At 43.2% G+C, this 105,437-nt stretch overlaps 4 protein-coding genes across 6 annotated transcripts; 2 read left to right on the top strand and 2 right to left on the bottom strand.

Annotated features, from left to right (window-relative positions):
* Positions 1-1,256: 1,256 nt before the first annotated feature.
* Positions 1,257-13,964, top strand: LOC306976404 (amino acid transporter heavy chain SLC3A2-like). The gene is made up of 9 exons (XM_079574321.1): positions 1,257-1,572; positions 3,363-3,553; positions 4,547-4,720; positions 5,578-5,672; positions 6,899-7,041; positions 7,864-8,167; positions 9,968-10,045; positions 10,352-10,716; positions 13,816-13,964. Exons 1-8 carry the CDS (start codon positions 1,277-1,279, stop codon positions 10,709-10,711), a joined length of 1,641 nt encoding a protein of 546 aa, XP_079430447.1. The 5' UTR covers positions 1,257-1,276; the 3' UTR covers positions 10,712-10,716; positions 13,816-13,964.
* A 7,150-nt stretch (positions 13,965-21,114) lies between these two features.
* mdga2a (MAM domain containing glycosylphosphatidylinositol anchor 2a) lies at positions 21,115-68,505 on the bottom strand. 2 transcript variants are annotated; one of them, XM_079574118.1, is made up of 18 exons: positions 68,222-68,505; positions 68,064-68,185; positions 51,747-51,886; positions 50,599-50,776; positions 46,813-47,139; positions 42,884-43,156; positions 40,042-40,371; positions 37,798-37,953; positions 37,592-37,725; positions 35,917-36,202; positions 34,153-34,419; positions 29,151-29,299; positions 26,328-26,505; positions 26,221-26,241; positions 24,677-25,009; positions 22,951-23,081; positions 21,449-21,548; positions 21,115-21,371 (listed from the first exon to the last, which is right to left on the bottom strand). In XM_079574118.1, exons 2-18 carry the CDS (start codon positions 68,140-68,142, stop codon positions 21,280-21,282), a joined length of 3,174 nt encoding a protein of 1,057 aa, XP_079430244.1. In that variant the 5' UTR covers positions 68,143-68,185; positions 68,222-68,505; the 3' UTR covers positions 21,115-21,279. The 2 variants fall into 2 exon arrangements, with proteins under 2 accessions (XP_079430244.1, XP_079430243.1); XM_079574117.1 differs by having other exon boundaries at positions 37,592-37,953.
* Positions 68,506-78,132: 9,627 nt separating this feature from the next.
* Positions 78,133-91,452, bottom strand: haus2 (HAUS augmin like complex subunit 2). 2 transcript variants are annotated; one of them, XM_079574068.1, is made up of 7 exons: positions 90,942-91,452; positions 86,270-86,356; positions 83,657-83,755; positions 83,447-83,516; positions 81,380-81,512; positions 79,632-79,740; positions 78,133-78,284 (listed from the first exon to the last, which is right to left on the bottom strand). In XM_079574068.1, exons 2-7 carry the CDS (start codon positions 86,354-86,356, stop codon positions 78,153-78,155), a joined length of 630 nt encoding a protein of 209 aa, XP_079430194.1. In that variant the 5' UTR covers positions 90,942-91,452; the 3' UTR covers positions 78,133-78,152. The 2 variants fall into 2 exon arrangements, with proteins under 2 accessions (XP_079430194.1, XP_079430193.1); XM_079574067.1 differs by lacking the exon at positions 90,942-91,452 and adding an exon at positions 88,993-89,063.
* Positions 91,453-94,371: 2,919 nt separating this feature from the next.
* On the top strand, positions 94,372-101,855 carry lrrc57 (leucine rich repeat containing 57). The gene is made up of 5 exons (XM_079574066.1): positions 94,372-94,541; positions 97,117-97,252; positions 97,618-97,886; positions 99,223-99,408; positions 101,807-101,855. Exons 1-5 carry the CDS (start codon positions 94,458-94,460, stop codon positions 101,846-101,848), a joined length of 717 nt encoding a protein of 238 aa, XP_079430192.1. The 5' UTR covers positions 94,372-94,457; the 3' UTR covers positions 101,849-101,855.
* Positions 101,856-105,437: the final 3,582 nt, after the last annotated feature.

The raw sequence follows: 105,437 nt of genomic DNA, 5'->3' as shown, positions 1-105,437 counted from the left end.
TTTATGCCTAAAAATTCCCCAAATTTCCATCTTTTCAGCGACGAAATCTGAATAATGGACAGAGCTACATTCAAACTTATGGTTTCATTTTATTGATGAATGAGTTTTCAAGACTTTCTCAGAGGGGATTCAGGATTTCTTGTTTAGTTTTAAAATAAGCTGTTTATTTAGTGGAAAAAATTGTAAAAATGTAATTTTCGCCTTATTTTTTGACATTCAAAACTGAATAAATGGGGCTTAAGGGATTAAATAATAAAAAATCCCTCTGAAAAAATCTTCCAAATATTGTTCAGTCCAAGGCTGGAAAATGTGAAGTCTTTAGGTCCGACTGACGTGGACATAGTGTCGCCACAATGACAGAAACAAGGGCCTTGAAATTGTGTTCTCCCATATAAGTCTATGGGGGAACATTGAATCAGCGCAATATTTAAACATGTTATTGTGAAGATTAGGCATATTTTCTGTTTCCAGGTGAAAGCTTATATGTTCAGAGACAGATTTGGCCCAAAACCTGAAAAAACTGAAAAAATTTAGTTTTTCCTGTAGTAGCTAAGACCTACAAAAGTGACGGAAACTTTTCGTCACGTCGCCACATTTTTGTTGTTTTTTTAATCATTTTTTTGTTGTGTTTTTCTCATGTTTTTGTAGTTTTTTTTACCGTGTTTTTCTCATGTTTTTGTAATTTTCTCCCGTGTTTTTCTCATGTTTTTGTAGTTTTTTCCCCCGTGTTTTTCTCATGTTTTCATCCTCTTTTTCGTCGCTATTTTGATGCTTTTCTTTTTAGCTTTTAGATTTGGGTAAAGCTCGGTTGAGGCGGGACCGGTGGCCCTACTGTGCTCTTCCAGAATGGACCTATGGCCAGTCCGCCCCTGCACCAGCCCCCTCATTTTTGTCGCTATTTTGACACTTTTTTCAAGAAGCTTTTAGATTTGGGTAAAGTCAACATGGAGAGACTGTGCGCCGTTCAGGCGGGGGTTCAGAGGATAAGGAAGGAAACGTGTGGAATGCCCCCCCTCCCGCAGTGACCGGGTTCAGTCTGAATTGTTGGAGGTAAAGGTCACACATTTTTCCTGACGCCTCCGCGGTCGGAACGGAACGCTCTGCGCGTCAGCTGCGTCATCCACATCCTCCGCCCGCGTCGCCGTCACACACGGACCGGAGCATCACCGGAGCATCACCGAGACACCGAGCATCACCGAGCATCCACCGAGCCACCGAGACACCGAGACACCCACCCCACCGCTGACCGCCCCTACAGCCCGTAACCCCCGTAAAGATGGACCGGGAGCCGGCCGCGCTGGAGCTGAAAGACGCCAACGCGGACGCCACCGAGGCCGACGTGAGCGAGGCGGCCCTGGGGGAGGCGGAGGAGGAGGCCCTGGACCTGGAGGACGGGGAGAAGACGCCCATGACCGCGGGGGACCAGGGGGGCTCCGCGGACGCAGAGGCCGCGCAGGGGCCCGAGCAGAACGGGGCCGTGAAGCTGAAGATCCCGGAGGAAGAGGAGGAGGCGGCGGTGCACTTCACCGGGCTCAACAAAGAGGAGCTGCTGCGCGTGGCGGGGACCCCGGGGTGAGTGACGGGGATACGGGGGGGAGCAGGGACCCCGGGGAGGGAGATGGGGACCCCGGGGTAAGTGATGGGGACCCCGGGGTGAGTGATGGAGAGAATGTGTCCGGCCCGGGTTTCGTCTTTTCCAGGAGATCCGCCTCTGTAACGAAGCCGGTCTAACGTTCGGACCGTTACGCCGCTTTACGTCCTAAATCACACTGTATTCCGCCTAAACGGTTTATTTTCTTGCCTCACGTGCGCAAAAACGCTCCTTTGACACATTTTCCCTCCATGGAGGCTAAAATAAAGTGTGAATTGTGTGAAATTGCACATATTTAATGAAGATGCTGCTCCTCAGAGGCAACACAAGATGGCGCCCGTCCGCTCCCTCCGAACTGTGGCCGGAGCGCGAGCCTCTTCAAATATAAAACTCATATAATAATAATAATAACATAATAATATCTCATTCACAACCAGCTCCTCAGTCTGTTATTGGCGGTACAATCATAGGTTTGGGTCATTATTCTAAAAATAAATAAATATTTGTGAAAGTGATGAACATGCTAGCGGTTAGCCTAGCTAGATGCCGTTATATAAAACATTTCTACTTTCTGAAATCAACTGTATTCAACACCCGGCAGCAGTAAAGTGATGTAAGACTCATTTTCGATTATTAAATAATTTCTAAAACCGTAAAGTGCGAAAAATGAACACCGCACATGCGCAGTTGTGGTTTTGCCGATGACGCGCTCTCGTCCAGAATCACGCAGAAACAACCCAGTGAAAAATGACTTATTTATTAAAAGTGTCACATTTTGGATCTTTCTCAGCTGAGGCAGATGAACCTGAATATTCAGCCTAATAAAGAAAATAGATCGATATTTTCTAATAGAATTAGAAAATGAATCTTGAATAAAACACAAGAATTGTTTAATTAAATCAAAGTTTGGTTCATGTCCGTGTTCACAGACGCAGGAGGAAACGGTCAGCGTTTCTCTGAGCGGGGCTGAGACTTTTCATTCATCAGCAGATGGACTTTTCCTGTTTTCATGAAAAGAGGAACTCCAACAAAAAAAGCTCTGCGTTTTGTGATCACAGCAGGTTTTAGTGAAGCCGTTCCTGAGCGTGATCATGTGATCATGTGATCATGTGATCATGTGATCATGTGATCATGTGAGTTTTGGAAAGAAATGTCCACATGTTTCCCCTGATCTTTATTTGGAAGTGATTAGATTCATCTTATTGCTGCCTTAAACTGAACACATTTTCTCCAATTTGACCTTCCCCAAATCCAAAAACCTTTCAAAAAAGAATCAAAAGAGTGACACAAAAAAAATAATCTGAAAAAAGTGATGAAAAAGAGTAAAAAGACGACAAATAAAGACAAAAATGCAACAAGAAAAACAACAAACATGCAGCAAAAAAAAGACAAAAAAAGTCAGTTTTAGGCTGTAAGCTCCAGTCGAGAAGCTTTTAGATTTGGGCAAAACTGAACTGACCCGCTGGAGCCTCCTGGTGCTCTTCTGCCTCTCCTTCATGAGGCTGATGGTTGTTTTGTGTTGTTGCAGATGGGTGAGGACCTGCTGGAGCCTCCTGGTGCTCTTCTGGCTCTCCTTCATGAGGCTGATGGTTGTTTTGTGTTGTTGCAGATGGGTGAGGACCCGCTGGAGCCTCCTGGTGCTCTTCTGGCTCTCCTTCATGAGGCTGATGGTTGTTTTGTGTTGTTGCAGATGGGTGAGGACCCGCTGGAGCCTCCTGGTGCTCTTCTGGCTCTCCTTCATGGGGCTGATGGTTGTTTTGTGTTGTTGCAGATGGGTGAGGACCCGCTGGAGCCTCCTGGTGCTCTTCTGGCTCTCCTGGCTGGGGATGCTGGCAGGTGCCGTGCTCATCATCCTGAAGGCTCCTCCGTGTAAAGAGCTGCCGTCTCTGAACTGGTGGAATGAAGGTCCTCTGTATCGCGTCCGGAGCATCCAGGACTTCAGCGCCGCCGGAAATATCAGAGGTACTGCAAAATGGACTTTTTCAAGCTTTCCATCCTGTTATTCTGTCACTCCCTCATTAAAAACATGGCTGAAGTGTTGCCTTGGCACATTCACGTATTTCTGAGTAATCTGTAAAAACTCTGATGGCGGCCATTTTAGGGATAGGTTTGCCTGAGTCCTCCTAGGAACGCCCCCACCTCCTGGAGACGCCTCCGAGCCGAGTGACCAACCACTGCTCCTCAGCAGAACCCCCTCCCCACTGATGCCACAGACAGCGTGTGGAGGGGGCGTGTCTAAAAGCTCAGAGGTTCTTCACCCCTGAACTCCCGCCTGAACCGAGAGGATCTTTTTCCTCACGTCAACAGATCTTTTTTTCCATCATTTTTTTGTTTGGTATTCAACTCATTTTTTTTAACTTTTTGTTCAAATTTTTGTAATTTGTTTGCCAATTTTTTATCACATTTTTGTCATTTTTTTCGTCAATTTCTTGTGACATTTTTGCCACTTTTTCATCATTTTTTCGTCATTTTTTTGTCATTTTCTTTGTCCTTTTTTTGTCCTTTTTTGTCCATTTTTTGTCAACTTTTTGTCACATTGTTGTCATTTTTTAAATCAAATCTTTATAGTCAATTTTTTGTCAATTTCTTGTGACATTTTTGTGACATTTTTGCCACTTTTTCCATCAATTTTTCGTCACTTTTTTGTAATTTTTTGTCACTTTCTGTCATTTTTTTGGTCATTTTTTGTAATTTTGTTGTCCTTTTTTGTCAATTTTTTTTGTCAATTTTTTGTCACATTTCCATCCTTGTTTTCGTCTCAGTTTTGTTGCTATTTTCTCACCTTTTTCCCAGAAGCTTTTGGATTGGGGTAAAGCCAAACTGGAGAAAATGTGCTCGGTTCAGGCGGGAGTTAAGGGGTTAACTAAAATATTGAACTCGTGCCGTAAAAGACTATTTTGTTTAAGATTGTGTCATTAATGTGTGTGTGTGTGTGTATGTGTGTGTGTGTTTCAGGGGTGGAGCAGCGGCTGGAGCACCTCCTGCAGATGAAGGTGAAGGGCCTGGTTCTGGGGCCCGTCCATGTGGCCCCTAAAGACCAGCCCATGGCCCTGAGCTTCGACGAGGTGTCAGCCGAGTCCGGGAGCCTGGACCAGATGAAGAGCCTCCTGCAGACGGCTCACAAGAGAGGTATAAACATCTGTATAAACATCTGCACTGGCTCATAAGAGAGGTATAAACATCTGCTCATCACTATCCATGTACCTAAACATCTGCTAATCACTATCCATGTACGTAAACATCTGCACTGGCTCATAAGAGAGGTATATACGTCTGTTAATCACTATCTAGGCCTGTGCAATTAATCGAAATTCGATTACGATTTCGATTACAGCAGTAAACGATTACAAAATTAGCATAATCGCAAAAAATCGCTCATAATCTTTTTTATTCAAATGGTTTTTTTTTGTTTTTAAAAAAAAAAAAAAAAATTTTGGCCATTTTTTTTGCAAAGCAGACTTGCGTTATTTCAGGCCGCTGGTATTATTTTCCCGTCACATTTCTCGTGCCACGGCTCATGCTTTTGTCTGACATTAAAACAAACAGCGCTGTGTGATGATGTCATCAGGCCGCGCTGCTCCGTTTACTTGTGCAGGTGTGAGGGCTGGCCAGCAGGGGGCAGGTGTGAAACAGGGACCTCTCTTTAATCGAGGCAAACTTGAAATCATTTGTACTTTTATGACAAGTGTAGTGTTACAACAAAGTGTAGTGTTATAATTAATAAATTAATAAAATAAAGACTTTTTTTTAAAGGCAGCAATTAATCGTTTGAATAATCGTGATTTCAATTATGACAAAAATAATCGTGATTTTTATTTTTCAATAATCGAGCAGCCCTATCACTCTCCATATACGTAAACATCTGCAGACTTAAGGACATTTCTGTGCAGTTTCATGCTCTCCCTCTGTAGGTTAACTAAAACATGTACAATAGGCCAGGCTGCGTGCCAGTGTTAACCCTGTGGTCCTGTGGTCATGTGTCTCAGGTTTGTTCGTGGTCCTGGACCTGAGCCCGAATTACGGCGGCGCCGACGTTTGGTTTAGCAACAGCAGCATCAGCAGCATCAGCGACAGACTCAAGGTCAGAGGAGACGGTTCACGGGTTCACGTGTTAAAGAGGGGGTGTTCTGCTTTAAAGAGGGGGTGTTCTGCTTTAAAGAGGGGGTGTTCTGCTTTTTTCAGCCCCATAGCACCAGTCTATATCTCACTACAATGATGACAAACCTTCTGCTGGTCTGTAAATGCAGTAAATTAGAATAACTGCCTTGTATAAAATGTCTCTCTCAAAATGGCTGTAGTGAATGTCTTGAAATAGGCCTCTGTCTCTTTAAGAACCTCTGAGCCTTTAGACACGCCCCCTCCACACGCTGTCTGTGGCATCAGTGGGGAGGGGGTTCTGCTGAGGAGCAGTGGTTGGTCACTCGGCTCGGGGGCGTCTCCAGGAGGTGGGGGCGTTCCTAGGAGGACTCAGGCAAACCTATCCCTAAAATGGCCGCCATCAGAGTTTTTACAGATTACTCAGAAATACGTGAATGTGCCAAGGCAACACTTCAGCCATGTTTTTAATGAGGGAGTGACAGAAGAACATGATGGAAAGCTGGAAAAAGTCAATTTTGCATAATACCCCCCCTTTAAAGAGTTAACGTGTTGACGTGGGGCACAGTGGGTTCATCTCTAATGGGAAAATAACAAAATAAGAGAAGAAAATGGGGGAAAAGTAGATTTTTTTTTTGGTTTGTTTATGTGGGGGGGAAAAGTAAAACAAAAAAAGTAAAACAAAAGGTGAGGAAATTGGGGGGGGGAAATTAAACTGGGAGAAAAGCAGATTGTTTTTTAATGGGGGAAAAGAAATTTGGAATAAATGCCCCATATGTTTCTATTCCAGTCTGCCCTGGTGTTCTGGCTGACTCTGGGTTATGGTTATGGTTCTGGTTCTGTTTATGGTTATGGTTCTGTTTATGCCACAGTCTGCTCTGGTGTTCTGGCTGACTCTGGGTTATGGTTATGGTTATGGTTATGGTTATGGTTATGGTTATGGTTATGGTTATGGTTCTGTTTATGTCACAGTCTGCTCTGGTGTTCTGGCTGACTCTGGGTTATGGTTATGGTTATGGTTATGGTTATGGTTATGGTTCTGGTTCTGTTTATGCCACAGTCTGCTCTGGTGTTCTGGCTGACTCTGGGTTATGTTTATGGTTATGGTTATGGTGATGTTTAGGATTATGGTTCTGTTTATGCCACAGTCTGCCCTGGTGTTCTGGCTGACTCTGGGTTATGGTTATGGTTATGGTTCTGTTTATGCCACAGTCTGCTCTGGTGTTCTGGCTGACTCTGGGAGTGGACGGGGTGAAGCTGGACTCCGTGGACTCGGCTCTGACTCTCGTCCCGTCTCAGTGGAACGACATCAGGGCCATCGTCCAGAACTGGACCGACTCCCGACCACACAAGAGGTGACTCTAACCCTGTGCTGCATCTCTCCTCAGACTCTAACCCTGCGTGTCTCTCCTCAGACTCTAACCCTGCGTGTCTCTCCTCAGGCTCTAACCCTGTGCTGCGTCTCTCCTCAGACTCTAACCCTGCGTGTCTCTCCTCAGACTCTAACCCTGTGCTGCGTCTCTCCTCAGGCTCTAACCCTGTGCTGTGTCTCTCAGGCTCTAACCCTGTGCTGCGTCTCTCCTCAGACTCTAACCCTGTGCTGCGTGTCTCTCAGACTCTAACCCTGTGCTGCATCTCTCCTCAGACTCTAACCCTGTGCTGCGTGTCTCTCCTCTGACTCTAACCCTGTGCTGCGTGTCTCTCCTCTGACTCTAACCCTGTGCTGCATCTCTCCTCAGACTCTAACCCTGTGCTGCGTGTCTCTCCTCTGACTCTAACCCTGTGCTGCGTGTCTCTCCTCTGACTCTAACCCTGTGCTGCGTGTCTCTCAGGCTCTAACCCTGTGCTGCGTGTCTCTCAGGCTCTAACCCTGTGCTGCGCGTCTCTCAGGCTCTAACCCTGTGCTGCGTGTCTCTCAGACTCTAACCCTGTGCTGCGTGTCTCTCCTCTGACTCTAACCCTGTGTCTCTTCTCTGACTCTAACCCTGCGTGTCTCCTCAGACTCTAACCCTGTGTCTCTCCTCAGGCTCTAACCCTGTGCTGCGTGTCTCTCCTCTGACTCTAACCCTGTGCTGCGTGTCTCTCAGGCTCTAACCCTGTGCTGCGTGTCTCCTCAGGCTCTAACCCTGTGCTGCGTCTCTCCTCAGGCTCTAACGTTGTGCTGCGTGTCTCCTCAGGCTCCTCCTCGGGTGCACCTCCCTCTCGTCGCCACCAGAGGTCAGCGCTCTGATCTCTGACTCTGGCGTGGACCTCCTGATGTCTCCGGTCCTCGGCGCTCAGACGGACGCCACTGAGCGCGCTCAGACGGCGCAGCTGCTGAGCTCCGCCCACGGCCCCACCCAGCTGCTGTGGAGCCTGGAGCCTTTAGGGGGCGCCGCAGAGGAGGAGGAGTGTCAGAGCTCGGACCTCCTGCTGCTCCTCACGCTCCCGGGAACCGCCCTGATCCAGAGCGGGGACGAGCTCGGCCTCAGAGCGGCTCAGGTACCGATACTGCGGCGATACCGATACTCCGATACCGATACTGCAACGATACCGATACTGCGATGATACCGATACTCCGATACCGATACTGCAACGATACCGATACTGCGATGATACCGATACTGCAACAATACCGATACTGCGATGATACCGATACTCCGATACCGATACTGCAACGATACCGATACTCCGATACCGATACTGCAACGATACCAATACTTCCATGATGCCGAAACTTCGATACCGATACTTTGACGATACCGATACTTTGACGATACCGATACTTTGACGATACCGATACTTCGACGATACCGATACTTCGACGATACCGATACTTCGACGATACCGATACTCCGATACCGATACTGCAACGATACCAATACTTCCATGATGCCGAAACTTCGATACCGATACTTTGACGATACCGATACTTTGACGATACCGATACTTTGACGATACCGATACTTTGACGATACCGATACTTCGACGATACCGATACTTCGACGATACCGATACTCCGATACCGATACTTCGACGATACTGATACTCCGATACCGATACTTCAACGATACTTCAACGATACCGATACTTCGACGATACTGATACTCCGATACCGATACTTCAACGATACTTCAACGATACCGATACTTTAACGATACCGATACTTCAGCGATACCGATACTTCGACGATACTTCGACGATACTTCGATACTTCGAAGATACCGATACTTCGACGATACTTCGACGATACTTCGATACTTTGAAGATACCGATACTTCGACGATACTTCGACGATACTTCGACGATACTTCGAAGATACGATACTTCGATGATACTTCGATACTTTGAAGATACCGATACTTCGACGATACCGATACTTCGACGATACCGATACTTCGAAGATACTTCGAAGATACCGATACTTCGACGATACCGATACTTCGACGATACCGATACTTCGACGATACCGATTCTTCAACGATACCGATATTTCGACGATACCGATATTTGAATGATACCGATATTTCGACGATACCGATATTTGAACGATACCGATTTTTCGACGATACCGATATTTCAACGATACAATACTTCGACGATACCGATATTTGGACGATACCGATATTTGAACGATACCGATTCTTCGACGATACTGATATTTGAACGATACCGATTCTTCGACGATACTGATATTTGAACGATACCGATACTTCGATGATACCAATACTTCGACGATACCGATATTTGAATGTTACCGATATTTCGACGATACCGATATTTGAACGATACCGATTCTTCGACGATACTGATATTTGAACGATACCGATTCTTCGACGATACTGATATTTGAACGATACCGATACTTCGATGATACCGATTCTTCGACGATACCGATATTTGAATGTTACCGATATTTCGACGATACCGATATTTGAACGATACCGATACTTCGACGATACCAATACTTCGACGATACCGATACTTCGACGATACCGATACTTCGATACTAAAACGTGTCGTCTAGAACCAGAAAACAGAACAACGATGTGAGGAAGATCTGCACATGTACAATATCGGGTTCATCTCCAAACTCAACAAATGTGTGAAAAATGTGGAATCATTTGGGCAATAATTTGGAAATAGATAAAATGTTAGTCATGAAAAATGTGAACACAAGAAAAAATTAGTGCAACAATAATAAAAACTGAACACAAATATCTAATCTAAAGCCACAGTAGTGTAGCTGCTGCCCCCTGCTGGTGAGGGCCGGTACTGACCTCTGTGTTTGTTCATTTCCAGGGGCAGAAGTTTCCCAGGATGATCTGGGACTCGGAGCAGGACCAGAACCAGACTCAGGTACAACCTCTGACCTCGGTCTGAAACATGAAGCCTTCAGTGTAGTAACAGTAGTAGTAATTACAGTGTAGTAACAGTAGTAGTAATTACAGTGTAGTAACAGTAGTAGTAATTGCAGCGGTCGTGTAGTAGTTGTAGTTAGTGATGGTTAGTCTGGTTAGGGTCAAAGTCTCAGAGCTGTTTCTGTCTGAACACTGACCTCTTGTGGACAAACTTTATTATTGCGACTCAGCCTCTAGTATAGCAGCCATAGTAAACTTTAGTCCAGTGTGGTAACCCCGCCCCTCTCCCCAGGACTCCTCCTCTGGCTCCTCCTCTGGCTCCTCCTCCGGCTCCTCCTCCTCCTCGCGCGCCTCCTGCCTCCTCCTCGTCTCCTCCCTGTCCGCGCTCAGGTCCAGGGAGCGCTCGCTGATGTTCGGGGACTTCGAGCTGCTCTTTAACTCCTCGTCGGCGCTCGTCTTCCTGAGGTCCTGGGACCAGAGCCCGAGGTTCCTCTCTCTGACCAACACCAGCCCTGACCGCGCCCTCAGCCTCGGGGCAGAGGGGGGCGCTCTGGAGCAGCTGGGCGGGGCCACGGGCCGGGTGGTCTTCACCTCCAACAGCTCGATCCTCGCTCTGGACCAAGAGCTGCAGCTCAGAGACGTCACAGTGGGACCGAGAGAGGCCGCGCTGCTGCGGGTCCTCTAGGACAGGTACTCACCCAGACATCTATGTAGATACTCCCACCTGCACCACCAGATACTCCCACACTACAGCAGAGAGAGGCCACTCTGCTGCGGGTCCTCTAGGACAGGTACTCACCCGGACATCTATGTAGATACTCCCACCTGCACTACAACCAGATACTCCCACCTGCACTACAACCAGATACTCCCACCTGCACTACCAGATACTCCCACACTACAGCAGAGAGAGGCCACTCTGCTGCGGGTCCTGTAGGACAGGTACTCACCCAGACATCTATGTAGATACTCCCACCTGCACTACAACCAGATACTCCCACACTACAGCAGAGAGAGGCCACTCTGCTGCGGGTCCTCTAGGACAGGTACTCACCCAAGATCTATGTAGATACTCCCACCTGCACTACAACCAGATACTCCCACACTACAGCAGAGAGAGGCCACTCTGCTGCGGGTCCTCTAGGACAGGTACTCACCCAAGATCTATGTAGATACTCCCACCTGCACTACAACCAGATACTCCCACACTACAGCAGAGAGAGGCCACTCTGCTGCGGGTCCTCTAGGACAGGTACTCACCCAAGATCTATGTAGATACTCCCACCTGCACTACAACCAGATACTCCCACACTACAGCAGAGAGAGGCCACTCTGCTGCGGGTCCTCTAGGACAGGTACTCACCCAAGATCTATGTAGATACTCCCACCTGCACTACAACCAGATACTCCCACACTACAGCAGAGAGAGGCCACTCTGCTGCGGGTCCTCTAGGACAGGTACTCACCCGAACATCTATGTAGGTACTCCCCCCTGCACTACAACCAGATACTCCCACACTACAGCAGAGAGAGGCCACTCTGCTGCGGGTCCTCTAGGACAGGTACTCACCCGGACATCTATGTAGATACTCCCACCTGCACTACAACCAGATACTCCCACACTACAGCAGAGAGAGGCCACTCTGCTGCGGGTCCTCTAGGACAGGTACTCACCCGGACATCTATGTAGATACTCCCACACTACAGCAGAGAGAGGCCACTCTGCTGCGGGTCCTCTAGGACAGGTACTCACCCAGACATCAGGGCTGCGTCTGAAACCATCACACTGTAAAGTTATTGGTGGAGTGCAGGCCAAACAGAAGTGCATGTCGCCCCCTAGTGTCCAACAACAACATAGTGTCCAAACAAAGATATTTAAGGAGAAAAATAAATCCAAATGATCCAAACATTTCCCTTTAGTCTTATTTTATTTCAGCAGATGTTTCTTAAAGCGACAGCAGCAAATGATCCATGTGGCTTAAGTTTCTACTAAATGAAAAAAAAAAGCATTTAATCTGTTTCCTGAGTTTAGTCTTTAACACTGACATGTGACTGAGCTGTGGGGACGACAACATGGATTTATCACTTTATAAAGTTTGGCTTGTGCAGAATCTTAATTTATAATTATTATTATGTTTATTATTAAATGTGCTCCTGTCAATCAACAGTGGTTGCGCATAGCATCAGAGATCCCTATGCTAAAGTGGCTATGATAGTTAGCATCAGAGGTCCCTATGCTAAAGTGGCTATGATAGTTAGCATCAGAGGTCACTATGCTAAAGTGGCTATGATAGTTAGCATCAGAGATCCCTATGCTAAAGTGGCTATGATAGTTAGCATCAGAGATCCCTATGCTAAAGTGGCTATGATAGTTAGCATCAGAGGTCCCTATGCTAAAGTGGCTATGATAGTTAGCACCAGAGGTCACTATGCTAAAGTGGCTATGATAGTTAGCATCAGAGGTCCCTATGCTAAAGTGGCTATGATAGTTAGCATCAGAGGTCCCTATGCTAAAGTGGCTATGATAGTTAGCATCAGAGGTCCCTATGCTAAAGTGGCTATGATAGTTAGCATCAGAGGTCCCTATGCTAAAGTGGCTATGATAGTTAGCACCAGAGGTCACTATGCTAAAGTGGCTATGATAGTTAGCATCAGAGGTCCCTATGCTAAAGTGGCTATGATAGTTAGCATCAGAGGTCCCTATGCTAAAGTGGCTATGATAGTTAGCATCAGAGGTCCCTATGCTAAAGTGGCTATGATAGTTAGCATCAGAGGTCCCTATGCTAAAGTGGCTATGATAGTTAGCATCAGAGGTCCCTATGCTAAAGTGGCTATGATAATTAGCATCAGAGGTCCCTATGCTAAAGTGGCTATGATAGTTAGCACCAGAGGTCACTATGCTAAAGTGGCTATGATAGTTAGCACCAGAGGTCACTATGCTAAAGTGGCTATGATAGTTAGCATCAGAGGTCACTATGCTAAAGTGGCTATGATAGTTAGCATCAGAGGTCACTATGCTAAAGTGGCTATGATAGTTAGCATCAGAGGTCCCTATGCTAAAGTGGCTATGATAGTTAGCATCAGAGGTCCCTATGCTAAAGTGGCTATGATAGTTAGCATCAGAGGCCCCTATGCTAAGGTGGCTATGATAGTTAGCATCAGAGGTCACTATGCTAAAGTGAATATGATAGTTAGCATCAGAGGTCACTATGCTAAAGTGGCTATGATAGTTAGCACCAGAGGTCCCTATGCTAAAGTGGCTATGATAGTTAGCATCAGAGGTCCCTATGCTAAAGTGGCTATGATAGTTAGCATCAGAGGTCACTATGCTAAAGTGGCTGAGATAGTTAGCATCAGAGGTCCCTATGCTAAAGTGGCTATGATAGTTAGCATCAGAGGTCCCTATGCTAAAGTGGCTATGATAGTTAGCATCAAGACTCCCACCTAAAACATATTTAGATCCACGTTGTTTTGACGCTGGGGGGTCTAGGGTCCACACATTTTTTCCTCATTTTCTTTTTTCCTTATTTTTCCAATTTTTTCACTTTTTTACCGATTATGTTTGCCTCATTTTTATTGTTTTCTTAGCATATTTTTTTTCTTATTTTTTTTTCTCCTTTTCCCAATTTTTCCCTCTTGTTTTTCCCAGTTTTGCATCATATTTTCTGTTGCTCGACGACACAAAACTCTTCTCCCTTTATTTCCTCCCCTTTTTCTCCACATGTTCCTGTTTCTGTCCCTTAAGGTGCTTGTGAGTTTCTCTATGTGTGTTTCTCTGTTCCTCTGCAGAGTGTCTCTCCCGGTCGGCGGCTCCGAAGTCTCTCCTCGTCCTGTAGAGTTCGTAAAGACTCCATCGTATCTGTGAAAAAGTCCCGACGTTTGTGAATCTGTGTCAAAGCAAAATAAAAAACGACAAAAGACTCGTTTCTGTTTGACTCATTAACTTTAACCCCTTAACTCCTGAACCGAGAGCATTTTCTCCAGTTTTGCTTTACCCCAATCCAAAAGCTTCTGGAAAAATGTGATTCAAATTTGACAAAAAATGGACGAAAATGTGATGAAAAATTGACAAAAAATATAAAAAATGTGATAAAAATTTGACAAAAAAATGACAAAAAATTGATAGAAAATTGACCAAAAAAATAAAAAAAATGATAAAAATTTGACAAAAAAAATGACAAAAAAAAAGACAAAAAAATGACAAAAATGTGACCAAAAAATAAATAAATAAAAATGTGAGAAAAAAAGACAAAAAAATGACAAAACTGAGTTGAATACCCAACAAAAAAATGATGGAAAAGAATCTGATAACGTGAGGAAAAAGATCCTCTCGGTTCAGGCGGGAGTTAAGAGGTTAACATTTACTGATCCTTTACCCGTGACCGCAGTGCCCCCTGTGTCCTGCAGGCGGCGCTGTGTCCTGCAGTGCCCCCTGTGCCCTGCAGGCGGCGCTGTGCCCCCTGTGCCCTGCAGGCGGCGCTGTGCTCACACTCAGAGACAAACCACAGACGTTTTCAGGCCTTTTATTTTCATCAGAATATCATCAGGAAATATGTCTCAGTAGAATATATCACTAACTATTCCTTATAAAAATACTTTGTTTTTTACACTGGGATTAATTTTAAAGTCGCTAAAGTTTGAAACAGAAGGAGCAGCGTCGTCGACCTCAAACACAACCTCAAACTTAACCTCAAACACAACCTCAGCCTTAACCTCAGCCTCGGCCCACAGGGATTATCGCTCAGAAAATAAAACAGAAACATATGGGTTAAATGAAGGATCTGATCTGAGGAGAAACGTTTTTAGTCACATGTTATATTTATTTAGTCTGATTTTAATCCTTTAATGATTCTTCTTTTTAATCACTGTTTTTATCTTTACTTTTGAGAATGTTGTATATTTCTGTTTTAGAGTGGAGTTTATAGAACAGTCCAGGATGATTCTAACCCCTTAAACAGGAATCGGTTCGACCGGGGGGTTCACCTCTTACCACCCGCCTAAACCGAACGCATCCTGTCCTCTTTCGCTATAGGCCTGTGTAACATCTCATTTGAAAGCTAAGACCCACAAAACTGATCTTTTTCCTCGCGTTGTTGCTGTGTTGGGTCACCTTTTTTATGTTTTTTTTTTTTTCAATTTTTGCTACATTTTTGTCGAGTTTTGTCATATTTTTGTTGAGTTTTTGTTGAATTTTTGTTGAATTTTTGTTGAATTTTTGTTGAATTTTTGTTGAATTTTTGTTGAGTTTTTGTTGAATTTTTGTTGAATTTTTGTTGAATTTTTGTTGAGTTTTTGTTGAGTTTTTGTCATATTTTTGTTGAGTTTTTGTTGAGTTTTTGTTGAGTTTTTGTTGAGTTTTTGTCACATTTTTGTTGAGTTTTTGTCACATTTTTGTTGAATTTTTGTTGAGTTTTTGTCACATTTTTGTTGAGTTTTTGTTGAATTTTTGTTGAGTTTTTGTCACATTTTTGTTGAGTTTTTGTTGAATTTTTGTTGAATTTTTGTCATTTTTTTGTTGAATTTTTGTCACATTTTTGTTGAGTTTTTGTCATATTTTTGTCGAGTTTTTGTCACTTTTTTGTCGCGTTTACATCCTTGTTTTCTTCTCATTTTTTGTGGCTGTTTTGGTGCTTTTTCCCCAAGAAGCTTTTTGATTGGGGTAAAGCCAAACTGGAGAAAATGGGATCCGTTCAGGGTTAAGGGGTTAAACTGGAATCGTTTTTTCCCGGGGATTAAGGGGTTAAAGATTTTTTTTTTAAATAAAAACACTGATGTGAAAAAACAAAGTAAACAAATATATTCGTGAAAAGTTGATCTGAGGCCGACGACGTTCAGGAAACAAACATTTCCTTCACACAATTTTAAACTTGAGCCAAAATCTGACGAACTCCAGCTTCAAAACAACCGTTAAAGAGGATTTTAGGGACTTTTCGAGTTAGAACCAAATGAGTTCATGAGCAGGTCGTGTTTTAGGGAGAGACACTTTGCAAAGTCGCGGCAGACACGAAATCATTAAAAGCTTTACATCTGATTTAAACATTTCTTCACTTTTACTCAGAAAACTTGAAACTAAATCCACCGAAGCCGACGCTCGACTTTGCAAAGTGATTCTCGATGTTTTATGGCTTCATTCGTCACAGTTTCAGATCTTCTTAAATTATTGAATCTTAAAATCACGTTAAAAATCCGTGGTTGAATCGGGTTCTACACAGAGGAGACAAACGAGGACACGAGGACGAAGGACACGCTCTTATTCTGAAAAGAAAAGACTTCCCCGGAGTCCAGCAGGAAGTGCTTTTACTCCTTTAAACGTTTGTAAAAGTCCGCTTTGTTTCGATGGCTTCTGTTCGTCTCCACAGTTTCTGCATAAAGAGTCCGATCAGTCCGGGAAAGGCACTTCCTGTGGGTTTCACAATAAAAGTCTCTGTGTGCAGTACTGCAGATAAAGGGGCGGGACATTCGCGTCGCAGGTTTCAGTAGATTTAAATGTTTCAGTGTTTTTGAATGTGCTTCGATGGAGCTGGAACCAAACGCAGCCGCCCCCACATGAGCCTGTAGAGGGCGCTGTAGTCCCTAAACCGGCCTTAGAGGGCGCTGTAGTCCCCACACCGGCCTGTAGAGGGCGATGTAGTCCCCACATGAGCCTGTAGAGGGCGCTGTAGTCCCCACATGAGCCTGTAGAGGGCGATGTAGTCCCTAAACCGGCCTTAGAGGGCGCTGTAGTCCCCACACCGGCCTGTAGAGGGTGATGTAGTCCCCACATGAGCCTGTAGAGGGCGCTGTAGTCCCCACACCGGCCTTAGAGGGCGCTGTAGTCCCTAACTCGGCCTGTAGAGGGCGCTGTAGTCCCCACATGAGCCTGTAGAGGGCGCTGTGGTCCCTAACTCGGCCTGTAGAGGGCGATGTAGTCCCCACATGAGCCTGTAGAGGGCGATGTAGTCCCTAACTCGGCCTTAGAGGGCGCTGTAGTCCCTAACTCGGCCTGTAGAGGGCGATGTAGTCCCCACATGAGCCTGTAGAGGGCGATGTAGTCCCCACATGAGCCTGTAGAGGGCGATGTAGTCCCCACACCGGCCTTAGAGGGTGGTGTAGTCCCCACATGAGCCTGTAGAGGGTGTTGTAGTCCCCACATGAGCCTGTAGAGGGTGATGTAGTCCCCACATGAGCCTGTAGAGGGTGATGTAGTCCCCACATGAGCCGGTAGAGGGCGATGTAGTCCCCACATGAGCCTGTAGAGGGCGATGTAGTCCCCACATGAGCCTGTAGAGGGTGATGTAGTCCCCACATGAGCCTGTAGAGGGTGATGTAGTCCCCACATGAGCCTGTAGAGGGTGATGTAGTCCCCACATGAGCCTGTAGAGGGTGGTGTAGTCCCCACATGAGCCGGTAGAGGGCGATGTAGTCCCCACATGAGCCTGTAGAGGGCGATGTAGTCCCCACATGAGCCTGTAGAGGGTGATGTAGTCCCCACATGAGCCTGTAGAGGGTGGTGTAGTCCCCACATGAGCCTGTAGAGGGCGGTGTAGTCCCCACATGAGCCTGTAGAGGGCGCTGTAGTCCCCACATGAGCCTGTAGAGAGCGGTGTAGTCCCCAAACAGGCCTGTAGAGGGTGATGTAGTCCCCACATGAGCCTGTAAAGGGTGATGTAGTCCCCACATGAGCCTGTAGAGGGCGCTGTAGTCCCCACATGAGCCTATAGAGGGTGGTGTAGTCCCCACATGAGCCTGTAGAGGGCGATGTAGTCCCCACACCGGCCTTAGAGGGTGATGTAGTCCCCACATGAGCCTGTAGAGGGCGCTGTAGTCCCCACATGAGCCTGTAGAGGGCGATGTAGTCCCCACATGAGCCTGTAGAGGGCGATGTAGTCCCCACATGAGCCTGTAGAGGGTGATGTAGTCCCCACATGAGCCTGTAGAGGGTGATGTAGTCCCCACATGAGCCTGTAGGGGTTAAAGAGTCCGCTCCTGGCACTTCTTTCACACTGCATTATGTGACTTTTGTGCAGAGTAAAGTATATAATATAATATAATATAATATAATATAATATAATATAATATAATATAATATAATATAATATAATATAATATAATATAATATAATATAATATAATATAATATAATATAATATAATAATAATATAATATAATATAATTATAATATAATATAATATAATATAATAATATTTGTGCGTAAATGACCTTTCGTGACCCTCGTCCACATGGACCAATCGTCTCGCTCAGTCGTGCAGCTCCGCCCCCTGGATGCAGATATACCGGACACTCTGGGTTTACTGTGTGTTTGTGCTGAATGTTAAATGTGATGAAACGATAAAGAATCTAAATGACGTCGTTGCTCTTGGTCTTTAGGCTTAACTTTAAAGGGATTTATCTGATTTTAACCTGCTCTTTTATTACATTCAGGATCTTCTTTTCTAAGGCTTATTTTACATATAAAAATATATTGTTTTTGGCTGGAAAAATACTTACATTTATTATAATAATTAGTTTCCTTGTATTTGTTTTTCAGCAGGAGATTCAGATGAAGTTTGTCTGATTCTGTTTTTATGCAGATTAATCTTAGTTTGTTTAATTTCTCTGTAATTCCTGAGGCCAATTCACACGAAACAAAAACTGTCCCAGAGTTCAGAGTCTCTTCAGACGGTTCGGTCACTGAAAGGTCAAATACGCACAACTGTAAACCTTCTGCTCCGCTTTAAAAGTTCCATAATGCGCCTTTAAACAGAAGCGTGTGGCGTTTGTGGCGTTTGTGGCGTTTGTGGCGTTTGTGGCGTTTGTGGCGTTTGTGGCGTTTGTGTCGGTTTGTGGAAGTGAGCGTTAAAGGGCTGTGTTTTATTTATTCCACCTGGACGTGTCCGAGTCTGTTTGAGCCTAATCTCTGCAAACGCATTATTATTATTCACAAACTCCCACAGAGACTTTAAAGTCCAGATGACGGTTTTTAGGATTCACTTATTTCTCCTCAGGTTAATGGATAACAGTCCAGTCAGTTTTAACCAAAGAAAACGGCCCTAAAGTTTAGTCCCTTTGTAGCCGCTGTGTCTCCCACAGAGGAAACCACGCGAATAAACTGTTCTTTCAAAACTTTTCCAAATGGTTCCATTTTTTTTTTTTTCTTTTCAATTCTTTAAAAAAAATCAAACATTTTCCAAAAATGTCCAAACTTTCCCAAAAAATGTCAATACTGTTCTAAAAACGTTTTAAAAAAAAAAGCAAAATTTTCCAAACTTTTTTCTACTTTCAAAACTGTTTGAAACTTTTTCCATTTTTTCCATTTTTTCAAATGAATTAAAAGAATTGCAATTTTTTCAAAACTCTCCCAAAAGTTTTCAATACTGTTTCAAAAATGTTCAAAACTTTTCCAATTTTTTCCAAAAATTTCCAAATTTTTCAAATTTTTCCATTTTTTTTCTTTTCAATACTTTTTAAAACTGTTCCAAACATTTCCAATTTTTTGAATTATTTTTCTCCAATAAAAAAAAAAACGGAAAAAAAAAAATCTAATAATTGGGAAAAATCTCCTGACTTTCCTAAACAGTTTCCAAACTTTTGTTTTTACTACACTTTTAATTGTTTCAAGCATTTTCAATTTTTTCAAAAGAATTTTTAAATGTTTTCAAAACTGTTTCAAAAATGTTTAAACATTTTGAAAACTTTTCCAATTTTTTCCAAAAATTTCCAAATTTTCCACATTGTTCCATTTTTTTAATTTCAAAAACTTTAAAAAAAATGTTCCAAACATTTCCCATTTTTAAAATTATTTTTCTCCAATTTAATTTTTTTTTTTTTTTTTTGAAAAATTCAAAAAATTGGGAAAAATCTCCTGACTTTTCCAAACTTTCCAAAATCTCTCCACTTTTTTTTTTTTCACTACACTTTTTACTAACTTTTAATTGTTTCAAGCATTTTCAATTTTTTCAAAAGAATTTAAAAAAAGTTTTCAATACTGTTTCAAAAATGTTTAAACATTTTGAAAACTTTTCCAATTTTTTCCAAAAATTTCCAAATTTTCAAAACTGTTCCAATTTTTTTTTCTCAAAATTTTTAATATTTTTCAAATTATTTTTTCTCCAATTTAAAAAAAACAAATTTCAAAAAATGAAAAAAATTGGGAAAAATCTCCCGACTTTTCCAAACTTTCCTAAACTGTTTCAAACTGTTCTAAATTAATTTTGTTCTGAGACGGACTCCCACAAAGGAAATGCCCATATTAGGATTACAGCGTCATCTCGGCCACAGCCTTTCCTGCTACACGTGGACACCAAACCTGTTGGAGTCACTTCCTGGATTAACATAACGAGAGTTTGGGCAGTTTTGACTTTGAGTTCAAACTGATCTGCTCTGAAACTCAATAATGAAAATGATCCAAACTGACTCTGACTGTTTGAAAACCGCGTGATTCAGACTTTAGTGAAAAGAAGAAGCTCTAAATAAACCGGTTTGTGAAGGATTTGACCTTTTGAGCGGGTCAGTAAAGAAGTCAGAATATTCCGTCGTTCTAACTCAGTGAGAGGTTTTTTTCCAGCTCTTTTCTCGCTCGGCCTCGTGGGGCGGCAGCGTTGAGTCTCGTGTCCCGCTCAGACGAGGCGCTCAGGCGAGGCGGCGTTGAGTCTCGTGTCCCGCTCAGACGAGGCGCTCAGGCGAGGCGGCGTTGAGTCTCGTGTCCCGCCTGGCGAGGCGGCGTTGAGTCTCGTGTCCCGCCCCGGCGAGGCGGCGTTGAGTCTCGTGTCCCGCCCCGGCGAGGCGCTCCGGCGAGGCGGCGTTGAGTCTCGTGTGCCGCTCAGACGAGGCGGCGTTGAGTCTCGTGTCCCGCTCAGACGAGGCGGCGTTGAGTCTCGTGTCCCGCTCAGACGAGGCGGCGTTGAGTCTCGTTTCCCGCTCAGACGAGGCGGCGTTGAGTCCCCTGCCCCGCTCCGGCAAGGCGCTCCCGCGAGGCGCCCCGGCGAGGCGCTCCGGCGAGGCGGCGAGCGTTAAAGGGACGTCTTCTTCTGGTGATGCCCGAGCACCGGGACGCGGCGAAGGAGCCGCACTAAACCCTCTACGAAAGGCCGGGCGTGCAGTTCCTCGTGCAGTTCCTCGCGTGTCCTGCAGGGGGCGGCGTGTTTCGTTCCAGTTTCTCTTTGGTCGACTCGGGGGCGGGGGTTTAGAGAGATCCAAGGCTGTGATTGGCTCTGTGTGCGAAGGGGGCGGGGCTCAGAGGGAGGGACGCGATTGGCGTTTCGTGGCGGAACGGGGGTCACCTCTCTCGGCCAATCAGAGCAGCCAGAGTCAGGGACAGGCTCAGCGTCCATATATGGAGAGGAGGGGGCGGGGCCAGAGAGCGCAGATCTGAAACAGGAAACGACATCAGTATGAGCAGTATGAACAAACGCCCCCTAGAGCCGGACCTCGGGACGGTGACTCACTTTTCGGGGGCGGGTCTTTGCACTCTCCTTCCTCGATGGAAATGTCGTCGATGGCGATGTCGCCCTCGATCCCGGCGCCGCGCACGCCCTCGATCACCATCTGCAACGCAGACACAGACTTTAACCATCACATCAGGCAGCGCAGCAAAGCCTTCACTGATGCTAACGCTAATGCTAATGCTAACGCGAATACACACGCTAGTGCTAACGCTAATGCTAACGCTAATACGCACGCTGATCCGCACGCTAATGCTAACGCTAATGCTAGCGCTAATACGCGCGCTAACACGCACGCTAATGCTAACGCTAGTGCTAACACTAATACGCGCGCTGACACGCACGCTAATGCTAACACTAATACGCGCGCTAAAACGCACGCTAATGCTAACGCTAATACGCACGCTGATGCGCACGCTAATGCTAACGCTAATACGCACGCTGATGTGCACGCTAATGCTAACGCTAATATGCACGCTGATGCGCACGCTAATGCTAACGCTAATACGCACGCTGATGTGCACGCTAATGCTAACGCTAATACGCACGCTGATGTGCACACTAATGCTAACGCTAATACGCACGCTGATGCGCACGCTAATGCTAACGCTAATACGCACGCTGATGTGCACGCTAATGCTAACGCTAATACGCGCGCTAACACGCACGCTGATGCGCACGCTAATGCTAACGCTAATACGCACGCTGATGCGCACACTAATGCTAACGCTAATACGCACGCTTATATGCACGCTGATGCGCATGCTGATGCGCATGCTAATACGTACGCTACGCCGCATGCTAATACGCACGCTAATACGCGCGCTAACATGCACGCTAATGCTGATGCGCACGCTAATGCTAATTAATTAGCATTAGCAGCCCTTGATCACCATCTGAAACACAGACACAGACTTTAACCATCACATCAGGCACCGCAGCAAAGCCATCACTGATGCTAACGCTAATGTTAACGTTAATACGCACGCTAATACATACGCTAATACCTTTAATCAAAGTTAAATAAAGTACAGACGCATTAAAGACGAGGAGGAACAGCAGACGACCTTCATCCACACAAACTCTCTTCCTCAGCTGCTCCGGTGAGGCTGAGGTTAAAGGTCAGAGCTTTAACCTCTCATGTTTCTTTTATGATCATAGTAAACGGAGCAAAGGACTTTTTAAAGAGCGTATGAACGAAGGAAGGCGTGAACAGGTGAGAGAAGCTCTTAAAGGGGAGGGACTCCTCCCTGTGGTCTTTATCTAGTCTGTGGGCGGAGCTGAACCTTTGTGTCGCTGACGAAGCCTTTTGGATGAAGAGGCAAAATGTTCGACAAAGTAAACTACAGAGAACAGACGACTACTCAAGAACCTTCATCAAAACCTTCTTAGTTTCCATCTGACTAAAACAACACTGCTTTGTACCAACGATCATAAAAGTCATTAACTGTACGATAATGTGTTTGTCGATGGGCGGGGCTTCGTCGATGGGCGGGGCTTCGCACCTGGAAGGCGGAGCTAGGCTGGATGTTGACTCGCGCTTGTCTCCAGCGGTCGCCTTGGTTCCCGTTGAGGCTCCAGACCTGAGTGTCGGTCGGAGACGGAGACTTCTGCCTCAGGAACACGACCAGAGAGCCTGAAGGACCAGAGGCACGAGAAGATCAAAACAAAACATCTAGAATGGAAACGGGATCGAAATAAACTAGGTGTTAGCATCATGTGTCATAGCAACGTGATGCTAACTTCCTGTAGGGCAACGGCTTTATTTTATCAAAGCAAAAACAGGTACTTACTGATGTGCTCCCGAACGTGTGGAGTCAGTTATTAAGCGTTAATTAAGTCAGGATCAAACAACTCGGAGCCGTGCGTTAGACGGTTATAATGCATTATAAGCTAGCTAGCACAACGAGCTCAACAGCTGCGGTGGAGTCGCTCACACCTGGGCCCCCCCAACTGAAACTTTTATGTTTGACTTTACTAATCCAGACAAAGATGCTTCAATGCAGGATCATTTTATGTACGTCTGAAAATGATGAATAGCCTTAACCGTTTTCAATAGAAATGTAAAGCTCAGATGTTATTAACCTCTTAACTCCCACCTGAACCGAGCACATTTTCTCCAGTTTGGTTTTTCCCCAATCCAAAAGCTTCTGGAAAAAAGCTGTGAAAAAAGCAACAAAACTGAGACGAAAACAATGATGGAAATGTGACAAAAAAGTGACGAAAAATTGATGAAAAAGTGGCAAAAATGTCACAAAAATGTCACAAGAAATTCACAAAAAATGGAAGAAAAAATTACAAAAATGTGACAAAAAAAAGACAAAAACGTGACAAATAATGAAAAAAATTTGATTAAAAAATGACAGAAATGTGACAAAAAAATTACCAAAATGTGATGAAAATTTGACCAAAAATAAATAAAAAAATGTATTGAATACATTGAATGTATTATACCCAACAAAAAAATGATGTACGGTGGGGGCGACGGTGGCGCAGATGGTAGAGCGGGTCGTCTCGTGATCGGAAGGTCAGGGGTTCGATTCCCACCTCCTGAAAGTGCACATTGTCGTTGTGTCCTTGGGCAAGACACTTCACCCACATTGCCCCCAGTGTCTGCGTACATTGGTGTATGAATGAGAGCATGAATGGGTGAGTGGATCCTTGCTGTAAAGCGCTTTGAGTGCCTAATGTAGGTGGAAAAGCGCTTTATAAGTTGAGACCATTTACCATGTACGTCTGAAAATGATGAATAGCCTTAACCAATAGAAATGTAAAGCTCATATGTTATTAACAGTAGCTAACCTAGCTGCTCACTCTGCTCTACAAACATTTAGCAAACACTAAATCCATCTCATACGTTCCTGTCAGTCACTAATTACGCCTTTATCTGGTTCAGCTGTGTCAGGCGTTGCTACGGCGACGCCACAGCGGAGTGACATCCCAGTGATTTAACTACCGGACTACGTGTGCGGTTACACCAAAATAATGCACCAGCCAATCAGAATCCAGTATTCATCCAGACCATTCACCATAACTAAGCGTTAATTAAGCGTTACTTACTGATGTTAATTAAGAGTTAATTAAGCGTTACTTACCGATGTGCTCCCGTACATGTGGAGTCAGTTATTAAGTGTTAATTAAGAGTTAATTAAGCGTTACTTACCGATGTGCTCCCGTACATGTGGAGTCAGTTATTAAGTGTTAATTAAGTGTTAATTAAGCGTTACTTACCGATGTGCTTGCCGTACATGTGGTAGTAGAAGGAGAAGCAGTAGGCGGGGCTGTTGGGCGGCGCGGGCGCGTTGGGGGCGGGGTTTGAGCTGGGGGCGGAGTTGAAGGTGGGCGTGAGGAGGCGGGCCTTGTCTCCGGGGACGCGGGGGCGGGACGTCTCGATGTACAGGTAGTGCCCGCCCTTGTCGCCGCGGTGATCGGCGCTGGGCCCCGTGTTGGGCGTGTACTTGGAGTCACGTGACGCGGCGCTGTGCCTCGTCCAATCGAACGCGTCGCCTCGGTCCTGGCCGCACTGGCAGAGGGCGGGGTCTTCGAAGCCGCAGCGGAACTGCCCTGGAACAAAACAGGGAGTAAGAATACTGCAGTGAAGTACTCGAGTATGAGATATGTACTTTACGAGCAAAGCTAACTGTGGGCTAGCGCCACTTAAACAGTATTTACAGATAAACAAATGATCTCCGTTGTGTAACTGGATGAACGATATCCCTCTGTCCCTTTGTCTTTTCTGTCAGCGTAGGATTTACTCTCACGGGGAATTAATGAGTAAAAAACAAACATGTACGACACCTGCAGCGGCGCTTACGGCCTCTAGGGGCAGGAGTTACTTAGTACTGCTTTAACCGCTTAATTCCCACATGAGCTTTACCCCAATCCAAAAGCTTCTGGAAAAAAGGTGTGAAAATAGTGACAGAACTGAGACGAAAACAATGATGGAAATGTGACAAAGAAGTGAGAAACCATTGACAAAAAAGTTAGGAAAAATGTCACAAGAAATTGACAAAGATTTGATTAAAAAATGACAAAAAATTGACAAAAATTAAATAAATAAAAAAAGACAAATATGTGATAAAAATTTGACAAAAAATGACAAAAAATGACAAAAAATGACAAAAATGTGACAAAAAATGGACGAAAAAAATTAAAAATTAAAAAAGACAAAAATGTGAGAAAAAATGACAAAAAAGTTCCAAAAATGAGTTGAACACCCACAAAAAAATGATGGAAAAAAATCTGACTGAGGAAAAAGATCCTCTCGGTTCAGGCGGGAGTTAAGAGGTTAAAGTGCGTCAACAAATAAAAAATAGCAACCACTGTAAAAAAGAAAAAAAGAAAAAAAAGTCACCGTGCAGAAGATTTTGAAACATCCAAATGTGATCATACTAAAGAAAATATGAATAGATTTGAATTCAAATAGATGTTGTGCCCACCCCTGTTTAACGCTTATACTGAAAACTCCAAAACTACCTCAAGGGACAAATTACCCCGTGTGACAAATAGCCCCGGTCAAATATTACTTCAATAAAAGCAAAACTATCTCAGTAGTATTCGCGGTAGAAAGTACTTAAGTGTTCAGTCCAAATGCGTTTAAAAAGCGGTTAAATATAACAGTGAAAAACCTTCCAAATGTGGTTGAGTAAAGTGTGGGGTCTGCGGATGACGTCCCGGACAGTAAAGTACAGTAAAAGTACAGTAAAAGTACAGTAAAAGTACAGTACAGTAAAAGTAAAAGTACAGTAAAGTACAGTAAAAGTACAAGTACTCACTGAGGTGCGGGTTTACAGGAGCTGAGGAGGGACAAAACACTCTCGTTAGTTTAAATCTCAGCCATGTGACCAGGCCCCGCCCCCCCCGTGCCGTGATTGGCTCTCACCCGTGTAGGCGATGATGCGCTCGGAGGCGTCGCCCTCGCCGAAGCGCGTGATGGGCGTGAGCCTCACCAGGTACGACTCGGGTTTGACCAGCTCCGTCAGGTTGTGGCTCAGCAGCGCCCCCTTCTGGATCGGAGAGTCGATGGTGATCTGCTGCTCCCACCAGCGAGTCTGGGAGAGCTGCGGGGCGGGGACAGGGACAGGGGCGGGGACAGGGGCGGGGTCAGGGGCGGGGACAGGGGAGCACACAGGTGAGCTCACGTCTCCATAGCAACCATTCATCTCCGTCAGAGAAATATAACATTATAAAAATGCAATGATTTACTGTATGAAGGAGCGAAGAACCCGGTCAGAGTCAGACGGTTTAGTCCCGCCCCTCATCTTCCTGTCCCGTCCCTCATCTGTTTGTCCCGCCCCTCATCTGTTTGTCCCGCCCCTCATGTTCTTGTCCCGCCCCTCACCTGTATTTCCCGCCCCTCACCTGTCTGCCTCGCCCCTCATGTTCTTGTCCCGCCCCTCACCTGTATGTTCCGCCCCTCATCTTTCTGTCCCGCCCCTCACCTGTCTTCCTCGCCCCATCTTTCTGCCCCGCCCCTCACCTGTATGTCCCGCCCCTCACCTATATGTCCCGCCCCTCATCTTTCTGTCCCGCCCCTCATCTGTATGTCCCGCCCCCCACCTGTATGTCCCGCCCCTCATCTTTCTGTCCCGCCCCTCATCTGTATGTCCCGCCCCTCATCTGTATGTCCCGCCCCTCATCTTTCTGTCCCGCCGCTCACCTGTATGTCCCGCCCCTCATCTTTCTGTCCCGCCCCTCACCTGTATGTCCCGCCCCTCATCTTTCTGCCCCGCCCCTCACCTGTATGTCCCGCCCCTCATCTTTCTGCCCCGCCCCTCACCTGTATGTCCCGCCCCTCACCGTTCTGTCCCGCCCCTCTCCCCTCTGCCTGTAGGCCACGATGCGGTCCACAGAGTCCGGCTCCGCCCCTCATGTTCTTGTCCCGCCCCTCACCTGTATGCCCCGCCCCTCCCCCCTCTGCCCCGCCCTCACCTTCATGCTCCGCCCCTCGCCTGCCCCGCCCTCACCTTCATGCTCCGCCCCGCCCCTCACCTGTCGGAGGCCCAGCCTGTAGGCCACGATGCGGTCCACAGAGTCCGGCTCCGCCCCTCACCCGTATGCCCCGCCCCTCACCTTTCTGTCCCGCCCCTCACCTGTCTGTCCCGCCCCTCACCTTTCTGTCCCGCCCCTCACCTGTCTGTCCCGCCCCTCACCTGTCTGTCCCGCCCCTCACCTGTATGTCCCGCCCCTCATCTTTCTGTCCCGCCCCTCACATGTATGTCCCGCCCCTCACCTGTATGTCCCGCCCCTCACCTGTATGTCCCGCCCCTCACCTGTCTGTCCCGCCCCTCACCTGTATCTCCCGCCCATCACCTGTATGTCCCGCCCTTCATCTGTATGTCCCGCCCCTCATCTTTCTGTCCCGCCCCTCATCTTTCTGTCCCGCCCCTCACCTGTATGTCCCGCCCCTCATCTGTATGTCCCGCCCCTCACCTGTATGTCCCGCCCCTCACCTGTCTGTCCCGCCCCTCACCTGTCTGTCCCGCCCCTCACCTGTATGTCCCGCCCCTCATCTGTATGTCCCGCCCCTCACATGTATGTCCCGCCCCTCACCTGTATGTCCCGCCCCTCACCTGTCTGTCCCGCCCCTCACCTGTCTGTCCCGCCCATCACCTGTATCTCCCGCCCCTCACCTGTATCTCCCGCCCATCACCTGTATGTCCCGCCCTTCATCTGTATGTCCCGCCCCTCATCTTTCTGTCCCGCCCCTCACCTGTATGTCCCGCCCCTCATCTGTATGTCCCGCCCCTCACATGTATGTCCCGCCCCTCACCTGTTTGTCCCGCCCCTCATCTGTTTGTCCCGCCCTTCATCTGTATGTCCCGCCCCTCATCTTTCTGTCCCGCCCCTCACCTGTATGTCCCGCCCCTCATCTGTATGTCCCGCCCCTCATCTGTATGTCCCGCCCCTCACATGTATGTCCCGCCCCTCATCTTTCTGTCCCGCCCCTCACCTGTATGTCCCGCCCCTCATCTTTCTGTCCCGCCCCTCATCTTTCTGTCCCGCCCCTCATCTTTCTGTCCCGCCCCTCATCTTTCTGTCCAGCCCCTCATCTTTCTGTCCCGCCCCTCACCTTTCTGTCCCGCCCCTCACCTTTCTGTCCCGCCCCTCATCTTTCTGTCCCGCCCCTCATCTTTCTGTCCAGCCCCTCATCTTTCTGTCCCGCCCCTCATCTTTCTGTCCCGCCCCTCATCTTTCTGTCCCGCCCCTCATCTTTCTGTCCAGCCCCTTATCTTTCTGTCCCGCCCCTCATCTTTCTGTCCAGCCCCTCATCTTTCTGTCCCGCCCCTCATCTTTCTGTCCAGCCCCTCATCTTTCTGTCCCGCCCCTCACCTTTCTGTCCCGCCCCTCACCTTTCTGTCCCGCCCCTCACCTTTCTGTCCCGCCCCTTATCTTTCTGTCCCGCCCCTCATGTTCTTGTCCCGCCCCTCATGTTCTTGTCCCGCCCCTCACCTGTATTTCCCGCCCTCACCTGTATGTCCTGCCCCTCACCCCTCTGCCCCGCCCCTCACCGTTCTGTCCCGCCCCTCACCTGAATGCTCCGCCCCTCTCCCCTCTGCCCCGCCCCTCATCTGTATGTCCCGCCCCTCATCTTCCTGTCCCGCCCCTCATCTTTCTGTCCCGCCTCTCACCTTTCTGTCCCGCCCCTCATGTTCTTGTCCCGCCCCTCACCTGTATGCCCCTCCCCCCTCTGCCCCCCCCTCACCTGTCGGAGGCCCAGCCTGTAGGCCACGATGCGGTCCACAGAGTCCGGCTCCTGTTGGGTCCAGAGGAGCCTGAAGCCGTAAACCGAGGAGCGACTTTGCCACAGGCTGGAGTCGGCGTCGTAATAAAACTCCGGCGCGAACGCTTTCCCTGAAAAACAAACAGAAACAAATAAACAAATAAGTCTGAGGCGAATCCGAACTCGAGCTCACAGCGAGGAGGAGGAGGAGCCTGAAGCCCCGCCCAGGACTGAGTCTGAGAGGTGAGGACATCGCTGTGTTTGGAAAAGGCTGGTTTTATTTCATCTATTATGATCATTATTGTTATATTATATTATCATGAAGCTAAATGCTAACCGGTAGCATGCTAACGTCTTGAGCAGCTTAAACACTGACTCACTGGTTTCTTTCTCTGGGGCCGTGTTTTTACAGTTTTCTTCTCAAGCAATGATTACGAGTTTCTTTTACAGTAGAGATATTGTTTCAAGTTGAAGTACTGCATATTTCTACTTCAGTGTTCAAAATGGCCGCCATAACAACAAAAGTCACATGACTGAAAGGCACGTATTGGAGCAGGAACCTCTACTAAACCAGAGCCGTGGGAAGATGTTTTAGTTAGGGGGCGCTGAGGGACAAAATGTACCCCCAAAATACTTTTTCTGTGCATGAATCCTATTTATTAACCTCTTAACTCCCGCCTGAACCGAGAGCATTTTCTCCAGTTCAGCTTTACCCAAATCCTGTAGGCCAGTGTAACGCCTCATTTGAAAGACCCACAAAACTAAATGGATCTTTTTCCTCACGTCAGATTTTTTTTCCTCACTTTTTTTGTTGGGCAGTCGTCTCATTTTTGTCAAGTTTTCGTCCATTTTTTCTGAATTTTTCATGTCAAATTTTTGTCCATTTTTGCCAATTTTTTGTAAATTTTTTGTCACTTTTTAGTCAAACTTTTCTCACTTTTTGGTCAATTTTTTGTCCATTTTTTCCAATTTTTTGTACATTTTTTCCAATTTTTTGTCACTTTTTTGTCACTTTTTTGTCCATTTCTTCTCAATTTTTTGTCAAAATTTTCTCACTTTTTTGTCAATTATTTGTAAATTTTTGTCACATTTTGGTCAATTTTTTGTAAATTTTTCGTCCATTTTTCGTCCATTTTTTGTCCATTTTTTGTCACTTTTTCGTCAATTTTTTGTACATTTTTGCCAATTTTTTGTACATTTTTTGTCACTTTTTCGTCCATTTTTTCTCAATTTTTCGTCAAAATTTTCTCACTTTTTTGTCAATTTTTTGTCAATTTTTTGTCACATTTTGGTCATTTTTTTGTAAATTTTTCGTCCATTTTTTGTCACTTTTTCGTCAATTTTTTGTCAAATTTATGTATTTTTTTGTACATTTTTCGTCCATTTTTGTAAATTTTTTGTAAATTTTTTGTCACTTTTTTGTCACATTTCCATCCTTGTTTTCGTCTCAGTTTTGTCGCTATTTTCTCACATCTTTTTTCCAGGATCTTTTGGATTGGGGTAAAGCCAAACTGGAGAAAATGTGCTCGGTTCAGGCGGGAGTTAAGGGGTTGACATTGCCTGCAGTTCACAAACTATCCACCAGCGGGTGCTGCAGCGCCCTCAGCACCCTGGGTTCCCACGGCCTTGTACTGAACTAAATTTAAACTGTCCTATAGGGCCTCTCCTATAGGGCCTCTCCTGTAGGGCCTCTCCTGTAGGGCCTCTCCTGTAGGGCCTCTCCTATAGGGCCTCTCCTATAGGGCCTCTCCTGTAGGGCCTCTCCTATAGGGCCTCTCCTATAGGGCCTCTCCTATAGGGCCTCTCCTATAGGGCCTCTCCTGTAGGGCCTCTCCTGTAGGGCCTCTCCTGTAGGGCCTCTCCTGTAGGGCCTCTCCTGTAGGGCCTCTCCTATAGGGCCTCTCCTATAGGGCCTCTCCTATAGGGCCTCTCCTGTAGGGCCTCTCCTGTAGGGCCTCTCCTATAGGGCCTCTCCTGTAGGGCCTCTCCTATAGGGCCTCTCCTGTAGGGCCTCTCCTATAGGGCCTCTCCTATAGGGCCTCTCGCTCAGGTTTGTGTGAGAGTCTCAGAGGAAGAACATGGAACTGTCCAAGTCTTTCTGACACGTCTTTCCCTCCGTGAGAATAAGCCCCGCCCTCCGTGAGACTAAACCCTGACAGTTCTTCAGGATTTTCCGCGCTCGTCTAATCCCGGCGTTCCCGAACACTTGAAAGTACGTCTTTAATGGAGTTTAGCGTCAGCAGCGGCGGGATTAGCGCGTCACGTGACCAGGACGTGTCCGAGCGCGATAACCAGGAGCCGCTGAGTCAGACGCTTTAACGGAGTCGCTTTAGGAGAATCACCGGCGTCAGGAGTTTCTACGGGGAAACTCAGACAAGCACAAACTTCTGCTCTGGCATAAATATAAAAACGAGGCACTTTTCTCCTTATGCCGCCCTCCTTATGGACACGTGTGATTATTAAAGCCATGTCCTGTGGATCTGGAACTAAACCTACTGATGACCAAAACACTCGGAGCTTGTTTTGCTCCAACACTCTGTGAGAAACACCAGGACTCCACAATAGTGTGAAACAGCGCCCCCAATTTGACACCGGTGGCCAAAAAGTGTACTGCATCCATATTTGCATCCATATGTTTGCTGGTGTGTTTTTTCCGGTGTGTTTCTGGTATGTTTGCCGGTGTGTTTCTGGTATGTTTTCCGTTGTGTTTATGGTATGCTTCTAGTGTGTTTCTGGTATGTTTGCGGGTATGTTTCTGGTATGCTTCTAGTGTGTTTCTGGTGTGTTTCTGGTATGTTTGCGGGTATGTTTGCGGGTATGTTTCTGGTATGTTTTTCGGTGTGTTTCTGGTACGTTTGCTGGCATGTTTCTGGTATGTTTTTCCGGTGTGTTTCTGGTATGTTACCCGTGACGTTGAAGCCGCAGGTCCCGGCCCCCACCTCGTTGCTGATGTCGCAGGTGTAGAGGCCGTGTTTCTGGTATGTTTGCCAGTTTGTTTCTGGTATGTTTCTGGTATGTTTTTCAGTGTGTTTCTGGTATGTTCCTGGTATGTTTGCCAGTTTGTTGCTGGTATGTTTCTGGTATGTTTGCTGGTATGTTTGCTGGTATGTTTCTGGTATGTTTCTGGCATGTTTCTGGTATGTTTGCCGGTGTGTTTCTGGTATGTTTCTGGTATGTTTCTGGTATGTTTGCCGGTGTGTTTCTGGTATGTTTCTGGTATGTTTCTGGTATGTTTCTGGTATGTTTGCTGGTGTGTTTCTGGTATGTTTGCCGGTGTGTTTCTGGTATGTTTCTGGTATGTTTCTGGTATGTTTGCCAGTTTGTTTCTGGTATGTTTCTGGTATGTTTGCCAGTTTGTTTCTGGTATGTTTGCCGGTGTGTTTCTGGTATGTTTGCTGGTATGTTTGCTGGTATGTTTCTGGTATGTTTGCTGGTATGTTTGCTGGTATGTTTCTGGTATGTTTCTGGCATGTTTCTGGTATGTTTGCCGGTGTGTTTCTGGTATGTTTCTGGTATGTTTCTGGTATGTTTGCTGGTATGTTTGCTGGTATGTTTGCTGGTATGTTTGCTGGTATGTTTCTGGCATGTTTCTGGTATGTTTCTGGTATGTTTGCTGGTGTGTTTCTGGTGTGTTTCTGGTATGTTTGCCGGTGTGTTTCTGGTATGTTTCTGGTATGTTTCTGGTATGTTTCTGGTATGTTTCTGGTATGTTTGCTGGTGTGTTTCTGGTGTGTTTCTGGTATGTTTGCTGGTGTGTTTCTGGTGTGTTTCTGGTATGTTTGCCGGTGTGTTTCTGGTATGTTTCTGGTATGTTTCTGGTATGTTTGCTGGTGTGTTTCTGGTATGTTTGCCGGTGTGTTTCTGGTGTGTTTCTTGTATTTTTGCCGGTATGTTTCTGGTATGTTTGCAGGTGTGTTTCTGGTATGTTTCTGGTATGTTTGCAGGTATGTTTCTGGTATGTTTCTGGTATGTTTCTTGTATGTTTCTGGTATGTTTTCCGGTGTGTTCATGGTATGTTTCTGATATGTTTTCTGGTATGTTTGCCGGTGTGTTTCTGGTATGTTTGTCGGTATGTTTCTGGTATGTTTCTGGTATGTTTGTCGGTGTGTTTCTGGTATGTTTCTGGTATGTTTGTAGGTATGTTTGTAGGTATGTTTCTGGTATGTTTGTCGGTGTGTTTCTGGTATGTTTGTCGGTATGTTTCTGGTATGTTTGTCGGTGTGTTTCTGGTATGTTTCTGGTATGTTTCTGGTATGTTTTCCGGTATGTTTTCCCGGTATGTTTCTGGCATGTTTCTGGTATGTTTGTCGGTGTGTTTCTGGTATGTTTCTGGTATGTTTGTCGGTGTGTTTCTGGTATGTTTCTGGTATGTTTGTAGGTATGTTTGTAGGTATGTTTCTGGTATGTTTGCGGGCATGTTTCTGGTATGTTTGTCGGTGTGTTTCTGGTGTGTGTGCCGGTGTGTTTCCGGTATGTTTTCCCGGTATGTTTTCCCGGTATGTTTTTTCCGGTATGTTTTTTCCGGTATGTTTTTCCGGTATGTTTCTGGTATGTTTTCCCGGTATGTTTTTCCGGTATGTTTCTGGTATGTTTTGCCGGTATGTTTTTCCGGTATGTTTCTGGTATGTTTTTCCGGTATGTTTCTGGTATGTTTTTCCGGTATGTTTTTTCCGGTATGTTTTTCCGGTATGTTTCTGGTATGTTTTGCCGGTATGTTTGCTGGTGAGTTTCTGGTATGTTTCTGGCATGTTTCTGGCATGTTTCTGGTATGTTTCTGGTATGTTTCTGGCATGTTTCTGGTATGTTACCCGTGACGTTGAAGCCGCAGGTCCCGGCCCCCGCCTCGTTGCTGATGTCGCAGGTGTACAGGCCGTGTTTGCCGGTGTGTTTCTGGTATGTTTTGCCGCTGTGTTTCTGGTGAGTTTATGGTATGTTTGCCGGTGTGTTTCTGGTATGTTTTGCCGCTGTGTTCCCGGTATGTTACCCGTGACGTTGAAGCCGCAGGTCCCGGCCCCCGCCTCGTTGCTGATGTCGCAGGTGTAGAGGCCGTAGCCCTCCCGGTTCAGCGCTCGGACCTGGTACTGAGTCTCTCCTCGCTGCAGCTGACCCCTCGTGAGTAACCGAGCGCCCAACTTCCACTCGAACCTCAGGCCCCGGGACGGGTGGGCCCCCAGGAGCCCACAGGACAGCGAGAAGGCCCTGCCCAGGGCCTGGCGCACCTCAGCGAAGGGGGGCTCCACCACCGGGGGGTCTGGGGGAGAGAGGGAGGGTTACTGCGAATACTACTGCGAGTACTACTGCGAATACTACAGCAAATACTACTGTTAAAACTACTACAATACCACCGGGGGGTCTGGGGGAGAGAGGGAGGGTTACTGCGAGTACTACTGCGAGTACTACTGCGAGTACTACTGCGAGTACTACTGCGAGTACTACTGCGAATACTACTGCGAGTACTACTGCTCATATGTACGGGGTACTCATATATGGGGTACTCGGGGGCAGAGGTGGGAGACTCGAGTCACATGACTTGACTCGAGTCTGACTCGAGTCACATGACTTGACTCGAGTCAGACTCGAGTCGCAATTTTCGGGACTTGAGACTGACTTGACCAAAGCTGCAAAAAGACTTGACTTGACTTGGGACTTGCTGTTTGTGACTCGAGACTTAACTTGGACTTGAGGCCAGTGACTCTCACTGAACGCTGTGACTTTATAGTTATTATTTATTCGAGTGAAACTGTTAAAGATCAGGATTCATTTCCTTAAAGCGGCGCATCTTTGTTTACATTATGGTGATTATCCACATGCGTGTTCGGTTTCCCGACGGCGCTTCTGATCAATGCAGCGCGAAAAGGCCGGAGGAAATACGAGGTCGGAATACGTGCATTAAAAGTTTTCTAAAGACAGTGAAGAGGAGGAGATTTACGGACAGGAAAACGTTTGAAACAATGGGCTGGACCTACAGCGCAGACGGAGCCTCCAGAACCACCATGTCAGAGCTGATTCATCAACAGGAATCTCGGGACTTTTCCATGTTTTAATTCGTTCACACAAAGTTTACAGCATTAGAGGCTATTTTACGCATCCGCACAGCCCAGTGACAGCGGGACTGAAGGGCGGAATCTATTTTGAGCAGGGGCGAATCCGAGTATACAGGGGCCGGGGCAGTACAGGGGAACCACTGACAGAAAAACTGCCAGAAACTAACAAAAATAAAAATATTATTTTATATTTATATTTCAGACTGCAGGGAAAAGCAGCTCATGTTTAAAATACTATATTTCATATTTTTTAAGTCCCCCCCCCCGGGCCCCCTTCCTTAAAATGCTGTCCCTGCAATTCTGTGCATAGACTGTTTATTTATAATACATATATTTTGAATGTTGTGGCGTTTAAATATTAATTAGACTTTAAATCCAAATCCATGAGTTTTAAAAAGTTTGATTTTAGCCTAAATTTTCAAAATTACGGTATCTTGAGAAAACACTTATTATTTTCAAGATTAAACACATGAAAAGTCGACACGCTGGCGTTTGTGACTTGAGGGGACTTGCCGACTAAAGCAAGACTTGACTTGACTTGACTTGACTTGAACCCATGACCAATTGACTTGGACTTACTTGAGACTTGCATTTAGTGACTTACTCCCACCTCTGCTCTGGGATACTCGTATATGGGGTACTCTGGGGTACTCGTATATGGGGTACTCTGGGGTACTCTATAAGGGGTACTCGGGGGTACTCACAGTGCACCTGCAGCTGGATGAGCGCCTGCCTCGGCCTCACGTTGAAGCCGTTGAGCTGACTCGTCTGGCAGCGATAAACCCCGCCCATGTCCCGCGTCACGTTGGGCAGGTGCAGGACCCCGTCCACGCTCTCCACCAGGGGGCGCTCCGTCTGCACGTCCCCAGGGCCGTCCATCAGGGGGGAGGAGTCCAAGCCCGGGCCCCCGTTAGGGCTGTGCACGGAGGGGGAGGAGTCCGGGGCCGCGGGGGGCCTCTCCTCGTCCGGCCTCTTCTCTGCCGCCCCGCCCTGGAGGAACACACGGGGTTTAGGATCAGAGAAATGCACTGTCGCTGTGTCCTTGGGCAAGACACTTCCCCTCCTGAATGGGTGACTGGTCCTTTTACAGTCCGGAACTCTAACTCTTATAATCAATGTAAGAAACAAAGATAAACCAGATAACGGTTAATATTGTGTTCCAGTTTGGTCAGAAGACGGGAAATATGCTGCGTTCACGATTTCGAATGTGATGATGTCATAATGTCAGATGGAGGGCAGGGCCAATAGATACAGAAAAAATGTATATTTTCTCTAATTATTCAAAAAATACTGTAACAAACGCTGAATTATGAATATAGTTTCTACTAAATAAAGAAACAAAGACATGGGGAGGAGCAAAGTGGTTCAACAGCCCATAAATACATGAATCACTGAGAATGCTAACATGATGCTACATGTTAATGCTAATGCTAACGGTTAGCTAGCGCTTGCTACAACTGCTGTTTTTTCACTTCTACTGAACAATCTGCTGTGAGAAAATATCCACATGGGCCCGATTTACACTTGACTTTATTTGTATGTGAAAAATAAGTTCATATTCCACCAGAAAATGGCTAAAAAGAGGGAAAAATTGCCCCCCCTTCTATGACGAGACGCGTCTGTATCTATGGCTGTTTAGAAAGTTGTGACGTCACGTGAACGCAGCCTATTCACCCAGGATCAACGTTTTTTTTTTCTTTTCTACGACTTTATTGCTCATACTCGAGCAGAGGAAGCGGAGGAGAAATCAGTGACGACACTTCACATTGAGTCAGAAAAGCATCACAGTCGGTCTCGTTAGTTTGACTTTGTCCGACTATAACTGTTAACCCTCCAATCAATCCATGGTTTTGTTTAGTCCTGTATCACAACAGGAGTTTCCTCACAGCTGCACCCAACATTAAGGCAGTGGTTCCCAACCTTTGTTGTCTCGTGTACCCCTTGAGCCTTTCAATGGTCGTCCGTGTACCCCCTACCTCAGCGGTGTTGCAGTTTATTTAGAAAGTAATTACTTAAAAATGGTATTTGTAAGAGAAAGGACAATGGTTCAGTCAAAATAAAACAAAAATTTTCCGAAGGCAACACATTTTACTGAAAAATATAGCTTTTCCTATAAAAACTGTGTTCAATTTTTCCCTTTTTTCAATCTGAAATAGTTTCAAGTGCCCCCTGCTAGGTCCTCGAGTACCCCCAGGGGTCCCCGTACCCCTGGTTGGGAAACACTGCATTAAAGGGGGGGGAATTATGCAAAATGGACTTTTGTATCTCGGAAAAGAACGACTTAAAGAGAGGTCATTTTATGCTCACTACTGCCACCCTCAGGTCATACATGTAACTGCAGCTTCTATATTAAGTTGTGGCTTCAGTACCAGCCCTTACCTGGGGGGGTTGCTGGTCCGGCGGCGGCGGCGGCGGCTCCTCAGTGCGTTGCTCACCGGCCGCTCTCGCTCGCCGCAGGAGTTGCTGGTCCGGCGGCGGCGGCGGCGGCTCCTCAGTGCGTTGCTCACCGGCCGCTCTCGCTCGCCGCAGGAGTTGCTGGTCCGGCAGCGGCGGCGGCGGCTCCTCAGTGCGTTGCTCATTGGCACGCTGCTCCAGGACGCGCTGCTCGTCTCGGGGGCTGAGTTTGAACCACAGCACGGTGGGTTTGGGTTTCCCCGACACCACACACTGCAGGTCCACAGACTCTCCCTCCTGCACCACCAGCTGAGAGCGCCCCCTAGGCACCGTCAGCTCCGGGGGAACTGCAGAGAGAGGGAGGGGCTTAAGGGAATGGACCCCCCAACCTCAGTCAGGGAGGATCTACGTCTGCCCCAAACCGTAAACTCTAATAACTTTATGAATGTTACTGAAAGTTCTGAAGACCTATTGTACATGTTTTGGGGACCTATAGTACATGTTTTGGGGACCTATTGTACATGTTTTGGGGACCTATAGTACATGTTTTGGGGACCTATTGTACATGTTTTGGGGACCTATTGAACATGTTTTGGGGACCTATAGTACATGTTTTGGGGCCTATTGCACATGTTTTGGGGACCTATAGTACATGTTTTGGGGACCTATTGTACATGTTTTGGGGACCTATAGTACGTGTTATGGGGACCTATAGTACATGTTTTGAAGGAGCTGTTGCACATGTTTTGGGGACCTATAGTACATGTTCTGGGGCCTATTGTGCATGTTTTGAAGGAGCTGTTGCACATGTTTTGGGGACCTATAGTACATGTTTTGGAGGAGCTGTTGCACATGTTTTGGGGACCTATAGTACATGTTTTGGAGGAGCTGTTGTACATGTTTTGGGGACCTACAGTACATGTTTTCGGGACCTCTTGTACATGTTTTGGGGACCTACAGTACATGTTTTCGGGACCTCTTGTACATGTTTTGGGGACCTCTTGTACATGTTTTGGGGACCTCTTGTACATGTTTTGAAGGAGCTGTTGCACATGTTTTGGGGACCTACAGTACATGTTTTCGGGACCTCTTGTACATGTTTTGGGGACCTACAGTACATGTTTTGAAGGAGCTGTTGCACATGTTTTGGGGACCTCTTGTAGATGATTTGGGGACCTATTGTACATGTTTTCGGGACCTCTTGTACATGTTTTGGGGACCTATAGTACGTGTTTTGGAGGAGCTGTTACACATGTTTTGGGGACCTCTTGTACATGTTTTGGGGACCTCTTGTACATGTTCTGGGGACCTCTTGTACATGTTTTGGGGACCTATAGCACATGTTTTAGGGGCCTATAGTACATGTTTTGGGGGCCTATAGTACATGTTTTCGGGACCTCTTGTACATGTTTTGGGGACATATAGTACATGTTTTCGGGACCTACAGTACTTGTTTTCGGGACCTATTGTACATGTTTTGGGGACCTATAGCACATGTTTTAGGGGCCTATAGTACATGTTTTGGGGACCTATAGTACATGTTTTCGGGACCTCTTGTACATGTTTTGGGGACCTATAGTACATGTTTTCGGGACCTCTTGTACATGTTTTGGGGACCTATAGCACGTTTTGGGGACCTACATTACATGTTTTGGGGACCTCTTGTACATGTTTTGGGGACCTATAGTACATGTTTTGGGGACCTATAGCACATGTTTTGGGAACCTATTATACATGTTTTGAAGGAGCTGTTGCACATGTTTTGGTGGCCTATAGTACATGTTTTGGGGACCTATAGTACATGTTTTGGAGGAGCTGTTGCACATGTTTTGGGGACCTATAGTACATGTTTTGGAGGAACTGTTGCACATGTTTTGGGGACCTATAGTACATGTTCTGGGGACCTCTTGTACGTGTTATGGGGACCTATAGTACATGTTTTGGGGACCTATAGTACATGTTTTGGGGACCTATAGTTCGTGTTATGGGGACCTATAGTACATGTTTTGGGGACCTATAGTACGTGTTATGGGGACCTATAGTACAGGTTTTGGGGACCTACAGTACATGTTTTGGGGACCTATAGTACGTGTTATGGGGACCTATAGTACATGTTTTGGGGACCTATAGTACATGTTTTGGGGACCTATAGTACAGGTTTTGGGGACCTACAGTACATGTCTTCGGGACCTCTTGTACATGTTCTGAGGACCTCTTGTACATGTTCTGGGGACCTCTTGTACATGTTTTGGGGACCTCTTGTACATGTTTTGGGGACCTATAGTACATGTTTTGGAGGAGCTGTTACACATGTTTTGCGGACCTACAGTACATGTTTTCGGGACCTACAGTACATGTTTTGGGGACCTCTTGTACATGTTCTGGGGACCTCTTGTACATGTTCTGGGGACCTCTTGTACATGTTTTGGCCGCACCTGTGGTGGAGGAGATGTTGACGTCGATGCTGATCTCCGGGCTGCCTCCGTTCCTCAGCGAGGCCACGCAGCTGTAGGTGCCGAAGTCGGTGAACTTGAGGTCGATGATGTCGAGGCTGGAGCGGGCGGGGCTGAGGGCGGGGTCAGAGTGCGTGATGACCATTCGCTCCGAGCTGCGCAGCGGGCGGCCGTTCTTCAGCCAATCGAACGTCAGCTCGTCGGGGGGCGTGGCCTCCACCTGACACGTGATCTTCACCTCGCGGCCGATCTGGATGTGGTCGTCTCCGTGGTACGGGTCCGGCGTGATCCAGAACCGGCCTTTACGCAGACCTGAAATCAGCCAAAATCACGGCTTTAAGGCCTCAAACTAAGATGGTGGTGTTCTTCTAAAGGCCTCGCACTAAGATGGTGGTGTTCTTCTAAAGGCCTCGCACTAAGATGGTGGTGTTCTTCTAAAGGTCTCACCTCGCACTAAGATGGTGGTGTTCTTCTAAAGGCCTCACACTAAGATGGTGGTGTTCTTCTAAAGGTCTCACCTCGCACTAAGACGGTGGTGTTCTTCTAAAGGCCTCGCACTAAGATGGTGGTGTTCTTCTAAAGGTCTCACCTCGCACTAAGATGGTGGTGTTCTTCTAAAGGCCTCACCTCATACTAAGATGGTGGTGTTCTTCTAAAGGCCTCACACTAAGATGGTGGTGTTCTTCTAAAGGTCTCGCACTAAGATGGTGGTGTTCTTCTAAAGGTCTCGCACTAAGATGGTGGTTTTCTTCTAAAGGTCTCACACTAAGATGGTGGTGTTCTTCTAAAGGTCTCACCTCGCACTAAGATGGTGGGGTTCTTCTAAAGGCCTCACCTCTTACTAAGATGGTGGTGTTCTTCTAAAGGTCTCACCTCGCACTAAGATGGTGGTGTTCTTCTAAAGGCCTCGCACTAAGATGGTGGTGTTCTTCTAAAGGTCTCACACTAAGATGGTGGTGTCCTCTAAAGGTCACACCTCGCACTAAGATGGTGGTGTTCTTCTAAAGGTCTCACACTAAGATGGTGGTGTTTTTCTAAAGGTCTCACACTAAGATGGTGGTGTTCTTCTAAAGGTCTCAAACTAAGATGGTGGTGTTCTTCTAAAGGTCTCAAACTAAGATGGTGGTGTTTTTCTAAAGGTCTCACACTAAGATGGTGGTGTTCTTCTAAAGGTCTCACACTAAGATGGTGGTGTTCTTCTAAAGGCCTCACCTCGCACTAAGATGGTGGTGTTCTTCTAAAGGCCTCACCTCGCACTAAGATGGTGGTGTTCTTCTAAAGGTCTCACACTAAGATGGTGGTGTTCTTCTAAAGGTCTCACACTAAGATGGTGGTGTTCTTCTAAAGGCCTCACACTAAGATGGTGGTGTTCTTCTAAAGGTCTCACACTAAGATGGTGGTGTTCTTCTGAAGGTCTCACCTCGCACTAAGATGGTGGTGTTCTTCTAAAGGCCTCACCTCGCACTAAGATGGTGGTGTTCTTCTGAAGGTCTCACCTCGCACTAAGATGGTGGTGTTCTTCTAAAGGCTCACACTAAGATGGTGGTGTTCTTCTAAAGGCCTCACCTCGCACTAAGATGGTGGTGTTCTTCTAAAGGTCTCACACTAAGATGGTGGTGTTCTTCTAAAGGCCTCACACTAAGATGGTGGTGTTCTTCTAAAGGCCTCACCTCGCACTAAGATGGTGGTGTTCTTCTAAAGGTCTCACACTAAGATGGTGGTGTTCTTCTAAAGTTCTCACACTAAGATGGTGGTGTTCTTCTAAAGGTCTCACACTAAGATGGTGGTGTTCTTCTAAAGGCCTCACCTCACACTAAGATGGTGGTGTTCTTCTAAAGGCCTCACCTCGCACTAAGATGGTGGTGTTCTTCTAAAGGTCTCACACTAAGACGGTGGTGTTCTTCTAAAGGTCTCACACTAAGATGGCAGTGTTCTTCTAAAGGTCTCACCTCGCACTAAGATGGTGGTGTTCTTCTAAAGGTCTCACACTAAGATGGTGGTGTTCTTCTAAAGGCCTCACCTCGCACTAAGATGGTGGTGTTCTTCTAAAGGCCTCGCACTAAGATGGTGGTGTTCTTCTAAAGGCCTCACCTCGCACTAAGATGGTGGTGTTCTTCTAAAGGCCTCACACTAAGACGGTGGTGTTCTTCTAAAGGTCTCACATTAAGATGGTGGTGTTCTTCTAAAGGTCTCACACTAAGATGGTGGTGTTCTTCTAAAGGTCTCACATTAAGATGGTGGTGTTTTTCTAAAGGTCTCACCTCGCACTAAGATGGTGGTGTTCTTCTAAAGGTCTCACCTCGCACTAAGATGGTGGTGTTCTTCTAAAGGTCTCGCACTAAGATGGTGGTGTTCTTCTAAAGGTCTCGCACTAAGATGGTGGTGTTCTTCTAAAGGTCTCGCACTAAGATGGTGGTGTTCTTCTAAAGGTCTCACCTCGCACTAAGATGGTGGTGTTCTTCTAAAGGCCTCACACTAAGATGGCGGTGTTCTTCTAAAGGTCTCACCTCGCACTAAGATGGCGGTGTTCTTCTAAAGGCCTCACACTAAGATGGTGGTGTTCTTCTAAAGGCCTCACACTAAGATGGTGGTGTTCTTCTAAAGGCCTCACACTAAGATGGTGGTGTTCTTCTAAAGGTCTCACCTCGCACTAAGATGGTGGTGTTCTTCTAAAGGCCTCGCACTAAGATGGTGTTGTTCTTCTAAAGGCCTCAACTCGCACTAAGATGGTGGTGTTCTTCTAAAGGCCTGGCACTAAGATGGTGGTGTTCTTCTAAAGGTCTCACCTCGCACTAAGATGGTGGTGTTCTTCTAAAGGCCTCACCTCGCACTAAGATGGTGGTGTTCTTCTTGGCCGGACTCCCCACGTTGTTGGAGGCGACACAGGTGTAGACGCCTCCGTCCTCCGCCGTCACCGCGGTAACCGTCAGAGCACCGCGATTGGCCGAGCTATGGGCGGGCAGCTCCGCCCCCCCGGCACGTACCCAGGAGAGAGAGGGCGGGGGCTCGCCGGCCGCCGGGACACACCCCAGAGTCACGCTCTCTCCGGGGTTCACGAGGACGGGGTCAGGCAGAAGCAGGCGCACAGCAGGGGGCGCTGTGGAGCACAGAGACTGTTATTATGTATTATTATTAACACGCAATAAAAGTTTCAGTACAGCTGAGAGTCCTAGAACCACAGTTACTAAAGTTACTACAGCTCTGAGAGTCCTAGAACCACAGTTACTAATGCTCTGAGAGTCCTAGAACCACAGTTACTAAATTTACTAATGCTCTGAGAGTCCTAGAACCACAGTTACTAAAGTTACTAATGCTCTGAGAGTCCTAGAACCACAGTTACTAAAGTTACTACAGCTCTGAGAGTCCTAGAACCACAGTTACTAATGCTCTGAGAGTCCTAGAACCACAGTTACTGAAGTTACTAATGCTCTGAGAGTCCTAGAACCACAGTTACTAAAGTTACTAATGCTCTGAGAGTCCTAGAACCACAGTTACTGAAGTTACTAATGCTCTGAGAGTCCTAGAACCACAGTTACTGAAGTTACTAATGCTCTGAGAGTCCTAGAACCAGAGTTACTAACGTTACTAATGCTGTGAGAGTCCTAGAACCACAGTTACTAACGTTACTAATGCTCTGAGAGTCCTAGAACCACAGTTACTAAAGTTACTAATGCTCTGAGAGTCCTAGAACCACAGTTACTAAAGTTACTACAGCTCTGAGAGTCCTAGAACCAGAGTTACTAAAGTTTCTACAGCTCTGAGAGTCCTAGAACCAGAGTTACTAACGTTACTAATGCTGTGAGAGTCCTAGAACCACAGTTACTAACGTTACTAATGCTCTGAGAGTCCTAGAACCACAGTTACTAAAGTTACTACAGTTCTGAGAGTCCTAGAACCACAGTTACTAAAGTTACTAATGCTCTGAGAGTCCTAGAACCAGAGTTATTTAAGTTTCTTTGGCTCTGAGAGTCCTAGAACCACAGGTACTAATGCTCTGAGAGTCCTAGAACCACAGTTACTAATGCTCTGAGAGTCCTAGAACGACAGTTACTAAAGTTACTAATGCTCTGAGAATCCTAGAACCACAGTTACTAAAGTTACTACAGTTCTGAGAGTCCTAGAACCACAGTTACTAAAGTTACTAATGCTCTGAGAATCCTAGAACCACAGTTGCTAAAGTTACTACAGCTCTGAGAGTCCTAGAACCACAGTTACTAATGCTCTGAGAGTCCTAGAACCACAGTTACTAAAGTTACTACAGCTCTGAGAGTCCTAGAACCACAGTTCTAGTACAACTTTTTGGTTCAGTGTAATTTCCTGTAGTGTTGGTCAGCCTGAAGGTGGCGCTCTTTAGTGTAGTTACCTGTGGCGTTGGTCAGCCTGAAGGTGGCGTTCTTTAGTGTAGTTACCTGTAGCGTTGGTCAGCCTGAAGGTGGCGCTCTTTAGTGTAGTTACCTGTGGTGTTGGTCAGCCTGAAGGCAGCGCTCTTTAGTGTAGTTACCTGTGGCGTTGGTCAGCCTGAAGGTGGCGCTCTTTAGTGTAGTTACCTGTGGTGTTGGTCAGCCTGAAGGCAGCGCTCTTTAGTGTAGTTACCTGTGGCGTTGGTCAATCTGAAGGTGGCGCTCTTTAGTGTAGTTACCTGTGGTGTTGGTCAGCCTGAAGGCAGCGCTCTTTAGTGTAGTTACCTGTGGCGTTGGTCAGCCTGAAGGTGGCGCTCTTTAGTGTAGTTACCTGTGGCGTTGGTCAGCCTGAAGGTGGCGCTCTTTAGTGTAGTTACCTGTGGCGTTGGTCAGCCTGAAGGTGGCGCTCTTCAGTGAGTAGTTACCTGTGGCGTTGGTCAGCCTGAAGGTGGCGCTCTTTAGTGTAGTTACCTGTGGCGTTGGTCAGCCTGAAGGTGGCGCTCTTTAGTGTAGTTACCTGTGGCGTTGGTCAGCCTGAAGGTGGCGCTCTTCAGTGAGTAGTTACCTGTGGCATTGGTCAGCCTGAAGGTGGCGCTCTTTAGTGTAGTTACCTGTGGCGTTGGTCAGCCTGAAGGTGGCGCTCTTCAGTGAGTAGTTACCTGTGGCGTTGGTCAGCCTGAAGGTGGCGCTCTTCAGTGAGTAGTTACCTGTGGCGTTGGTCAGCCTGAAGGTGGCGCTCTTCAGTGAGTAGTTACCTGTGGCATTGGTCAGCCTGAAGGTGGCGCTCTTTAGTTTAGTTACCATTGTTGCTGTGTTGTGTCACCTTTTGTATGTTTTTTTTTTTTCTTTTTTTTTCTTTTTCATTTTTGTTGAATTTTTGTCACATTTTGTTCAATTTTTGTCACATTTTAGTTGAATTTTTGTCACATTTTTGTCGCGTTTACATCCTTGTTTTCTACTCATTTTTTTGTGGCTGTTTTGGTGCTTTTTTTCCCCCAAGAAGCTTTTTGATTCGGGTAAAGCCAAACTGGAGAAAATGGTATCCGTTCAGGTGGAAGTTAAGAGGTTAACGGTGCGCATTTTCTCCAGTTCAGCTTTACCCAAATCTAAAAGCTTCTCGACTGGAGAGCAACAATGTAACGCCTCATTTGAAAGCTAAGACCTACAAGAGTGATTGTAACTTTCTGTCAAGTCGCCACAATTTTTAACCTCTTTTTTTTGTTTTTTTCACTACTTTTTTTGTGGCTTTATCTTGTGTTTTTGTCCCATTTTTTCTATCATTTTTTGTTATGTTTTTGTGGCCTTTTCGTTACTTTGTCGTCGTGTTATTGTTGACTTTTCATCACATTTTTCATCACTTTTTGTGTTGCTTTTCCAGCACATTTTTGTTTTCTTTTCATCCTCTTTTTGTCGCTAATTTGATGCTTTTCTTTCTAGCTTTTAGATTTGGGTAAAGCTCAGTTAAGGCGGGACCGGTGGCCCTAGAGCCAGTGGCCCTTCTGTGCTCTTCCAGAATGGACATATGGCCAGTCCGCCCCTGGCCTGAAGGTGGCGCTCTTTAGTTTAGTTACCTGTGGCGTTGGTCAGCCTGAAGGCGGCGCTCTTTAGTGTAGTTACCTGTGGTGTTGGTCAGCCTGAAGGTGGCGCTCTTTAGTGTAGTTACCTGTGGCGTTGGTCAGCCTGAAGGTGGCGCTCTTCAGTGTAGTTACCTGTGGCGATGGTCAGCCTGAAGGTGGTGCTCTTCAGTGTAGTTACCTGTGGCGTTGGTCAGCCTGAAGGTGGCGCTCTTTAGTGTAGTTACCTGTGGTGTTGGTCAGCCTGAAGGTAGCGCTCTTTAGTTTAGTTACCTGTGGCGTTGGTCAGCCTGAAGGTAGCGCTCTTTAGTGTAGTTACCTGTGGCGTTGGTCAGCCTGAAGGTGGCGCTCTTTAGTGTAGTTACCTGTGGCGTTGGTCAGCCTGAAGGTGGCGCTCTTCAGTGTAGTTACCTGTGGCGTTGGTCAGCCTGAAGGTAGCGCTCTTTAGTGTAGTTACCTGTGGCGTTGGTCAGCCTGAAGGTGGCGCTCTTTAGTGTAGTTACCTGTGGCGTTGGTCAGCCTGAAGGTGGCGCTCTTTAGTGTAGTTACCTGTGGCGTTGGTCAGCCTGAAGGTGGCGCTCTTTAGTGTAGTTACCTGTGGCGTTGGTCAGCCTGAAGGTGGCGCTCTTTAGTGTAGTTACCTGTGGCGTTGGTCAGCCTGAAGGTGGCGCTCTTTAGTGTAGTTACCTGTGGCGTTGGTCAGCCTGAAGGTGGCGCTCTTCAGTGTAGTTACCTGTGGCGTTGGTCAGCCTGAAGGTAGCGCTCTTTAGTGTAGTTACCTGTGGCGTTGGTCAGCCTGAAGGTGGCGCTCTTGTCCTTGAGGCCACACACCCCTCTCACTGAGGCCACACAGCTGTACTCGCTCAGGTCGACCGGGCGGAGGTTCTTCAGCTTCAGGATCTTGGTCTCGCCCTGGGTGAAGAGCGGCTCGTAGATGTCCACGCCTCGGTCCGAGCCCTCGCTCAGCGCCGTGCGACCTCGGAACCAGGTGTAGGCGGGGCCGGGGTTCGAGCGAGCCTCACAGCGCAGGAACACCGTGCGGTCCGAGTAAAACTGGTCCGTCTCCCCCAGGCTCTGGTGCACCGAGATCACGGGGGAGTCCAGGTCTGAGGGGGGGGGGCACATCGTACACAGTCTGTCTGAGAGTCTGAGAACTGCAGTTACTAAAGTCACTAATGCTCCGAGAGTCTTAGAACCACAGTTACTACAGTGACTAATGGTCTGATAGTCCTAGAACCACAGTTACTAAAGTTACTAATGCTCTGAGAGTCTTAGAACCACAGTTACTACAGCTCTGAGAGTCCTAGAACCACAGTTACTAAAGTTACTAATGCTCTGAGAGTCCTAGAACCACAGTTACTACAGCTCTGAGAGTCCTAGAACCACAGTTACTAAAGTTACTACAGTTCGGAGAGTCCTAGAACCACAGTTACTAAAGTTACTACAGTTCGGAGAGTCTTAGAACCACAGTTACTAAAGTTACTAATGCTCGGAGAGTCTTAGAACCAGAGTTACTAAGTTACTAATGCTCCGAGAGTCTTAGAACCACAGTTACTAAAGTTACTAATGCTCCGAGAGTCTTAGAACCAGAGTTACTAAAGTTACTAATGCGCCGAGAGTCTTAGAACCACAGTTACTACAGTGACTAATGCTCTGATAGTCCTAGAACCACAGTTACTAAAGCTACTACAGTTCTGAGAGTCTTAGAACTGCAGTTACTACAGTGACTAATGCTCTGATAGTCCTAGAACCACAGTTACTAAAGCTACTACAGCTCTGAGAGTCCTAGAACCAGAGTTACTAAAGTTACTATAGTTCTGAGAGTCTTAGAACTGCAGTTACTAATGCTCTGAGAGTCCTAGAACCAGAGTTACTAAAGTTACTAGAGTTCTGAGAGTCTTAGAACTGCAGTTACTAAAGTTACTAATGCTCTGATAGCCCTAGAACCACAGTTACTAAAGTTACTACAGTTCTGAGAGTCCTAGAACCACAGTTACTAAAGTTACTACAGTTCTGAGAGTCCTAGAACCAGAGTTACTGAAGTTACTACAGCTCTGAGAGTCTTAGAACCGCAGTTACTAAAGTTACTACAGCTCTGAGAGTCCTAGAACCACAGTTACTAAAGTTACTACAGCTCGGAGAGTCCTAGAAACACAGTTACTAAAGTTACTATAGCTCTGAGAGTCTTAGAACCACAGTTACTAAAGTTACTACAGCTCTGAGAGTCCTAGAACCAAAGTTACTAAAGTTACTACAGTTCTGAGAGTCCTAGAACCAAAGTTACTAAAGTTACTACAGCTCTGAGAGTCCTAGAACCACAGTTACTAAGATGTGGGAAACTGACCAAATATTTTTTTTTCCCCAGAGTATATGTAGTAGATGCAGTAGAAGTACAGTATATGTAGTAGTGTATGCAGTAGAAGTACAGCATATGTAGTATATGCAGTAGTAGGACAGTATGTGTAGTAGTATATGCAGTCGTAGAACAGTATGTGTAGTAGTATATGCAGTAGAAGTACAGTATGTGTAGTAGTATATGCAGTAGAAGTACAGTATATGTAGTAGTATATGCAGTAGAAGTACAGGATATGTAGTATATGCAGTAGTAGGACAGTATGTGTAGTAGTATATGCAGTAGTAGAACAGGATATGTAGTAGTATATGCAGTCGTAGTACAGTATGTGTAGTAGTATATGCAGTAGAAGTACAGTGTATGTAGTAGTATATGCAGTAGAAGTACAGTGTATGTAGTAGTATATGCAGCAGTAGTACAGTGTATGTAGTAGTATATGCAGTCGTAGTACAGTATATGTAGTAGTATATGCAGTCGTAGTACAGTATATGTAGTAGTATATGCAGTAGAAGTACAGTATGTGTAGTAGTGTATGCAGTAGAAGTACAGGATATGTAGTATATGCAGTAGTAGTACAGTGTATGTAGTAGTATATGCAGTAGTAGTACAGTGTATGTAGTAGTATATGCAGTCATAGTACAGTATATGTAGTAGTATATGCAGTAGAAGTACAGTGTATGTAGTAGTATATGCAGCAGTAGTACAGTGTATGTAGTAGTATATGCAGTCGTAGTACAGTATATGTAGTAGTATATGCAGTCGTAGTACAGTATATGTAGTAGTATATGCAGTAGAAGTACAGTATATGTAGTAGTATATGCAGTCGGTTTACAGTATATGTAGTAGTATATGCAGTAGAAGTACAGTATATGTAGTAGTATATGCAGTAGAAGTACAGTATATGTAGTAGTATATGCAGTAGTAGTACAGTGTATGTAGTAGTATATGCAGCAGTAGTACAGTGTATGTAGTAGTATATGCAGCAGTAGTACAGTGTATGTAGTAGTATATGCAGCAGTAGTACAGTGTATGTAGTAGTATATGCAGTCGTAGTACAGTATATGTAGTAGTATATGCAGTCGTAGTACAGTATGTGTAGTAGTATATGCAGTAGTAGTACAGTATGTGTAGTAGTACATGCAGTCGTAGTACAGTATATGTAGTATATGCAGTAGTAGTACAGTATGTGTAGTAGTACATGCAGTCGTAGTACAGTATGTGTAGTAGTATATGCAGTAGTAGTACAGTATGTGTAGTAGTACATGCAGTCGTAGTACAGTACATGTAGTATATGCAGTAGTAGTACAGTATGTGTAGTAGTATATGCAGTAGTAGGACAGTATATGTAGTAGTATATGCAGTAGAAGTACAGTATATGTAGTAGTATATGCAGTAGTAGGACAGTATGTGTAGTAGTACATGCAGTCGTAGTACAGTATATGTAGTAGTATATGCAGTAGAAGTACAGTATATGTAGTAGTATATGCAGTAGTAGGACAGTATGTGTAGTAGTACATGCAGTCGTAGTACAGTATATGTAGTAGTATATGCAGTAGAAGTACAGTATATGTAGTAGTACATGCAGTCGGTTTACAGTATATGTAGTAGTATATGCAGTAGAAGTACAGTATATGTAGTAGTATATGCAGTAGTAGTACAGTATATGTAGTATATGCAGTAGTAGTACAGTATGTGTAGTAGTATATGCAGTAGTAGTACAGTATATGTAGTAGTATATGCAGTAGTAGTACAGTATATGTAGTATATGCAGTAGTAGGACAGTATGTGTAGTAGTATATGCAGTCGTAGTACAGTATGTGTAGTAGTATATGCAGTAGTAGTACAGTATGTGTAGTAGTACATGCAGTCGTAGAACAGTATATGTAGTAGTATATGCAGTAGAAGTACAGTATATGTAGTAGTATATGCAGTAGTAGGACAGTATGTGTAGTAGTATATGCAGTAGAAGTACAGTATATGTAGTAGTATATGCAGTAGTAGTACAGTATGTGTAGTAGTATATGCAGTAGTAGTACAGTATGTGTAGTAGTACATGCAGTCGTAGTACAGTATGTGTAGTAGTATATGCAGTAGTAGTACAGTATGTGTAGTAGTACATGCAGTCGTAGAACAGTATATGTAGTAGTGTATGCAGTAGAAGTACAGTCTGTGTAGTAGTATATGTAGTAGGGTATGCAGTAGAAGTACGTACAGTACACGTCCACTCTAATGGAGCGTATGGCAGGGGAGCCCTGTCCGTTCTCCGCTTTGCAGTAGTAGCGCCCCCCCTGGTGGCGGCTGATGGACTCGATCCTTAGAGTTTCGTTGGGCGGGGCTGAGTCGCCGTGACGATCAGGAGCTCCGCCCCCCGCCGTCTTTGTCCACCGGATCTGCGTCACCAAAAAAATAAAACTTTATTTAAAGAAACGTCTGTCGGTGTCGGAACTTTAATTTCTCATCGTTAATATAGAAAAAAATAATTCTCCCTGAACGTCTCTCCTGAGGTCAGGGGGAGGAGCTACCTGAGGAGGGAGGTTACCTGAGGTCGGGGGTTACCTGAGGTCGGGGGGAGGAGTTACCTGAGGAGGGAGGTTACCTGAGGTCAGGGGGAGGAGCTACCTGAGGAGGGAGGTTACCTGAGGTCAGGGGGAGGAGCTACCTGAGGATGGAGGTTACCTGAGGTCTGGGGGAGGAGCTACCTGAGGAGGGAGGTTACCTGAGGTCAGGGGGAGGAGCTACCTGAGGAAGGAGGTTACCTGAGGTCAGGGGGAGGAGCTACCTGAGGAGGGAGAGTACCTGAGGTCAGGGGGAGGAGTTACCGGAGGTCGGGGGGAGGAGTTACCTGAGGAGGGAGATTACCTGAGGTCAGGGGGAGGAGCTACCTGAGGTCAGGGGGAGGAGTTACCGGAGGTCGGGGGGAGGAGTTACCTGAGGTCGGGGGGAGGAGCTACCTGAGGTCGGGGGTTACCTGAGGTCGGGGGTTACCTGAGGTCAGGGGGAGGAGTTACCTGAGGTCGGGGGTTACCTGAGGTCGGGGGTTACCTGAGGTCGGGGGTTACCTGAGGTCAGGGGGAGGAGTTACCTGAGGTCGGGGGTTACCTGAGGTCGGGGGTTACCTGAGGTCGGGGGGAGGAGCTACCTGAGGTCGGGGTTACCTAAGGTCGGGGGGAGGAGCTACCTGAGGTCGGGGGTTACCTGAGGTCGGGGGTTACCTGAGGTCGGGGGTTACCTGAGGTCGGGGGTTACCTGAGGTCGGGGGGAGGAGCTACCTGAGGTCGGGGGTTACCTGAGGTCGGGGGTTACCTGAGGTCTGGGGGAGGAGCTACCTGAGGTCGGGGGTTACCTGAGGTCGGGGGTTACCTGAGGTCGGGGGTGTCCCGTCACGAGGCACAGCAGCTCCAGAGTCTGTCCTTCTCTGATGGTGTGGACTCGCTCCGTGAAACGCTCCTCGTCCACGTCACAGGCCGGCGCCGCGTGAACGATCCGCACTGTAGGGGGCGCTGCGACAGAATCACACAGGAGTCAAACCCGAGGCACAGTGCGGGGTTATCATGTGGGAGATTCAGGTTAACACGGCCGTGACGTGACGAGGGGGCGGGTTCAGCACCAGCGAATCAGATCAGAGAAACATGGTAAAGAGAGGCTGACTTTCCTCTGTGAAAGATCCGCACTGAGCTTTAACCTCTTAACTCCCACCTGAACCGAGAGGATCTCTGAGGTCATCAGATTTTTTTCCCATCATTTTTCTGTTGGGTATTCAACTCATTTGTGTAGCTTTTTTATCAAATTTTTTTGGTCATTTTTTGTCAAATTTTGTCATTTTTTGTCACTTTTGGGGGGTTTTTTCCTTCATTTTTTCGTCATTTTTATCACATTTTTGTCACATTTTTTGTCATTTTTTTGGTAATTTTTGTCAAATCTTTTGTCATTTTTCATCAATGTTTTCTCACTTTTTTGTCACATTTCCATCATTGTTTTCGTCTCAGTTCTGTCTCTATTTTCACAGCTTTTTTCCAGAAGCTTTTGGATTGGGGTAAAGCCAAACTGCAGAAAATGTGCTCGGTTCAGGCGGGAGTTAAGGGGTTAACCACAGGAGGAGAGTCCGTTATTGCTCTGCTCAGGAAGTCAGAGGATCAAACACTGATCCCGGAGAGTCGTTCATCAAACGCTCTCCGCTCTGTCCCCGACCTCCCCCCGTCCTCCCCCCGTCCTCCCCCCGACCTCCCCCTGACCTCCCCCCGTCCTCCCCCCGTCCTCCCCCACACGACCTCTGACCCCTGGCCTCGCCGAGCTGCTGAGGTCTGCGTTTGTGTGAAGGGCTCCGTGGGGGAGAAGGAGAGACAGAGGAGCCACATTTATGAAGGTGAGATGAACGTAGAGTCTGTGCTTTCATCTCTGTCAGAGTCAAACCAGACCAAACGTTAGTCCTAGAACCACAGTTACTAAAGTTACTACTGCTCTGAAAGCTGGATTTAACCAGAGCTTAATGTTGTCAGCGCTGCAGCGTCTGCAGTGTTTACAACATACAGGCTAACGATGCTAACTCGCTGCAGCGTCTGCAGTGTTTACAACATACAGGCTAACGATGCTAACTCGCTGCAGCGTCTGCAGTGTTTACAACATACAGGCTAACGATGCTAACTCGCTGCAGCGTCTGCAGTGTTTACAACATACAGGCTAACGATGCTAACTCGCTGCAGTGTCTGCAGTGTTTACAACATACAGGCTAACGATGCTAACTCGCTGCAGCGTCTGCAGTGTTTACAACATACAGGCTAACGATGCTAACTCGCTGCAGCGTCTGCAGTGTTTACAACATACAGGCTAACGATGCTAACTCGCTGCAGCGTCTGCAGTGTTTACAACATACAGGCTAACGATGCTAACTCGCGGCTAACAGTTTTGGCCATTCTGACGCTGTTTTAAGCCCAGGGGTTTATTCATCTGAAAAACTAACCCAGCGACTAAAAAGTCCTCAGAAAATCCAGATTAAAGACATACAGCATGTTTATATTGAGGGAAAATGAGCTGCAGCAGAACAATGAAAACGCTGTAGCTTCTCGCTAAGTTACTACAAACACACGAGAAAATCTACAGGAGCTGAAGTAAAGACGAAAAGAGACCATTTAAGAAACATCTCAATACTATTGTTTAATAAAAACACATAAATGAATAAAGCTCAGGCATTGGAGCTTTAGGACATGGGCTTTTCTGTCTGTGATGGACAGAGACATAAATAAATAAATAAATGGCATCAGCACAATTCTAATATAACTGCTCTTAAAAGTGTCGCCGACTTTATTTAAGGAAATGTAAATGAGTAAATTATTACAAACCAATCTGCTGTGAAAAAAGTAAGAATGTTGAAGAAAATGCCTTGTACTCGTATCGGTATTCGGTATCGGCGAGTACTTAAATCAAAGTACTCGTACTCGTATCGGTTTTAGAAAAAGTGGTGTCGGTGCCGCCCTAGTCTGACCAAGGGCCGACAGTTTTAGCCAAGAGTAAACCTTACACATGCCAGTGCTTAATATATGACCTCATTTCATGTTCTGTTTGGAAATGTTTAAGTATTTGACAGTATTTCTGACATTTTTACAGAATTTAACCCCTTAAGCCAGTTCGACCTTTCCCAAATCTAAAAAGCTTCATGAAAAAGCAACAAACATGCATAAAAAAAGTGACAAACGCAACAAAAAAGTGAAGACAACGCGGCGGCAACGTGAGGTAAAATCGTAGATCAGTTTTGACGGTCTGAGGTGTTACTCCTATAGGCTGTAAACTTCAATCGAGAGGCTTTTTAGATTTGGGTAAAGCCAAACTGGAGAAAATGTGCTCGGTTAAGGCTGGGGTTAAGGGCTTAAAGGAACAGGCCGGCGTTTTTCCACACTGAGATATGTTCTTACCTGAGCTGTGCCGAGTTCTTTAGGACCTGTCTGATCTTCAGTCACGTAAACACAGCGCAGACGGCGTTAGCATTTAGCCTCTCCCTCTCTCCTCTATAGCTCCAAAACAGGTCAAGATAGAAGCTACCAAGCTCTTCCACGTTTTCCCTATTTAAATATGGTTACGTGAAGTGTTCCACTACAAAGTATAATTACACACAATTAAACAATGTGGATTTTCTAAGCGGATAAAAGGGGGAACTATATTGTAAGGCGTAATAATACCAGGAGTAGTTTGGCGTCCGCACAGTAAAGTGAAGATTACTGCGCGGATTTTGAACATGTGTTTTTTGTCATTTTTTTGTCATTTTTTTGTCAATTTTGTGTCATTTTTTTGTCATTTTTTGTCATTTTTTGTCATTTTTTGTCATTTTTTTGTCATTTTTTTGTCATTTTTTGTCATTTTTTGTCATTTTTTGTCATTTTTTTGTCATTTTTTTGTCATTTTTTTGTCGTTTTTTGTCATTTTTTTGTCGTTTTTTGTCATTTTTTTGTCATTTTTTTGTCATTTTTTGTCATTTTTTTGTCTTTGTCTTTTTTTGTCATTTTTTTGTCGTTTTTTGTCATTTTTTGTCATTTTTTGTCATTTTTTGTCATTTTTTGTCATTTTTTTGTCATTTTTTTGTCATTTTTTGTCTTTATTTGTCATTTTTTGTTTAATTTTTGTCACTTTTTTGACATCACATTCCCGAACTCTATTGCTCCAAAACAGGTCAAGATAGAAGCTACCAAGCTCTTCCACGTTTTCCCTGTTTAAATATGGTTACGTGAAGTGTTCCACTACAAAGTATAATTACACACAATTAAACAATGTGGATTTTCTAAGCGGATAAAAGGGGGGACTATATTGTAAGGCGTAATAATACCAGGAGTAGTTTGGCATCCGCACTACAAAAGTAAATATCAAGCATTGGCTTAAATGACTTGAATTGAGGAAATGTCTCTTGTTTTTGTCGGTTTTCACTCATTTAGACACTTTTCCTGATCGGACCGAGTTTGCTTTGCTTGTTTGAGGACATTTCAGACCAGTTCTAGGGTAAATCTCGCTTGAAATAAGAAAGTAAAATTGCCAATGAGATGAGACCAATTTTCTTTCCCCATTGGCAAAGAAAATGACCTGAAATAAGGACGAAATGTATCGAAACGAGTCAGAAACATCTCAGAACAAGTGAAATAATCCAGGACAAATGCCCAACAACTTCTTAACCAGTCAAAACAAATAAAATGTGGATTATTGTGCTCAAATTGAGATGTTTATACTGATCTAGTTAATTTCTTTTTGCAATCCGCACAGTAAAGTGAAGATTTCTGCGCGGATGTCGAACTACTCCTGGTATTATTACGCCTTACAATATAGTCCCCCCTTTTATCCGCTTAGAAAATCCACATTGTTTAATTGTGTGTAATTATACTTTGGAGTGGAACACTTCACGTAACCATATTTAAATAGGGAAAACGTGGAAGAGCTTGGTAGCTTCTATCTTGACCTGTTTTGGAGCTATAGAGGAGAGAGGGAGAGGCTAAATGCTAACGCTATAGAGGAGAGAGGGAGAGGCTAAATGCTAACGCTATAGAGGAGAGAGGGAGAGGCTAAATGCTAACACTATAGAGGAGAGAGGGAGAGGCTAAATGCTAACGCTATAGAGGAGAGAGGGAGAGGCTAAATGCTAACGCCGTCTGCGCTGTGTTTACGTGACTGAAGATCAGACAGGTCCTAAAGAACTCGTCACAGCTCAGGTAAGAACATATCTCAGTGTGGAAAAACGCTGGCCTGTTCCTTTAACAAATACTGCATTTTCAGAGTACTGTATCACTGCCATAAGGACTTGGTTTGCTGTAAACAAACTGGGCTGTGAAGTTCGTAAATGAGTTGGATTTAAAGGCATAAATAAGCATCGTTTTCGACTCCGGTTTGGGCGTCACCGTGTTTCTGTTTGTTCAAATAAACTAAACTCAATCAAATCCCAAGATGGTGGATCACATAAAATGATTCACACGATAGAAAAAAGCATCGAAATAGCGACAAAAATGTGAGAAAAACTCAACAAAAAATGGTGGAAAGAGATGAGTGAGTGATTCATCGGCTCGAGTCACGAGAAGAATCGAACTTCTGTCCAAACATGGTGATTCTGTCCGATGTCTGACAAAGGAGTGTGAGGCGGCGGCACCTGCGGGACGAGGAGGAGGAGGAGGAGGAGGAGGAGGAGGAGGATGCTGATTCGGTGGTTTGGAGGGGGAGTCAGAGGGGGGGGGGCGTCCTCTCCTCCGTGCGCTCGCGTGTGTGGAGTGTGTCCTAGTTGAGAGAGTTGTCGTGCTATTTTTATCCCGATTGTGTGATTCTCCTGTGACTGCGCCGGCTCCCCCTGCTGCTCACGTCACACACTGCGCCCCCTCCCTCTCTCCCCCCCCCCCCCTCCCCCCTCCTCTCTGCAGCAGCGTCAGAGGGACAGCTTTACTCCCAAACATTCTCCACAACTCCAGCCAACTCTCTGCACCGCGTCACGGCTCCACCGAGACTCAAACGGACCCAGGCTCCGGGAGGAGAATGAGATATTTTTAGGACAAACACAAGTTAGATTTGAGAGCTGCTGTTCCTGATTTAGCTCCGTGTTTGTGGCCGTGAAAGTTCCCGGTTCGTGACGCCGTGGTTTCCTCCTCATGAACATTTAAAGGGGAGGTTCAGCGAGCGCTTTATCTGAGCCACACACGGCCTTTGACTCAGAGACACTTTTACATCTCACTCATTCCCATCGAAAGTCACTTCTCTAAAAGGATTCAGAAACACAAACGTCTGGAAACATGTTACTGCGATGTTTCACTGAACCGTTTCAACACGACATGTTCCATTCTACTTAAAGGGGGGGGTGGACTTTTTCCAGCTTTCCATCCTGTTATTCTGTCACTCCCTCATTAAAAACATGCCTGAAGTGTTGCCTTGGCACATTCACGTATTTCTGAGTAATCTGTAAAAACTCTGATGGCGGCCATTTTAGGGATAGGTTTGCCTGAGTCCTCCTAGGAACGCCCCCACCTCCTGGAGACGCCTCCGAGCCGAGTAACCAACCACTGCTCCTCAGCAGAACCCCCTCCCCACTGATGCCACAGACAGCGTGTGGAGGGGGCGTGTCTAAAGGCTCAGAGGTTCTTAAAGAGACAGGGGCCTATTTCAAGACATTCACTACAGCCATTTTGAGAGAGACATTTTATACAAGGCAGTTATTCTAATTTACTGCATTTACAGACCAACAGAAGGTTTGTCATCATTGTAGTGAGATATAGACTGGTGCTATGGGACTGACAAAAGCAGAACACCCCCTCTTTAACACTTGTATTTCCCCCAGAGGGACTATGGGAAGGATTCATTCAGGTAAACAAGTTACATAGTGCTGCTTTAAAGGATGTTTTTACACCAGAGTGTTGGTGATTTATGGAGATATAAATGTTGAGAGAATCATTTAAGGCGAGACACTGCAGGTGAATAGGGGAAAAATGTAATATACAGATATCAATTTGAAACTGTTGCTGTCGATCACTGACATAAATGTGAGAAAAAAATACATGGCAAGTTTTCTGTAATTTTATCTTTTCATATAAGAACAAGGTGTTTTATGCCTAAAAATGCCCCAAATTTCCATCTTTTCGGCGACGAAATCTGAATAATGGACAGAGCTACATTCAAACTTATGGTTTCATTTTATTGATGAATGAGTTACCAAGACTTTCTCAGAGGGGATTTAGGAATGTAGTGGGGTAGCCTATATTGCCCTTACATTGAGCCAATCAGATCGCGTGTGCGCACTATAAATACGGGGGGTCATGCACCTGGCATGACCTCTCCTCCCTCTGACGTCACACGCTGCTGCTGTCGCGGGCACAGCGTGAAAGTTGGTGAAGTTGCGAGTTGTTTGTGGTCGTTCAGGAGGCGTCAAGCCGGCGATTTTAGACGTCAAGCCAGCAACTATATGTACACACAACTGTCTCGCTGCATGCTGGCGCTCCGGCCAGAGGCTACTGCAGAGCTGGACAAGTAACATGTTCGGGGTCAGTACGGGTCGTTTGGGGAGTGCCATGCATCGTCGCCCTGGGTCCTGTCAGCGTTACACACCTCCTCTTCTTCTACCCCTGCATCGCCAGGGTCGTCCCGTTTGTTTACGTTGTAGACGGTGATGTGCTGTTTAATATGGACACTGTCTGAAATGAACGTTCACGTGAAGGAAACAATGGACAATTTTAACAAAACCTGTAACTAATAAAGATCCTATTTTTGTAAATGAATGCCTCTGTCCTGCCGATTTTACGAATCTGTGTTGCATTTTTCTACATGATAAATTTAAGTTTAACCTGCAGTCCACTCCACTACATTTAGTTTTAAAATAATCTGTTTTTCAGTGGAAAAATTTGTAAAAATGTAATTTTCGCCTCATTTTTTGACATTCAAAACTCAATAAATGGGGCTTAAGGGATTAGATAATAAAAAATCCCTCTGAAAAAATCTTCCAAACATTGTTCAGTCCAAGGCTGGAAAATGTGACGTCTTTAGGTCCGACTGACGTGGACATAGTGTCGCCACAATGACAGAAACATGTGTTTGGAGAAAAAGGCCCTTGAAATTGCATTCTCCCATATAAGTCTATGGGGGAACATTGAATCAGCGCAATATTTAAACATGTTATTGTGAAGATTAGGCATATTTTCTGTTTCCGGGTGAAGCTTAAATGTTCAGAGACCAATTTGGCCCAAAACCTGAAAACTGAAAGTTTTTAGTTTTGCCTGTAGTGTCTCCCCTTAAAGAGACAGAGGCCGATTTCAAGACATTCACTACAGCCATTTTGAGAGAGACATTTTATACAAGGCAGTTATTCTAATTTAATCTCTTTAACTGACTTCTGCGGCAAATAGCTCCCAAACGTTTGCGCATTGTTTGGCAACGTTTGGCTAGGCTAGAAGCAGCTAGGCTAGAAGCTGCTAGGCTAGAAGCAGCTAGGCTAGAAGCAGCTGGGCTAGAAGCAGCTAGGCTAGAAGCAGCTAGGCTAGAAGCTGCTAGGCTAGAAGCAGCTAGGCTAGAAGCAGCTAGGCTAGAAGCAGCTAGGCTAGAAGCAGCTGGGCTAGAAGCAGCTAGGCTAGAAGCAGCTAGGCTAGAAGCTGCTAGGCTAGAAGCAGCTAGGCTAGAAGCAGCTGGGCTAGAAGCAGCTAGGCTAGAAGCTGCTAGGCGAGAAGCAGCTAGGCTAGAAGCAGCTAGGCTAGAAGCTGCTAGGCTAGAAGCAGCTAGGCTAGAAGCAGCTGGGCTAGAAGCAGCTAGGCTAGAAGCAGCTAGGCTAGAAGCTGCTAGGCTAGAAGCAGCTAGGCTAGAAGCAGCTAGGCTAGAAGCAGCTAGGCTAGAAGCAGCTGGGCTAGAAGCAGCTAGGCTAGAAGCAGCTAGGCTAGAAGCTGCTAGGCTAGAAGCAGCTAGGCTAGAAGCAGCTGGGCTAGAAGCAGCTAGGCTAGAAGCTGCTAGGCGAGAAGCAGCTAGGCTAGAAGCAGCTAGGCTAGAAGCTGCTAGGCTAGAAGCAGCTAGGCTAGAAGCTGCTAGGCTAGAAGCTGCTAGGCTAGAAGCTGCTAGGCTAGAAGCTGCTAGGCTAGAAGCAGCTAGGCTAGAAGCTGCTAGGCTAGAAGCTGCTAGAATAGAAGCTGCTAGGCTAGAAGCAGCTAGGCTAGAAGCTGCTAGGCTAGAAGCTGCTAGGCTAGAAGCTGCTAGGCTAGCTACTTAACGCTTACTTAGCTGAAGGTGCAGTTGAAGGAATGGTGGTGGCGCCCCCTGTCTGCGCGACAGTTCCCTCAGCGCTGAACTCTCCCCCTCCCCCCGCTGTGCACACGCTCTCGTCTTAGAGCATCATCTGTGGGCATAGGTGACCCCGGCGGCCCCGTGCGACCCCCCCAGAGCAAACACGGAGCTGGTATTTGGTGACATTTGCTGAACTCTCTGAGGAGCGGCTTCGGTTTGAGCAAAGATCACCATATTCATGAGCTTTAATGGGACGCAGATTTATGCCACGCTCCCCCCGGGCTCCGGACGGCGAGAGTCCGAGTCCAGGTCCGACAAGACCGAGACCGAGACCGAGACCGAGTCCGAGTCCGAGACCGAGTCCGAGTCCGAGTCCAAGCCCGAGTCCGCCACATCCTCCCCCAAAGTGTCCACCGTGTCCGGCCGTTAGAACCGGCCACGTGACTAAAGTAAGTCCGGGATGGAATCACATTGGGCTTTTGTCATGATCCGATATGTGTCACGATACTCAGAGGCCGATCCGATACGTGTCACGATACTCAGAGGCCGATCCGATACGTGTCACGATACTCAGAGGCCGATCCGATACGTGTCACGATACTCAGAGGCCGAGCCGATACGTGTCACGATACTCAGGGACCTGGAGTCAGACCCGGGTCCGACTCCGGGTTTTATCTTCACTTCATTATAAAAACCTTCCCCTCATATTTGTGTGATTTAAACTCTGGTTTGGTTTCTTCTCGTGGTCACTTCCTGGACCTGGTTTTGTTACTTCCTGGACCTGGTTACTTCCTGGACCTGGTTTTGTAACTTCCTGGACCTGGTTTTGTTACTTCCTGGACCTGGTTTTGTTACTTCCTGGACCTGGTTTTGTTTCTTCTGTTGTTACTTCCTGGACCTGCTGCGGAGACTTTATGTAACGCTGATATTTCAGTCAGTGGGACGGCTATAAATAGCTGCCGCGCTGTGATTGGTGCAGAGGGGGAGGCCGCGCTGTGATTGGTGGAGGGAGACACATGAATGGAAGTCACATGACCCGCAGAGATTTACCTAAAAAAAACATCTTCAGTGTTTAAATGTTCGGCTCATGAAACAGTCACAGGTTCAGAGTCGCAGCTCATTTTCTACAAATTGTTTTAATATTTTTTTTTATATTTTGCCAACTTTTTTGTCAGATTCTTTTCACATTTTTCCAGATTTTTTTGCCATTTGTTCTCAAATTTTTAACATTTTCTTTCACATTTTTTTCATATATTTTTTTTTTAATTTTGGCAAAAATATATATTTTTTTCTCCCATTTTGTCCCAATTTCCAATAATTTCCTCATATTTTTTTCTACATAATTTTTTTTTTTCATTTTTTTTTATTTTTTTTCAACTTTTATCATAATTTTTTCCTGATTTTTTTTGACATTTGTACCAAAATTGTTTAACATTTTCTTTGACAAAATAAAAAAAAAAACATGAAAAAATTGGGAAAAATATTTTGTAATTTTTTCACACATTTTCACAATTTCCAATAATTTCCTCGTATTTTTTCTACATAAAAAAAAAATTAAAATTTTTTTATTTATTTTATTTTTTTTCAACTTTTATCATCATTTTTTTCATTTTTTTTCAAAATTTTGGCAAATATATTTGGTAACTTTTTTCTCACATTTTGTCCCAATTTCCAATAATTTCCTCGTATTTTTTCGACATTCTTTTTTTTTTATCGTCATGATTTTTTCACATTCTGTCCCATTTCCGTTTTGCCTTTTTAGTCCATTTTCCTGTTTTTTCCTCCATGTTTTATAACAGTGAAAACGCTGAACATCAGACTCTGTTTCTGGTGAACGTTTCTGTAACTGGACCAAAAAACATGAAACAAAAACTGCCTCAAACTCCGGCGTCTTCGCTCTTTTTGAAAATGATTCCCCACATTTTCCTCCAAACTGTTTCAACATTTTTTTTTAAATATTTTGCCAACTTTTTTGTCACGGATTATTTTCACATTTTTCCTAAATTTTTCCAGATTTTTTGACATTTGTCCCCAAATTGTTTTAACATTTTCTTTCCCAATTGTTTCAAAATTGTGCCAAAAGTATCTTGTTATTTTTCTCACATTTTGTCCCAATTTCCAATAATTTCCTCGTATTTTTTCTACATCATTTTTTTTTAAAGCATTATTTTAATTTATTTTATTTCCAAATTTTATCATCATTTTTTCCAGATTTTTTCACATTCTGTCCCAGTTCCGTTTTGCTTTTTTAGTCCATTTTCCTGTTTTTTCCTCCACATTTTATAACAGTCAAAACGCCGAACATTAGACTCTGTTTCTGTAACTGGACCAAAAAACATCGGCGTCTTCTCTCTTTTTGAAAATGATTCCCCACATTTTCCTCCAAAGCGTTTGAACATTTTGTATGGATTATGTTTTGATGTGGTTTTATGTTTTCCTGGTTACATGTGAGTAAAGTTCTGTTTGAACCGTCTCTGCGCCTCCACTTTAGATCTCACCGAGTGACACAAACAAACAAGAAGCTCCGCCTCCAAAGCTCAGATCTGGGGCTGATAAAACGCATTTAAACCTCTGAGCCCGCCCCCAGGGACACGCTGACGCCTGATTGGTCCAGAACCATCTCTGAATCTAAAGCGCCGTCCGCCGGGAGGAGCTTATCATCATCCTCATCATCCTCATCATCATCATCATCATCTGCAGCTCTTTTCTCCTGAACGTCTCAGTTTTTACTTTACTCTTCACGATGCTTTTCGCTCCACAGACGCCACTTTACAATAAAGTTTATTCAAAAACTAAACCAGATCCAAATGTTTGTAACTAATATGTCACAAATGTCACTTTTAAACCTGGTTCTTCAGATTCTGTCTCAGTATGATCACAGAGGCCGATCCGATACGTGTCACGATACTCAGAGGCCGATCCGATACGTGTCACGATACTCAGGGGCCGATCCGATACGTGTCACGATACTCAGAGGCCGATCCGATCCGTGTCCCGATACTCAGAGGCCGATCCGATACGTGTAACGATACTCAGAGGCTGATCCGATACGTGTCACGATACTCAGAGGACGATCCGATACGTGTCACGATACTCAGAGGCCGATCCGATACTATCACGATACTCAGAGGCCGATCCGATACGTGTCACGATACTCAGAGGCCGATCCGATACGTGTCACGATACTCAGAGGCCGATCCGGTACGTGTCACGATACTCAGGGGCCGATCCGATACGTGTCACGATACTCAGAGGCCGATCCGATACGTGTCACGATACTCAGAGATCGATCCGATACGTGTCACGATACTCAGAGGCCGATCCGATACGTGTCACGATACTCAGGGGCCGATCCGATACGTGTCACGATACTCAGAGGCCGATCCGATACGTGTCACGATACTCAGAGATCGATCCGATACGTGTCACGATACTCAGAGGCCGATCCGATACGCGTCACGATACTCAGGGGCCGATCCGATACGTGTCACGATACTCAGGGGCCGATCCGATACGTGTCACGATACTCAGAGGCCGATCCGATACTATCACGATACTCAGGGGCCGACCCGATACGTGTCACGATACTCAGAGGCCGATCCGATACTATCACGATACTCAGGGGCCGACCCGATACGTGTCACGATAGTCAGAGGCCGATCCGATACGTGTCACGATACTCAGAGGCCGATCCGATACGTGTCACGATACTCAGAGGCCGATCCGATACATGTCACGATACTCAGAGGCCGATCCGATACGTGTCACGATACTCAGAGGCCGATCCGATACGTGTCACGATACTCAGAGGCCGATCCGATACGTGTCACGATACTCAGAGGCCGATCCGATACGTGTCACGATACTCAGAGGCCGATCCGATACTATCACGATACTCAGAGGCCGATCTGATACGTGTCACGATACTCGGAGGCCGATCCGATACGTGTCACGATACTCAGAGGCCGATCCGATACTATCACGATACTCAGGGGCCGATCCGATACGTGTCACGATACTCAGAGGCCGATCCGATACGTGTCACGATACTCAGAGGCCGATCCGATACATAACACGATACTCAGAGGCCGATCCGATACGTGTCACGATACTCAGAGGCCGATCCGATACGTGTTACGCTACTCAGGGGCCGATCCGATACGTGTCCCGATACTCAGAGGCCGATCCGATACTATCACGATACTCAGAGGCCGATCCGATACTATCACGATACTCAGGGGCCGATCCGATACGTGTCACGATACTCAGAGGCCGATCCGATACGTGTCACGATACTCAGGGGCCGATCCGATACGCGTCACGATACTCAGAGGCCGATTATGGGCTCACTGTTTTCAAACATGACCATATATGGGCGAGTCCAGAGATGCCGTCTGCAGAGGGCGGGACTTCCTGCCTCTCGACTGGAGACATTAACCTCTTAACCCCCGCCTGAACCGAGCACATTTCCTACAGTTTGGCTTTACCCGAATCTAAAAGCTTCCTTAAAAAAACACAATCACACAGCCTTTCTGTCATATTTATGTTGCTTTAGATTCGGGTAAAGCCGGGCGCTGGCAGCCTCTGAATGTGTGACCCTGAGGCCTGGCTCTGGAGCTGAATCTGATCCGCTCCAGATGTGGCTCACGTGACCGCTAACATCTGTCCGCCCGTCCATCTGTCCGTCCAGGGGAAAGGCTTTAATCCCCGCCTTGTTTCCGGTCGCCGTGACGACAGGGCAGTGATGTAACCTCGGGATAATCCGCGCTGAACTGAGCTGCGTCCGTTTGTCCCGGGAGACGATTGTTCCAGTCGGAAAGTTCAACAAAAACGAGGAATTAAAGATTTCAAAACTGAAACGCGCTGGACGTTAGCGACGTTAGCGACGTTAGCATCGCAATGAAACACGGAGCCCTAAACTAAACTGCACAAAGGTGTTTAATGGAGCGTCCACACCAAACGCGGCCGGCGCCTCCAAAGCGTCAGGTTTACGTTTAAAACACATGGATGTAAACACGTCACAAGTCACGGACGTTTAGCTTCATCGTGAACCGGAGCTACAGCAGCTCTGGGACTTTTACAAAGACACATCAGAGTTTCTTTATCCAAACACCAGGATTAAAAGACAAGAAAACTTATTTGAGAGGCTGAATATGCGCTGGGAATGTGTTTGGGCCTCGAGGACGCCTGTTGTAGCATTAGCACCGGAGAAAGCTAATGCTAAGCTAAACCTCCGGTCCTCACGTGAAAACAAGAAATATGCACAAATAAAGTCAATAAAGAACAATGATCACACACTGAGCTGGGCTGATGTTGGAGTTTATTACTCACATCATCTACAATTAGCTCAGTCAGCTCAGTCAGCTCAGTCAGCTCAGTCAGCTCAGTTAGCTCAGTTAGCTCAGTTAGCTCAGCTAGCTCAGGTAGCTCAGGTAGCTCAGATAGCTCAGGTAGCTCAGTTAGCTCAGTTAGCTTAGCTAGCTCAGTCAGCTCAGCCAGCTCAGTCAGCTCAGTCAGCTCAGCTAGCTCAGTTAGCTCAGTTAGCTCAGCTAGCTCAGTTAGCTCAGCTAGCTCAGGTAGCTCAGTTAGCTCAGTTAGCTCAGTTCGCTCAGTTAGCTCAGTTAGCCCAGGTAGCTCAGTTAGCTCAGTTAGCTCAGGTAGCTCAGTTAGCTCAGTTAGCTCAGTTAGCTCAGGTAGCTCAGTTAGCTCAGGTAGCTCAGTTAGCTCAGTTAGCTCAGTTAGCTCAGTTATCTCAGTTATCTCCGTTAGCTCCGTTAGCTCAGTTAGCTCAGTCAGCTCAGTCAGCTCAGTCAGCTCAGTCAGCTCAGGTAGCTCAGTTAGCTCCGTTAGCTCAGTTAGCTCAGTCAGCTCAGTCAGCTCAGGTAGCTCAGTTAGCTCCGTTAGCTCAGTTTGCTCAGTCAGCTCAGTTAGCTCAGTCAGCTCAGTCAGCCCAGTTAGCTCAGTTAGTCCAGTTAGCTCAGTTAGCTCAGTTAGCTCAGTCAGCTCAGTCAGCTCAGTTAGCTCAGTCAGCTCAGTCAGCTCAGTTAGCTCAGTCAGCTCAGTCAGCTCAGTTAGCTCAGTTAGCTCAGTTAGCTCAGTTAGCTCAGTCAGCTCAGTCAGCTCAGGTAGCTCAGTTAGCTCAGGTAGCTCAGTTAGCTCCGTTAGCTCAGTTTGCTCAGTCAGCTCAGTTAGCTCAGTCAGCTCAGTCAGCTCAGTCAGCTCAGTTAGTCCAGTTAGCTCAGTTAGCTCAGTTAGCTCAGGTAGCTCAGTTAGCTCCGTTAGCTCAGTTTGCTCAGTCAGCTCAGTTAGCTCAGTCAGCTCAGTCAGCTCAGTCAGCTCAGTTAGTCCAGTTAGCTCAGTTAGCTCAGTTAGCTCAGTCAGCTCAGTCAGCTCAGTCAGCTCAGTCAGCTCAGTCAGCTCAGTTAGTCCAGTTAGCTCAGTTAGCTCAGTTAGCTCAGTCAGCTCAGTCAGCTCAGTCAGCTCAGTCAGCTCAGTCAGCTCAGTCAGCTCAGTTAGCTCAGTTAGCTCAGGTAGCTCAGTTAGCTCCGTTAGCTCAGTTTGCTCAGTCAGCTCAGTTAGCTCAGTCAGCTCAGTCAGCTCAGTCAGCTCAGTTAGTCCAGTTAGCTCAGTTAGCTCAGTTAGCTCAGGTAGCTCAGTTAGCTCCGTTAGCTCAGTTTGCTCAGTCAGCTCAGTCAGCTCAGTCAGCTCAGTTAGCTCAGGTAGCTCAGTTAGCTCCGTTAGCTCAGGTAGCTCAGTTAGCTCCGTTAGCTCAGTTTGCTCAGTCATCTCAGTCAGCTCAGTTAGCTCAGTCAGCTCAGTCAGCTCAGTCAGCTCAGTTAGCTCAGTTAGCTCAGTCAGCTCAGTCAGCTCAGTCAGCTCAGTCAGCTCAGTCAGCTCAGTTAGTGAGCGGACGTGAGAGCGTCAGACTTTAGTCAGAACAAGCGTCCAACGACGGGCTTGAGGCGCATTTTTGACGCCCAACACGCGCTTGGTGTGAACGCAGCATGAGAGTGCGCACTGGAGTTTTGTTCCAGTACAGATCCGTTTTCCTCCAGGTTCGCAGGTTTTCTGGTGAAAAACCTTCCAAATAGTTGATCCTGGAGCGATACTGAGGCCCCTGTGAGGGAAGGTGACCCCCCCATGCGGACCCCTCATGCAGCCACGGGGCCCGACAGGTCAAACACACACCTTTAAGTGACACAAACCAGAAACATGTCACATTTAAGGCCGGGCTGGTTCTCACGACTCCCTGACCTGAAACACCGTTCATCAGAGTCTACTCGAGGAATCATTCTGGGGCCAACAAGAGTCATCTCGCGGGCCGGATTTGGCCCCGGGCCGGAGTTTGACATGTATGGGCCAAACAAGAGCACAGTTTCTGCTGACGGCCTGTGTTCTTGAGCTTAGACGAGTTGATGTGTACCTGTCTGGTTTCTTCATTACTTTTTGTTGCTTTGTTGTCGTGTTTTTGTCGACTTTTCATCACATTTATGTCACGCTGTGAGCCCATTAAAAGTATTAAAAGTAAAATACTCTTTAGTCAAAGTTTCTGATTCTCCTGACGCTGTTTCCTTCGATCTGTTTCTCAAAGCGCCGTCATCAGACTCGATTGTAGCCACAGCCGCCCCGGGGCAGACTGATGAAGTGAGGCTGTCACTCTGCACCATCGGCCCCGTCACCAAAGTCACACATGAGCCGCTGAGACTAACCACTGAGCCACAGGTACTGAAATACATGTACTGTGCAGCATCAGGACCCGCCGGTGTCCCCCTCCCCGCCCCCCCCCCCCGGTGTCCCCCCCCCCCCCCCCGGTGTCCCCCCCCCTGTCCCCCCCCCCCACGTGTGTCCCGTGTGAAGCCAAGGTCACGCTCAAACTCCCGCACCTTCTGTATCCGGAGCGTTATGAACGTCAGTCCCGTGAACAATCCCCGTGCGCGTGTGCGTGAGTGCGCGCGTGTGTCCGGTGCTTACCGTACACGCCCTGCGCGTGCACGAGGCGCAGGAAGCCGGTGAAGACGAGGCCGAGCGTCAGCAGCAGCAGCAGCGCCATCTCAGAGTCAGAACCGCCTCAGAACCTCCGGGACCTCCGGGACCTCCGGGACCACCGGGACCTCCGGGACCTCCGGGACCTCCGGGACCACCGGCTCTACGCCTGCCCGTGCGCGTGCACAGCGCTCATATCACGAGCGCGTCTCCTTCATCGTGACACTGAGGCAGAGGAGCCGCAGGAGGAGCCTCCGCGGGGGCCGCATCCTCCGCCTCAGCCCGAGCCGCGAATAAAAATAGATCTGTAGATGCTCCGCGCGAGCCCCGGGAGCTCAGCACCGGAGCACCGGGAGCTCAGCACCGGGAGCTCAGCACCGGGCTGGCACCCGCAGAGCGCGAGCCTCCGCGGGAGAATGTGTCACAAACCGCTCCAGTCAAATCCAAATCAACCCCGAGCCCGAGCCCCGGCTCCGGGATAATCCTCCGGTCCTCACGGTCCTCACGGTCCGCTCCGGCCGAGATGTCCTCCCGGTTTGGCCGTGATTTCCTCCCGCTTCAGTCCGTGTTTCCTCCCGCTTTAGTCCGTGTTGCGTCCCCGGTCTCGCGGTGTTTCGGCCCCGGTTCCGTCCGTGTTTCGGCTCCGGAGAGCGCGGCGCGTCGCGGCTGCTGTGCCCGGGGAGAGCGGCCTGTTCCCGGGCAGCTCTGGTGAGTCCTGTCCGTGATCCTCCGCTGTGGTTCCGCCGCTGCTGCTGCCGGTGATGACGTCACTGGCGACGTCAAGCCTCACGCACGAGCCCCCGGTGCCCGTTCCGGAGCAGAAAGTAAAAGCTCCAGATGAAGATGATGAAGATGGTGCTGATGAGGCGCCTTAGCAACCGTCGCTAAGGCGCGTGTCCTTCAGGAGATGCTCCGATCTTTCATGTAATAATAATAATAATAATAATACTAATACTACTACTACTAATAATAATAATAATAATAATAATACTAACAACAACAACAACAATAATAACAATAATAATAATAAAATAATAATAATAAAATAATAATAATAATAATAATAATAATAATAATAATAATACAAATAATAATAACAATAATAATAATAATAAAAATAACAACAACAACAACAACAACAATAATAATAATAATAACAAAAATCATCATCATAAAAATCATTATAATTTTTTACATTTTTTTCCATAATATTTTTATATTTTCTTGCCAGTAAAAAGCTTCTGTTGTTGCTGATGAGAGCGGCCGTAGCGACCGTCGCTAAGGCCCGTGTCCTTCAGGAGATGCTCTGATAAAAGTTTCATTCAAATGTATTTATAGATATTTATTTATAGCAGCGGTTCTCAAACAGCGGCCGCGGCCTTGTCCAGGAGACTGGTTTGAACCTGCCGCTGTAGGAGCTACAGCCGGGTTATTTAAATCATATTTTCAGACACATTTCTCGAATGAACCCTAAGCCCCGCCTTCACCGAGCGTCGTCTCCAGTTTGGCTTTACCCAAAAAAAAAAAAAATCCAGCAAAAAAGTGACAAAAATCCAGCAAAAAAGTGACAAAAATCCAACAAAAAAGTGACAAAAATCCAACAAAAAAGTGACAAAAATCCAGCAAAAAAGTGACAAAAATCCTGCAAAAAAGTGACAAAAATCCAACAAAAAAAGACAAAAATCCAACAAAAAAAAGACAAAAATCCAACAAAAAAAAGACAAAAAACCAACAAAAAAAAGACAAAAATCCAACAAAAAAGTGACAAAAATCCAACAAAAAAGTGACAAAAATCCAACAAAAAAGTGACAAAAATCCAACAAAAAAGTGACAAAAATCCAGCAAAAAAGTGACAAAAAATCAGCAAAAAAAAGACAAAAATCCAACAAAAAAAAGACAAAAATCCAACAAAAAAAAGACAAAAATCCAACAAAAAAGTGACAAAAATCCAACAAAAAAGTGACAAAAATCCAGCAAAAAAGTGACAAAAAATCAGCAAAAAAGTGACAAAAATCCAGCAAAAAAGTGACAAAAAATCAGCAAAAAAATGACAAAAATCCAACAAAAAAAAGACAAAAATCCAACAAAAAAGTGACAAAAATCCAGCAAAAAAGTGACAAAAATCCAGCAAAAAAGTGACAAAAATCCAACAAAAAAAGACAAAAATCCAACAAAAAAAAGACAAAAATCCAACAAAAAAAAGACAAAAAACCAACAAAAAAAAGACAAAAATCCAACAAAAAAGTGACAAAAATCCAACAAAAACGTGACAAAAATCCAACAAAAAAGTGACAAAAATCCAACAAAAAAGTGACAAAAATCCAACAAAAAAGTGACAAAAATCCAGCAAAAAAGTGACAAAAAATCAGCAAAAAAAAGACAAAAATCCAACAAAAAAAAGACAAAAATCCAACAAAAAAGTGACAAAAATCCAACAAAAAAGTGACAAAAATCCAGCAAAAAAGTGACAAAAAATCAGCAAAAAAGTGACAAAAATCCAGCAAAAAAGTGACAAAAAATCAGCAAAAAAATGACAAAAATCCAACAAAAAAAAGACAAAAATCCAACAAAAAAGTGACAAAAATCCAACAAAAAAGTGACAAAAATCCAACAAAAAAGTGACAAAAATCCAACAAAAAAGTGACAAAAATCCAGCAAAAAAGTGACAAAAAATCAGCAAAAAAAAGACAAAAATCCAACAAAAAAAAGACAAAAATCCAACAAAAAAAAGACAAAAATCCAACAAAAAAGTGACAAAAATCCAACAAAAAAGTGACAAAAATCCAGCAAAAAAGTGACAAAAAATCAGCAAAAAAGTGACAAAAATCCAGCAAAAAAGTGACAAAAAATCAGCAAAAAATGACAAAAATCCAACAAAAAAAAGACAAAAATCCAACAAAAAAGTGACAAAAATCCAACAAAAAAGTGACAAAAATCCAACAAAAAAGTGACAAAAATCCAACAAAAAAAAGACAAAAATCCAACAAAAAAAAGACAAAAATCCAACAAAAAAAAGACAAAAAACCAACAAAAAAAAGACAAAAATCCAACAAAAAAGTGACAAAAATCCAACAAAAAAGTGACAAAAATCCAACAAAAAAGTGACAAAAATCCAGCAAAAAAGTGACAAAAAATCAGCAAAAAAAAGACAAAAATCCAACAAAAAAAAGACAAAAATCCAACAAAAAAAAGACAAATATCCAACAAAAAAGTGACAAAAATCCAACAAAAAAGTGACAAAAATCCTGCAAAAAAGTGACAAAAAATCAGCAAAAAAGTGACAAAAAATCAGCAAAAAAATGACAAAAATCCAACAAAAAAAAGACAAAAATCCAACAAAAAAGTGACAAAAATCCAACAAAAAAGTGACAAAAATCCAGCAAAAAAGTGACAAAAAATCAGCAAAAAAGTGACAAAAAATCAGCAAAAAAATGACAAAAATCCAACAAAAAAAAGACAAAAATCCAACAAAAAAGTGACAAAAATCCAGCAAAAAAGTGACAAAAAATCAGCAAAAAAATGACAAAAATCCAACAAAAAAAAGACAAAAATCCAACAAAAAAGTGACAAAAAATCAGCAAAAAAAAGACAAAAATCCAACAAAAAAAAGACAAAAATCCAGCAAAAAAGTGACAAAAATCCAGCAAAAAAGTGACAAAAAATCAGCAAAAAAAAGACAAAAATCCAACAAAAAAAAGACAAAAATCCAACAAAAAAAAGAAAAAATCCAACAAAAAACAGACAAAAATCCAACAAAAAAAAGACAAAAATCCAACAAAAAAGTGACAAAAAATCTGCAAAAAAAAGACAAAAATCCAACAAAAAAGTGACAAAAATCCAACAAAAAAGTGACAAAAATCCAACAAAAAAGTGACAAAAATCCAACAAAAAAAAGACAAAAATCCAACAAAAAAGTGACAAAAATCCAACAAAAAAGTGACAAAAATCCAACAAAAAAGTGACAAAAATCCAACAAAAAAAAGACAAAAATCCAACAAAAAAAAGACAAAAATCCAACAAAAAAAAGACAAAAAACCAACAAAAAAAAGACAAAAATCCAACAAAAAAGTGACAAAAATCCAACAAAAATGTGACAAAAATCCAACAAAAAAGTGACAAAAATCCAGCAAAAAAGTGACAAAAAATCAGCAAAAAAAAGACAAAAATCCAACAAAAAAAAGACAAAAATCCAACAAAAAAAAGACAAATATCCAACAAAAAAGTGACAAAAATCCAACAAAAAAGTGACAAAAATCCAGCAAAAAAGTGACAAAAAATCAGCAAAAAAGTGACAAAAAATCAGCAAAAAAATGACAAAAATCCAACAAAAAAAAGACAAAAATCCAACAAAAAAGTGACAAAAATCTAACAAAAAAGTGACAAAAATCCAACAAAAAAGTGACAAAAATCCAGCAAAAAAGTGACAAAAAATCAGCAAAAAAGTGACAAAAAATCAGCAAAAAAATGACAAAAATCCAACAAAAAAAAGACAAAAATCCAACAAAAAAAAGACAAAAATCCAACAAAAAAGTGACAAAAAATCAGCAAAAAAAAGACAAAAATCCAACAAAAAAAAGACAAAAATCCAGCAAAAAAGTGACAAAAATCCAGCAAAAAAAAGACAAAAATCCAGCAAAAAAGTGACAAAAAATCAGCAAAAAAAAGACAAAAATCCAACAAAAAAAAGACAAAAATCCAACAAAAAAAAAGAAAAAATCCAACAAAAAACAGACAAAAATCCAACAAAAAAAAGGCAAAAATCCAACAAAAAAGTGACAAAAAATCTGCAAAAAAAAGACAAAAATCCAACAAAAAAGTGACAAAAATCCAACAAAAAAGTGACAAAAATCCAACAAAAAAGTGACAAAAATCCAACAAAAAAGTGACAAAAATCCAACAAAAAAGTGACAAAAATCCAACAAAAAAGTGACAAAAAATCAGCAAAAAAATGACAAAAATCCCAAAAAAAGAAAAGACAAAAATCCAACAAAAAAAAGACAAAAATCCAGCAAAAAAGTGACAAATTAATGTTTGGTGCAGCTGTGAGGAGACTTCTGCTGTGATATTGGGCTTTACAAAACCATTAAACTTGAAACTTGAAACTTAGTGCTGCTTTAAGAAAGTGGCAAAAATCCGATGACGCGGCAACAGAAGATCAGTTTAGGTTCTGTAGGTCTTAGCTTTCAAATGAGGCGTGACCCTGGAGGAAACGCTGTGTTCAGGTCCTGCTTCAGTGTGAGCGGCTCTGACTCGGAATAAACAGAAAACAAGATAAAGATCGAGCTCCACGATGATCACCAGGACTTCCTCCTCTTCATCTCGGTGGCGCAGCGGTTAGACTGTGCAGTGACAGGTTTCCTCCGGTCTTTAAACTAAACATCTGGACGTTTTCCTCAGTCTGACCCGACTCGTTTATCGAACTAAAATGTAAACGCGGGTTCGTGTTTCGTCTGGTTTTATTTTGAACTTTCCTTTTATTGTGAAAGTCGGGCTCGAGCCAAACTCCTGACGTCGCTCCCTCTCGCTGATCCCCCGCCGTGACTCACGAGCCCCGCCCCCTCCTCCCCCTCCTGAGTCAGATGCCCTCCCACCGCCCGGCTGCGCTCAGGCCCCTCCCCCTCCTGAGTCAGATGCCCTCCCACTGCCCGGCTGCGCTCAGGCCCCCCCACAGTCACCGAGCGGCGTTTCCATAAACAGACACGAGTGTGGAGTGGGTGATACTGTGTGATACTGTGTCCCTGGGGGGTCATATACATGGGGGGGGGGGGGGGGGGGGGGGGGGCTCCTACATAAAAACAGGTCCTGATTTGTGAAAATACTACAGAGGAAACTTTTTTCAATAATAGATAATAATGAGGCTGAAGGACTGAAGCGCCTCTGCTGGACACGTGTGGAACTCTTTTACTCACTTTTATATTTATTTAAGCGCCCCCTAGTGGCTGGATCCTGGTCAGTTCTTTAAAACATCATCACTGCAAAGGAACGGGACGGATTCAGTCGTCTCGCGGGCCGGATGTGGCCAGGTCGGATGTGGATGTGGGCCAGGTCTGAGTCTCATTTGAAAGCTAAGCCCTGTAAAGCTGATCTAAGCTTCTTCCTTGCTTTTGTTGTCAAGTTTTAGTTGTTTTTGTCACATTTTCTTGTTCTTTAACGTCTTAACTCCCACCTGAACGTTCTGCTGTTCTACAAATGTAAAGTTTCTTCAAAACAGAGGCAGAAAACGAGAAGAAAATGAGGACGTAAACTGACAAATATGACAAAAATCCAGAAAAAATCCAGCAAAAAGTGACAAAAATCCAGCAAAAAATGACAAAAATCCAGCAAAAAAATGACAAAAATCCAGCAAAAAAAGACAAAAATCCAGCAAAAAAAAGAAAGAAATTCAGCAAAAAAAGTGACAAAAAATCAGCAAAAAAAGAAAAAAATTCAGCAAAAAAAGGACAAAAATTCAGCAAAAAAATTCAGCAAAAAAAAGACAAAAATTCAGCAAAATAAAGACAAAAATTCAGCAAAATAAAGACAAAAATTCAGCAAAAAGTGACAAAAATTCGGCAAAAAGTGACAAAAAATCCAGTAAAAAAAAGAAAAAAATTCAGCAAAAAAAAGAAAAAAATTCAGCAAAAAAAAGAAAAAAATTCAGCAAAAAAAAGACAAAAATTCAGCAAAAAAGTGACAAAAATTCAGCAAAAAAAAGACAAAAATTCAGCAAAAAAAAGACAAAAATTCAGCAAAAAAGACAAAAATTCAGCAAAAAATAGAAAAAAATTCAGCAAAAAAAAGAAAAAAATTCAGCAAAAAAGAGAAAAAAAATCAGCAAAAAGTGACAAAAGTGCCATAAAAAAGTGCCAAAAACACATAAGTGAAATAAAAAGTGAGGACAATGGCAAAGAGGAGAGAATGCGTTCGGGGTCAGAGGTTCAGAGAAAAATCACTTTATTTACGAAACTCGAAAATCAGGATATTCTCAAGTTCAGAGTTTCACCTGTGTTTACTTTAACCACGTATGATCTCAGGTAAACGACCCCCCAGGATAAACGACCCCCCAGGATAAACGACCCCCCAGGATAAACGACCCCCCAGGATAAACCACCCCCCAGGATAAACGACCCCCCAGGATAAACCACCCCCCAGGATAAACGACCCCCCAGGATAAACCACCCCCCAGGATAAACGACCCCCCAGGATAAACGACCACCCAGGATAAACGACCACCCAGGATAATATCTCATTCCCCCGAAAAAAACAAAAAACAAAACAGTTTTATTTTCCTTGTCTCAGTTTGAATCCCGTTTCCGGCTCTTTCCTTCCGTGAGTGAGTGGTCGGTCGGAGGTGGAAGAGGCCGCCTCCCTCCCGTCAGTCTGCCCCGGGGCGGCTGTGGCAGGAGCAGTTTGAGCGAGCGCCGCAGGATCCGTTTCAGCAGCTGCTCCTTCACTCTCGGCCTTTTCATAATTCATCCACATCAATAAGAGATGAGCTCAGACACCGAACCTGCAGAGACTCTACAGAGACTCTTTAGAGTCTCTGTAGAGTCTCTGTAGGAGACTCGACTCTGGAGGAGACTCTGAGACCCTGCAGAGTCTAATCATTGGATGATTAGTGAAGGCTGCAGGTCCATCTTCATTAAAGGAACAGGCCAGCGTTTTTCCACACTGAGATATGTTCTTACCTGAGCTGTGACGAGTTCTTTAGGACCTGTCTGATCTTCAGTCACGTAAACACAGCGCAGACGGCGTTAGCATTTAGCCTCTCCCTCTCTCCTCTATAGTGTTAGCATTTAGCCTCTCCCCCTCTCCAGGAGTAATTTGGCATCCGTGCAGTAAAGTGAAGATTACTGATACGGATTTCGAACTACTCCTGGTATTATTACGCCTCACAATATAGTTCCCCCTTTTATCCGCTAAGAAAATCCACATAGTTTAATCTTGTGTTTTGGAGCTATAGAGGAGAGAGGGAGAGGCTAAATGCTAACACTATAAAGGAGAGAGGGAGAGGCTAAATGCTAACACTATAGAGGAGAGAGGGAGAGGCTAAATGCTAACACTATAGAGGAGAGAGGGAGAGGCTAAATGCTAACACTATAGAGGAGAGAGGGAGAGGCTAAATGCTAACACTATAGAGGAGAGAGGGAGAGGCTAAATGCTAACGCTATAGAGGAGAGAGGGAGAGGCTAAATGCTAACACTATAGAGGAGAGAGGGAGAGGCTAAATGCTAACACTATAGAGGAGAGAGGGAGAGGCTAAATGCTAACACTATAGAGGAGAGAGGGAGAGGCTAAATGCTAACACTATAGAGGAGAGAGGGAGAGGCTAAATGCTAACACTATAGAGGAGAGAGGGAGAGGCTAAATGCTAACGCTATAGTTGAGAGAGGGAGAGGCTAAATGCTAACACTATAGTGGACAGAGGGAGAGGCTAAATGCTAACGCTATAGAGGAGAGAGGGAGAGGCTAAATGCTAACACTATAGAGGAGAGAGGGAGAGGCTAAATGCTAACACTATAGAGGAGAGAGGGAGAGGCTAAATGCTAACACTATAGAGGAGAGAGGGAGAGGCTAAATGCTAACACTATAGAGGAGAGAGGGAGAGGCTAAATGCTAACGCTATAGAGGAGAGAGGGAGAGGCTAAATGCTAACGCTATAGAGGAGAGAGGGAGAGGCTAAATGCTAACACTATAGTGGACAGAGGGAGAGGCTAAATGCTAACACTATAGTGGAGAGAGGGAGAGGCTAAATGCTAACACTATAGAGGAGAGAGGGAGAGGCTAAATGCTAACGCTATAGTGGACAGAGGGAGAGGCTAAATGCTAACACTATAGAGGAGAGAGGGAGAGGCTAAATGCTAACGCTAGAGTGGACAGAGGGAGAGGCTAAATGCTAACACTATAGTGGAGAGAGGGAGAGGCTAAATGCTAACACTATAGAGGAGAGAGGGAGAGGCTAAATGCTAACACTATAGAGGAGAGAGGGAGAGGCTAAATGCTAACGCTATAGTGGACAGAGGGAGAGGCTAAATGCTAACACTATAGAGGAGAGAGGGAGAGGCTAAATGCTAACGCTAGAGTGGACAGAGGGAGAGGCTAAATGCTAACACTATAGAGGAGAGAGGGAGAGGCTAAATGCTAACACTATAGTGGAGAGAGGGAGAGGCTAAATGCTAACACTATAGAGGAGAGAGGGAGAGGCTAAATGCTAACACTATAGTGGAGAGAGGGAGAGGCTAAATGCTAACACTATAGAGGAGAGAGGGAGAGGCTAAATGCTAACGCTATAGTGGACAGAGGGAGAGGCTAAATGCTAACACTATAGAGGAGAGAGGGAGAGGCTAAATGCTAACGCTAGAGTGGACAGAGGGAGAGGCTAAATGCTAACACTATAGAGGAGAGAGGGAGAGGCTAAATGCTAACGCTATAGTGGACAGAGGGAGAGGCTAAATGCTAACACTATAGAGGAGAGAGGGAGAGGCTAAATGCTAACGCTAGAGTGGACAGAGGGAGAGGCTAAATGCTAACGCCGTCTGCGCTGTGTTTACGTGACTGAAGATCAGACAGGTCCTAAAGAACTCGTCACAGCTCAGGTAAGAACATATCTCAGGATGGAAAAACGGTGGCCTGTTCCTTTAAGGCTCTGAGTCTCTCGGAGGGTGAGTGTGTGAGGTCGAGCTCGGGGTCGACGACTGTCACTTTCACGTCTCGAAAGAATCATCAGTGTCCAGGACGTTTGGATTACGGCTCTGACGAGGCAAATGGAGCAACTTTCCATCATCAGTTTCTGCCCCTCGTTCCTCCTGCAGTAAACCCCCCCTCTCTCCTCCCCCCCTTTGAGCCGATTAAGGTAATTTTCCCTCAGCCTCCCTGTATTTAACCACGAGGGCGAGACGACAGCGCGGCGTCGATAAAGCGGGCGGGGATTTTCCTCTTTAAAGTCGTACTCGAGTAAATCTGCAAATCTCCCAAACGACCATTATGTTAAAAGTGAATCTTTAATGAAGTCACAGACGTGGAGTTTGGTCAAATACACTTAAATGAAGCCTAAGGGAACAGTCGGGGTCACGTGGGGTCATGTGGGGTCACGTGGGGTCACGAGGCGTCGGGGGCGGAGCTTCTCTCGTCGCTCAGAGCGCTGCCGCTGACGTCCTTCCAGGTGAGGATCTGGGTGGACAGAGACTGCAGCTCCGCGGACAAGGCCAGGAGAGAGAAGAGGGAGGAGTTCTGTAGGAGAGAGCACAGAGGCATCGTGGGTAATGTAGTCCAGCTTCCTCCTGAACATCTTAAGATTTAACTCCTGACATTCACTGATGTTTGAACTTTATTCAAAAACTAAAGCAGATCCAAAATCCCTCTGAGAAAATCTTTGGATTATGTGACAAACTAAAACCTTTAACCCCTTAACTCCCGCCTGAACCGAGAACATTTTCTCCAGTTTGGCTTTACCCCAATCCAAAAGCTTCTGGGAAAAAGGTGAGAAAAGAGCAACAGAACTGAGACGAAAACAATGATGGAAATGTGACAAAAAAGTGACGAAAAATGAATGAAAAAATGACAAAAAAATAAAAATAAATGTGACAAAAAATGACGAAAAATAAAAAAAAATTGACAAAAAATGACAAAAATATGGTGAAAAAATGATGAAAAAATGACAAAAAATTTAAAAAATGTGACAAAAAAATGACAAAAAAATGTGACAAAAAATGACAAAAAATAAAAAAATGTGACAAAAATATGATGAAAAAATGACGAAAAAATGACAAAAAATTTAAAAAATGTGACAAAAAAATGACAAAAAAATGACAAAAAATGACTAAAAAAAAAAAAATGTGACCAAAAAATGACAAAAATGTGATTAAAATTTGACAAAAAAAAAAAAAAAAAAATATTTCAAAAAAAAAAAAAAGACAAAAATATGATGAAAAAATGACGAATAAATAAAAAAAAATGTGACAAAAAAATGACAACAAAAAAAAATGTGACAAAAAAATGAAAAAAAAAAAAAAAAAAGACAAAAAAATGAAAAAAAAAGTGACAAAAAAATGACAAAAATGTGACAAAAAAATGACCTAAAAATTAAATAAAATGTGACAAAAAAATGACGAAAAAATAAAACAAAATGTGACAAAAAAATGACAAAAAATAAAAAAATGTGACAAAAAAATGACAAAAAAATAAAACAAAATGTGACAAAAAAATGACAAAAAATAAAAAAATGTGACAAAAAATGACAAAAATGTGATTCAAATTTGACCCAAAAAAAAAAAATACAAATATTAAAAAAAAAAAAAAAAGACAAAAATGTGACAAAAAATGAAAAAAAAAAAAAAGTTACAAAAATGAGTTGAAAACCCACAAAAAAATGATGGAAAAGAATCTGATGCCGTGAGGAAAAAGCTCCTCTCGGTTCAGGCGGGAGTTCAGAGGTTAAACCCGACTCGACTACAATAATAATAACATATGAACGACTGTAAAGGGAGAGTTCGGTCTTGTCTCTCGTCTCTCGCTTCTCGCCTCAGTTTGTGATTGAAACGTTTTTCCATCTTGGTAAACACTGAGTCTGACACTGACCATCTGAGCGAGGCGTTCAGGGGCGCTGGGACGGCCGCGCACCGAGGAGATCCTCTGCTCCAAAGTCTCGATGAAATCCAGGAACATCTGCATCACCTCCACCACGAACCTGAGGAGAGATGGAGAAGAACCTGAGCCGTGAGCTGGACTGTCAGGGCCTAAAACTCGAATACTTCAGAGCCACTTCCTCTTTCTCCACCTGGAACATCAGCTCTGAGTCTCGGGCTTTAGACGGATTTCAGTTTGTTTCTGTTCTAAAGGAGGACCGTCTGACCTCAAAAGGTTTTATAACAATCCAATCACAGACAAGAACTTAATGGCTCCAGCTTCATCTTCACCAAGGGGATTCCTTCTTGTGGGGTTTACCTGGGCATGTGGGCGGGGCTTACCTGATGTAAATGTAAAATAATAAATAAGATTTAACCTCTTACCCCCAGCCTGAACCAAATGCCTTCTGTCCTCTTTGGCTATAGGTCTGTGTAGCACCTCATTTGAAAGCTAAGACCCACAAAACTGATCTTTTTCCTCGCGTTGTTGCTGTGTTGTGTCACCTTTGTTATGTTTTTTCTTTTGTCCCATTTTTGTTGAATTTTTGTTGAATTTTTGTTGAATTTTTGTTGAATTTTTGTCACATTTTTGTTGAATTTGTGTCACTTTTTTGTTGAATTTTTGTCACATTTTTGTTGAATTTTGTCACATTTTTGTTGAATTTTGTCACATTTTTGTTGAATTTTTGTTGAATTTTTGTCCCTTTTTTGTTGAATTTTGTCACATTTTTGTTGAATTTTTGTCCCTTTTTTGTTGAATTTTTGTCACATTTTTGTTGAATTTTGTCACATTTTTGTTGAATTTTGTCACATTTTTGTTGAATTTTGTCACATTTTTGTTGAATTTTTGTTGAATTTTTGTCACTTTTTTGTTGAATTTTTGTCACTTTTTTGTTGAATTTTTGTTGAATTTTTGTCACATTTTTGTTGAATTTTTGTTGAATTTTTGTCACATTTTTGTTGAATTTTTGTCGCATTTTTGTTGAATTTTTGTTGAATTTTTGTCACATTTTTGTCACATTTTTGTTGAATTTTTGTCACTTTTTTGTTGAATTTTTGTCACTTTTTTGTTGAATTTTTGTCACTTTTTTGTTGAATTTTTGTTGAATTTTTGTTGAATTTTTGTCACATTTTTGTTGAATTTTTGTCGCATTTTTGTTGAATTTTTGTCACATTTTTGTTGAATTTGTCACTTTTTTGTTGAATTTTTGTCACATTTTTGTTGAATTTTTGTCGCATTTTTGTTGAGTTTTTGTCACTTTTTTGTTGAATTTTTGTCACTTTTTTGTTGAATTTTTGTCACTTTTTTGTTGAATTTTTGTCACTTTTTTGTTGAATTTTTATCACTTTTTTGTTGAATTTTTGTCACTTTTTTGTTGAATTTTTATCACTTTTTTGTTGAATTTTTATCACTTTTTTGTTGAATTTTTATCACTTTTTTGTTGAATTTTTATCACTTTTTTGTTGAATTTTTATCACTTTTTTGTTGAATTTTTATCACTTTTTTGTTGAATTTTTATCACTTTTTTGTTGAATTTTTATCACTTTTTTGTTGAATTTTACCTGTGCATGAGGGCGGGGTTTACCTGTGCATGTGGGCGGGGCTTACCTGTGCAGGTGGGCGGGGCTTACCAGTGCAGGTGGGCGGGGTTTACCTGTGCATGTGGGCGGGGTTTACCTGTGCATGTGGGCGGGGCTTACCTGTGCAGGTGGGCGGGGACAGGCAGGTGCGTTCTCCCGTGCGGCCGCAGGAGCCTCTGTCGCAGAGGGGCGTGGTCTCGCAGCACGTCCTGGAGGTGACAGCAGAACATCTGGAGCTTCTGGAACCGCGAACCTCCACATCAGACACAGGAGGTTATTCACATCACACACCAGTTATTACAACCGTTATTACACCAGTTATTACACCAGTTATTACACCAGTTATTACACCAGTTATTACACCAGTTACAGGTTATTAACGTCATATTTGTGGGGACTTGATGACGATGATGAAGGTTTTGTAACTGAGTGGATTATAAAGGCCCAGATATCAGGCTTTAACAGTAACAGATATATTTTTATACTTCTGAATCCTGCTCGGTGCATGTTTCAGTTCTTTTTTTTTTCTTTGTTATTTGATTTTTTTAATGCTTTTGTCGTATGATCCCCTGGTGTGGGGGTGGGGGAAGTGGTAGTAACAAGCTACAAGAAAAAAGTGGAAAAATATGAATCAAAAGTGACAGAAAATAAATAAAATGTAGAAATGTAGAAAGCTATAAAAAAAAGTGGCAAAAACACAACAATAAGGAGCTAAAGAATGACAAACAGGCCACAAAAGAGCGATAAACATATGTCAAAAACACAACAAAAGATTGGCCAAAAATGTAACAAAAATCGTTGATAAATGTGAGATCGACGAACAAAAAACTGGCAGAAAATTGATGGAAAAAAAAAAAGTCAAAAAGATAAATAAATAAAATAAAATAAAATGGTGACAACAACACAGCAACAGCATGAGGAGAAAGAGACTAAATAATAATGATAACAATAATAAAAAAAAAAATTGTAATAAACATATAATGAAAATAATCATAATAAATAAGATTTAACCTCTTACCACCCGCCTGAACCAAATGCATTTCTGTCCTCATTTGAAAGCTAAGACCAACAAAACTGATCTTTTTCTTCGCGTTGTTGCTGTGTTGTGTCACCTTTAGTATGTTTTTTCTTTTGTCACTTTTTTGTTGAATTTTTGTCACTTTTTGTTGAATTTTTGTCACATTTTTTTGTTGAATTTTTGTCATTTTTTTGTTGAATTTTTGTCACATTTTTTTGTTGAATTTTTGTCATTTTTTTGTTGAATTTTTGTCATTTTTTTGTTGAATTTTTGTCACATTTTTTTGTTGAATTTTTATCATTTTTTTGTTGAATTTTTGTCACATTTTTGTCACATTTTTATTTAATTTTTGTTGAATTTTTATCATTTTTAGTTGAATTTTTATTTAATTTTTGTTGAATTTTTGTTGAATTTTTGTTGCATTTTTTTGTTGAATTTTTGTCATTTTTTTGTTGAATTTTTGTCATTTTTTTTGTTGAATTTTTGTCATTTTTTTGTTGAATTTTTGTCATTTTTTTGTTGAATTTTTGTCACATTTTTTTGTTGAATTTTTGTCATTTTTTTGTTGAATTTTTGTCATTTTTTTGTTGAATTTTTGTCACATTTTTGTTGAATTTTTATCATTTTTTTGTTGAATTTTTGTCACATTTTTGTCACATTTTTATTTAATTTTTGTTGAATTTTTATCATTTTTAGTTGAATTTTTATTTAATTTTTGTTGAATTTTTGTTGCATTTTTGTTGCATTTTTGTTGAATTTTTGTTGAATTTTTGTCACATTTTTGTTGAATTTTTGTCACTTTTTTGTTGAATTTTAGTCATTTTTTGGTTGAATTTTTGTTGAATTTTTGTCACATTTTTGTTGCGTTTACATCCTTATTTTCTTCTCATTTTTTTGTGGCTGTTTTGGTGCTTTTTTCCCCAAGAAGCTTTTGGATTCGGGTAAAGCCAAACTGTAGAAAATGGGATCCGTTCAGGTGGGAGTTAAGAGGTTTCATTTCTCCTGATTTGAAAATATTCCAGGATCATGAAAGCTTAAATATTGATGATGTTTCCCAGAGCCTGAACTCGTCTGACTCGGGCGTCTCCGCGACCCCGGCGTGACTTTGGAGAAACTGCAGAAAGTCCCGAGAGCAGATCCACGAGGAGTTCAGCGGAGGAGAAACTCACTGAGGTGCACGGGGTGAGTGACGTCTGCGCTGAGTCGCTCCAACTGCAGCAGCCGCAACCGGAACTGCAGCTAAACAACAACGGAGAGACAGGACGGAGGTGAAAACACGTTTCTCACACGGAAACTGAAGTCAAAGTGGTGAACGAGACGAAAAACTACATCAAACTGTTCGTTGAAACGTGTGAATGAACTCTGGACTGGACTCGTACCTGGTCCAGGTCTCGCTGAGCCGTGATTCGCTGCTCGGCTCTGGACAGGTGTGAGGAGAAGGCGGGGCTTCTGTCCGAGAGGGCGGAGTCAACGTCCTCCTGAAACATGATCAGAGGAATGAAAAGGAGAAGCGGCGTCTGCAATGACAATCCAGGATCCATTTCCATTTATTTCTGTAACTCGCCAACTAATATATGATACGCAGCCTACAGGCCAGAGTGACAGCTCATTTGAAAGCTAAGACCTACAAAACTGAGGCAAAATGGACTTTTTCAAGCTTTCCATCATGTTATTCTGTCACTCCCTCATTAAAAACATGGCTGAAGTGTTGCCTTGGCACATTCACGTATTTCTGAGTAATCTGTAAAAACTCTGATGGCGGCCATTTTAGGGATAGGTTTGCCTGAGTCCTCCTAGGAACGCCCCCACCTCCTGGAGACGCCTCCGAGCTTTCGTCACCAGCCGAGTAACCAACCACTGCTCCTCAGCAGAACCCCCTCCCCACTGATGCCACAGACAGCGTGTGGAGGGGGCGTGTCTAAAGGCTCAGAGGTTCGTGACCTCGGAACTCCCGCCTGAACCGAGAGGATCTTTTTCCTCACGTCATCAGATTTTTTTTCCATCATTTTTGTAACTTTTTTGTCATTTTTTGTAAATTTTTTATAATTTTTTCGTAAATTTTTTATCAAATTTGTATCATTTTTTTGTCACATTTTTATCATTTTTTTTGTCACATTTTGTCATTTTTTGGTCATTTTTTGTCACATTTTTGTCATTTTTTTGTCACATTTGTATCCTTTTTTGTTTTTTCCATCATTTGTTTTGTTTGGTATTCAACTCATTTTAGTAACTTTTTTGTCTTTTTCTTTTTATCACATTTTTGTCACATTTTGTCAAATTTTCATCAATTTTTCGTCACTTTTTTGTCAATGTTTTCTCACATTTCCATCATTGTTTTCGTCTCAGTTTTTCTCACCTTTTTTCCAGAAGCTTTTGGATTGAGGTAAAGCCAAACTTGAGAAAATGTGCTCGGTTCAGGCGGGAGTTAAGGGGTTAAAGTTTTAAAATTTCAAGACATTCACTACAGCCATTTTGAGAGAGCCATTTTATACAAGGCAGTTATTCTAATTTACTGCATTTACAGACCAACAGAAGGTTTGTCATCATTGTAGTGAGATATAGACTGGTGCTATGGGACTGACAAAAGCAGAACACCCCCTCTTTAAAGCAGAACACCCCCTCTTTAAAGCAGAACACCCCCTCTTTAAAGCAGAACACCCCCTCTTTAAAGCAGAACACCCCCTCTTTAAGATCTGAGACAAACTCAATATTGTAGATTTGCATAATCATCCAAACAGCAGTTTCGATATGATCTTATAAACCAGGGGGAGGCAAGTTTTCTTAACGGAGGCCAATTGTTTTCATTGTAAAACGACCGAGGGCCGAAGCCGCTGGAAAAAAGACCATCTTAATTAAGAAAAATGACTTAAAATTTCTTGAATAAAGGTTCTTTATGTTGAATTTGAGTCTAAGATAAAGATACAAATGCTGATGCCAATGGAAGAAGCATAAAACCCAGAAATCAGACAAATTAACTTTTACTTTTAAAAAGATTTGTTTTTCACTTGAAATTACACAATATAATCTGAATTAAGAGAATAATGACTTGTTCTATTGGCTTTAATATGTTTTATCTAAGACCAGACCAAATCTACTCAAAACTTTAGAGTCAATCTCTTCATTCAAGTAAGTTTCTGTCATTATTTTTCCAGTGCACTTTGTTGTTCATATTATGGCCTCATTGGGAGCATTAACAGTATTTCTCCCATTTAACCCTAAAAATGTTAAAGTACTTTCTTGTCATAATGGTTCTCAAAAGCTTGAGGGCCAGAGGTTCTTGTGCTAGAGGGCCGGATTTGGACCCCGGGCCTGACGTTGCCGACCCCTGTTGTAGACGATATATCGGCCACACCTACAGCAAACACTTTCACTGGAGGAAAGTTTTTCAACCCCTTAACTCCCGCCTGAACCGAGCACATTTTCTCCAGTTTGGCTTTACCCCAATCCAAAAGCTTCTGGAAAAAAGGTGAGAAAAACTGAGACGAAAACAATGATGGAAATGTGACAAAAAAGCGAGAAAACGTTGATGAAAAATGTATGAAAAAATAGCAAAAATGTGACAAAAAATAATAAAAAAAATACAAAAATATGACAAAAAAGATACAAATTTGATTAAAAAAATTGACGAAAAAATTAAAGAAAATGAGAAAAATGTGAGAAAAAATTGTGAAAAAATGACAAAAAAATGCTACAAATTTGATAAAAAACTGACAAAAAAAATGATAAAAAATTGACAAAAAATGACGAAAAAAAATAAAAAAATGTGACAAAAAATAACCACAAAAATGACAAAAATGTGACAACAAAAATGATAAAAAATTGATAAAAAATTGACAAAAAATGATACAAATTTGACCAAAAAGTTACAAAAATGAGTTGAACCCAACAAAAAAAATGATGGAAAAAAAAATGTGATGACGTGAGGAAGAAGATCCTCTCGGTTCAGGCGGGAGTTAAGAGGTTAAGTAATAATAAGTCCTAGTGTTTGGTACCTGGCGCAGAGCTCCGCGGCTCACGCACCGGGACAGGACGCCGGCCGAGGGCGTGACGGAGAACGGAGAGAGCTCCCACTGAAGCATCTGCAGACACAGAACAGGGAGACACAAGCCACGTTTAAAAAGTTAATAACTAAACAAACTAAAACCCTTAACCCCTTAACTCCCACCTGAACCGAGCACCTTTTTCTCCAGTTTGGCTTTACCCCAATCCAAAAGCTTCTGGAAAAAAGGTGTGAAAATAGCAACAAAACTGAGACGAAAACAATGATGGAAATGTGACAAAAAAGTGACGAAAAAGAGGCAAAAATGTCACAAAAATGTCACAAGAAATTGATACAAAAAATTACCAAAAAAAAACCCAAAAATGTGAAAAAAAATGGACGAAAAAATGACAAAAAATGTGAAAAAAATTACAAAAAAATTACAAAAATGTGACAAAAAAAAGAAAACAAAAAAAGACCAAAAAAAATGTACAAAAATGTGAAAAAATTTGATAAAAATTTGACCAAAAAATGACAAAAAAGTGACAAAAAAATAACAAAAAAACAACAAAAAATGACAAAAATTAAAAAAAAATGACAAAAAAAGACAAAAAAACAAAACAAAAATGTGACAAAAATGTGATAAAAATTTGACAGAAAAATGACAACAATTAGACAAAAAAATAAAAAAAAAGTAATGACAAAAATGTAACAAAAAAATGACAAAAATGTAACAAAAAAATGACAAAAATGTGATAAAAAATTGACGAAAAAATGACAGATAAAGTTACAAAAATGATACCAAATACCCAACAAAAAAATGATGGAAAAAAAATCTGATGACGTGAGGAAAAAGATCCTCTCGGTTCAGGCGGGAGTTAAGAGGTTAAACCCTCTGACAGACCAGAGGTACTGAATAAAAATAAACATCACGATTGGCTACTTCATTATCTTTACATCATCGTTTTCAGTCTGATAATATTTGTTTTATCTAGAGCTCAAATATCAAAACACAGTCTCCAAAGTTACATCATTAAACCCAGATTAAATTATTATCTCATTTAATCATGACTCTAACACTCTGTCCTCCCGGTGCAGCTTTAGTATCTGAGCCTGGTTTTAGTGAAGTGTTTTTGCCGCAGTCTCTGATGTTCCCTCTGTCCCATGTATTTTTAAACACCTGGTTCTGACCTGCCAAATGTTACAGACTCAGCGGAAACTACACCCCCCAGGTCATTATTTACCACGAGCTCAGAGGAAACACCTGCAGGAAGCGTCCTCAGGGACACGCGCAGGAGCGGGGAGAGCGCGCCCTCTGCTGGCGAAGCCGCGATAACACTTCAGTGCAGCTTTGGACGGGATTTAACCTCTTAACCCCCACCAGAACCGAGCACATCTTCTCCAGCTCGGCTTTATCCAAATCTAAAAGCTTCTGGACCTGAGAGCGCGCAGCCATAGCGCCTCATTTGAAAGCTAAGACGGACAAAACGGATCGAAATTGATCTTTTTCCTCGTTTTTGACATCACTTTTTTGTCACTTGTCACAGTAAATTTTTTACAAATTTTCATCGCTTTTTCAACGCATTTTTGTCCATTTTTTCCACATTTTGTCAATTTTTGGTGAATGTTTTTTTCCCCACATTTTGTCAATTTTTTGTCACTTTTATGACAAAATTTTCATCGCTTTTTCGTCGCATTTTATCAATTAATTTCCCATTTTCGTCGCATTTTTGTCAATTTTTTAAACATTTCTTTCACATTTTTGTGATTTTTTTTTTACATTTTTGTCAATTTTTTGTCACTTTCTTGACAAAATTTTCATCACCTTTTCGTCGCATTTTATTAATTTTTTCCCATTTTTGTGGCTTTTCGGCACATTTTTGTCCAGTTTGGTTTTACCCCAATCCAAAAGCTTCTGGAAAAAAGCTGTGAAAATAGCAACAAAACTGAGACGAAAACAATGATGGAAATGTGACAAAAAAGTGACGAAAAATTTATGAAAAAGAGACAAAAATGTCACAAGAAATTGACAAAAAATGACCAAAAAAATGACAAAAATGTGACAAAAAAAATCACAAAAATATGACAAAAATGTGGAAAAAAAATTGACCAAAAAAATTACAAAAATGTGACAAAAAAATTTCAAAACATTTACATTTTCGTGGCTTTTCGTCGCATTTTTGTCCATTTTTCCCCCCACATTTTTGTCAATTTTTTGTCACTTTTTTTGACAAAATTTTCATGGCTTTTTCGTCGCATTTTATCTATTTTTTACCCATTTTCGTCGCTTTTCGTCGCATTTTTGACCGTTTTTTTTGGTAATTTTTTTTCACATTTTTTTCACATTTTCGTCGCATTTTTGTGATTTTATTTTACATTTTTGTCCATTTTTTGTCACTTTTTTTTACTAAATAATCATTGCTTTTTCGTCACATTTTATCTTTTTTTTTTTACCCATTTTCGTCGCATTTTTGTCCGGTTTTTTTGTAAAACATTTTCATCATTCAAGTCTCTTTTTTGTCGCTATTTAGATGCTTTTGTTTTTCAAGAAGCTTTCAGATTTGGGTAAAGCCAAACTGTAGAAAATGTGCTCGGTTCAGGTGGAGTTTAAGAGGTTAAGGAAGTTTGTTGTTTTGTTGATTACAAATGAAACGTGTGGTTTGTTTCACTACTTTCTGAAGGAAACTCCACCTGTTCGAAAAGCAGCAAATATATGTTAATGATAAAACGACGCACCTTTTCCTTTTAGTCTCCGCTTCTTTCACCGACAAAAGCTCGTGATTTTGGGGAAGTTTCGCTCGAACTCGAAGTAAAAGCCGTTTATTTTCTCCTGAAGAATAAAAAAAACAAACGTCTCAAACGGAACCCGCCTCCATTTTGTATCTTCTTCTTCGTCGACTGTGCGGCTTCCTGTGTGTGCGCGGCGCCCCCTCTGGACACTACCGGCACGAGCAAAAACAGAAACACGTTTTCTCTCAAAAAAAATACCAGTTTAGTATCAGGGAAAAAAAAAGGTTTCGGTTCTCCTCGAATAGAAAAAACTAAAAGTATCGAAAGCAGAACCGAAAAAGAAATCAAAAATCTTTATATTCAAGTTTTTAACATTTAGAAGAAATTATAATGAGGAAAAATGGAGGAAAATATAGGGAAAATTGGGGAAAACAAGTGGAAAATTTGGGGTAAATTAAAAAAAAAAGAAAAAAGTTATAAAAATTAAAAAAAAAAAATAATTATAATAAAAGGAACAGTTGAGGAAACATTATTTGGAAAAAAAAAAAATAGGAAAATTGGGGAATTTTTAGGAAAACATTTTTGGAAAAATGTTGAAAAATATTGAAAACGCGTGAGGAAATTGGTTAATTTTTGTCACTTTTTCGTCAAATGTTAATTTTTTGTCACTTTTTTGTCACAGAAGTGATACAAATGCCATTTTTTTCGTTTTAAACATTTTTAAATAATGAATGCCGACAGAACTGTTAGAATACATAATATATTTTACACTATTTGTTTATTTTTTTGTGATAAAAATAAAAGAATGTAGATTACAAAAATATGACAAAAAAGATACAAATTTGATTTAAAAAAAATTGACGAAAAAATGACAACAAAAAAGAGAAAAATTTGAGAAAAATTTGGGAAAAATTTGAGAAAAAATGACAAAAATGTGACAAAAAAATGCTACAAATTTGATAAAAAATTGACCAAAAAATGATAAAAATTTGACAAAAATTGACAAAAAAAATGACCAAAAAATGTGACAAAAAATAACAAAACATTTTTACAAAAAATTGACCAAAAAATGAAAAAAATGTGACAAAAAAATAATACAAATTTGATCAAAAATTTACAAAAAATTTACAAAAAAATGACAAAAAAATGCTACAAATTTGATAAAAAATGGACAAAAAAATCTTTATATTCAAGTTTTTAACATTTAGAACAAATTATAATGTGGGAAAAAAGGGAGAAAATTTAGGGAAAATTTGGGAAAATAAGTGGAAAATTTGGGGTAAATTTAAAAAAAAAAGAAAAAAGTTGGAAAAATGTGGGAAAAAAATTGGAACTTTGGGGAAACATTATTTTGAAAAAAAAAATTTTTGGAAAATTGGGGAAAATTTAGGAAAACATTTTTGGAAAAATATAGAAAGTTTTGTTGAAAAAAACGCGAGGAAATTGGTTAATTTTTTTCACTTTTTCGTCAAATTTTGTAAATGTTTTGTCACAAGAGTGATACAAATGCCATTTTTTTCGTTTTAAACATTTTTAAATAATGAATGCCGACAGAACTGTTAGAATACATAATATATTTTACACTATTTGTTTATTTTTTTGTGATAAAAATAAAAGAATGTAGAGTTTTATCGGCAACGCCTCACTGCGCATGCGTAGACTCAGTGGCTTCTGTGGTGCTGTTAGCTTCGGGGCGTTCGCGCTTTTCTTAACTTCTATTCACTTTTACACATTAACACCGGATCATTTTGACATTTCCACGCGCGGACTGAAGTTTTCTCTCACTTTAGGGTAAGTGAAGTCACGTTGTTCGCTGATTATTGAAGCATTTCGGTGGGGAAAGTGCGGGCTAACGGGACGATGCTAATGCGGTTAGCTTCCCGAGCCCCCCACGCCCAAAACATAAACATTGATCCATAAAATATGAACTTTGACATCCGCGTTGTGATGTTTACCCTGTCCACACGCGCTCACGCGGGTGTTGGCTGAGTGTTAGAGCCGTTTAGGAGCTTTGTGTCCCTGCCTGAGTTTGTTTTTGTGGATTAAATCTCGCAGGGATCATTTTCTGGGCTGATCGCATTAAGCGGACAGAGCCTGCAGAACCAGCCCGCCGAGAGGAGCCAGGAGGCGGACACAGACTGCAGAACCACCCCGCTGAGAGGAGCCAGGAGGCGGACACAGACTGCAGAACCAGCCCGCCCAGAGGAGCCAGGAGGCGGACACAGACTGCAGAACCAGCCCGCCGACAGGAGCCAGGAGGCGGACACAGACTGCAGAACCAGCCCGCCCAGAGGAGCCAGGAGGCGGACACAGACTGCAGAACCAGCCCGCCTAGAGGAGCCAGGAGGCGGACACAGACTGCAGAACCAGCCCGCCTAGAGGAGCCAGGAGGCGGACACAGACTGCAGAACCACCCCGCTGACAGGAGCCAGGAGGCGGGCTATGAACTAACCCCCGAGCCCAGAACACAGGTGGGTAAAATGTATTATGTTATATATACAGTCTATGGTAAAATGTCCATACATAGCACTGAAGGAGGACCATTGTTAGGTGTGTGGAGATTTCTAAAATGGAGTTGTCATTTTTGTCCCCAATATCTGACCGGGTTTTGCCCTGATCATGTTCAGAGCGGGACAGCAAATGGCCTTTTTGGCTGAAATTAGACGGTCATTCCCACAGTAAGTCACTCGTCACGTCGTCAGGATAATTGTCTTCAGTCTCGTGTAGAAACGGAGAGAATCGGTCTTCATTTACTCCCGCAGCAGAAAATTCAACATTTAATTTTTAACTTCAATATGCAATAATTTAATAAACACCTTTCAAACACTGTGGAGAAGGAGGTGGACATGAAGAGGGTCTTGTTGTCGTTTTGTGAGGTTTCAAACTCACCCACATTAATGTCGCTCCTGCTAATGCAAGTGTGGAAGAGATAAACCTTAGTGCCAACACCATTCAGTTACTCAGCTCCACTTTCTGTCCACCATCATTAGTTTTGTTTACTCTGCCCACTCACACAACTGAAAACAGCGGAATTAAACCAAACTCCTATGTTTGGTTTAAAATATAAAAGTATGTTTTAACACGTGCGACCAATGGAAATATGTTCAATCAATGTTTACTGAAATTTTGATGAAATCTGGTCATTTCTCTTTTTTGGTCACACTGACCTCCATTCGTTTCAATGGAAGGGGCGGGACTAAAGACAGATGCTGATTTTGAACTAGAAACTGCTGTGACTTTCTTCATACTGGACATATATACACACATTTCATTGCAGATTGTAGGGGGTTGCTGCATCTTTCCACTTAAACTATTTACTTGCCTTTCTATTGAGTTTGAACATTTTATCCACATACCTGGTTTTGTTACCTTGTAAAATGTAATAGAAGTAGCAAGAACTGACATAAATAACTAGTGAACCTCATAACCTCCACCTTAACCAAGCAAATTGTCTGTTTTACCCAAATCTAAAAGCTTCTCGAAATAAAGGGGCAAAATATCGACAAAAACGAGGATGAAACCACAACAATAAAGTGATAGAAAAGTAACAAAGAAGCAACAATAACACAACAAAAAGTGACAAAAATAAATCCTCTCCGCAGTCCCTCTGGCGGTGATACAAGTGTTAACGGGCTGATCCGGGGGTCTTTCAGCGCCCCCTGGTGTCTCTGGACAGAAAATCACAAGTGCAACTTTCCCAAATACACCCTAATGGAGTCACGAAGAAGAAGCTAACAGGCAAAGCTAACTGTGGGCTAGCGCCACTTAAACAGTATTTACAGCCAAGTTTGAGTGAAAAAAAATGATCTCCGTTGTGTAACTGGATGAACAATATCCCTCTGTCCCTTTGTCTGAATTTCCTTTTTTTTATTTTTTTCATTCTCCTGCTAGGAACGTTTGTGCTGAATGTGCTACTTGTGTAAATGTTTGAGCACAAAGGCTGAAGAGTTACTCAATTATTTAATTGAATGATTTTAATATTTACTTCGGAATGATATTTTTCAGGTAGAAGGAAAAGTTACCATGTGATGAAGCTTCTCCTGGAAGTATAATTTTGACAAAACGTTACTGAAGAGAATAGGTGTGTTCGAGATGCCGTTGTGTCTCGCCTGGATGATCGAGAGTAGCCGACGCAACGGGGGCGGAGACAAAAGTCTGAAGCCCATGATCCGACCGCTCCACATGCAGAACAACGAGAGCCTCAGATCAGCAGCGTCTCGTTCAGATATCGTTCATTTAAAGTTTATCTAGGGCTGCTCGATTATTGAAAAAATAATAATCACGATTATTTTAGTCATAATTGAAATCACGATTATTCAAACGATTATTTGTTGCCTTTAAAAAAATCCAGCAAAAAAATGACAAAAAAACATCAAAAAAAAATGACAAAAATCCATCAAAAAAAAGACAAAAATCCATCAAAAAAAAGACTAAAAAACATTTAAAAAAGACAAAAATCCATCAAAAAAAAAAGACAAAAATCCATCAAAAAAAAGACAAAAATCCATCAAAAAAAAGACAAAAAAACATTAAAAAAAGACAAAAATCCATAAAAAAAATGACAAAAAAACATTTAAAAAAAAGACAAAAATCCATCAAAAAAAAGACAAAAATCCATCCAAAAAAAATGACAAAAATCCATCAAAAAAAGACAAAAATCCAGCATAAAAGTGACAAAAATAAAAAAAAAACGTGCAAAAAAAAAATGTTTTTTTTTTTTTTTTTGGGGAAAAAAATATAAAAAAAAAATGAAAAAAAATTTATAATCGATTTTTTGCGATTATGCTAATTTTGTAATCGTTAATTGTTGTAATCGAAATCGTAATCGAATTTCGATTAATTGCACAGCCCTAAGTTTATCCTAAATAAAAGTCCTTCACCTCCTGCTCTGTTTCCTTTACTCCAGAGACGTCATTCTTCATCAGAGGAAACTTTCCCATTCGTTTATTTAAGTTTGTGATAAAACACGTCCTTTTAAATCCTGAGTTTGTTTTGAAAAGCATCAAACATGAGCTCTGTTTTAGGGGCGATGCAGAACTTTAATAGTTTCAGTCATAGTTTATTAGTTCAGATCTAAAGAGGAGAGGGGAGGGGGAGGAGGAGGAGAGAGGAGGAGGAGGGGGAGGAGCACGTTTCTGATCACACAGACTCGTATCCAATCACCTGCGCGTGAGGACAGGTGGGTGTTTTCCCATCATGCACTGGGCCGTGGAGCCGCTGCAGTTCCTCTGGAGAGATGCAGCGGCTGATCCAGTCGGCTGCTCTCGTTGGGGAAATCTAACCGGCACCGAGCGTCTGCAGTCGGCTGTAAAACTGCTCCGTCTGGCTCATCTCAAACACACCTGTTGTCTTCTACATCTAGGCCTGGAGCAGAGAGTGAGAGGAGCAGCCGAGGGGGAGAGCGTGAGCTTCCAGAGGAGCCGCCGAGGGGGAGAGCGTGAGCGGGGTCCACCTGGGAGAGGAGGACAGAAATGGGGAACAGCGCCCTCAAGTCCCACCTGGAAACCTCGCAGAAAACCGGGGTGTTCCAGCTCACGGGGAAAGGGATTCCAGAGGTGAGTCAGTCATGTTTCTTCTGGAGATTGTTCCACTGTTCCACCTTGAACCTTGAACATAAAACAGTCCTTAAAAAACTCACATGGATTCTGTCAGAGTCATTATGTGTAACCTCCTGGACCGGCCGGACTCAGTCTCTGTTGGACATGTGGAAATTTAAAGACGAACATCAGGCAGCGGTTCATAAAAGCCTGGGCGTTACTGTTAAAGAAGCTACAATACTGAATATCGGGGAGATTTACTTTTGACAAGCAGAAGATAAAAAAGCAAGAAACAAGCTCCTGTTGTTGTTCTCCTCAGGCAACTTCAAATAATCAGACTTAATTATCTCTCCTGTATAACAGTGTGAGCAGATTGGTTGTTTAACCTCTTAACTCCCGCCTGAACCCAGAGGATCTTTTTCCTCACGGCATCAGATTTTTTTTCCCATCATTTTTTTGTTGGGTATTCAACTCATTTTTGTCACTTTTTTTGACATTTTTTCGCCAATTTTTGATTTTATTTTTTTGTCAAATTTTTGTCACATTTTTGTCATTTTTTTGTCACATTTTGGGAATTATTTGGTCACATTTTGGGAATTTTTTTGTCACATTTTTGTCATTTTTTGGCCATTTTTTTGTCACTTTTTTTGAATTTTTTGGCCATTTTTTTGTCACATTTTGGGAATTTTTTGGTCACATTTTGGGAATTTTTTTGTCACATTTTTGTCATTTTTTGGCCATTTTTTTGTCACTTTTTTTGAATTTTTTGGCCATTTTTTTGTCACATTTTGGGAATTTTTTGGTCATTTTTTTGTCACATTTTGGGAATTTTTTTGTCACATTTTTGTCATTTTTTGGCCATTTTTTTGTCACTTTTTTTGAATTTTTTGGCCATTTTTTTGTCACATTTTGGGAATTTTTTGGTCATTTTTTTGTCACATTTTGGGAATTTTTTGGTCATTTTTTTGTCACATTTTGGGAATTTTTTGGCCATTTTTTTGTCACATTTTGGGAATTTTTTGGTCATTTTTTTTGTCACATTTTGGGAATTTTTTGGTCATTTTTTTGTCACATTTTGGGAATTTTTTGGTCATTTTTTTGTCACATTTTGGGAATTTTTGGATCATTTTTTGTCACATTTTTTTGTCACATTTCCATCATTGTTTTCGTCTCAGTTTTGTCGCTATTTTCACAGCTTTTTTCCAGAGGCTTTTGGATTGGGGTAAAGCCAAACTGGAGAAAACGTGCTCGGTTCAGGCGGGAGTTAAGGGGTTAAAACCTCGTCCGCAGGTGTCTGTTGTTACTGTTTGACGATATATCGAGTTTGCGATATTCTGCGGAACGACACTTTTGATGACGTCGTGCATATTAATGACTGACTTCATGCATATAGACTCTTTAATTGTTTGTAAACAATCCGGGCTTAGCTGGAGGCGGGAAGCGAGATTCCTATGTTTTTCCATTGTACCTCTTCATCAGATTTTTTTTCCATCATTTTTTTGTTGGGTATTTAACTCATTTTTGTAACTTTTGTGTCTTTTTTTTTTGGTCACTTTTTGGTCAATTTTTTATCACATTTTAGTCTTTTTTTTTTGTCCTTTTTTGTCCTTTTTTTGTCGTTTTTGTCAATTTTTTTTATTTTTATTTGTCAAATTTTTTATCATATTTTTGTTTTGTTTTTTTCACATTTTGTCACATTTTTGTCAAATTTTTTGTCACATTTTTTTTGCACTTTTTTGTCAATTATTTTATCAAATTTTTGTAATTTTTTTTGTTACATTTTGGTCATTTTTTTGTGACTTTTTTGCCACTTTTTCATCAATTTTTCGTCACTTTTTTGTCAATGTTTTCTCACTTTTTTGTCACATTTTTTATAAACTTTTTGTTCTTTTTTTTGTTACATCTTGGTCATTTTTTTCTCAAAAGTTTATCTCATTTTTGTAATTTTTTGATGACATCATGCATATTAATGACTGACTTCATGCATATAGACCCTTTGTTTGTAAACATTCCGGGCTTGGCTGGAGGCGGGAAGCGAGATTCCACAGTCATAGTAACGATAAACAAATGTCTAACTGTTGTAAATATCAGATAAACCTTATTTTATCGTCTCAAATGTCGTTCCTCTTGTTCTTGCGCCTTAAATCACAACAGGACCACATTATTTAGTTGTAGTTTTACTCTTAATCGCTAGTTTTAGTTTAATCTTATTTCTCTTGGTCACTTCCTGCATCCAGCTGATGTCACTGATGATGTCACTGATGATGTCACTGATGATGTCACTGATGATGTCACTGATGTCAGCAGTGAAAGGGTCCATTAATGAGGTGCAGTGCTCCCCTGTTTTCAGTCAATACAGGCAAATAATGAGTCAGACCAGCAGGGGGCAGCACTTGGACCAAACACTCACAGATTTACGACTTTTAATAACAGTTTTTTTATAATTATCACTGTGTGGTTGGTTTAAGCACATCGGTTTCTTATCGATTATGTAAATAAGTCACTGACAGATCAATGAACCGTAAGTCAGTAAGTCGGAGATCAGTTATTCACTTGTTTTTTCTTTGTTTGTTGTATTTGTTTGTGTTTCCAGTTCCCAGAGGAGCTGCAGCGCCTCACGTCTAACCTGCGCACCGTGGACCTGTCGGGAAACAAGATCGAGGCGCTTCCTCCTTCCATCGGAAACTTCCTGCAGATGAAGAGTCTGACGCTCAACGCCAACCGGATCAGTGAGTTCAAACCTGTGGGTGAAGGAAACCTGCAGAGATGCTCACCTCCTCACTCCTCTCTCTCCTCTCTCTCCTCTCTCTCCTCTCTCTCCTCTCTCTCCTCTCTCTCCTCTCACTCTCCTCTCTCCTCACTCTCCTCACTCTCCTCTCTCTCCTCACTTCCTCTCACTCTCCTCTCTCCTCACTCTCCTCACTCTCCTCTCACTCCCTCTCACTCCCTCTCACTCTCCTCTCACTCCTCTCTCCTCTCCCTCCTCTCTCTCCTCTCTCTCCTCACTCCCTCCTCTCTCCTCTCCCTCCTCTCTCTCCTCTCTCTCCTCTCTCTCCTCTCTCTCTCCTCTCTCTCCTCTCCTCCTCTCCTGCAGCCGCTCTCCCTGCAGAGCTGGGGAAGCTGAAGAAGCTGGAGACCCTGAGCCTGAACCAGAACCAGCTCCGCTCTCTGCCGGGGTCTTTGGTTCAGCTCAAAGCCCTGAGGAGCCTCTCTCTGTCGGGGAACCTCCTCTCGGAGCTGCCCCCGGGCCTGGGAGCTCTGAGGCACCTGGACCTGCTGGACCTGTCCCACAACAAGATCCACTCCATCCCCCCGGAGGTCCTGGAGCTGCAGGTCATCGAGCTCAACCTCAACCAGAACCAGGTACAGACCAGAGCCAGGTACAGACCGGATCCAGAACCAGAACCAGGTAAAGAACAAGACCAGAACCAGAGCCAAGTAAAGAACAAGACCAGAACCAGGTAAAGAACAAGACCAGAACCAGGTAAAGAACAAGACCAGAACCAGGTAAAGAACAAGACCAGACCCAGAACCAGGTAAAGAACAAGAACCGGCACCAGAACCAGAGCCAGGTAAAGAACAAGACCAGAACCAGGTAAAGAACAAGACCAGAACCAGGTAAAGAGCAAGACCAGAACCAGGTAAAGAACAAGACCAGAACCAGGTAAAGAACAAGACCAGAACCAGAACCAGGTAAAGAGCAAGACCAGAACCAGGTAAAGAACAAGACCAGAACCAGGTAAAGAGCAAGACCTGAACCAGAACCAGGTAAAGAACAAGACCAGAACCAGGTACAGAACAAGACCAGAGCCAGAACCAGGCAAAGAGCAAGACCAGAACCAGAACCAGGTAAAGAGCAAGACCAGAACCAGAACCAGGTAAAGAGCAAGACCAGAGCCAGAGCCAGGTAAAGAGCAAGACCAGAGCCAGGTAAAGAGCAAGACCAGAACCAGAGCCAGGTAAAGAGCAAGACCAGAACCAGAGCCAGGTAAAGAGCAAGACCAGAGCCAGGTAAAGAGCAAGACCAGAACCAGAGCCAGGTAAAGAACAAGACCAGAACCAGGTAAAGAACAAGACCAGAGCCAGAACCAGGTAAAGAGCAAGACCAGAACCAGGTAAAGAACAAGACCAGAACCAGGTAAAGAGCAAGACCAGAACCAGAACCAGGTAAAGAACAAGACCAGAACCAGAACCAGGTAAAGAACAAGACCAGAACCAGGTAAAGAACAAGACCAGAACCAGAACCAGGTAAAGAACAAGACCAGAACCAGGTAAAGAACAAAACGTTGGGACAAAATAGAGAGAAATTGAGAGAAAAAAAAACAAATAAAATGTAGAAAAATTAAGAAAGAAAAAAACTGAAAATTGGGGGAAATAATAAACAAATGCCAGGCCAGGTTATTGAAGGTGAGGAGAAGGATCTTGTATTGAATGAGATGTTTGAGGAGCCAGTGGAGCTGCTGGAGAACTGGGGTCATGTGACGAGTGGGCGGAGTTCTGGACCAGCTGAAGTCTGTGGAGGGATTATTGGGGGAGACCGAGTGTTTTAGCGTCTGCAGATCCTCCAGGTTCTCAGACGGGCCTGACCAGAGGAACCTGCTGTGGAGGGATTATCGGGGGAGACCGAGTGTTTTAGCGTCTGCAGATCCTCCAGGTTCTCAGACGGGCCTGACCAGAGGAACCTGCTGTGCCGTTGCAGATCTCCAGCGTGGCGCCGTCCATCGCCCAGTGCCCGCGGCTGAAGGTGCTGCGCCTGGAGGAGAACTGCCTGGAGCTGGCGTCGGTGCCTCACACGGTGCTGACCCAGTCCCAGGTGTCGCTGCTGTCGCTGGAGGGAAACCTGTTCGAGGTGAAGAACCTGCGAGACCTGGAGGGATACGAGCAGGTAACAGATCAGACCTGAACACCTCAGAACTCAGAGTCAGAACAGACCGAGCTCTGTCTTTATTAGGGACGGGCACCGGTACCTACTTGGAACCGACCGAAAAGCTCCGGTCGGGGGAGGTTTTGAAAAAATAAAATTCTTTCGGTGCCAGTTTTCGGTTCTTTTTCTCCCCAGACCCGCATTGAGTCTAAAAAATCCACGTATGTGCAGATAATGAGTCGCTTCAGCACAGATGGAGCGAAGAAAAGCTACACCTTTTATATAGCTATGACTCACAGGCCTCTCAGACTCACAAGACGCCAGAAAGCAAAGCTACAACTACTAAACGTCTGCAATAGAGATGGCAGAGCCGCGGTCTGCGTCAGGACTGAGCCAGGTCTAAACCAGGACTTACTCCGATCGTAAAAACCAGAGCTAAACTAAACCAGTTATAAACCAGGTCTAAACCAGGACTTACTCCGATCGTAAAAACCAGAGCTAAACTAAACCAGGTCTAAACCAGGACTTACTCCGATCGTAAAACCCAGAGCTAAACTAAACCAGTTATAAACCAGGACTGAACCAGGACTGAATAAGAAAGTTTAGTTTTCAGGCAAATTGAAAAGCAAAACCAAGCCGTGACAATAAGAAAGACGTGTTTACCTTTAGCGACAGACCTGGAGGCGGAGCTTTGACGTGTGGAGCTTTCGCTTCGTCAAAGTGCAGTGAGTTTAGAAAAGTTTATCTGAAAGAAACGTGTCCTGATGTGGATCTGACTCTGCAGCTCAGGAGGGAATAACGTCCTTTCTCTCTTTTATCGCTGCTGAAGTGGAAATTCTGCTCAAAACAGAAGTTACAGCGACGCTGCTGCTCCTGTGGAGCCTCTGTTGGGCTGTTTTCGGTCTTATGCTTTTAATACACGTTATTTTTATTGAATTAAAATAACACAGGTATTAGGGCTGCACGATATTGAAGTGACTTGCGATATGCGATACTGCCGTGCAACATCGGGATAACGGTATTATTGCGATATTTCACTAAACACGATATGTTCCATTTTTCCAGCAAATTGTGTCAAAAGAAGACTTAAAAAACACCCCATCAGGACCTAAACAAGGGTAGAATTTAACAAGGCTAGTAAATGTTAAACTAAAACTGAACTTTTACACATGACTTGCAAAAAAAATCGATCTCAGTCAGATGAAGGCTATGGTGATGTTGCGATATATTGTGGCTTCTGGCGATACGGATATTGTATCAGCTAATATCGCGATACGATATTTTTCGCGATATATTGTGCAGCCCTAATAGGTATCGAACAAAGTACCGTTAAGGCACCGGAACCGAAAAGCAGGTATCGTTAAAGTACTTGGTATCGAAAAATAACGAGCAGTGCCCAGCCCTAGTCTTTATGAAGTTTGTTCTCTGAGATTCATCCAGGAAGTGACTCCAACAGGGTCTTTCCCCCCGCGCTCATTCACTCACAAATACTGACAGGTTTGGTATCCACGTGTAGCAGGAAAGGCTGTGACCGAGATGACGCTGTGATCCAAATATGGGCATTTCCTAAAATATAAAAAATAATTGGGAAAATATTTTGTAAAATAAAAAAAGAATTTTTTTGGGACATTTTTTTAGACATTAGATTATATATATCTATTTTATTTTTTTTATGTGAAAATTGTGAAATAGTTTTGAAGGTCATTTCTGAAAAAAATTCAAAAAATTATTTATGTTTAACCTCTTACCACTCGCCTAAACCAAATGCATTCTCTCCTCTTTGCCATTGTCAACACTTTTTATTTCCCTGATGTGTTTTTGTCACTTTTGTCACTTTTTTGTTGGATTTTTGTCATTTTTTTGCTGGATTTTTGTCATTTTTTTGCTGGATTTTTGTCACTTTTTTGCCGGATTTTTGTCACTTTTTTGCCGGATTTTTGTCATTTTTTTGCTGGATTTTTGTCATTTTTTTGCTGGATTTTTGTCTTTTTTTTGCTGGATTTTTGTCACTTTTTTGCTGGATTTTTGTCTTTTTTTTTGCTGGATTTTTGTCACTTTTTTGCTGGATTTTTGTCTTTTTTTTTGCTGGATTTTTGTCATTTTTTTTGCTGGATTTTTGTCACTTTTTTTGCTGGATTTTTGTCATTTTTTTGCTGTTTTTTGTCACTTTTTTTGCTGGATTTTTGTCATTTTTTTGCTGGATTTTTGTCATTTTTTTGCTGGATTTTTGTCTTTTTTTGCCAATTTAAATCCTCATTTTCTTCTCGTTTTTTGTCGCTATTTTGAGGAAGCTTTTAGATTTGGAGAACTGGAGAAAACATGTTCAAGTGGGAGTTAAGAGGCTAATTTTAAATCTAATAAAAACTGATTTTTTGAAAACAAACCCCTTACGATTATGCCGTGTTTGTTTTTGTTCCAGTACATGGAGAGATTCACCGCCACCAAGAAGAAGTTCACCTGAAGACGACCTCTGACCTCTGACCTCTGACCTCACGCTGAGGAGCAGAAACGCTATTAAACTTTGAACAGATGAAAGTGAGAAACCGGACTCTAGGATCGGCTTTACTCTGAAGGAGCGACTGTGAGGAGCGACTGTGAGGAGCGACTGTGAGGAGCGACTGTGAGGAGCGACTGAGGAGCCACCGCGAGGACCTCAGGCTGATGTTTAACCACCACACGCTTTAACATGTTCAGACGTGGGACCAGGAGCTGTGGAGCAGGTTCTGAGTCACTGGAGGATTTTAAAATATTCTGCAATTTCAGAAAGTTTTAATGTTGAAGCCACAGAAAAAATGTGCGATAAAAAGTTTAAAAATTGGGGAAAATGAGCTAAAATGGGGGAAACATCATGGGCGAAAAATTGGGGCCAAGAAAATGTATTTTTTCGATACTGAACCTAAACGGACACCAGACCAGTGTCACTCACAGTGTTGGAATAGTTTTGTAGAAGCCGAATCAACACAAAAATATTGCGTCTAATATGAGACCCTGAATAGGTGTTATTGTACGGAGCCCTGGAAGCGACATCAGACAAAAAAAATTTGGGGATGAAAAAAAAATATATAAAAAAATGTAAATTTTTTATTTATTTTTCTCGTTCCCCCGAGATAATTTGTGGTGTAAAATATAGATGTACTTTTTTTTTTTTCTTTTTTTTTTTTTTTAATAATAAAAAATGTGTTTCCTTTTTTTTATTACCCCCAACATAATAATCTCGAGGGAACAAGATAATTATGTCGGGGGTTTAAAAAAAAGAAAAAAAAAGTTGTTGTTTTTTACCCCCAAGATAATTTTCTCGTTCCCCCGAGATTATTTGTGGTGTAAAAAAAAAATATATACAGTGGGGAAAAAAAGTATTTGGTCAGTTTCACATAGACATTGTATTGGATTTTGGCCCAATACTTTTTTTCCCCACTGTATATGTACTTTTTTTTTCAGCCCCCACTTTTTTTTTGTCTGTCACGTCCAGGGCAGTGTTGGAATATAAGGAGTTTTGTAGAAGCCGAATCAACACAAAGATATTGCGTCTAATGTGAGTGTGAGATTTGTTGAAATTGTCTTGGAGACCCTGTGTAGGTGTTATTGTACGGAGCCCTGGAAGTGACATCAGACAAAAAAATTGGGTGGTGAAAAAAAAAAAAATGTAAAAAAAATGTATGTTTTTTTATTTTTTAACCCCCGACATAATTATCTCGGGGGAACGAGAAAATTGTCGGGGGGGGGGGAATAAAAACTTTTTTTTTTTTTTTTTTTCTCGTTCCCCCGAGATAATTTGTGGTGTAAAATATATATATCGTTAGCCACATAGCATAATTGCCTAACTTTTGATTTTGGAAAACATGTAAAAATACGTTTTATAGGAAACACATTGTTTTTCTCTTATTGCCATTTCAACAATACAAAATGACTTAGGCAATTATGCTATTTAATAAAAAAATATATATGTTTTTTTTTTTTTTTTTTTTATTACCCCTGACATAATAATCTCGGGGGAACGAGAAAATTATGTCGGGGGTTTAGAAAAAAAAAAAAAAAAACTTTTTTTTTTTTTTAATGTTTTTCTTTTACCCCACCGGAGATAATTTTCCCGTTCCCCCGAGATTATTTGTGGTGTAAAAAATATATATATGGGGGTTTTTTTCTCATTTTTTTTTTTCTTTTTTCAGCCCCCACATTTTTTTGTCTGTCACTTCCAGGGCTCCGTATTACTGTCATTCAGTATCACCCGGCTCTACAGGCTGGAGAAACGTGGATTGTTTGCTCTGTATTTAACACTTCGTGCAGTGAATGATTCCGGGTCCTTCTCTCTGTGTAATAAATGTAACACAAACTACTACTTAAACTGAAGAACACGCGGCTCACTGACGGCTCTTCTCCTCCAGGTCCGCATGAAGGTTTGGGTAAAGCGGTTTTGCTCATGGAAATATGAAACGGACTTAAATATTTGCTTGTATTAATTTATTCGTGACTAAACCGTTAGTTTTTGTCCGAATGTAAATGCCACAAATCCACACTACACCTTTAATAAACTGCATCCAGGCTGAGTTTGTTGTGTTTCCAAGCTGCGTTATGTAGCTTTAAGATAGTTTGTTCCCTGTAGCTCCTCCTCTGGGCTGCAGGGGGGGCTCTCGGTGCCTCTTCAGTGTCACAGAAGAAGAAATGTGTCGGGCTGAAATGGGTTTTAAAAGGAGAAGCGTCATGAGGACAGTTAGCAACAGTTAGCAAAGAAGCTACTCTGGTCACATTCCATTAGCCTCAGTGTATTTTCCCTATAGCCGTTAGCATTAGCCACCAAACATCTCAAACTATGGACGATTCAGATGTTTCCAGATGTTGTCGACACATGTAGGGGAGGGGCCAAAGCCGAGTTAGAAATTATTAACCTCTTAACTCCCGCCTGAACATGTTTTCTCCGAGTTCTCCAAATCTAAAAGCTTCTTCAAAACAGCGATAAAAAAACGAAAAGAAAATGAGGATGAAAAAAAAACAAAAAAGCATAAAAAGTGACCCAAAAAAAGTGACAAAAATGACAAAAACTCGACAAAAAAGTCACAAAAGAGAGAAAAAAAAAGGCCAAAAATCCAGCAGAAGAAAAGACAAAAATCCAGAAAAAAAAAGACAAAAATCCAGCAAAAAAGGACAAAAATCAAGCAGAAAAAAGACAAAAATCCAGAAAAAAAATGACAAAAATCCAGCAAAAAAAAAGACAAAAATCCAGCAAAAAAGTGACAAAAATCCAGCAAAAAAGTGACAAAAATCCAGAAAAAAAGGACAAAAATCCAGCAAAAAAATGACAAAAATCCAGCAAAAAAAATGACAAAAATCCAGCAAAAAAGGACAAAAATCAAGCAGAAAAATGAAAAAAATCCAGAAAAAAAGACAAAAATCAAACAGAAAAATGACAAAAATCCAGCAAAAAAATGACAAAAATCCAGCAAAAAAAGACAAAAATCCAGCAAAAAAAGACAAAAATCCAGCAAAAAAAAGACAAAAATCCAGCAAAAAAAGACAAAAATCAAGCAGAAATAGTGACAAAAATCCAGCAGAAAAAAGACAAAAATCCAGCAAAAAAAGACAAAAATCCAGCAGAAATAGTGACAAAAATCCAGCAGAAAAAAGACAAAAATCCAGCAAAAAAAGACAAAAATCAGCAAAAAAAGACAAAAATCCAGCAAAAAAAAGACAAAAATCCAGCAAAAAAAAGACAAAAATCCAGCAAAAAAAGACAAAAATCCAGCAGAAAAAAGACAAAAATCCAGCAAAAAAAAGACAAAAATCCAGCAAAAAAATGACAAAAATCCAGCAAAAAAAGACAAAAATCCAGCAGAAAAAAGACAAAAATCCAGCAGAAAATAGACAAAAATCCAGCAAAAAAGTGACAAAAATCCAGCAGAAAAAAGACAAAAATCCAGCAGAAAAAAAGACAAAAATCCAGCAGAAAAGGAATAAAAAAGTGACAAAAACACATAAGGGAAATTAAAAGTGACGACAATGGCAAAGAGGAGAGAATGCGTTTGGTTTTGGTGGGTGGTCAGAGGTTTTAACTAAAA

Source organism: Gobius niger (assembly GCF_951799975.1).
Source record: "Gobius niger genome assembly, chromosome: 16".
In the NCBI taxonomy this organism is placed as follows: domain Eukaryota; kingdom Metazoa; phylum Chordata; class Actinopteri; order Gobiiformes; family Gobiidae; genus Gobius; species Gobius niger.
Note: the sequence above shows the minus strand (reverse complement) of the source record. Positions and strands in the feature narration are given on the sequence as shown.

Excerpts from the sequence above, each read along its gene's own strand:
- LOC306976404 (XM_079574321.1), top strand. The coding sequence starts at position 1,277 with ATGGACCGGGAGCCGGCCGCGCTGGAGCTGAAAGACGCCAACGCGGAC. Across the intron at positions 3,554-4,546 it reads CGCCGCCGGAAATATCAGAG|GGGTGGAGCAGCGGCTGGAG; the intron begins GTACTGCAAAAT and ends TGTGTGTTTCAG. Across the intron at positions 5,673-6,898 it reads GCATCAGCGACAGACTCAAG|TCTGCTCTGGTGTTCTGGCT; the intron begins GTCAGAGGAGAC and ends TTTATGCCACAG.
- mdga2a (XM_079574117.1), bottom strand. The coding sequence starts at position 68,142 with ATGGCGCTGCTGCTGCTGCTGACGCTCGGCCTCGTCTTCACCGGCTTC. Across the intron at positions 40,372-42,883 it reads CACCACCATCTTAGTGCGAG|GTCTGCGTAAAGGCCGGTTC; the intron begins GTGAGGCCTTTA and ends GGCTGATTTCAG. Across the intron at positions 21,372-21,448 it reads CAAAGACCCGCCCCCGAAAA|ATCTGCGCTCTCTGGCCCCG; the intron begins GTGAGTCACCGT and ends TTCCTGTTTCAG.
- haus2 (XM_079574068.1), bottom strand. The coding sequence starts at position 86,356 with ATGCTTCAGTGGGAGCTCTCTCCGTTCTCCGTCACGCCCTCGGCCGGC. Across the intron at positions 83,517-83,656 it reads CTCAGCGAGACCTGGACCAG|CTGCAGTTCCGGTTGCGGCT; the intron begins GTACGAGTCCAG and ends GTTGTTGTTTAG. Across the intron at positions 79,741-81,379 it reads GTCCCCGCCCACCTGCACAG|GTTCGTGGTGGAGGTGATGC; the intron begins GTAAGCCCCGCC and ends ATCTCTCCTCAG.
- lrrc57 (XM_079574066.1), top strand. The coding sequence starts at position 94,458 with ATGGGGAACAGCGCCCTCAAGTCCCACCTGGAAACCTCGCAGAAAACC. Across the intron at positions 94,542-97,116 it reads CGGGGAAAGGGATTCCAGAG|TTCCCAGAGGAGCTGCAGCG; the intron begins GTGAGTCAGTCA and ends TTGTGTTTCCAG. Across the intron at positions 99,409-101,806 it reads ACCTGGAGGGATACGAGCAG|TACATGGAGAGATTCACCGC; the intron begins GTAACAGATCAG and ends TTTTTGTTCCAG.